The sequence below is a fragment of the Talpa europaea genome (genome assembly GCF_964194135.1).
Source record: "Talpa europaea genome assembly, chromosome: 10".
Classification (NCBI taxonomy): Eukaryota; Metazoa; Chordata; class Mammalia; order Eulipotyphla; family Talpidae; genus Talpa; species Talpa europaea.
In genome coordinates this window covers 111,840,945-111,969,544 of record NC_140077.1, presented here as the reverse complement: position 1 = coordinate 111,969,544, position 128,600 = coordinate 111,840,945, and the positions used below count along the sequence as shown (strand labels likewise).

The following is a 128,600-nucleotide window of genomic DNA, read 5'->3' as shown; positions in this document are numbered from 1 at the left end:
CATCCGTCCGTCGTCCATCCATCCATCCATCCATCCATCCATCCATCCATCCATCCCTTCCTCCCTCCCTCCCTTATCTATCTTTGGTTTTTGGTAGTTACTTCCTCACACCTGACCCAGAGGATTTTCACAGAAGGACAAATGTGCCGAAACCTGACTTCCCACTTCTACAATAGTCTGGTTTTTGGACTCTGCTTTCCCTCAAAAAGTGCAACTGGACACTTCTTTGCTAACAGCACACCTTAGATTGCAATAGAGAAACGCCTGGAAATGCGGAGGCTGTTATTGCTGACGCCGACATAAGTGAATAGCAACAGGCATCGGCCAGGCTCAGACCCAGAGGAAACACCTTTGTCCACAAGAGGCTCACCCCGCCCCGCTGACCACTGATAAATATACGCAAGATGAGTAGGATGCCCAGTGTCATTCCTCTCGCCGACCCTGGGTCACTGGTTCTGTTGTCCTTTCTTTCCTCACACCACCTCTTAACCTTTCTTTCTGTTTCTACTACACTCTACACCAGGTTAGTCTTCACACCTCATGCTTGGTCAGTCCATTGCACTCACCTCCTTGCTGGTCTATTTATTTCATGCCTTTTCTTTCTTTCTTTTTTTTTTAAGATTTATTTATTTATACAAGAACCAGGGTACAGACCAGATGCACGGGAGGGTGAGAGGACTCACCAGAGACAGAGCAGGGAACAGAACAGGCAGACTGATGAAATACACTGCTGAGGGGAGCAGTGGGCGCAACAGGAGAGGTCTGCTGTGCCATGTGGGACCCTCGCCAGCCAGGCAGGATTGAACCAGCGCTGCAGAGGCTGCAGACAGCTTCACAGTGCAGTGCTCAACCACCTGCGCCACCAGGGGAGGCCCTTATTTCATGCCTTTTCTCTTTACACTTGATCCTAAAACTACCATTTCACTGACCTTATTAAAATACTACCTTCTCCAAACTGTGCTGACCCCTGTGCTTCAATTTCCTGATAGAAAAATATCCAAAATGTTCTTGGTGTGGCAATGGAAGCTTCCACTGTCTTCCAACCCACAAAATAAGTCTCTGGCTTACTCATCTGTCCCCACCTTTCTGAAAGATTAAACCTCCACCCTATCAAAGGGTTTATGTCCACATCATGCTCATGCTATTGCAGTTCCTAGACAACCCTTCCTTCTCCTTTCTGCCTTTACAGATCTCCCCGTCGTTAGCACTGGAGCTCAAATGCATGCCCTGCTGAAACTATTTCTCTGCTCAGAAGCCCCTGAGATGTGATTACTTCCATGATTAATTTATTAGCAAACACAGTCCCCGGACCTTTCTCGACTGTTCTGAGCTGCTCTCTAGCTTTAATGTGCTCACTTCTCGTCACTGGTTGCTGGGTCACTGGATGCTGGGTGCTGAGCTCCTCAAGTGAGTGGGTTCATGTTGCAAGTTTCTTCTCAAATATCTAGCCCCAGCCTTGCACTAAGCAGGCAGTCAAGAATATTAGGACGAAAGAACAACAACAACTGAAAAGGCAAGCAAACCAGTCAGGCCATTTTCATCCTGCAGAGAAATGACAGACTCTGATCCTGTGCAGGCTGAATTGGAGGGAATGATAGAGAAAGCATTTCTCACAGTATCACTTGTCCTAAGAGGACCCGGGGAGGCCATCTTGGACAATTTCCCGGTTCTGTGACAAAAAGAGATCTACCCCGAGCTTAAAGAACCCGGCGGCAGAATATACACACCATGGAATATTACTCAGCATTCAAAAAAGATAAACACATGCAATTTGCAGCAACATGGGTGGCGCTGGAAGGGATCATGCTCAGCGAAATAAGCCAGAAAGAAAAAGAAAAATACCGGATGGCCTCCCTCATAGCAGGAATCTAGAAAACTTTAATAAGGGACCAGGAAAATGAATAACGATAAGAAAGTGAAAATCAAAATCAACAAAAACTATGAACCAGAGACACACTATGGGGGTCAAAATAAGGGGGTTGCAATTGTATGGGGAATATAAAAATAAAATTTATTAAAAAAAAAAAAAAAGAATTCCTTGGGTCTTGTGATAATTCAGCCGAGTCACATGGATGCGTGGACTCTCCCTGGAGAGGGCGCCCCCCCTTGGCACTCGGACAATGTCCTGACACTTGCCTTTAGCTTAGCAACCCCCACAGTGCATGGGTAAGATGAAGGTTCTCAGGCTCACCCCAAGAAATAATATTCATCATTCTGGGGTGGAGGGGCACAGGGATCTGAAAAACTACATATCTATATGAAATGCATCTGCAATATATGCCAGGTAATTCTGGAGACCACACTGGAAAAATTGCTATGATTTAATATTAATTTTTTTTTAATTTAAGCATCTTAATTCTAGGACCCTTTTCTGTGAACATTAGAAAACAGCTGATTAATAGTTTTCCTTAAAATTGTGTGTCATGATGTGTTTGTAACCTGTAATGTGATTCTCTACATTAAGTGCTAAGAATCATCTGATGTCGTGCAGTGTTTACGGAGCACGCGTGTTCCAGGCATCATAGCCAGAAAGATGAACAAGTAGGGGATGAGGTAGCTGGAGCCCCATTCTTACGACACTTACTGCGCATAGGAAAATAAAAGGCTTGGATGACATCATCCAAGTTTGCAGACAGTCTCCATGTCGGAGGAAGTCCGGCACGGGCAGCGGCTGGGGGCCACGGCGGAAAGGCCGCATCAAACGTCCCCTCGCCCTGACTCCTGACTCTGTGTCTCTAGCACTAACGAAAAGAAAATGCCCTCACCCCGCCCGGCAGCGGAGATGAGTTCTGGCAGACAGTCAACCAGGCCTTCCTGATCACTTGAAAGGACCAGCACTCGGGAAGACACTGAGAGGACAGAGCCCTCTCCCCGCGCCCGGGACAGTCCTTGCCCACTCGTTTAGGTCCCTTTGACTTCACTGCGCCCACAGTGAAGGCTGGGGCCTCTCTCCACTCATGCACAGCTGTCCAGGGAGAAGCCCCCCATGTGGGGCACTTGCTAAATGACGTGGTAAAGACGGAGATGGATCAGGCCCAGGTCTTCCTTTAAGGAGCTCAGAGCTTCATGTAAAGAGACAGCGTGTGCACAAATACCCTGTCACCAGGTAGAAGAAAAGTAAACGGGATTTTCAAGGGGTTATTTACAGGCAGAACTGGGACCAGGGGCTGAAGCATGGGGGGAAGGGGTGGAAGGGAAGGAAGCTGTACCCCAGGGACAAGTTCAGTTCCAGGCAGCGGAGCTGGTGATAAAGATGGCCAGTGAGCGTGCCCAGAGCTTGGAGGGGGAGGCCAGAGCTGCCAGGGCCAGATGACGCCACAAGCCCAGGTTCTATTGTCAAGAATCTAGACAATAGAACAGAAGAGCAGGCAGGAAAAGGGGAATTGAAACTCCAGAGAGATGACTCAGAAATGCCATCTTTTCTTATTTCCGGCACTGTAATCACTGAGAGGTGACGTGTGTAATGTTTGAAAGAGAAATTCAAATATTCCACTTTCTATTACAACTAATAAAATATGTTTATTTTTCCTCTTGCTTTACCAGGGACATGAGCTTAAAATATTTCCATGCAGCCGACCATAATCTCTAGTTGAGCCGCGGGAGAACTTTCTGGCGTCAGAGGAATGCTTCCCCGTGTTTGATGCAGGAGAGGCTGCGAGCAAGGAGGGGTGGGGAACAGGAAAGAACAGGAAGGCGGCAGGACCTGTCTCTGTGGCGCCTGTGCTTGCTGATGGCGGGGACACACGCATCCCACTGCGCCTCCATTGGGGTTATGTGCTGTTAGAAGCCCGTTTGGTCTCGGGGTCTCACAGGCCTGAATGTGGAAGACCACCATCGTTGACCGGGGCTTAAAACCATGATCTCCCCAACGCCAGCCCACAGCTCTCGAGCGTTCTGCTTTCTCTCTTTTCTTGTCTTTAAACCTTCCTGGGTCCTCATTTCTGACATCGTGTCGGGTCCAGTGATCGTGGTTGCAGGGATCAGAGCAGAGAAAAGGACGCAACAAAGGAGCGGCAGCAGAGGAGACAGTGGGAGGACAACAGAGTAAGTGCTGGTTTGAAAACTCCCTCAGCGTAACTGTTGCAGGCACGTGTGACGGCTACTAAACTGGGTGCGTCCCCCTGTCCAGGGCCCCTGACCTCAGGCAGCTGGACGCCGTCCTGGAGGAGGTCCGGCTTGGGGTCCTTGCCAGGCCACTAGCACATTTCAGAGAACTTCTGACTGAGGTTTACTTAGTTGACATCAAGTTTCCCGGAGGAAAACCAGCCCTTGTCTCCACAGTTCAGCTCAGGACCCTCCGTGCCGCCCACCCGCATGCGGAGTCACCTGGGAAGAGGGCCAGGGAGCCAAAGAGGGGCTGGCGGTGTGCAGGGCGTCAGGTTCGAGACCTGTCCTAGAAACTCTCAGGGGACCACAGGCTGAGCTGCTGGGGGCGAGGGTGGGAACACCCCAATGTCCAGGCATGCCCTTGTTGGAGAAGGTTCTGGAGTAAAAGCAGGCTCTCATCCCCATGCTGACAGCAAGTGGATCATCAAGAGGTGAGCAGAGGTGAAGAGAAAATTAGTGAGGCTCAAATAGGCTAATTGGAAAAGCAGAGGGAAGGCAGGCAATTACGCTCCCTTACTTGGGTGGTTTTCATGCGGCGAGAATGGAGGCAGCGTGTGAGAGACCCAGGGAGGAGACAGACATCAGGGAGGGCCACGGGGGCCAGCCAGGGGCTGAGCTCGAGGGCACTTTCCAAAAGTGGCTGACATGCTGGCGTCAGACTTAGAAAGAGAAGCAGGGCAGAAGGAAGCCATTCTCTGCGATTGTCCGCAGGCCTCTTTCATGCCGCGGGCGCCTAGGCCGCCCGTCGGGAGCAGGTGGGGGAAGTCTCACAGACGGGGCGGCCCAGCAGCAGAGACCACGTGGTCCTGGGCAGGGCCCGTTCTGGACACGTGCCTGCCACACGCACCCTTGCTCCATGACCTCGGAAGTTCCTTGGGAAACTGCTTCAGTTTCGCCAGTGTGCCAAGTGGACAGTCACGGCGGGTTACCCGGAGGGATGCGGGGTCTGTGGTGAGAAATTCTCCCTTTGGTATATCTGTCCTTGTGCCACTGGCTGGGAGTAGTACTACATAAGCTGAGTGGCATGGCTGCCCCACACCTGCTGGTCCAAGTCAGCCTGCCCCCACCCACATACACTCCCACATCAACCTCAGCGTCCTCGACGGCCCGGGACTGGGATAACCGTGTCTCCATCCTCATACCTAGAACCAACCATTCCCAGCTCTTAGAAAAACTTCCAAAAATCTAGTTGATGAACACTTTAGAGCATGTTTTCAATGCCCTCCAGGGCATGTGAAATTTGGGGGACTTTTTGGGGTGTTACCAGGACAGGGGGTCCTACCCATTAGTCAGTGGGGGCCAGCAATAGCAACATGATCCAGCCCCACGTGACTTCTGCGTCTTCTCCCGGATTTGCCTCAGCACCTAACTCCCTTTCTGATGTTTATCTGGTGCCTTTTTGCCTTGTTCTCAGATACGCTGAATTTTACACCACCCCATAAATCTAGAAGATGACTGCACTCTGCTCTGCTCAGGGTGTTGTCGGGACTTGCTCACCACTTCAGAGAACTCATCAGGGTGGGCAGAGCCCACCACCTGGGTGGGCTGCCTTTATAAGGACATTTCTGGGGCTTCCTCTCCGCAGAGTGAAGCCACACACTGAGACCGAGCTTCTGGCACCCCAGCTCCCAAACACCCATTACTGTATTACAGTGTCTTGTCTTTATAAATATCACTGTGGGTCTTGCCCGGATTTCTCTTTGAAATGCGCGAGGATGTTATGTTGATGAAGGTTGTCCAGGATATGAAAGGGGAGTGGCAGAGCACTTGTTATGAGAAAGGGGGGTTGGCCCTGAGAGGTGGGAAACCACAGACTGTGGAGCCAGGCTTAGCACAGCTGTAGTTGTTGGGGCGCCTGCACGTGAACCCAGAGAGGCTCCGGGTTGCTCTAGATCAGCCTGTCCTCTCTTGGTGCCTTAGTGTTTTGGCGCAGTGCTGCTCTGGCCCGCAAGGACACGTGACACCTAGTTCATAGTAAACATGCATGGCCTGTCGAGTTTCTGTGGGATGCTTAACTTCAGGAGGAAAGACCCTGCATGTTAGCGCTGCTTCTTTCTCTCCCTGTAGGAGCGAGTCACTCCAGAAACACCTCTCCCTGTGTTGTTTTGTCCTCCTTCTCCGTGGAAAGACCAAGACTGCCAGGAAGGAAGGGCCGGGTGACCCCTTTCACTGTGGTGTCTGCTGCTGTCAGCAGCTATCTCCCACCCCCCACACCAGGTCCCAGGCACCCACCCCCAGCAGGGGAGGCTTTGTGGAGTTAATGCTGAGGTGCCCTCTCTGACTTGATGGCTGCCAGTCCTCTTGTACGGGGGCGGGAGTGGATCTGTCTACTCCTCGACATGGGCACAGAGAAAGTCTGTTGTCGAGAACGTGTGAGATGTGCCCGGAAGATGGCTGTGTTGCTGGACAGACCTGGAGGCAATGTGGTAAGTGGATCAGTCTCTGGAGACAGGTCGTGATTTCAGATCCTTTATGTTCGTGTATTAGAACATGTTCATTGTGAAGGTGTCAAGAGTCTGGTCTTGCAAAATCAAGAGAAAATAAAGAGTCCTTAAGTCAGTCAAGGTGTCACCTGCGATCAAGCTATATGCAGAGATGTGCTGTTTCCCGAAGATTAGATTTTCTCTTCTCTAGGTATTATAAGAAAACAAAAAGGAAAGGTGGAGGGAGGGAGAGCCTTGAGAACTACGAATATGGATTGAGGAGCTCCACAGTCTCTGCCTGGGGCTGGCTGTATTTTCAACGTTGGCCACACAAGTGTTTCCATCCCACAAGCTCTTGTGCAGAGCAGGGGGGTTTCCTTTGATGATTAGAAAGCACAAGGGGGTATCATCTTGTATGTAGATTCATTCCATAAAGCATCACATTTCTCGTTCATTTTTTTCTTCCTTCCTCTTCAAAAGCACTGCAGCTGTGTGTGAATTCCCCACCTGATCCAGAGGATACTACATGCCGTATAGCATGCTAGTTCATTAATACTAATATTTTTTAAAGTGCCCAATTTTGATAAAAAGAAGTGGCTCGCACCCCCTTCATCTTTGAAGTAGGGGTATCAGGAGAGCAAAACACCACCTTCTGCCAGAGAAGACGTGAGAATACTTCCATGGTTGAGGAAAAGGATTCTTGGATACCAAACCGTCCATGCCCACGGGAGCTGGGATCAGAGCACAAAAAAATGGATTTTGACCAAGTCAAATAAGCAAACTGGGAAAGATAATCCTGGAGAGTCAGCAGGAACAGCAGTGGGGAGAATCAGCCGTGGTGGGAGGCTGGAAAAGCAGGTCCAGTGAAACTGGAGATGCCATCAGGGTGGGGCCGTAACTGAGAAAGGTTGTTATTAGACGAGGTTACATCAGTGCAGTCAGAACAGATGTCAGCGGCTGAGACCTCCAGGTAGCTGACCATGACCTTGGTCAGGAGGGTGAACGTGCACAAGGCGCTGGAGAGACGGCGGGGCTGAGAGGAATAGCTTCTTAAGGTTAAGTGCACCTCCTGGCTCGGTTCTCAGGGTACTTCTTGCCCCTTCCCTCCCCTGTGCTGAATCAAAGGGATCTGATCCCAGTTGGTTTCTTTTCCAAGGCAAAGGCACTGACAGGTGAGGGAGGGGTGTGTGAGGGAGGGAGAGATAGGTACTTCTCAGTACTTCTTCCCCTTCCTCTTTGCAGCTGCACAACCCATCTGCCCCCGCTCCTCCATGGCGGGGCAGGTCCAGCCTCCAGCTGGCGACACCACCCCAGAGCTTCCGGAACCCCCCTCACCCCCAGCTCCCACAGGGTCAACTTCCTGTCTCTGCAGGCTCTGGATTCCCTGCTGCCCCCTGGCTGGCCTCACAGCTCTCCCCTCCCTTGTGTAATCAAGCCCTGCTTCTAAGCCCTTGTGGTTTCTGTTTCCTGGTTAGATCCTGACTGATGGGCTGGTCTCAGGAGCTGGTCAGCTCTGATTTGGGGGTGGCACAAAGGACTAGGATGGGAACACTTGCCGGAACAGGTTGGTTGAAAAGTCTCAGGACAGCTGGGGGAGGGGGTGAGTGCTTTGCTGATCCCAGCCTCCAAAGCAGGGGTCTTTGCCTTAAGGGAAGGACTTAAGAGGATCCAGTGGGGGGAGGGGGACAAGCTAGGGAATTCATTAAAAGTAGGGATATCAAGGACGGCAGAGACAGGAGTCCTGATGTCAACTCAATTTAAAATAATCAAGTGCTCTGGGGGTGGGGACTGTGAGCCGCGGATGACCGCGACTTTCGTGGGCCCCATGTAACGTCTGTATCTTGTGTCTGGTTTCAAATAGAAGAGAGAATGGTGCTGAGAGCCTCTAATTTAATATTCTGATAATCTTTCCACCCCATCAGATTCCCACTAGGACGAATGTATACAAATGAATCGTTATCATTTTTTCCCCTTACCCCAGCCAAGCCACTCGGGCCTTTGCTAAGAAATGATAATAAAAGTGATGAAAACAAAACAGAGCATACATTATAATGTCATTGAGGAAATAAAAGATTTCCAGGCGCTCCTTTGTTGTGCTGGCAGAGCGCAGGCTGCATTTTTAAATGACTGTTTTCCCTTTCGGAGAATCATGGAGAGTAAAGAAACAACCCGAATCCTCGGTTGCTGCTGAGGTCACCACTTAGCTCCTTGCTGACGTGCTGAGCTGGTCAGAGTTGGCATCACGCTGGAGACACAAAAGCAGGCCTGGGACAACCGGCATCAGGGTTGGTGGGGCCGGGAGCAGAGAAGTGACACAGCAGAGAAGCGCCCTCTGGGATGTGTCCCTGGGGAGGTGATTTCTCATGTTGAGGACCTTTCATGGTGGACTTCGCTGCAGGAGGCCATCCTGACAGGTATAAGACCCTTATTCCAACTCACTGTCCTAAGACCAAGGCAGGCGCAAGAAGCTGCCCGGCTTGCAGTGGAAGATGTGGGAGAGGGTTTAGCACTGGCAGTTCAGAAGATAGGACAACGGCCATTTGCTTTTCTGTTCTGCTCCCTCTGAGATCTTTCTATAAAGAATTTGGTGGCGAATTCTTTAGCAGAGCAGCCATTAAAACGGGAGATCCAGATCTCCTAAGCTTGAGTTGGGCACTTGCAGCAGAGCCCAATCTTTAGTCACCCCAGCAAGGTCTCCTTCACGAGCGGACCAGCACAGCATCCGGGTAAGCATCTCTGCATGGCGTCCTCAACCCCTCCTGAAGCAGGGGTACACCGGCTGTGCCCTTCTACATGGGTACCCACACAGTCATGAGATGGAACACATTTCCAGGTGGCAATTTCCAGTTGCTAAGCTTGGGGCTACGTTATGCAGCAGTAGCTAACTAGAACATGCTCCTTAGCAGACAGGGGTCTCCGTTAGTCCCAAAGGTGTCTTAGGGAGTAAAGTGCACCACTCAGAAAGGCGCCCATGTCACCCTGCACCAGCGTCTCCCACGGAATGTCTGCTGCAACCCTGTGATGCGGGTGGGGGCGGAGAATGAAGAGTCGGGCTCAGTCTCTGGTCTGGGGACCTGGTCCTGTAGCAATGATGGATCTACGTTATGGCGAACGATTTTCAAAGTTGGTGCTGAGACAGCCGCATTAGCGTCACCTGGGAATTCGTTAGACATGCAGATCAGTGGGTCCCATCTCAGGTTTTCTTAGAAATTGGGAGTGGGTCCCCCAACTGACTGGAATGTACGCCGTTGTCTGAGAATCACCGCCCAGGCACTTTCCTCTCCTACCCCTGAATCCTCACTGTCTCCCAGGCTTTCTCAGTCTAGCCGCCACTAATATTTTGGGGGAGATAATTCTGGTGAGGCCATCCTGTGCTTTGGAGGATGTTTAATAGTATCTGCTGCCTCGCCCTGCTAGCTGCCAATAGCACCTCTCTCCCCAGGTGTGATAACTAACAATGTCTCTAGACTTTGCCAAATGTCCCCTGGAAGTCACCAGAAGTCACCTCCAGTTGTGAACCAACTCTACATCCCCATGAGGCAGTGTTTGAACTGTACCCAGGATTCATTTTAATCAGGGATGTCAAACAGGCACACGGATATGGCTATCACAAAGGAAGAAAGTTTTACTCACAGTTCCCTAAAATAGGAGAGGGGCGGGTCACACAGAGCAGGGCCAGGTAGGTCGGGGGAGCAGAGGAAATATGGGCAACAAACGTGGCTTCTACAGGAAGGAAAGGGCAAGGCAGGGCAAACAGGCTTAGGTTGGCTGGGCCCCGGGGACAAGGGGGTGCCCCAGCTGCTCTGGGAGGTTAGTGCCAGTTGTCGGAATATGAAAGCCCCATTACTGAGGGGGTTGGAGAGTCCCATAAAGGTGGTGGCTCTAGACTGTGGTTTGCACATAAAGGCGAGCCTGCAAGCCAGTCCCTCACCAGCTAGTCCTGGGAGAGTCAGTTTCTAGAGTCAGTAAGAGGCCAAAGCATCAGAGTAAAGTGACACGCTTATTACAGGTAAATATAATTACTCTAGTTTGCACACAGCAAAGCTGAAGTCTGCAGAGTCAGCCGCCGCCACAAGTCCTACCTGCACCAAAGGGTGGCGCCAGGTGGGGACCTCAGCTTACTTCACCCCTCAAGCTGGTCCACCTGCTATGCTGCTGTCCATCCAGCAGATGAAACATGCCTGCAGCATCCACGACTATATACGAAGATAACTGACGGGCAAAGGATGACGCGGAACAGTTTCTACATAAATAATTACACTGAGCAATAACAGGGAAAAGTGGCCAAAAAAAAGGTTTTGTGAAAAAAAAGAAGTCATTCCACTCGCTGGTACCCCCCACACAGAGACGCCCCAGGCAGGCCCGCACGCTCGCTAGGTGGGTCTTGAAAGTCAGACAGAACGAGGCCACGCACACTGAGGAGGCAGGATTTTCCAAAAAGATGGGAACGGATGGGACCGCCAGGCCCAGAGGCAGTGATGTGCAAGAGCTGATGAAAACCCCGAGCGCCACTGGCTGCCGGGTCCCGGGAAGTGGCTTAGAAGCAAAGAGAAGGGAAGGCGATGCAGCTGGGCCGCCCCCTTGAATAAGCTGAACCCATCAGGAGCAGTGCACGGGCCTACAGAGCAATCAGCACCACGGACTGAATACCAACAAAATAGCTCCACTGAAAAGTAGTGCCATCACTTAAATGTCTGGGATAGAGGAATTTCAGAGTCAGAACCAAGCGGAAATTTCCACTCTGACATTTTGCAAGATAATCAGGCTGGGAATCCGGGGCCAACGGGGCGCACACAAGTTGCTCAGTTCCCACTGGACGGATCAGAGCAGCAAAGGTTTTTGCAGTGAAGTTGACAGCCACTCAGTCACTTGGAAGTTTCTGGGGGCTCACGCGGTGCCCGGCACTGTGCTAGGTGAGAGTGGTCAGTCATCAGTCATGTACATAAAACAGCATCTCTGGCACGGAGAGACCCAGGAAACTACGTGCACAGTCCACGTAGCTCTGGACAGGGAAGAGGTTTCCTTGCAGCTCAGCCTTGGAAAGAGCACCCCATGCATGTGGAGGATTCCAATAAGCACCCCTCATCAGGGCACAGACGGTTGCAGCTTATGTGTTGTCACTCACATTTGCCTTGGGTTCGAATCCCCAGGGCAGTGGCGGGCCCTACCCCCTAGATACTGAAGCCCTGGGAGATAAAGGAAGTGCTATCTTAAATCTTAGAACTTGTCAATGCCTTTGTTACCAGTAAACATTTCAGTAGCTGACATTAGCAAGAATTGAACTGGAACGTAGCCTCCGGGAGGGTAGAGATATGGGTCTATTTGTTCACTGTGATCGCCAAAGTGCTGGCTGGGCTATGCCCTCCACAGGTCTATGTTGCATGAAGGGACTGGACACACGGCATGGCAGAGGCTAGGGAAGGAGAGAAGTCAAGTTGAGAAAATGAGTTAATAAGAAGAAAGGGGTACTTTCTATAAGGAAGTTGGGAGAGTGAGGGCCAACTTGGCCTTTACTGAAGTTGCGCTGTATTTGCGGAGAAGACTCAGGGCTTCACTCTGCTGAGCTAGAGTTGTAAGTGGTGCCTTTTAAAGCAGTGCCATAAGAAATGTTGTGCTTTTGGAAACATAACCATGTAGTGTCTTTCTAATCCTGTGTGGGCTCCTGTCCAATGTCTGTAGAGCCTTCAGTCCATGCCCCTGTCAGAGGGCACACACAGCAGATACGTCTGAGCAACAAGAATACAACGGAAGACTACTTGGCTATAAAAAAGGATGAACTCCTGGGCCTCCCTGGTGGCCCAGGGGTTAAGATGCAATCTATGAAGCAACCCGCAGCCACTGCAGCATGAGTTCGATTCCCGGCCAGCCAGGGAGAAACCCACGTGGCGGGACAGACCTCTCCTGTCTCGCCCGCTGCTCCTCTCGGCATTGTGCTTCAGTCCACCTGCCTGTTCTGCTCCCTGCTCTGTCTCTGGTGAATCCTCTCACCTCCCTGCATCTCTGGCCTGTACCCCAGTTCTTATATAAAAATAACTAAATCTTTAAAAAAAAAAAAAAAGGATGAACTCCTGCCATTTGCAACAACATGGAGGAACCAGGAAGGATAATTCTAAGCAAAATAAGGCAGAAGGAGAAAGACAAACACCAGATAGTCTCACTTCTGCGTGGAATATAGAGAAACAAAACAAAGGGTCAGATAAAACCAAGGCAACAATAAACTTAACACTGGACTGCAAGACTGAAGGAACCAGAGGGTGCGGGTGGTGGTCTGACAGTGGGGGAGCCAAGGGACCCAATGGAACACGACGGAGGCTTACTGGGGCTCTGCGGTGGACAGGGTATGAAAATAAACATTTGTAGAGATTTAACCTTATAACCACCCCTCGAGGAGTGACAAAGACATAAACCTATTTTACCTCAACACATGTAATTTGGAAGGAAAAAAGAAGAATTTCCCCACATGACACCAAGGGCTCATTTTCATACTCCCTCAGCATCCAGCAAGCACTCAGGGTGCCCCACCAGAGCACCTCGAGCACCCCACCAGAGCATCTCTCCTTCCAGAGATGAACGCTCCAGCATAAAGCTGAATGCGAAAGGAAAAGATCTTGAGAAAGATGAAGAGAGGAAGCAAGAGATCTCACCAAGTGAAGCCCACACTTAATCAAACGTCTGGACGGAAGGCCTGTTACCAGGTCTTCATAACATTATTTGCAATGGGAAAGGCTGTTTCCCGCAATAGCTCCTGGGCATTCGGTTTTCAATCCTCTCTTTCCCTCCCCCCAAGTCCTTTAAAAAATTCTAATTTCTGGGCTTGAATTTAATACCCTCTCTATTTACACATTTTCTTATGAAGGGTAATTTTTTCTTATACACCCTTTCTCGCTCATCATTTCAGCATTTGACCTACTTCTCCTTTTGCTTTGGGCCAGCAATGGGTGGGCCTCTCGAGGGAGCCAGGAAGGTCGCTGGTCTCTTTAAAAGAACCAGCTGATCACAAAATGTCTGTCAAATGAACACGTCTGCCTCCGGCTTCCCACTCCGGTGGGGCTCGGTGCTGAGCTCTGATTTGCTCCAGTTTGAAAGAAAAAAAATTCCCCTAATTTCACTGTCAAGATTTTGAGAAGCATTCTCATGGTTTTAAAGAGATTATTGCATAATTTGTTCATGTTTAAAGAATTATATTGTTAAATAAATTTAGCTCTCCAGATTCTAAATGACAAAAACAAGTGAAGTTACATCATTTGAATTATGAAGTGATAATGTCTTCCAATTCTGCCCCAATCAAAAGTGTAACAGTTTAAAGCTTATAATAATCATGTTCAAACATATTCAGATTATAATTACTTTTCTTCTGATAATGATAGCCCGTCTGATTGGATGATTACCTATTTGACTTTGATAAGTCTCAGAGGTCAAAAAAGGGATAATTGCAGACATCTGTTTTCTATGGAAAATATAATCTCAGAAAATAGTGTTTAAAGTGACATCTGCAAATATGTGTTTTAGAAAGAAACTCGTTGCACATTTAAAATCACAGGAAAAAGAAGCAATTCCTAAGCTACTCTGTATCACACTGTCTTTGTAAATAGATGAACAAGTTTAACTTACTAGTATTCATGTATGCATAAGTAATTACAAGCAGGCATGATTATATTTCGTACAGGTAGAATTAGAAATGGAAATAGATTATGAGAAAGGAATTTGAAAGAACTAAGGTATGGATGATACAGAGACTTTTTCCTCTCTACTTTTGTTTAATTCAGACTAGACATCCAGAGGCTTTACCATTTTCCTGGTTGTTTTTTATTTTGAAATGGGAGCTGGAAGCTCACGTCTCATTGCTTTCTCTATGGAGGTGACCTTCCCACTCTTGCAAGGGTGCTTAGAGGAGCAAAAGGCTCACTGATGGGGGCCATGATTCTTTCTGCACAGGAGGCCCCGGTTTCTCCCTGCAGGTGCGTCAACTTCTCCACCCTCTAAGGGAGATGCCAAGAGCCTTTTCCTCTCTTCAACCAACAGCTGCATTCTGCGGTAAAGAGGGGAACCTTCTTTAATATTCCCTTCCACACATGGCAAAACTCCCTTGGTTGTAATTCATTTCTAAGTCTTTTCTAGAGTCTTTTCTAAATCATGCAATCCTGGGCTTTCTATTTTGCCAGATTGACTTTCTTAAAATACAACTTTCCCCATCCGACTTCCCTTCTCCAGAGACTTCTGCGGCACCCCGGTGTCTGTGGAAGGAATCCAAACTTCTCCCCGGTTCCCCACCTTTCGTCATCTGCCCTTATTTTCCTCATCCTTCTCTGCTATGTGAGATTCTCTTTTGTCCAACCCAGCCAACACCAAGGGCGGATCATCTGCTGTGGTCTAAATCTTTGGGGACACCATTACACTGACCCACAGTTCTCTCTGCGCTGCTTCTGCCTATTCATCTTCTGTTGGTGGATGGTTAGGTCTGCACCTGAGGTGCACAGACCTGATCTTTGGTTCATACTATGCTGGTGTGTTTGATCTGGGCAAGAGCCTCTTTCATCTTTATTCGGTTCTAGCACAAGTTCCCCCAAGTCCACCTTAAATCTTTCCTTCCCAGTAAGGCCTTCCTCTGTCCACATGGAGACAACAACCCCATTGAAAGGCCACTTTCTCTCTCTGCACTAGCAGAGGGTTTACTGGCTGAGTCTCGACCTGCACCTGTGCGAACAGCCCCTCCCGCGCACACAGCCCCTGCCTCAGGCACCTGAGCCCTGCCAGGTCGCGTGCACCAGGTACTTCACCGGGCCTTGCAGCGGCCCCTCCTAAGTTATGTTGCATTTTATGCCTCTGTATTCTCCCCAAGGCAGTCAGTTCCTTCAGGCGAGACTCAGTTTCTCCTTCATCTTCGTACCCCAAGCGCCAACCACAGTGCCTGGAAAATAATGCTTTGTAAGCAGCCACTGAGAACGACATGGAAGCTGGTTATAAACTCCGGGGAAGCAATGAAGGAGCCATGGAATTTCAGGCAAGGGACACACCTGGTGCCTTAGAGCCCGTCTGTGTGTCTCAGTGTCTGCAGAGTGTGGCGCAGCTCTCGGTGCTTAGTGAGGGACTGACATGATCAGTCCTCAGAAAATTAACAAACCATGTATACTGGGGGAGGGTGACAAACTCACCTCTGTCTTCCCCTAACTGGCCCAGATTTAAAGCAAAAAGGTCCATGTCGGGGAGCCCCCCTTGGTCCCCAGCAAACCAAGAGGGTTGTGCAGTCAGTTAGCGACCGCCCCTGCCCCCCACAACACAGGTACCCAGAACGCTCGATTACTCCTCCTCCTCCTTTCAGACAGACCACTTTTGCAACCTCAACTTGAGTTTATGTATATTTGAAGGTGATTTTTTAAAAAGTTCCTTGAAGATTAGTCTAAAATTTAGGTTCTTCAAAATGATATTCATGCATCATGATAGGCCCTAGTCTGAGCTGGAAGATTATGAAAGGCAGCTAGACGGGTTCATTGCTCCAGGTGCTGATTTCCTTTAGGGCGCTCAAAGAGACAGACCTCAACACAGACTGGAGTCTGGATTTTTTTTTTTTTTAAAGATTTATTTATTTATTTATACAAGCACTGGGTACAGTCAGAAGCGCGGGAGGGTGAGAGAATTCACCAGAGCCAGAGCGGGGAGCAGAGCAGGCAGAAGGACCGAGGTACACTGCTGAGGGGAGCAGCGGGCGGTAGGAGAGGTCTGCGCGCCATGTGGGATGCTCCTCCAGTGGCCGGGGAGCAGCCGGGAATTGAACCGGCGCTGCAGAGGCTGCGGGCAGCTTCGCAACCCAGCGCTCAACCCCTGCGCCACTGGGGAGGCCCCTGATTTTTTTTTTTTTTTTTTTTTTTTTTTTTTTAGCCAAGCAAGAATTGGTAATCTGGTCCCCTCTGGAGAGGCCACACCCACAACGTCCCAGACACCTCCCACTTGGTGTGAGTCACCAAGTCCCTTCTGTGCAAGGCCAGCCGGCTTGAATCCTCTTAGAACTCTTGTTATTAAATCTCTAAGAATTTTCATATTCTCCACGCAGTTCCACTTTTATTCCATTCCATGTCCATTGTTATTGAGGGAATATTTACTCGCTATTGAAGGAAGTCACGTGGGATGTATAGTCAATAATTTCATCAAGGAATAAGTTATCTTTGTGCTTTCGGTGGAAAAGGGAGGGAAATGGTTTCACTCAAGTAGCTTAGGAAGAATATTTACAAAGAGATATTTTTAGACAAAGAAATTATTATTTTCCCATTTCAGTGGAAAAGCTGCGTAACAGCACGAAACAAAGCATTAGAGACACATCCAGAGAACGTGAAGGCCATTGATTTCTGTATCCATCACTTAAGAAATATCTTACCCACCGAGGATGCACGCTTGTTTCTAGAGGAGGGCTCAAATGAGGATTTTCCCACATGTAATTTAGATGAGGAGTGGGAGAAGAAAAACAAATGTAAGAATAATTAAAAATCAAAACCCTTTTTATTTTGTGAAAGGTGGCAAAGCCACCAGCAAAAGCAAATTTTTGCCAAGTGGATTCTGGAACTTCAACACACTTGCAATTCACACCATTTACATAATTCTGGAGATTCACTTTTGCTTCCTTTAAGATTATCTATGTGAACTAAGTCTAGTTGGCCAAGCGTGTGATTCTTTGATGCCAGGAAACTGACTTCCAGCTCATACTCTCCCTACTCACCGCCACCACTCGGGCCCGATGGTCATCATTTCTTGCCTAGGCAGCTACATTCCCTCCATACCCCCAACCCATCTGTTCTTGACAATACAGACAGCGCCAAAGTTCAGTTTACATCTGTGCTCATGTCATCTTCCCAGATTTTCCATTCTCTGCTTAAATCCTGCTCTGAGGTTGAAGACTCAGATTCCTAACATGGTTCTCAAGAACCTGTGTGGCTTGGCCCCATCTATCTTTCCCTCTCATCATGGATCACTCTGTCCCTGTTTCTCTGCACTGCAGCCAGGCCTTCATCCAGTTCCTCAACCCTGCCATGTTGCCGTCTACCACAGGGCCTTTGCACATACAGTGACTTCCACCTAGAACATGGTCTCTCCCTTTCTCCACTGCCTCAAATCTTTTCACTTCCCTATATATGTACCATGGAAAACATATGTCCTCAGGATATACATAAATATATAACTACACACCCATTTTTGAGTTTAGTAACCTCTATTACCAACTAAATAGGCCACAAAAGCAAGGGCTTTGTTTCTCTTGCTGTATCATTCCCAGCACTTCACAAAGTGATTGGCACCTGGTGGACGCGGGTCAAATGTTTAGAATCCACTGAGAAAGCAAAGGACTGAGAGAGGTGGAGGCCAAATTTTCATCTATATTGCCACAAAAATTGATACTCAAGAGTTTGCCGTATATGTTTGGGAAAACAAATGGTCTTCCAAGTGCCAGCCACCAGATTTAAGCAAACTTGCACAATGGCCCTGTCCCCGAACAGACCGCCCTGTCCCTTTCCTTGAAGGAGGTGAGCAGAACATGCTTCTGGCAGACAACTTGTCCCCGAGAGAGAGAGAACAGAGAGGGTAGGCGGTCATCTTCTTCCCAAAGTCCCCATCTCACTTCACTTTCTCCCCTGGGGCAAAGTAAAGAGTTGGGGGTGGGCTGGGGGAGGCCAGGAATTTAAACTAATGAGTCTCCTTCCCCGATTAATAAAGGCTGAATAATTAATTCTGTTAATGAGTCCCTAGTTTCTTCGCTGGTTAAATGAATGGGTTAGACTAGGTAAGCCCGGAAGCCTTTGTCAGCCCTCAGATATCTGAAAGGATCCCCCTTAGAAAATACTTGGCTTACATTTTGGTGATATGGGTCCTGTGCGGATGCAGCAGAGGCGAGTCTGTGTTTCCTGCCTTTTCACCCCAGGATTTGTCACCCTGGGTCCCAGAGGCCTGGCCTCTGCTTTGCAAGGCCTGCAGCCAGCCAGCAAGGGCTGGAGAACCAGCGACCTTCCGCATGTGTCCAACTCAGGGCCATGTGGGGCTGGGGGAACACGGAGAGCTTCGGTGAACCATCTCCCCACACCTCTCATCCGCTCATTTCAGGAAAGCAGGAGAGAGGGAAGAGGGGGAACCGGAAATGAAGCCCCTTGAGTAACCAGCGGGTCTCTGGGGAAAGTGGTACCTCTGGCTCCTCTTCACAGGTAAAGGAGGCGCTTCCCTGCGTGGAGGGCTCTCTAGAATGTCTCTCTTGCAAAAGGAAAGAAGATTGGGTGTCCCACATGCATATAAATAGCATCCTTAATCATCATCAACCAAATGCACTCCCTCCCGCACCTCCTTCTGCTGTTTCAGGAATGTGAGCAGGGCATTCCCATGGCCTTCAGAGGGATTTTCCTGGATTCCGTAAAGCCGTGAGTAATATCGAAGCGCTGTGATAGCACTGAGCTACTTTTGCGTTGATTCCAGTCTTAGGTTTGAACATTATAATATTAGTTGTTTAAATTTTCATAGATCCCCAGGTTCAGAAGAGTTCTGGGGAAGTCATTTAAATTCATCCTCCTGTGGAGCTCTAGGTAGGCCTGCAACCTGGTTAACAAAGACAAATGGTTTTCTATCTGATTCAGAAAGGTCCCAGGGGAAGATTCTGTAACCAACCACAGTAATCACAAATCACTCACAGGAGTGGGCCTCCCTGAGAGAAGGCCTGGCAGGTGATGCCTAAGTGGCAGGATCATTTATTGAGATGCTAATCTGTGCTTTGTTCTTTGTGACTGGCCTCCTTTGCCAGGCCCCGCCTCCCCCCTTGACAGCCGCCTGTTCTGTTTGCCTTCTCTGCAAGGTGACAGTTTTCTTGTGAGTTGTTCCAATAGCTTTTCTAGCCAGAGGCACGGAGATGGGGTTCACTTGTCCACTGGCTAATTCTAAAGTCTCCCAGGAGCAAGGGGAGGGGCAAGCTCCTGCAGGGAGCCTGCTCTGTCCTAGGAGATGGGGCAGGTCGGCCATGGCTCTTTTTTTAGGTAGCTGTGTGTTCTAGAAAAAGGTTTTTTATCTCTTTGACCTGTGTTTGATCATCTGTAAAATGAAACGTTGATTTAATGATGTTTAGGTACCTCCTGCTCTTGATTCTGTGGGATTATCAGTCTCTTTAGTGCTGACTCCTCAGGTTGCTTGCTTCAAGGCTTTTGGGCTCTAGGCCAGTTTAGCAAAGAAAAAAGCATTTGCAACGTTACGACACACTTATACCAAAAAAGTTATTGTTGCTTATCTGAAATTGAACTGGGCATCCTGTTTTTATCTGAGGATGTATTTGGGGGCCCCTACCTTTTGGGAAATGGAAGGCTGTGGATGGCAGTTGGCCTCTGTTCAGATCTGTCTAGAGGGCACCCAGCGTGGGGTGTGGGGCAGGGTTGTATATTTCCCTTTGTGGTGAGTATTCCTGTTTCATTTTTGAAATTAGAGAAGGGGAAAACTTGCAATGAAACTGTCCTAGCACAATTTTCTGCAAAACCTTCAAAACAAATATTTAACTGGAAAAATATAAAGTGGATCTACCCATTTTACTAAAGATAACATTGATGAACTTTACAGAAATTGGAGATGAGACCAAGGAGCCCTAAAGTTGGTGAGAACACACGCCTTCCCTGTTGCCTCTTTCAGAGAAGACACGACAGGTGTCACCAAGGAGGGTGCATTTTTCTCCTGTCTTCAAACTTCTATGATACAGGAAAGCAAATGGACTCAAGATTCTCCCTTTTCTATAACTCTGTAAGCTTTTTAAAAATATCCCTTTGAACTCTTCCATTCCTTATTTTGGAATTGCATTTAATATCACTCTATGATTTGAGCAAATCTCCTGTGAATCAAGCCAACCTTGATGACACAGGTCTGGCTCCCTGTGATTTCTTGACACAAGGCAGGTCAGGATCTAAAACTGAATGTGGAAAGAAAGATGATTTATATTTTGTCCAATTAGTGTCTATGTGACCTTGTTGGGGAAGGAATGTGGCCTTGGGTGAAAGGACTCTCTTGTTGATTTATCCCATTTTTCATCAAAGTAAGACCCCAACACATGCAGGATGCAGTAACTCAGTCTCAAGACAGAATGCTGTTAAAAGTTGCAGCAAATTTAGCATCAAATATAGCCTCACCCATAACGAGGAGGTCATCTATTAGTGACAGACCTGGGTACAAAATTGGAAGCCTATTGTCCAGTTTTAAAAATTGAGTGAAATCTAAAGCTTTGTGAATGAGAAGGCCTGACCTCTAGTGCTCTCAGTGCACCTGTGCTTTCTGTTTGAAGATGATCTTCAGGGGTGTGTGTGTGTGTGTGTGTGTGTAAGAGAGAGCGCGAGAACGAGAGAGAACCTGAGTAAAAGTAATTTATTTATTGATGTTAATTTTCCTCAGTGTCAACCTGATTGCTCTTTCTTTCCATACCTTACAATTTTTTTTAAGATTTATTTATTTATTTATACAAGAACCGGGGAACAGGCCAGATGTGCGGGAGGGTGAGAGGATCCACCAGAGGCAGAGTGGGGAACAGAACAGGCAGACTGACGAAATATACTGCTGAGGGGAGCAGCGGGCGAGACAGGAGAGGGCTGCTGCGCCATGTGGGGTTCTCCCTGGCCAGCGGGGAATCAAACCGGTGCTGCAGAGTCTGGGAAAGCTTCGCAGCACGGCTGTCAACTGCTGCGCCCCTGGGGAGGCCCATACCTTACAATTTAGAAATAGTTTCTCCTTGAATCACAAGAAGTGCCAAAAAACTATTGCTCCTAATTTGTTTTGTCAAGAGATTCTGCCTCCCTGCATCATAGAACGCGCAAGCAGAAAGAACGCCAGAGATCTCCGGCCTGGACACACGCAGTCTGCGTTCAGGACCGTCCCTAATTCTAAAACAATCTTCAAATTTGTCCACTGGCATTGGTCTAACCTCAAGTAGATGGACAACGGTTTAAAAGCAAATCTGGATGCTCTGCTTCGGCCAGGCACTCATGCCGAGCAGAGTGAGGGTCCCTCCCGGCTGTGCCCTGGAGCGGGGAGTCAGGGGCCGGGTTAAGGTGGAGAGAACCTGAATCAGATGTGATGTTGCTAAATCAAGGTTAAGCCTTAGCCTGTTACCAGGGAGAGGAAGAGCCAATCTGACTACATAATTGCTATTTATCTCTTTCTAAAAAAAAAAAAAAAAAAGCCTGAGAAAGAAGGGAGGCAGGAAGGGACAAGCTTCGATGCTCTGTAGGTTATTTCTGAATAATGGAAATATTTAAAATTCTTGTTATAATTAATCAAATCTATGTTCTTTCAGAGTAGAAAACGAAACGGCTGCATCTAATGGCTTGCACAAAAGTACAATCATGCAAATGGAACACGGCCTCCTGCTCACTCCAGCTGAAACCACTGACTCCACAGCCCACGCTGCGCGCTTAGCCCGTGGGCCCGCAGGGGCCCTGCACACGCCGCGTCCCCAAGGCCGCGGGCAAGGAAACAGCGCAGGGCATCGGAGCAAATTGCCACATCTCAGAGCTGGTAGATGGTGCGAACGAGACTGGCGTCTCTGTGGTCTCCTCCAGCCTGTGGTCCTCCCGGTCTGCCCCACTTCTTCTGCCGCTCCCAGCAGGCCCGGCCTTGTCACCACTAATGGGTTTTTCTTAAGGAGCCGAAGGAGAGAAGAGCCAATGAGACGATGGGAAGAAACTGGTGCAGAGCACACCCCTGTCACAAATAGTTCTTCCACCGTCCCAGGTGCCTGAACTGAAATAAAGGCGAAGAGTGTCCTTTCTGGCTGCCGGCAAGGTGACGCTGGCGCTCCGCCAGGGCCCGGGGCGGGCTGTCCCTTGCAGGTAGATGCCGCCGTGGCCGGCAGGGAAGGAGCATTCTCGGTTGGGGTGGTTAAAAGCTAGATTGGGGGGCTCTAGATTTAAACTTGTAGTTTTGAGCTCATGGAAATGCCAAGAGAATTAATATGGGAACTGGGATTTTCCAAATTTCAGGAGGAATTTATGTAAGAATGCAACATTTCCCTTGCAACATTTAGGTAAATGCAACATGTACCTAACAAAGGTTGGGTAGGGGAGACCCCTCTCCCCTCTCCCCTCTCCCAGTGGGCCAAGACTACACCCTGAGTGGGTGGCCCCAGGCGTAATCTTGCAAAGGCAAGAGCCAGAAGGGCCTGGCTTTGCACTCATGCCTCCAGCTGCACTCAGTGCACCCCTTGCTCCTTCAGACTGAGTTTCCTCATCTGCAGGCTGGGATCCGGGTGCTGGCCTAGCAGGGCTACAGGGAGAATCACCTGCCATGGCACCGGGCAGAGCAGACACTTGGTAAGGGGTGGTTATTACCGTGCCCAGTTTCACTGGGCGGGAGAGAGGAGACTAAACAGAAAAGGAAAGCATTTTAATGGTTAAAAAGAATTTTCAAAAGAGGGCGGGATGGGACAGGGTATCAGGCCTGCGGCCAGCGCCTGCCCTCTCTGACTCCAGCCTTCCCCGGAGCCGGTGGTGCCCTGAGACCCGGGCTGGTGTCTGCCAGGGCAGCACAGAGCCAAGAGGCGGTGCCAGTGCAGTGAGATGCCCTGGGCTGACGAGCCAGCCGGCGGTGACAGAGGCAGAGCCACGTGGGCGAGCGGGCGCCTCGGCGGTGCCCCCAGCTCACAGGCCGCGGAGCAGGCGAGCGTGACCGCCGATGTCACGGTTGGTGAGTTCCCGCCCCGCCCGCGGCCGTTGTCAAGGACACCCCGGGAGGCGCCTGCTCCAGCTCCTGGAAAATGGGGCTCCCGGGGAGCTGCCGGCTGCAAGGGCGCCTGGGAGGAGGTGACAACGAAGACGCGAGCTGCCCCCCGTAGCTGCTCAGCCCCAAGACCCCCCCCACACCCCCAACCCCCGTCCACAGCGCACAGGCGTACAGATGCGCGCGCCCCACGCAGGCCGGCCACGCGCGGGCCACAACGCACAGCGCTCCACACACCGTGCATTTACACGCGCGGCGCATCACACACAAGCCCACACTGCACGTGCATAGACACACATCAGCTGTACTCACACTACACTCATACACACGGGACACAGCACACACACTCGTGCACTCACCATATGCACTGACACCACACACATCACCCTCCTTCACATCCCATCACATGCCCACGCGCATCACCCCACAAGCAGACACACTACACGCGTGTGGACACACAGCACACAAGTGCAGATGACACACATATACTGCGTGTCATGCAAATACACACTCATACATAGACATCCCCCCACTCACCCCCCCATAGAATACACGTGCCTACCACACCCGTACAACATATTCACACACACACACACACACACACACCTGCTAGCCACACCCCACACATGGTGCATACACCTGTATATCACAAACACATGCACACATACACCCACCCATCACACAATGTACACGTTACACACACTCATGCCTGCACAAAGCACGAACAAAACCACACAAATCACACCCCATAACAGCCAGTACATACTGCACATCCACACACATCCAGACACCCAACACCCTACACATGTGTATATACACATGACGTGCACGGGCACACACCACACACCACCTTTATGCATACACCCCTCCACACACCACACAATGTAAACACACTACACAACACTTGTCTACAAACCACATACACCCCACACATGAATATGCACTCGTTATGCAAAATCTACCCCACACTATGAACACTCACATACATACACATACCACATGCCATGCGCCTGGTCACACGCAGCACACACAGACACTTCTGACACATTCACACACATAGCACATACACTATCATAAATACACCTCGCAAGCAGACACAGAATGTACTTCACTGTGCCCCCTTACAAGTGTGCCTCTTTGGGGACCAGGATGCTGAGCCTGTGAAGCTCAGAGTTGGGGGCAGGAAGTATAAGCTGAGCCAGTGCACTGCTTAGAATGATAAGTGCTTCCACCCCTTGATTGCTGACAGGGGACAGAGCATGTTGAGGGGCCTATGACCTAATGCACAGCCTCGCCCTGAAGAATGGCATCAGTCATTACAGAGAATGGCCTCTAGCTGGTGTTTCAGCTGCTAGAAGCTTCTAGAAGGTGCTTCCAGAATGCCAAGACTCATAGATTTGGGGGAGGTGGGATGTGTGATAATGAGGAGTCCTATGTGTGCACTGCTGTAATTCCTGTGCTGTGAAGTGGGTCCCCTGTGGATGCCATGCTGTAAGGGTCTCTGAACTGGGGACAAACAGACAGCACTGCCCTAGGCTCTGGGGGCAGGAACAGCCAATACCTTGATATAGTTGTTTAACTCCAAGTAGAGGGGCCCAGCATGGTGACTTATCTCCAAATGGCTCATTGGTCTCCTTGAAGAATAGCCACCTCAGGCACACAATATTGATCTGTGTTGCCACTAGGTTAGGCGTCCAAAAGAAACAGCATCTAGAACAGCCTTGTTAAGTGGAAGCCAATACTTGGGTCCATCCTAGTCACCATCTTTGTCCATAGGGCCATTTCTGCTAGTCCATGAGGTCAGTTCTGAGACAGCTGGTGATAAAGCCCGGCTAACATCAACTGGTTATATCCTTCTGTCTATGGTGGTCCAGGTCCTCTTCTATGAGGGAGCTTGTTTAGTAGGTACTGAAGTGCCTTGGCCATCTTGACACTTCACACTCAACCCTGCATGTCTACCCACATGTCTGAACTCAAGGACTCCTTACCAACCTCTCAGCCTTGGGTCAGCCCAGGAATCTCTATATATTCTCACCTCAGGCTGCAGTGGACGGCCAGGGGCTCATTGCTCAGCCTTTGATGAAGGTTTCTTTCTCTTCCTTGTCTTCCAAGGTCACATCCAAATATGGCCATAATACAGCCGCCATTTTCTTTTGACTTGCACCCTATGTGGAGCTGTGTGAAAGACAATTCTCCAGGGGTTGCTGCTATTTCTATAGGTTAAAGGCACCGAGCCTTTGTTCTAGACTGTCTTCTCTAGGATGTTTGTATAGTGCCGACTTTGAGGGCAGCAAGAGTGTCTCCTTCCAGAGAAAAGAGCAGATAATCTCACTGTGCGTCAAGGAGGATTTCTGTCCTGTAATGCAAGCCAAGTTCAAGGGTCACCTCTCATTCTTTGCAGTGCCTTACAGAAACTGGAATTTAGGGAACTGGTTTAAAAAAAATGCTGCTACTCTGGCTATTGTTATGCTGAGTCATCCAGTTGCTTGTCTTTGACCTTGGATCTTCTGGTAACCTCCACACAACTGTGGCTGGACATTTTGTCAGCTTACAAACAGGATAAAATCTCAGACCCTTCACAGTTCTTAACAAGCTGACCCACCCTAAGTCAAGTGTGGGCTTCCCTGTCCTCCTTCAGGTGGTCCTATGGGACACATCTTTGTCAACAAGCCACACATTCGTTTCCATCTACTTCTGAGCTTGTCTGGCTTCGTGACTTGGCAGTTCCAACAGATCCCAGATCACGACAGACAGTCCGGACGCGTGGCGCAGCACCCTTCAGAAGCATGCCAGGAGCCTTCTCAAAAGATTCTAAGTTCTCTGTGGATGGCACAGCTTCCCTCCAGAATCCGAGGCCTGTGCTGTGGTGTTCTCACCGGGGCTTGCCATAAACTCCACGCTCTTTCTTTTTCACTCCTGACACTTCCAACACCAGAGGGTCTGCTGGGGCATATGGCCCAAGTAGCAGGACAGCTTGCCCCACAGCTCGCAGCTGCTCGAGCCCATTCCTGCTCCAGGCCCCCCAGAAAGCTGGCAGGCTTCTGTATCCCCTGGTTTATGGGATGGAGCAATATTCCTGGTACAGAATGGGCTGTCTCCAGAAGTGGCCAAGGAGGCCATGTGCTGTGCTTCCTTTTTTTTTTTTTTTTTTTTTGGTGACAGAGGATGCAGGACATTTGTCTTTTCCTTAGAGAGAGTACCTTGGACCCCTCAAGATTTTCCTGTAGTAGCAGCCCCCAGATTCTGCCTCTCTTTGACCCCTTGGAATACATGTCTTCCCAGCATCTCTAGTGAGTAGCAATCTCTTGCTCATCTTGCCCGATCAACACGATGTCATCAATGTAATGGGTCAATGTGACTTCCTGCAGAATGTCCAGATGGTCGGGATCTCCTGGGACTAGATTTTGGCAGAGGGTGAGTTTAAAAAACCCCACAACAAAATTAAATTGTCATGAATATTTTTTTTTTAGTCCCCAAGTTGGTGGCCACACACCATATACCTGTGGCTTATTGATCTGTTTGAACAATGAAATCCCTTCTGGCACAGCAGTGGATCAGGATGACCACTTGGCTCAGTCTGAAGTAGACACTACTGATTCTCAAGGATCCAGCTGGTTTCTGCAGGGGCCAGATGGGCAAATTAAGCAGAGATGTACTGGGGACCACCACCCCACCATCCATTAAGTTTTTAATGAGCACAAATCCCCAACCCAAAATAGGATGTTGTTTTTGATTTACTATCTTAGCTGGGGATGGGGGCGGGGGGCATTTTGGAGGCTTCTGTCTGGCCTTCTCCACTGTTGACAGCACGTATACAACAGGCCAAGGAGGTGATGGGAGGGCTGCATCAAATGCCAAGTGCATCAATTCCGAGTCTACATTTGGGACTGGAGACACAACTAGTCGGGAGCACCATGGACACACTGCAAGCCAGGAGTCAGCCAGGACTTTCTTTATTTCCTGGCACCATGCGCCCTCACTCTACCAGGAGGGCTGTGGAAATCCTTCAGGTCTCCAGGAATCAATGCCCACTAGATCTGTGTTGGCTAGTCCTCAAAACATGCAGATGTTTCTCCTTCCACAGTGTGTGGGGGTCGCTGGGAGAGGACTGGACATCATGTGGTATACGCCTGCCGTGCATGGCAGTGTCATTTGGCCTAGAGGTCTGGCCGCTCTTTAGTCAATGGGATCCGGAGCTGAAAATCTTCTCCGGCCCAGGAAATAAAGCAAATGGTGATGACTATTTATTGGAGTCACCATCCTCTGCTCCTGCTCCTCAACTCGGGCCTTCTTCTGATGGCAGGGATGAATCAGCACCCCCACTGGCTGACCATCTGTTTTGCGCCCCCCAACCCCGGTCTAACATTCAGTCATCTTGATGGAGCATGCTCAAAATCTATTTCCAGGGGTACTCTCCTGGCTTCTGCTGGCTTATGTTGGCTAATTTTTGCAGATTCGTTGACATATAATCTCCTTTCCTTATCAAACACAACACGTCCCCAGCTGGATTATGTTGAAATTCCATCTTTGTTATCGGCCTGGCAGCCAGAATAAGAGATGGGACAGCTCCTGGGGTAGGCGTGGGAGACCGTCTGTCACTTGCTGAGGGGAGAGCTCTACAGTAACTTTCTGAATTGAAAAGATGTTTGTCCTTACCCTGGGGGTCACCGCTGAAATCCATAAGGGTTCAGAGGAGTCTGAAGAACCAAATCCTTGGGAACATTCATGTAGACGCCCCGATCTTAGTTTTCAGAATGTCGGCTTCCCATCCACAGCCGATTCCATTACAGGCCTGCCTTGGCTGCGCATTTCAATGTTGCTGTGGCTTCACAGTCCTAATGATCAGATTCTGGGCTTACTCCTTGGCTGTGTCTGCTCTTCCACTGCAGGAGGTGAAAACCACTTTATAAACCACCAGCAAGGCCCTCTGGCTCCCATGCCTAGCTTTTAGCTGTATGTTAACTGCTCTTGGTTTCTCATTATTTCCCTGCAGGACATTGTAAAACTTAACAGCAGCCAGCAAACTCTCCCATCCCTGCAGGCCATATCCCCTTACCCCCATAGTTTTCAAATGTCTCAGTTATTGTACAGGCAAGGCGTTCTCCCCCACAGGAATAACTACATACCACACATGAAATAGTGAACAACTGGGCTGCCATCTTGTGCCAGGGAATATTCATATCCATAGCTCGCACGCCACTCAGGATGGGTTCCCCCTTGTCAATCAGCTCATATGTAACCCAGTGCTAAAACCCCAGCCCAGCGCTTGCTCTCTCAGGCCACTCTTCCGGGTGTCTGCTGTGTCTTTCGAGCCCTCACAGAATCAGATATGCAAGATACTTATTGGAGTGAACACCAAAAAGGATGAAAGAGAAGCAGCAGCAGGTGGGACGTGTTTGTCCGGCAGTATAGGTCTGGAACCCATGAAAGAAGAGAGGGAAGGAAGGAGTGAGCAGGAAGCGCTCTGGACCACAGTGAAGTTCAGGTCAGTGTTGGCTGGGTTGACAGGAAGGCCTTGAGTCTAAGTTGCTCACTAGCAAATTCCACATTAGGCAGGACCTGATGGGTCCAGCAAGCCGACCATGCCCTCAAGATTGCAAGCAGCCCAGGATTCCATAGTGGATCCGAAAGCACAGGAGCTGGAGGCTGTCAACTGCTTGCCCTCCCACAGAGGGGTCTCTAAAAAGGAGCCCTGAGTGACACACCCACACCCCGCCATGAGGGGAAACAGTCCCGCTCAGGCCTGACAGAGATCGCTACCGAGAGGACAATAAAGCAGAGCCAGCCTCTGGGTGCTCTTTGAAAGGAAGGAGAAGTAATCCAAGAAGCAGAAAAGTTAGGGGGAGGTCCCTGAAGCCAACTCCTGACTTAGCATTCTCCCTCTCGTAACTTCCTACACTTTGGTGATACTGGGAAGCGTTAAAGAAACCCCGTTAATGTCCAAAGTACTTAACCCCAGAGGTACCTGTGACCCAGGCCCAAAACCCACACTGGCAGGTGTGCCGACTACCGTGGCTTCCAAAGCCCCAGGTGCTGCTGGCCATCAGGTAAGTGCCAGATGTGCCATGCCCATTTGCCCCGCTGGAACACCCATGTCCCTCCAACTGCCACCTACGAACAGGAGAACATCAAGGGCTATTGAGGGGGGAATAACTTGCCAAATCATCTGCAGTTTACATCCCATGGAAGGCCCCGTCGCCTACATGAAGACTGACTCCTGATTTAAGACATTGTTGCTTCGGTGTACTCTCGAGCATAAAAGTTCCCTGCACACATGAATTCAATTTTCTATCTAATTACCTAATTTCCAGCCCTTTGCCAGGAAGGGACGCGGACCCTGGAGAGTTCGTCTGGGTACACATTAATTGGTTGACAAACTGACTGAATTCTCTTGTTCAAAGACTGGGAGGAAATGAGTCCACATTCTGATAGCAGGAAATTGCCGTGGCCATGTCCTGTTTCTTGGGCTAGTGGAGAGTGGCTAAAGGCTCACTGTCTCCCAGAGGCCCCATGTGGTGACCCCTGGGTTTGCAGTGGGTTCTAGGTTAAGGGAACTTCAAGGTTAGAAGGAATTACACAAACCATTGATGCAGCCCTACGACCTGAACCCTTGGTGACACAGTTGTGTGAACGTGTTGAGCTGGTGGCGCCCTCCTATCCACTCTGGCACCACATTTCTTCCCTTTCTACTGCGTAGGAAGAAGTTCTGGTCTTACAGAACTTGGAGATACTGAGGTTTGGATCCCATTAAGGTGAATATTGCCTAAAGCGAGTTTCCCAGTATATCTAAAAGTGATGCCCACACCATACCATAGTCAATATTAAGTGTGCAACAGCATTATGTCCACAAAAAACCCGTGTGCATACCCTGGTTAAATAATACTTTCTTGCTAAAAAAACACTGCCCAGCATCTGAGCCTCCAGCAAGTTGGAAACTTTTGCTGGAGGAGGGTCTTTGCAATATCTGCAAAGTGCAATGAAGTAATAGGCAGTAAGACAAGGGATGCCTGTATTTGTTGTCCAAGGTTTCCTGTGTCCAAATACCTGGGCCCTGTGACTTGAGAGCTTACACACTGTGGATAAATGTGGTTCTTGTAATAAATTTGAAATCAAATCCCATTCAAACTTCCCCCTGCCATGCCACACAGGCCCTCTCTCCAGCGCCAGCCGGCACGTGGCTCAGGAAATACCAGACGCACCAGCAAAAACAAGGCATGTTCAGAGGCATAACTGCTGTCCAGAAACCGTGCAATTAATTTCAAAGTATAAAACTAATTGGATTATCTGTGCCATGAGTTTCTTCATTAGTGCAGATAATTGGGAGGTTTTAGTAGTATCTTTCCTTCCTTCTTGAAGAAAAGGCACCTCACGTGATGATGGCGAGGCCTCCCCGTCCAGCGCAGGGGGCAGGCATTTCTAGGAGCTTATGCCTCGCCCAGCAGGTAAGGGGTTGGGACACTGAGCCTGGACTGTGGAAACAACTCCCAGAAAGCCTGACTTCTCACGGCCCCATGTGAACGTGACATCTGCCACACGGGGCCGAAGCCGCACGGGCTATCCAGGAGTCAGCGGTCAGAGTTGAGCTGGCCAAGGAGGATCTGGCATGGGCGTGATGGAATCAAGCCAGTCAGGAAGGACCGTGAGGGAAGGGCTGAGCGTCAGCAGGAAGGCGAGGAGAGAAAGTGACACCGCAGATGCGGACACTGTTCTGTCCCCCAGGCTGCCCTGGGGCAGACCACCTGCAAGAAACTCACCTGCAGAGCTTCTGCAAATTCCAGGGTCGCTGCCTCAGACCTGTTTCACGGGCATCTTTGGGCACCAGAGCCAGGACTGTGGATTTTAACAAGCTCCCTGGTGAGCCTCAGACTGCTCCGGGTGCACTGGGCACACGCCGGCCGGGGCCCAGCTGCCTAACCGTGCATCCACACTTGACTACGGCAGGCCCGGGGCTAGGGCAGAGGGGGCTTCACAACCCGCACTGGCATCACGATTCACCAGCATCAACTCTGAACGGCTGTTCAAAATCCCGCGCCAGCAGCCACATGCTCCTAAGGCAGAAAGGCTGAACATCAGGGAAAATTGACTCCCTCAGCCCTGGGAAGGGTGGGGCATGGTCTTTCCCGGCTGATGTGCTGAATTAGAAGCACAGAAAACAACTGCAGTTCCCCTGGGCCAGCTCGAGACGGATTTGCAGATTTAATGAATGGCCATGTGCCTGGGTGAGTGGGAATGGCCGAGCAGCCTGACTCAGCCTGATGCAGTGGAAAAGCCTCTCCTGCCCGCCAGGGATGCCACTGAAGGACCCTGGTCCACGTCGACCTCCCAGTGTCCCAGAGAAGCAGGTGACATGGCCGGGGACGAGGGCCCTGCCCGCGCTGCCTCTGAGCACGCTTTCTCAACAGCCTATGAAACGTTTATTGATCTGTGCGTGTAGCCGGTGTCAACACCGCCTGTCTGAAGGGAGGCCACATCACAGGGTCACGATGAAGAGGGAAAAAACCTTAATAATTCACTATACTTGTCAACAAAGGGCGGGCATTGTCTGCTCCTGCTCTACAGGGTCTTTCTGGGGCTGCCGAGGGGCTGCCCGCCCTTGTCCCCGGCCTCGCTGCGGGGTTTGGTCGCACATTCGCTTGCATCCCACCCTCCCTCCCATGGCTCGGCTTTTCAGATTCATGTCACAGCGAGCACCTGCTTTATATGCTCTGTCCCTGCTGCAGCCTCATGGCACCAAAGGCTGATTTACCTCCTCAAGAGAAAGCCACTATTTTGCCAGCCCTGGGCACTTTCTGCCTGGATGGGTCACCAGCTCTCTCCTGAAATAATGTTTATCAAGACTAAATTGACAGACTAGGCCTCTGCCCGGCAAGTGTACTGTCAGACTTAATGAATTCATCAGTCTGGAAGGTTCTAGAGGTTCGTAGAGGGAATGAGGTCTGGGGACCACATGGCATTGAGGTTGGGGCCTACGCTGTGGCCCACATAGTACCTGGACATGAATCACCTCGAGGGCCACACCTCCCGAGCAGGGCAGCCACCTGGAGGGAAAGCGGAGTCTTTTTAATAACAGAGTCAGCTCCAGCCTGTGGCTGCTCGCGCTCAAGATGACAAATAGGGCAAGTCCATCTTCACGAACTGTTCTTTTTTGGGCATAATCTCTCCTCCCTTGATTCATCCCTCCTCTTCTGTCTCTCCTCGGCCACCCTTCCCTCTCTATCCCCCCGCCTTGCTCCTCCCTCCTCTATACTAGCAATTTTCTAGCAAATAGCCCCCACTCACACCCTGCTGTCAGAAAAACAGGATAAGCTGATTCATATTGCGGAATTTGTGACTAACAGGGTTAACATCCTTCCACAGCAAGCACATTTTAAGAAGAAGAAAGTCTTAAAGCAAAGGTGGAAAAAAAATCCTAATGGTGGAAATTCAACTCAAGTTGAGCGAGCAAGCTCGTCCTCATCTGCATCACGCCTGGCTACCATCCCTGTGCCTCTTCTTGAAGGGTAATAGAACCCCTTCCTGGGATCACACGTGACAGGTATCAATTTCCTTCCACGTATTCAGGTGTGTCAGAAATATAATTCTTTGTTTGCCTTTTTTAAGTCTCCATTCTTCTGGGGTTGCAGAAATTCATTTTCAATGAGTTTGGCTTCTCCTGTCCCCCTTCCCCGGGGTGGCAGCTACATTTCCGTGGTTTGCATGGTGCCAGGTATGGGGAGGGGACAGCTGGCCCTCAGGAGCACTCGCCATCTGGACTGGCCTCCCCCAAGGTGTCCACCTGGCCATCTGTTCTGCAGTTATTGGTTCCCAGGGTGGCGCTGAGTCATCCTGAGTGTGGGGCCATTTCTTTGCCTATCATTGGGATGCCCCCAAGCCCCTCCACACTGGGGCAGGAGAACGGTCCTGGCTCACAGGGTCAGTGTTGCTTCCTGGGCTCTAGCTGGGAACCTGGATGCTGTCCCTTCCTTCTCAGGGCAGAATCAACCCAGGCAGGGAAGGGGAGCCTCTGTCTTGCTCCCCAGTACTGGGTCAGGCTGAATGCCTGGATAGGGGCCTGGGATTCTCTCTCAGGGACGCTCAGGGGTGTTTTCAGGGCTTTCTTCTGTTGCTCTCTTCCCCATGGCTAATTGCTCATCATTTCTCTAATTTCTGCTGCGTTAGCCTTTTGTTGAATCCAAAAACACAAATGACCGAGTAGAGAGATGATCCGAAGGATGCGAACACGGTGGACAAAGATTGATTTTATTTTAAAATGTCCAGCAAACTGTAAACTAGCCACTGTGAGGGACATAAAGTACCATAAAGCACAGGCCTTGTCTGCAAGAAACTTTCACATAAACACTGAGCTAAATACAAACTCAGGAGTCCCGTGAATTTATAAGGAAAGACGTGTTCACAATTGCCAACCCTGCCCCCCCACACACACACACAAACTTTTCCTTTTCTAATTTTCCTTTTCAAGGAATGAGGACTCTTCAGCTGCCAGTGGGAATTTCTTAAAGTTGGAAGCTAAATAGAATACTGGTCAGGCTCTTTCTCAACAAATACTACTAGAGCTCAAATCTGTGATTAAATGAGTAACCTTAAAGCTTTACTGTGGAATTTCCTCACTTTGAGCAGTACTGGATAAAAATGAATTGTAAGACCAAAGGATTTGAATACCCCTTCTCTTGGAATTGTAATGTCATTTGCCTTTCTTTAGATCTAAATGTTCTAGGTGAGCCTTTATTTCTCATACAAATTTAGAGCAGAAGGTACACAATTTGGGGCCTGATGTGGAAAGAGAGTGGTATTAGTCAGGGTAAGTAAGGCTAACCGCTGCGATGACCATCTCGATACCACGAAAACTGTTTCTCATTCACTTCATAGCCCATTGTTCCCACAGTCATCTGGGGACCTAGTCTCTGCCTTTAATGCATGGCTCCCAATTTTATGGTGGGTGTTGACAAAGAACCCACTAATGAGGCTAAGAGAACAAGCAGGATCTGGCGAGAGATCTTAGGGGCCTGCCTTAGAGGGAATGCACACACTCTCATCTTTCACCTGCCAGAGCTTGTCACCTGACTGCATCTTATTAAAGAGGGCTGGGTGGTGTCATCCAGACGTGGGCTTGGGACAAAAAGGTATCAGGTTTGGTGAGCATATTCCAGCTTCGCTGCCATATTTGTGAGCATCAGGCTCCCAATGACAAAAGATTTGTTAGCAAAGACCCAAAAAATTGTTTCCTCCCTAAAAAGCAGGAGTGCCAGAGAGGCAAGAGATTTCTGTCTTACCTCTCTTCCTTCCTCATTTAAGCCCACCCTCCCCTGAATAGAGAGGCCAAGCTAGAGCCAGTGTCCGCACATTCATGGATATCCTGCAGGTTTCCTTAGACAGCAGAGGAACAGCAGTCAGAACCTGGCCTCTCCTCCAGTGCCCAGCCCCACTCAGAAAGCCCAGTCCTTAGACAATGAGCACTATGACACTGTGACTGTCGGCCTCACCACCGCACCTTGGCACAGGCTCAGGATGTTACTGGAGAAAAGGTAGGTAGCCAGGCTGGGCATTGGGGTAGGGAAAGAACTAGAAACTACTAAGCATGTGGATGAAGAACAGTGTATGCAGGGATGCTCCAATGCCAGGTATTTCATTCTCTCCTGTGCTGTTCAAGCTGAGCCCAGGCCCTGTAAAGCACTTACTCTGATTGAAAGGAACGGTTCTGAAGCAGAAAATGTCAACAGCACTGGTGGGAATTGTGCTTTTGTTCTCTAACATCTGAGTGGCTTTAAGGAAATGGATTAACTTGGTGGTACCAGATGAAATATGTCATTTCCTTTCCTCAAATGCACTGAATGTTTAGGCAAGGCAGCCTTTTTCTGGAATGAGCCACTGTCTGAGGACAGAAGGCTGGTGCTGACATCACCTTGGTGTCATGGATTAAGTCTGAGAGGCTGGTTGGTCTAGGCAACCACCTTCTTAAATTACACACATGTCAAGAGCTGGGACCCAAGGGGGGGACACTTGCCACTATAAGCCACACTGACAAAAAACAGCAAAGGTGTTTTAGGTCATGGTTCAGGGAGAGAGATAGATGTCACCCAAGGATGGGAACTACAGATGCAGAGTATGGAGACCCATTCTGGGATTCTCAGATGGGACAGAGTCAAAATCGCAGGACAAGAGGGTGAATGTACCTGATGAGGAATGTAAGTAGAAAGAATTCTGTTCTTTCTTTTTTTTTTTAATTTGTTACTTTTTTTTTAAGATTTATTTATTTATTTATACAAGCACTGGGTACAGTCAGAAGCGAGGGAGGGTGAGAGAATTCACCAGAGCCAGAGGGGAGAGCAGAACAGGCAGACTGACAAAATACACTGCTGTGGGGAGCAGCGGGCAGCAGGAGAGGTCTGCGCGCCATGTGGGTCCCTCGCCCGGCGATCGAACCGGCGCTGCGGAGGCTGCCGGCAGCTTCGCTACCCAGTGCTCAACTGCTGCGCCACCAGGGGAGGCCCTGTTCTTTCATATTTACTTCTAGTAAGTTCTAAAATAGTAAGGCGGATTGTCCTTCCTATGGCTTTTCGATTTAGAAATCCTTCATCTTCTGGGGTGGGGGTAGAGTTAGAAAATTTGTAAGTGTTTTCCTCCTGACGCTTCTCTACGCAAAGGCTGCACAAATATTCAGTCCAACCCACTCTTCCCTGCCACATGCAGTCTCGCCACCCTTTTATTTACCAGAGAGGGGCAAGTGCTTTACAGCCTTGCTCAGAGATGGCAACTGTGTTGGCCCCACAGGACTCAAACTGAGAGTCTCCCAAACTCTGTCACCGACACCCCTTCCTGCAGGGGGTGAGGTTGGGCTCACTTTCTCGGTAGGATTCTTGCCCACTCCTGCCGACCTTAGAAAACCAAATGTCCCGGTCGAACAAGGATATGTGTAGGGTGCACATTTCTCATTGTCAGCCTGCCATGGAATTACATAATCACCCCTTTGATGAGGATTTATGTTTCTAAAAGAAAGCCTCATTGCCCAAAGCACATGGAATATGCTTTTGATGCCACAGTAATGGTGTTGATCAGGTGCTGTTGTTAGATTCCAAAAGTGTAAGACAAGGTCCTAGCCCCTCCTGACTGCAGAAGGTCAAAGGGTTCCTGTCATTTACTTTTTCCTTTCTCTCCCTCATTCCCTCATCAGGGATCTACTGTTGAAGACCTACTAAGGATCAGTGGATAGACTACAAGGAGAGATTGTTTCCAATTTGGCATCAAAAGGTATGGAGGAAATGCAGTCCTTTGCATTCTTTGCTCAAAGAATTGGAAGGAATTGAAGGACTAGTCAAGAATTGTGGTTTTTGATTTTTGGGATAGGCACCAAGCCCATGAACTACCGTAACGCTGGGTGGAGTTAGTTGACTACCCAAAGGTTTTCCTTTCTCCTATTCATATGGAAAAGCCTTGGATAAAACTCACTAGAAATAAGTCGGATACTATTTCTAGTTCTGAAGTCATTCTGAACAGTATCTTCAGCCTGGATATCAGCCTCAGTGATAATCAGGTGATTAGGCAGGAAAACAAATCAGCTAAGTAATGCTTATGTCATTCATAAGAGACCAAAGTGAATTTCGAGAGACACTGTTGAGGTAGGTGTTCCGTGCATAGTGTTGGAAGCCAGTAATGAAGGTAGATTGTAGAGAGTTACCTAATTGAATATTTAAACGTGTCCTTACTTGACTGTGCAATCACACAGACAAATGTATTCAGGGGGTGGTTTCCGATAGAAGGAGAAAAAAGTAAAGGAAATGCTCAAAGATGACATTAGCTCAATTTTATGTTTGAAAACTTAATTGCACCCAAGTGAGAAAATACAAAATTAAGGTTCTCACTATAACAATTGAGCCCTCCGGTGTCTAGTTAGAAGGAGAGATTGTGCAGTGCATGTTGGAACTTAGTATGATGTGCTGAGACTTAGACCCAGGGGCTGCCTGCAAATGTATGGCTGCCCCTCTCCGAGAGCTGGAAGGAAAGCTTTCTTTAGAGATGCTGCAAAAAGCCTACTCTCCAGAGTTACACGGAGCGTGCTTCTGAGATGGCACCAGCTGGAGGGCGGCGGCAAGGACTCACCATTTATTGAGTGCCCCATGACTCACTGGGCACTTGTACAGATTTTATGTAAAAGTGATTTTGTCTTCGTTTTACGCCTACACCTTGTCTATCAAGATCCTTCAGAAATTGAGACACAGTCTGGAGCGCATGGAAGTGAAACCTCAGGTCCTGTGGTCCTGCCGCCAATCTTGCTGGGTTATCGGTGTCTGTGAGTGATGAAAGAAGCCACAGACAGTGGTGCGTGCTGACCCTCAGCTCTCTTCGGTGCTTGTGGATGGTGAGCTCTTTCTTTCCCTTGTAGACTTCTGGAGCCTGGGGATGTCTGAAATGGCTTCTCCACAGCCCAAGCAATCCAGAAGAGCTCAGATTCCTCCCTCCCTTCTACGGGATTGTCTCCCAAGCCCCCTGTTCCGCTGCAGCTATGGGAACAATGCTGGGAACTATTACTGTCATCGTGAAATTCCTATGAGAATCCTGGAAAGGGGGTTGGGCTCAGTGAAATAGCCTGGGTGACCTCTCACTAGAACTCCTCTGTGGAGGCTTAATCCCCTCCTGCACTTCCCTGTTCAGGCAATAAAGGAAACAAACCGCCGGCGCCACTCCTGCCCCAACACGCTCACAGCTCTGTTCCTTCATTTGTTCAACGAGCTCTGCTGAAGTCTACCACAGCGTGGGGCCAGTCTCTTTGGGACATTCGGAGATGATTAAGATGTGGTGCATATCCTGTAGTTTGTGAGGTGACATGTACAAAAATCACAGCATCAGCTAGAAGGGCAGGAGTGCTACAGGAGAACCCCAAGTACTGTGGGGTTCAGACTTCAGAAGAAGCTCCAGGGAGGGCCATGGAGCTGGCCGTGAGCGGCAGGGCATGGTGTCCTGGCATGCTAACCACAGCAGTGGTGCCACTGACAGGATGGTAGAGCATAGAGAGGAGAAACGGGGATTTGGGGAGGTGGGTGATGAGATAGCAGGTAGGGGTGCAGGAGAAATGTGAAGACAACCGCACTGGTTCTGGACATGCTGAATTTGCAATTCCAGTTGGACATCCCAGTGGAGTTTTCCAGCTGGCAAAGAAAGCAGCCTTCAGAAAATTTAAAGTTGGGGTCACCTGTGAGCACAGGGGCCTGCTGAGGTGCTGGTTGTTGCCTGCAACCTGGAGTTAAGTGCTGTGGCGAGCAATTGAAACGCGAAGCAGTGGAGACTAACGTCTTCATTGCTTGCAGGCAGGACAAATACCAGCACACCGGGGGAAATTCAGCTTTTTGGGAAAACTCAGAAACATGGGGAGATCCTTGGCTGGATTAGCACCATCAGCCTCCTCTTCAGTGAGTGGATAATGTTGGGGGCATTTGGGGACCATGTTCCCCATGACTGAAAAGTGATTTGTCCCTTTAAATTAAAAACAGAGAAAGCAAGCTGCACTTCCTTCCTGTTCCAGAACCCTCGGAGGCTGACGTCACGAGCACCCTTTCTTCCTCTTGCCATTCGGTGGGCCCGTCTTCTGCCCATGATGTAGACACACGTCCTAGCCCGCCTGTGATTTGTCCACGGCTGTACTATTATAGGCATTATTGATCGCACAATCCATTAGGGCGCCATTCGCCATAAATAATTGATCTCTTCAGGCATGAGCTCGTCTCTGCCACAGATGCCATCAGCAAGAATCCCCTTCTGGAGGCTCATGCTGGGGGTTGGGGGAGCAGCTGCATTGCAAATGGAGTTTAGACACACAAGGCCCGGGGAGAAATAAAAATAATGACGGAGCAAACCTCCTGCCAGGAGACTACATTCCACTGGGGAAGGCCTGTCAAAAAGAGAACCTATCTGAGGGTGTTCAGGCTGGCGCTGCTCCCGCAGGAAGCATGCTACCTGACAGACAGACACAGCCCAGCCTCCAGGTTGAGTGGGTTTGTTTAGGCAGCGTATCAATATTTGGGGAAGACACTGGATGTTGTCATTGCCGGAGTGGCTGTGGGAGGGGTAGGCACCGGCAGCAAAAGACACGGGAGGCGCGTCTCAGAGCTGGGAGACCTTAAAAAACTCTGGCGGTCAAAGAGGAAAGCGTGCGTAATTAAAACCACAGAGTTTCTGGCAAAAATAAACGAGTGCAAGAGCATCCCGTGCGGACTGAGTCTGACTTGCTCAAGGACCTACGATGGGAACAGAGTGCTGGCGTCTCAGGCTGTAAGCTGGGGGCAGAGGAGGAGCCGGGAGCCAGGGGAGCAGCAGAGCTGGTGCAGGGGACGAGGCTAGGGCCGATGCTGCCATCACGAGCTCGTGGGTCATGGGTGCCGCCGACAGAGTTCAGCGGGGGCAGAGACGCCCTGGTGTAAAGCCAGAGAATAACCGGTAGGATGATGGAAGAGGCTGCTGGGTTATGCTCTTCCCCTTGGCCATCCCACGACACGACAGTCAGGGGCCTTCTGGAGGATGGAGAAGCCCTGAGAAAATTCTTCACCTCTTCTCTCCTTTGAATCCTTTCTTGAGCTTCCCAGGAATTCCCTGCTACTGTAGGTTTGGCAGAGCAACTTAATCATCAGGCTTAATTATAATATGTTTCTATAGATATAACCTTCTGAATAAGTCATTAGGGTTGGGACAAGCAACAGCCCATGCCAAGAAGTTCACTACAGGGAATGAATAGGGGAACTAGCGACAAAAAGCCTGGAAGAGCTGGAGAGCGAGCTGAAGATGGTGAGGCAGAGATTAGTAACAGCCAGAGTTGGGGGGTGCCAAGAGAGAAGGGCCTGAACTATCCAGAAGACACTGGAGGCATGGCGGAGGTGCCCGGTGGGAGCAGGGACCGCAGAGGAAACTCAACAAGTCAAGAGATACCCAAGAGGTAGAAGAAAGAAGAGAGAGGTAAATACCCCAACTTCATCCCTTTCCTTGCCCTCTGATCGCCTTCTAGGGCCTCCCTTCATCCTCATCACACTGAAAGCCAGCTGGAAGGACCCCTAGGAAATGGGCTTGTACATCTGTGGGTATCAGCAGGGAAAGGTGGGGAAAAGATCATATTCCTTCCTACAGTCCTTGCAGATGGCTCTCAAGGGAAAGCAATGCCTGTCTCTAGAAAATGGTGGAACTGGGCATCAAATGAGGTGATATTTGAGGGAAGATCTTCTCAGTGACTCTGCAATTAACACTATTCAGTCTATGGCCATTTCTATGGTTGTAGGCAGGGAACTGTCCAGGTCTCTCTTGAGGAGTCTGGGATTGCTTCTGCCACGACTGCTCTGAGGTTAGCTCGTCAGAAGAATCAGCCAGGCCTGCCTGATTCAGAACCCAAAGGCTGCAGACTCTGCGGAAGCACAGCAGAGCAGAAACTGACCCCAATCTATGGTTTCTGCTCCTCTGACTCAATCCCAGAGGTAATGTCTTGTGGCCCAGAAGTGGCTGCAGTCTCCCTTCCCTCACAGAGGTCCTCTGTGGTTGCTTCTTGGCACCCCTTGTTCCTTGGGGACCTCACATATCAGAGGAGTATTCTTGACTTGAGTCTCTAAGGCCTGATTTAAGTAACATTAAATCACACACAAGTGTTCCCAAGGGCACTCATGCCAAAGCATTCCAAAGCCTGATAGACAGCCCTGGATCTCCCAGAAATTCTGTCCCCAAGGGGACACAACTTAGTAACCTTTAGGGGTTGCATGCCTTTATATTAGGTAGTTTAAAATGATTTCAAATGACAGTTATGGCTCAGGATAATAAGAGGACAAGAGACTCTGCTTTTGTTTTATCCCAAGAAATTAATATTGCTGTATATCATGTTGATTTAATATAGTTCACTTAATACAGATTGATCAGCCAGAGGGCAGATAGCCTAATAGAGACATGATCCAGACCAAAGTCAGTGGAGAGAGGAAGATGGCAGGTATTTGCAGGTGGCAGGGGCTGCTGCCTGCCAGGACCACAGAGCCTGTGCATTTCTTTAGGAGGGTGGGATATGATCACTGCACCACTCATCAGTTTGGTGCGCTGGCTGCAATTTGCTGCTTCTTAAACAGAGCTTGACAAAATAACGCTTGTTGTTAAGCCAGGCTGCTAATTGTGCTGGTAATTAAAAATTGGCAGGACTGAGTTTGGCCCATGTTCCCTCCTTCAAACCTTCCAAATCTGCGTTTGCCTTTCCCATGAGCAAAACACCTGCTCGGTTTCCCCCACTCATTTTCTAGGACTTTCAAGTGCCAGCTAATATTTTCAGGAACCTGGGAGGATTCCTATTATTTCATTCAAAAAGATGGTGTGGGCATGGCAGAGCCACAGGAGGTGACCTCTGAGAATGCTGGGAGGCACCCTGGCTGTGACCATGAGGCTCCGGGATGTCAGTTCCTGCAGGGTGAGGCCCACGTGGCCGTCTGCAGCTCCAGGCTGGTCTGTGCGCATGCACTCCACAGCATCTCCACTCAGAGTTGATGCGTCATCCTCCTATATATATCCAGTTGCTGTTTCAGTAGCTCTGAGAAGTGTCTGGAGAAAAACAAAGCTGCTTCCCCTGCTATGCAAGCTGTCTGAGTTCCAAAGAAAGGCTCTTCTGTCTCAATTTGTGCGCAGGCGCGAGCCTCCCTCCACAGCTCCCAGAGTGCCTGGGGTGCTGTGAAGAGCCTCCCCCTTCTGGAGACAGCTCAGAGCTCAGACTCAAGAGCATGCAGCTTTGCTCCTCCAGTCATGCTTCAAGCCCTCCCCAGCTGGTCTGGCTAGGAGGGGCATGTATCAGTAGACTCCGTAGCTGGGTGGGGTAGAGGAGTTTGCCAGCCTCTGGGGCAGGACTCAAGGGCACCAGAAGCATCAGGAAGGAAGGATAACCTGGAAAGGTATCAGGGATGTTAGTGCTCAAAGGGTCATTAGTGGCTTCTTCCCAAGTCTGTTGTTTTCCAGGTGAGAAAACAGGCCAAACAGATGAGAAGTCAGAGGACATCCCGAGGCCCAGTGCTTCCAAATCCCAGCCGAGCAGCTTTCTTTGACCTGGAACCATCAGTTGGAACCTTGCTTCCCAGCTGGCCATTGTCCAGGAAACGCCTTTAGAAATGAGGCTGAGGACCATCCACAGACCCTGCTGATGTGTAACTAGTAAGGTCCCTCAGACTTTAGCTTTTGCCAAGGGCCATCTTCGACAACATCCCTGTCACCACTGTGCTTGAACCACTGTCATCCTGCTGTGTGTGTTCCAGCCACTTGCTGGCCTCTTGCAATCATCACTTGTACCATGTGGACAAGCTTGGCTCCAGGACAACTCATTCTAGAGAGAGCCAAATAGGTAGATGCAAATGAATCTGGGCTTCTTTGCATTCCTCACATCTAGCCCCTCCTGCTGGCTTATCCAAGAGAAAGATAAATCCATTCCAAGATCCCTCATTAAGGCTGTTCTTGATGTGGGCAAGAGAGTCACTCAGAAGTGCCCCCTGGCAATTCGTTGCAAATGTCCCTTCTGCATTCCCAGTGCCCCCGGCCCCCATCCACAGTCATGGTAGCACCTCAAATTTCTCTCTTCCAATAGTCCAAGATCTTCAGCCCGGGTGGCCTCTCCTGTCACTCCCGTCTTTTCTCTCTTGCTCTCCTCCTAGGCTCCTGGGTGTCTTCTTCCTTCTTCAGGTGGCTCCACGCCTCTTTCTACATAGAACCAGTCACTTCTCTTTGTTTTCTCTCAATTCTTTCTATCCATTTTCTTGACCTGCACACCATTGGCACTGGTGCCGAGCAACTGAGACATTCATCCTTGAAATGTGGGAGAGGAATGGTTAGATATTCTTACACATTGATATTTTGTCAACTGAAAAGTCAAGTCAAATAGATCTTCAGTTAGCGGTACTGGGGGGGTTGCCCTGTTACTGAATTCCCAAAGTGAGGCAGAGTTAATGAGAGGGTCCCTTATTTCAGATGGGCTGTGGCTGCCTCTCAGACCCAGGAAACTACTGCTCCTTGACAGCCATGTTCTTAGGATGCCCTGGTGGGTGCACTCCCAGCTGCCCAACTGCTGGTGACTGGATTCCTGGCTTCCTGTTCACAAGGTTGTGGTCAAATTTTCAATAAATCCCAAAGAACCACAGGCGCCTCAGGATACCTCAGTCCATGTGATGAGATCTGTGTTGCCCTTTGCCTCATTGCCAAAGAAGCAATGGGCACCCTCAGAGCAGAGCACACAGTTTCTGGCTTTCATGGGAATCTTCCAGCATTTGAGGGAATCTTCTAGCACTTTCATACTTCTGAAAGCATTGGGGATAATTACATTCCTCTCTCAGCCCTCCACGTGGTCCTTTGTTGTCATTTGATTTTACTGAAATGCTGTTGTTTTACGACAATTTTCAGTTTCAGGTGAACAGCACTGGAGCTGGACATCTGTACAGGCTACACTATGATCCCCACCCACTGTGCGATTGACCCCCTTTACCAGCCTTACCCTCCCCTGCTGCCCTCTCATCATCTGTATTCTACTTTCAGAACCTAAGAGGTTGTTTTTATTTTGTTTGTTTGTTTGATTTCTTCATCTTCTAGATATGAGTGAAAATGTATGGTATTTGCCTTTCCTTTTACTGTACTTCACTGAGCATAACCTCCTGAAAGCCCATCCTTGCTGTAGTGACTAGCAAGACTCCACCCGTCCATTCATTGTGCATGCAGACCACAACTGCATCCACTTACTCGGCAGCGGGCATTAGGTTGTTCCCACAACTTGCCTAATGCAAGGAGTGCTGCATTGACCACAGGGATACTTGTAGCTCTTCAAAAAGTGTCGGCGACAATGTGGAGAACAGGGAGCCCTCCTGCACTCTTGGTGGGGACAGACACTGGTGCGGCAACTATGGAACAGAGTGTGGCATTTTCTTAAAAAATTAAGATAGAAATACACGTGAGCCAGCTATTTCACGTCTGGGTATCTACCCAAACAACAGGAAAACACCAACTAGAAAGAAAGACATATGCACCCCAAACAGGGCTCTGTCTACTTGGTGAAGCTGGAAGCATGACAACATCCCTCTTGTCCTTTCTTTTGGGCCTCCTTGTCTAAAGGTGCGTGTGCTCTGCTAGTCTCCTGCCTTAAAAATGGCGATCACGAGAGGGTTAGACTGACCTGCTGTGAGGCCAGAAGCCCTAGCTCTCACTTTGTTCAAGTGGTGGGACATCGCAGATGCAGCTATTTGATTGATAGATAGATAGATAGATAGATAGATAGATAGATAGATAGACAGACAGACAGACAGACAGACAGACTTTCTGCTGAGTCAGCCCTTCCTCAATGAGATGATGGCCACAGGAAGCCATACTCTCCAAACCTGTCTTTATCATGAATAAAACATACTTTTAAAAACTTCATTTGTCTGATTTCTGCAACTGTTTCTCAGTGGCACTTGTGAAACCATATCTGCATTCATTTAATTAAACCACCAACTCTGTAAATACCCCTAGGGAAGGAGCGTGTTAATGCATACCCTCCATAATGAGAGAATCTATCATGCAATTTACATTTCCCACCCATCCATCATGAGCCAGTCTGTAGCCAAGAGAAAGGAAACGGTGGGGCCATCCTAGGTGGTGTCCTTGGGTGAGGGTGGAGACCTGAAGCCCCACCATCCAAAATACATTGGATTTTTATCTCAGTGAAATCTCTTCCTTTTAGCAAGCCTGGGTATGTTGGTGAGGGGATGGCTAAGGGGCAGGGCTTGAGTTCATCCTTTCTCTAAGACCTTTTCTCATAAGAATTTGGACGGGTGACTTAAATTCCTTTTTCCTTAGATTACTTATCTGGGAAATCAGGACAACGTCTTTTGTCATTTGGGGGAATAAAATCAGACAATTATGTGAAGACAATGCCTGGAATGCCGTAGGACCTCAAGACATGTTCGTGATTATTACCAGTAGTAATAAAATGTGTTTCTGTCGCCAAAGATATCCCGTGAGGATGCCTCTTTGGAATGTGTCAATGGGAAAATGTGCTTGGCTTTTAAAACAATTTCATTTTGCAGATACTTTAGGAGGAACACTTAATTGAAGGGCGAAATGGCTACACAGCTTTCTAACAAATATGACTTGGGATTTATTTGTTAAAAAAAATAGAAATAACTATTTTTGTGCCACCCACCCACGCCATCTCAAGGAACATTTCTTAGCTGCTGTTACCCCAAGACACATGTCAGACCTAAGACCTAGTGACAACTGTCTCCGGAAAGTCTTGACGTGGGGCCCTAAGTCGGGGCATTCTAATTTTGAAATGAGCTATGTGGTTCAAAAGCTCCACGCTTCCCAACAAGTAGATGATTGATAAGACTTTCTTGTTCACTGATCAAGCTTGATAGAAAGGAAAAACAGGAACTAAAAATATCCTTTGTATTTGAACCAGGGGCACCAGAAGAAAAAGGAGACCCAGATTTTCATATGTGATTACATAATTATATATTTAATTGGTAGTTTACAGTAAAATCATCCTTAAATTTAGAGAGCTTTGTTCTGATCTCAGATACTTGCAGTTGTCACTAAAACAGCAGAATGTCTCTTGGCTGATTTTCTTCTTCTTTTTTTTTATCCAAGGCACTGTTCACTCTGCCATTGAGGAATTCTGCAACCTATAGAACCACCAAGGATGAAATTCATATGAAGGTCACATTGGCCTTCACGTGAATTTTCTGTAAAAATGAGATGACATTTTACATGCTAACTCAGGAAAAGTGACATAATAAATGAGGTCATTTAGCTTCTATTCCTGTCGTCCTGTTGGAATGTCCAGGTGCGAGGTCCTTTGAGTACCTCTTCTGACTCGGGGCGCCATCTTTTCACATCATTCAAGGCATTTGTCACAAATTGCTGCCTTTCTACTTGAACAAATAAATGAACAGTAACTCATCTGAAGTCTATCTTGTGAGCAAAAAGTCATCAAATTTTTTTAACTTAGCATATGAGCTAGTGCGGAGAGTAATAAGGAAATTCATCTCTTTTATTGCAAATCTTCCATGTACACCTAAGAGATAAGCATCTCAGATCCCAGAGGCTAAGCTAGTATCCCACCAGAGGTAGCCATTAGTTTCAGGACTCTTGCCAACTTGTAAGGAAAAGTCAGGCAGTAAGTGATCATTTCATGAAAGAACTGGATCCCATTCTTTATGTTCTTTGGGGGATTCCAGAGCTTCCCATGAGTGAGAACTCAGCTGCAAATCAGAACAAAGTATCCCAGGTTGATTCTCTTGTGTATGAATTTCAAGGAGACAAGGAAGCAAGAGCAGCAGGTGTAGAAACTGGCAGAGAAGCTAGCCAGGTGCTCGGCTGACACGGAGTCAGGGGCAATGAGAAGTTGGTCTCAGAGTGCAGGGAGATGACCAGGGCCTCGTGGGCCACTGGGTCCGGCCTGAACAGCTGCGAGTGCCCCCCAGGCCCGCAGGCTGCTGGCTGCCGAGATGGTTCCCTGTCATTTTGTATTTTGTCTTTCTTATACTAACCCCCTACCACCAAGTGGGCCTGAGAACCTTGAATCCAAGAGAATCAAACACTGGCTCCCACTTCCTATGATGACTCTGAGGTCTGGGTACATTTCAGTATCTCATAAAATGGTAGGAGTCCCATGTAAACCGCCTGGCTCTTGGACCCCCAACAAGTCTCCTGAAAAGAATGTTCTCTCTTTTCAGTAAGTGAAACACCAAAAATGCAAATCTCTACTCTCCTCCTGGATTACAGTGGGTGTTCCTTTCCTGGTTGGACTTTTTTGGTTGGGGAGGGGGTTGCAAATGGGGGAGCTGACCTTTGAATAAGAGTACAAAGGAGTCTGCTGGTTGTCGTTTCAATATTTCCAAAGAGCATGACTGGCAAGTCCTAACCTCCTTAGTGGCTCTTCAGGTTCCGACCACGTTCCCTGACCTCATCCTCACTTGGGATAGGTGGAACCTCATCCCCTTTTTGTACTGTTGTGACCGCTGGAGGTCACACAACAGCAGGTGGTAGAACTGGGAATCATACTCAGCTTTCACTTGGAGCCGCAGCTCCTAACCACATTGTGGCAAACAGATCCAACTCTCCAACACCTTCCCCCCAGTCTTCTGTTCCCATGAGGTCGTGGATTGGCAGATCCAAGTAGCAGGCCCCATCCAGCCACTCTGAAAAGCCCCAGGGCCTTCCCAGGGCACCTCCAGCAGCACCACATGGGTGGAGTCAGAGCATACTCTGCTCTGCGGATAAACCCCGAGGGATAAACTTCCTCTCTCAGCTCGCCTTGGAATACTCTAACCCAGATTTTTCAAAGTCTCTCTAGTCCCTGGTTCTTGCTTCAATTTCCAAGAGATTCCTGGCTTCGGGCCTTCTCTCCCCCAGGAGAGAGAACAGGGCTATAATATGATTTTATTAGATTAGAGAATTAGGCACAAAACAGCAACTTTAAGATCCCAGGTGGCCGTGGCCTTTTGTGGTGGTGAAACACTTCCCAAATTAAGCCAAGGAGCCCTACCAGCAGGTCCCTAACTGCGGTGCCCACAGGGCTGACCTGGGACAGAACTCTGGAAACAAAGAACAATGCGTCTCCCACCCCAACCCCTACACACACCCTGATCCCAGTCACTTGAGGTCTCCTAGGAAGAAACACCAGCGAACACACCCACATCTCTGCTCTGGGGGTGTCAGATCCTCGCAGTGGTCCTCCAGCATGGGCCTCAGGGGACACAACTGGGTGGGAATGCCCAGCAATTCTCCCAAGTGTTCACATGGGAGGCTTCATTCAGATGCTAATGTGTGTTTCAAGGGACCCCTCTTACAACCTGGGCAGGAGGCCAGGTCAGAAGAAGGACAGTTTCCCAAGTCAGTAACCTTTACCCAAAAAGGAAATCCAGGAATTTTTTTTTCTCTCCTAGCCACAGATTCACAAACACACATATTCTGCTGTTGTTTGTAATGCAAATAACAGTAATCATTTCAGCTGATGTAGAAAGCTGTATGTTTTCACAGAAACATGTTGGCTTCCCATGCACCTTTGTAAGCACACACCCCCTGCGTAGAAGAGTCAAACTGTGTCTTTGTTTTGACTTCCTGGTTGAAAGACAGCAGAGCCCACAGAAGGAGAGAGAACAGGGGTTCTCGGGAAAGGTGGGACCCACAGGAAGTTGGCCTGGGGAAGGGTTTTCAGAATCACCTGGGGATTCATTCTAAATCCCTTGCTCCCTGCTGCCTCCACCCCCCCACCAATGGCCCCCACACACACCAAGGAGGAATCAGTACAATTGAGGGTACACTGAACCCCTCACATAGTTGGAGTGGAAAACATCCCGGAGTCACTAGACTCCAAAGCATTTTCCACAAAGCAGAAATTCTCACTAGCTCCCTGGAAATGGAGCCCTCGAGTAGCAGGCGTGATTCTCTGTCTGCAAATTAAGGTGTGCAAGCAATATTAAATCTCAATTTTCTAGAAATAAATTTGACGTTGAGCCCCGATCTCTCCAGCCTTATGAGAAAATACAATCTCTGTCATTCCTGGGGCCCGCTCTCCTGCCCTCAAGGTCACCTCTGGTGTCCAGCATATTCTGCCGTGTGCAGGTGTCAGTGGGTGGACAACGCAGGGATGTGCATTCTGTCCCAAGGTTTCCATTAAGACTTCATCTCTGGTGTGAAGGGCTCTCAAACAAGAGGCAGTTTGCTGTTTTCAAGGCACACCTAACACGGGAGGGTCTCTTATAATGTGGCTGCGGGGCCTGTGGCTGCAGAGAGCACGCCGCTCTCGCTCCAAGGGTTCTTGTGATCTCTGTCCTGCTCCATTCAGAGGTCCTGGGGCAGGAATCTTTTTTCTGGTCTAGGAAGGCTCGTTTTCTTCTGCTGTCCTCTTTGCTTCCTCGTGCAAACCTCTATCTGCTTCTTTCTTGGCAAACCTAAGTCCTAGTATGAGCTCAAGGACCTAGAAAACAAGCCCTGAAAATCTGGGGAGTGCCTTTTCCTTTCTGTCTTCTCAAACACCTCCCCAGAGGCTGTCAAGCCCCAAACGTGATAAGAGAAAGCTATATAAAAGGGAAAATATATAAATGAGTGACCCAGAATATTAGTCCTTCACATTCACATGCCCTTCCAACTCTTCACTGGCGAATCCCATTTATAATTTTCAAATATACCTAGAAAGATATTTGGGGACTGCTGTTCCACAGCTTTCAAAATCAAGATAAATACTGATGAAATTTCAATTTTAAAACATAAATTATGGTTCTGGTTAAAGCTCAGAGATTTAAGTACGGGGAAGGCATTATTCCTACCCCTACAATATTAATAATAATTAAAAAACTGGATAAACTTCAAATTAGCACTTTTTAAAAAGCTATCAAAGAACTGACATTGCAGGCAAACAGCTACCTGAAAACCAAGAGAAAGGCAAAGGCCTGCAGGAGAACTAGGGTGCATTTGCTCTCCTGACGCAGATGCTGCCATAAAAGCTGGAAAGAAGATGAAACTATAAAAGTTTAAATAATAGCTAAAGGCCCAGTGAGGGCTAGCAAGAGAGTGTTAAGTCCCAGGGAGCAGCACACATAGCAGGGGTCACAGTCTCGTGCAGCTTTTCCCTCCAGGAATGCCAGGTGCTCAGGGAAGAAGGGGAGAAGCCCAAGAGAGTGTCTGCGCAGGTGTCAGGTGGCGGTGAGCAGCGGCCACTCCCAGTGCCATGCCGATCCTTCTTTCCTCTGCTCCCCAATAGTCTTCACCTCCAGAGGGAAGGCGATCAAAACTGAACCCCGAGAGCACTGGTGGAAACTGCGAGGGGGTGTGGGGGTGTGGGGGTGTGGGGGTGGGGGCAAAGAATCAGCGGCCCCACTGTAGGAGGGGCGGGATATCTGCAGGCCCAACAAGACGGTTGGAGAAAGGGCAGGAGCACTGGAGATGCAGCTGCCAGTCTCGGTAAGACTGAGGCTTCACGAGAACACAAGAGGTGAACCAGGCCCTTTCCGCCATCATGCTGACAGCGCAGTGGAATACAGTTGGGAGAGTTACAGGATTCAGGCTCTTCTTGGGGTCCCCAATGGGGCTCAAATGAAGACCCAAAACCACGAGGAGAGACAAAAAACAGAGTCACTGGAAAAATCGGAAGCCTCTGGAGCACTGAGGGTAACCATAGCAACAGCAAACTCCCAGTCCAACTCCTAACTAGATTAATACAAACGCCTACATTAAAGGCCCTGGAGAAGGAAAAGCATACTCATCTCTGGGCATGAAAGATATTTACTTAGTATCTCTTGTCCTGTATACCACAGTCACCTCTCAACAGAAAAATTACATGACATACAAGAAAGGTAAGAAAAAAACACAGTCTCGAAAGACAAAGCAATGCTGAGAACCAGATTCAGTCATATGCCAGATTTATCTGACAGGGAATTAAAAATTACTATGATTAATATGTCAAATGACCCAGTGGAAAAAGTAGACAAGATGTAAAATCAGATAGGTCATCTCAGTAGAGAGAAACAGTAAGAGAATCAAATGAAAATGATAGAAATCAAAAACTCAGTAACAGACATGAAGAATATCCTTGACAGGCTCATCAACAGACTGACATAGTCAAGGTAAGGATCCAGGAATTTAATATAGTCAATAAAGTTCACCCAAACTGAAACACAAGGAGCAAAAAGGGTAAGGAGAAAACAGGACAAAGCGTCCAGAGTGGCGCCAAGATCAGTTTAACACATGCATAATTTAGAATCTCTGGTAAATGCCCAAATCTTCTGAAATTAAGCAACACATGTCTAAATAATCCATGGGTCAAAGAGTAAGGCTCCAGGGAAATTATTTTGAACTAAATGAAAATAGAAAGACAAAACATCAAAATTTGTAGGATGCAGTCAACCATCTTCAGATAGAAATTGGTAGCATTAAATGTGTCTTTTAGAAAAGAACTAGACAAAGATCTGAAACAACCACCTTATGAAATTAAAGTGGAGCAAATTAAGTCTGAAGCAAAGAGATGAAGAAAAACTATATGAAATTATATATATAGAGAGAACAGAAATTAATGACATTGAAAACAGAAAAACAATACATTATAATCAATGAAACCAAAAGCTGATTCTTTGATAGTCATAAAATTGACACACGTCTTCAGTCAGGTTGACCAAAAAAAAGTGAAAGGCATAATTTCACAGGATGAAAAGGTATACACTGATATCATAGGTATAAATTATAATAAGGGGCTACTATGACCAACTCTATGTTCATAAATTTATCAACTTGCTGATTGTTGAAAGGCCCTAACTATCAAAACTCACTCAGGAAGAGATACTTAACCTGAATAGTGCAATACCTATTAAGTAAATTGAATTTTTGGTTTAAAAACCTCCAAAGAGAAAACCCAGATGATTTCACTAGAGAATTCCACAAAACATTCAAGGAAGAAATAATGTCAACCACAGTATACACAAAATCCTCCAGAATACAGAAGAGGAGGGAATATTTCACAACTCATTTTGTGAGACCAACATTACCCTAAAACTCAGCCACACTGTATATTGCAAGAAAATAAAATTATAGACCAACATACCTCATAAATATAAATGCAACAATTCTCAACAAATTATTAACGGATTAAATCTAACAATACATTAAAAAAAAAAGATAATATATTACAAAATGGGTTTCTCCCAGATCACAAGAATATAAGCCTGGTTCAAATTTAAAAATCAACCAATATAATTCACACATCAACATTAAAATAATTTTATATATACACACACACACACAAGTTCATTTTGATAGGAACAAAAATATCAACAAAATTCAACATTCACTTATGAGAAAACACTCAGAAAACTAGGAATAGAAGGAAGCTTCCTTAATCTTATGTAGAGAATCTATGAAAAACCTATTAACTAACATCATACTTAATTAAATGCTTCTCCCCTAACTTAGGAATAAGGCAAGGCTATCTACTTTTACTATACCTATTCAACATCACACTGGAAGCCTCAGGCAGTGAAACAAGTTTTAAAAAAAAAAAAAAAAAAAAAAAGGCATAAGGGCCTCCCCGGTGGCGCAGCGGTTGAGCGCTGGGTTGCGAAGCTGCCCGCAGCCTCTGCAGCGCCGGTTCGATCCCCGGCTGCTCCCCGGCCACCGGAGGAGGGTCCCACATGGTGCGCAGACCTCTCCTGCCACCCGCTGCTCCCCTCAGCAGTGTACTTCGGTCCTTCTGCCTGCTCTGCTCCCCGCTTTGGCTCTGGTGAATTCTCTCACCCTCCCGCGCTTCTGACTGTACCCAGTGCTTGTATGTATGTATGTATGTATGTATCAATCAATCAATAAATAAATCTAAAAAAAAAAAAAAAAAAAAAAAAGGCATACAGAATCAAATGGAAAAAGATGACTGTCTTTATTTGAAGACAACATGACTGACAATGTGGACAACTCCAAGGATTTATAAAATCACCCCTGGAAGAAATAAGTAAATTATAAAAAGATCAATATACAAAAGCTAATCACATTCCTATATTCTGGCAATAACTGGAATTTGATATTAAGAAACAATACCATCTACAATTACACCAAAAAAATTAAGTTAGGTAAAAAAAAAAAAATCTAGCTAAATATATTCAGGCTGTGTATGCTGAAAAACATATTGATGAAAGATATTACAGAAAATCTAAATGCATAGATATACTCTGCTCATGGCTTGGAAGCACTATTATTATGAGGGTGTTATTTCCCTCCAATTTGACCTATAGACTGGATGCAATCTCAGTCCAAATCCCAGTAAGCTTTTTATAGATGATAAGTCAATTTTAAAATTTATATGGAAAGGCAAAGGGCCAAACAATTCTGGAAAATGAAAAAAAAAATGTTGGAGGATGTGCACTATGGGATTTCAAGATTAACTGTAAAGCTACAGTAATCAGGACAGTGAATAGTGCATAGTGGGTAGGTGGCTAGAGCATGGAAGAGATGAGGAATTTATAAATAGACCCATAGAAATCTAGCCAACTGATTTTTTAAAAGGTGCAAAGGCAATGTAATGGATATACGAAGATCTTTTCAAAAAATGATTTTGGAATAAGGACATCCATATGCAAAAACATAAACCTCTCTATATACCTCATACCTTGAATGAAAGTTGACTCAAAATGGATCAAAAAACTAAATGTAAAATGTTTAGAAGGAAAATATAGTAAAAAGTTTGTATGATCACGGATTTGGCAACAAGTTTTACATACAATACCAAAAGTATGATCTGGAAAGAAAAAAATTGTTGAGTTAGACTTAATTACAATTTAAATCTTTGCTCTACAAAAGATACAGTTAAGAAGATGAAAAGATAAGTCCTACAGAGAAAAAATATCTAAAAATCACATACTGATAAAAACTTGTATAGATGGTAGTAAAAATATCTTAAAACTCAGCAATAAGAAAAGAAACAATCCAATTTTTAAAATGGGCAAAAGATCTGAACAGACATTTCACCAAACAAAAGAAAGGCAATGGTAAATAAACAGAGAAAAGATGTTCAGCATCATTTGTTACCAGGAAAACACAAATAAAAACCATAACATGGGCCTCCCCAGTGGCGCAGCGGTTGAGCGCTGGGTTGCGAAGCCGCCCGCGGCCTCTGCGGCGCAGGTTCGATCCCCGGCTGCTCCCCGGCCACCGGAGGAGGGTCCCAAATGGCGCGCAGACCTCTCCTGCCTCCCGCTGCTCCCCTCAGCAGTGTATTTCAGTTCTTCTGCCTGCTCTGCTCCCCGCTCTGGCTCTGGTGAATTCTCTCACCCTCCTGTGCTTCTGACTGTACCCAGTGCTTGTATAAACAAAACAAACAAACAAACAAACAAATAAAGAAATAAATAAAACATGCCTCTATTTAAAAAAAAAAAAAACCATAACTTGATGGTGCTATATACCTACTACAACTGCTGGAATAAAGAACTGACAGTCCCGAATCCTGGTGAAGAGACAGAGCAAAAAAATCTCATTCACTGCTACTGAACAAACAAATCAGTACAAGCACGGTGGAAGGCAGTTCGGTAGCATCTTACAAAGTTAACCATATACCTAGACCATGACTCAGGAAATGCCATTCATGCTACTGCAACTCCAACTGAGTTGAAAACTTATGTTCACATAGAAGTGTACCTATAACAATGTCTACAACTACTCATAGTCATCCCCAACTGGAGACAACCACGATGTCCTTGACTCAGGCAAAGATGACCTTGCTGTATCAGGAATACCGACTATAGCTCAGCAATGAAGATGAACTCACTATTGGTTCACACGCAATAACACGGATGAATCCAAAATGCATGGGGAGGGAAAGAAGTCAGCCCCAAAGCTTCCCTGTTGTATAATGGCATCTTTGTGACATTATGGGAAAGGCACACTGATGGCAGACCACCCGTGGCCGGAGGTTGGGGGGAAGGGAGAGGTTTCCTACAAAGCGGCTGCCCTGGGTAAGATCTGTAGGATACCCCAGTGGTGGATACTTGAACCTGCATTTGCCAGCCCCATAGAATTTGCATCCTAAGAATGAACTTAACCATCAGCACAGTGAAATAAAAATCAAGCAGGCTTTCTAGGAGAGCCCCAAAGAGAATGCAGGAAAAAAACCTACTAAACTACTTGCTGAACAGGAACTTTTAAAGAGTGTGAAAGAGTAGAAAAAACAAACAGCAGTCAGTGTAGTGTCGTGACTTGAAGATCGCTGGCACGTAACCTCTTCACTTTGTCCACCGCAGTGGTAACGTCTGTGGTAACGTCAGCGCCTGCAGAGCAAGGCCTGCGTTTGTCTCCCTCTATAGGCCTGAGGGTTACAGTACAATGTTGCTCAAACGTGAGTAACATACAGACCCCACTTTTAAGGTGAAAATCCCCTCATGGGTTGTCAACCTGTAATGTTTACATCTTTTATCTTCTTGTTTTGAGAATATGCATAAGACCACAAATATATCAAATGCTTACAATTTTTATGCAGCTATGAAATCATGAAAAGATTGTAATTCCAATAACATTCCAAAAATGCCACCAGAGATCAATCTAATAAGATAAAAGGGGGGAAGCCAGATCACCACTCACAATGTAGACAGGTCCTCTGAGGTGCGCAGGCCTGAACCTTCGAGACAACTGACTCAACATGCCCACTATTATTTTCTCTTGAAACAATTACACAAACCTCAGCTTTCATGGCACACCTGATGTCACATAAGTGTAAGCCCACATTCCACACTGACACATTATAACTACAGTCAACCCTTTCATACATGTTCTATTGCCACCTGCACCTACCCCGTGATAAATCAAATTCACTTCAGTTAGATTTGGTGCATGTCCTCTGAGCAGCCCACCTGTGAAGGCATCAGAGGCGGCTGAGGGGAGAGACCGCCAGCGATGAGTGGGGAAGGTTCTGCTATCTTTTGTCCCCTGACTGCCAGCTTGAGAAAATTCTGACGAGAGGACATGGCAAACACCCTTTCAGGTGTTTGCAAAATTTTGCTCCACTACACTGATCTGTTTTGAACTATTTGGAACTCACTATGGTTACAGTACTGCTTTTAACTGAGCTTTCAAGACAGAAAGAAAAAAAATCACTCATAGGTAGGCAGCACCTGTAATTCACCAATTTATTTTTTTTTTATTTTTTTTTTTTTAGAGGCATGCTTTATTTATTTGTTTGCTGGTCTGTTTGCTTGTTTTGTTTATACATGCACTGGGTACAGTCACAAGTGCGGGAGGGTGAGAGAATTCACCAGAGCCAGAGCGGGGAGCAGAGCAGGCAGAAGGACCGAAGTACACTGCTGAGGGGAGCAGCGGGCGGCAGGAGAGGTCTGCGCGCCATGTGGGACCCTCCTCCGGTGGCCAGGGAGCAGCCGGGGATCGAACCGGCGCCGCAGAGGCTGCGCGCAGCTTCGCAACCCAGCGCTCAACCGCTGCACCACCGGGGAGGCCCTGTAATTCACCAATTTAAATAAAAATTCTTTAAAAATTGTTTGACATCTGGTTCTATTGATCAGCTGTGATTTGGAGACATTCATGCTATAACTATCCACAGTCAATGTTCGTTAGAGTAACGTGTGCTGTATTTCCTGGGCCTATAAAACACACCTTTGAATATCTACAGTGACTGAGCCTGTTTTTGCTTGGGCTTGTTTCAAAGCAAATTGGGGCCTGAACTGGAGCTGGGTCAGAGAAAGACATTATGGTCTGTTATTCTGCAGTGCTGAGTTGTCAACAGGCCACATAGCTAAAGGTGTCCCTGCTCCCTTTGTGCTCTGCGCCTGCCTCCACCACCCTGGAGGAACAACTGTAGGGAGGTGGGTGACCGAGCCAAACCCTGAGGTCACGCTCACCAGCTACCGCATCCTGGGGTACCATCCAGTCCTGCTTTCACTTCGGTAAAGCAATAGCAATCATGAGGAGAGTCTAACGAGATGCAGGTAAATTCCTAAGAGGAAGCTTGGTACTAGGACACACGCCTTGAATATTAGCTGTTATCATTGTCCCATTTAACAAATTAGGTTGGAGTCAACCATTTCTTCTTTCTGCTTGAAACTCAACTGGCCTCTGAGTCTGTGGAGGGTAGGGATCACACCTCCCTTCCTCTGAACCTGCAGTCCTGAGCTCACAACACTCAATCAAGGGGGTTTGAACTGAAGAGAGGGAATAGAATTGGAAAATTGTTTGAGAGAGCAAAGAGATTGCAACCAAGCGAAAGGACAAAAATGAGTAATTTTCACTTTGCAGTGGAGGATAGTAATATCCGTGTGTCACCATAGAGTCAACCTCTGTCCCCAACATAATTTCATCTCAATGCATTTAACAAGTTATTCCTCATGGTACCTTCAGGTAGGCTATTGACAGCAATTCTGTAACTACAGGCTGTTTTCGCTGCTGCAAAATAGACCTGTAATGCTAATGAGCAAACCTTTCTGAAAGTCTTACCCTGAGGGGCTAGACATGCTTTTTTGATCTGGGTGTTGGAGATATACTCTTACATTTGCATACTTGACGATCTATTTGTTACATTTCAAAACAAAAAATTGAAAAGCCCTTTGCCCATCGATAGCAATTCCACCTGACACCTGCTACAAGCTGATGGCGCCTCCTTCACGTGCCCCAACGCACGGCTCCAGGAGCCACCCTGTGTGTAAGCAGCACCCAATCCCAGAAAAATCTCCCATTACTCACTTTGAATAAGCAAAGACCTCGAGGTTTCAAAACACTGAAGCATTTTTGTTAAAGAGCACCCAAAAATTAATGTTCAGGGCATCTCTCCACCAGAGGGAGCCAACACAGTCAGAATATTAAGAATTTACTGACCTTATCAGGCCACCAGTCCGGTTTTCCCTGCAGGATGGGGGGTTCTTCTCACGCGGGGGGTCCTTCTCACGCCCAGGGTCCATTTCCGGGTTCCTAGTGGGCATGTGAAATTTGACTGATGTCATATTTAGTTCACGGCTTTATTTTTGTTTCAATAATTGGAGGCAACTCACTTTGGAGGCTTTGACACTAATAATGATAGTAACACTAATAAGGCCTAGGGTAAATGGACACCCCAAATAAGAACGCTTTCCATGTTATGAAGGACTTTTAGGTCAAGAAAGGCGTGCTGGCAGTTTTTCTCCTTTGGGCAAGAATTTAATTTATAAAGTCAGTTTGTGCCCATTGGAGATGAAAAAACAGCCACCATGGCATCAGTGCGGAGCCAACACTAGCAGGATGCAAATGAGAAGAAAGCACACTGGTGAGGCCTGGGACATGGGGTGGGCCTCTGGGGACGACTCCCCTCCCCTCCCAGGCATCTCTGTCCAGGGCAATGCACACCCATATGTGCTCATCCCAGGGAAATCCAAAATGTTTGATAAATGGTGGAGTGAAATCTGCCCTCTATGTGTGCAGTGAATAGATTGCCTAAAGGTGATTGGGCAAAACAGGAGCTACTAACAAACATTACTTAACCTCTTGTTGGCCTTGTGTTGAATCATAAAACATTGTATCTAATATGCATTTTTTTTTACCAATTGCTATCAAATTCCATTACTAACCAGGATTTGTATACTGGTATGTGCCCATCTAAGTGAGTAGATTATGAAAGTCAAAGTTGCAGAAGAATCTAGGTTCTTGTGTTATGAGGGAATATTCATCAGCCTGGACAGGAATTGTGTTTCTATTTATCATCTTATTACCTAAGAAAATTGCTTACGTAAAGATTCCTTGACATGAGCTACTGACCTGTGACAGTATGTTTACTGAAATTGAATACATGACTTAAAGAACATATAATTTAAGTACTCTTGTGAAAAACCAAAAGATAAATCTTTTAGAACAGGATAAGGAAAAATTCTTGCATTAAAAGCACATTAATAGGGCCTCCCTGGTGGTGCAGGCAGTTGAGCACAGTGCTGTGAAGCTGTGAGCAGCCTCTGCAGTGCCGGTTTGATCCCCGCTGGCCTTGGAGCAACCCACATGGTGCAGCAGACCTCTCCTGTCTCGCCCGCTGCTCCCCTCACCAGTGTATTTCGTCAGTCAGCCTGTTCTGTTCCCCCCTCTCTCTCTGGTGAATCCTCTCACCCTCCCGCGCATCTGGCCTGTACCCCGGTTCTTGTATAAATAAAATAAATCTTTAAAAAAAAAAAAGCACACTAATAGCTAACCTGATTAACAGTAGCCTAAAGAAGAACACAAATGTGAAATTTCCTATTTCCTTCTCTCCAAATTTTAGTTCTTAAGCTTTATCTATAAAATGACCATGTGAAAATACAGTATTAACCAGATTGCGTATTTTAATGTTGGTGTGTTACAGAAGCCATGAACCACAGTAGACTTGGGATATAACCTCCCTCCCAACTTCGCATCTCTTTGGCTGTGGATCTTTGGCAAACTATCTTGTCCATATGTTTCTGTTTTCTCACAGAGTTATTGTGTAGAATAAGGAGATGGTTATAGGTAAAAACACTTAGATTACTACTGAGCACAGAGTAATCGCTCAATAAATACTAGTTATTATCACTGGCTTCATATTATGCCATCACATGCTCCCTTTGTAGCTAATGGGCTGAACTAATCCAATTTGCACTAATTTGTCAAGAATATCCAAATAAATTCATGTGAAATTACTCCTAAAGAAAGAGAACCTTGTATATAGAAAAGACATGCTTAGCACCTTCTTTGGAGATGCCAGTTTCTCTCCAGGAATCTACTGATTATATACTCTTCAGATGTCATAACTGGATAGTCAGAGCCCTTGAAGATGTTTCTTGGGTTACTACTTAGGAAAAACTCTGAGAAAACCATGGCAAACATTAGCTTTCAACGTGCTTCATTCCTGATATTGATATTTTGATATCAGGATAAAGGGAGCATGAGAATCCTGATTAGTTTACTAATTCTCTTCATCTTATACAGTTTTCACCTGTTACCTCATCACTGATTAACATACACACATAAAGCACACATTTTTATTACACACTCCCCACTTTAAAAATGAGAGAAGATGATAGAAGGTTGTTATACAGGCACACAGACCTTAGTGTTTATGTTTTGAATGTTTCAGGGAAAATGAATATTACAATAAATATTTGTATCCTGACCTTAATGTCCTTTTCTAGTCTTATAAGTTCTATGATTCATTCTACATATGACACAAAACCCATTCTAGATTTATTAATACTATCACAGAAACATAGCAGACTAGTCTCATGTTGAATTTGAAATTGGAGAGGATGTTATGATTTAGAGTACTTAATTTCATTCATTCAGTCATTCCTATTATGTAGAGACAGACAAACCATGGGTAAGTTTTTTTTTCTGATTGAGTTTCTTAATCTTTTTTTAGAAAAAGAATTTAATCGAGATGTAATTGCATGAGATGCACTTAACCATTATTAAGTGTACAATTCAGTGGCATTTGGTATATTTCTAATGTGGTGCAACCACCACCTATCTCTAGTTTAATTTTTTTATTACATCAGAAAAATACCCCATTTCCATTAAATAATTCCTCTATTTCCCCTCCTTATCCCATCCCTTGATACCACTAATCCTTATTTTGCCTCTATGGACTAGGGTATTTAAGGATATATCATATAAAAGAGATCATACAATACATGACTTTATATCCAACATTATGTTTTTGAGGTTCCACTAAGAACCTCATTCTTGTTTATTTTTCAGCAATATCCTAGTGTGTGTGCGTGTGTGTGTGTGTGTGTGTATCACAATTTATCCATTCATTCACTGAAGAGCATTTGGGTTGTTTCTACCGTTGGGCTCCTATGAATAGTGTTGCTATACACATTCATATATAAGTTTCTGTGCAGACATATGTTTAATTTCTCTTGGGTATATACCTATAAGTGGAATTGTTGGGTAATATAACAATTCTATGCTTCACTATTTTAGTAACTGCCAAACTGTTTTTCCACAGTGGAAAATCATACCAGCAGTGTACAAAGGTTCTTATTTCTTGCCCACACTGAGACCCTTGCCAACATTTAGTTTCTATTTTTGTTGTTTTTATTAAAGTCATTAAAATGAATTTATTAATAGTCATTTATTAAAATCAATCACTCACTTTATTAAAATGGGTGTGAAGTGGTATCTCATTGTGGTTTTGATTTGCATTTTCTTAATGACCAATGATATTGGATATCTTTTCACATGCTTATTGGCCATTTGTGTATCTTCTTTGGAGAAATGTCTATTAATACTCAGTCTATTTTTAAAATTGGGTTGTTTGTCTTTTCAGTGGTTAAGTTGAAAGAGTTCTTTCTATATTCTGGATATTAAACCCTTATAAAATACATGATTTACAGATACATTCTCTCATTCTGTATGCTGCATTCACATTTTTTATAACATCCTTTGATGCATAAACATTTTAAATTTTTATAAAGTTCAATTTGTTTTTTCTTCTGTTGCTTGTGCTTTTGATGTCAAATCTAAGAAACCAATGCTAAATCCATGCCCATCCTCAAATTTATGCGGAACTTCAAGGAGAGTCAAACATTATTTTAAAAAGAAAAAGTCAGAGTATATACACTTTCCAATTTCAAAATTTACCACAAAGCTACAGTAATCAGAATAGTGTGATACTGGCATCAGGGTAGATATATAGACCAGTGAAATGGAACTGAGTTTCCAAAAATAACCCAAAATACGTAGGGTCAATTGATTTTGACAAGGATACCAACACCATTCAACGAGAGGAAGACTTCTCTTCAACAAATGGTATTGGTAGAGATGCAAATCCAAGTGAAAAAGAATGACACTATCCCCCTACTGCACACCATATACAAAAACTGACTCAAAATGAAGAGCGATCTAAATATAAAAGTTAAAACAATAAAACTATTAGAAGAAAACATAGGGTTAAATATTTACCACAGATAATTTAAATCCAATGATAATTCTCCACTCCAGTTGAAAATGAACAGCTTCTCCATTTTAATTTTTCCCAATGACTATGGGAGGTAGCAATGCTGACTGACTTGGGTTTCATATCTGTCATCCGCCTGTCCATTAGGATAGAGACTTCATGAGAATCCTTGAAGGTATTCCAAAAGAAAGCAAAAGAATCAAGTGTCTACATAATCCTAACAAAAAGTATAATGGCCATGAGTAATAAAAATAAAACCGAAATACACAATATAAATCAAATGCATCCTTTGATTTCTAAATTATTTTGCCAGACTGATTAATTTTCTCTGATCTTCTCTCTTACCCCATAATTTATTAGGAGTAGTTGATGTAGTGGTTAAGGGCACAGATCCTGGGTTTGAAGCCCAATGCCACTTCCATCACTTAGCTGCATGTCTTTTATTTAACCTCTCTCCATATCTCAGGTCCCTCATCTCATGGGTTGTTGCCTCATATAAAATGGGTACTTTCAAAGTGTGTGCTATTTTTTTTTTTATTTAGGACTGACAGAGGATGGAGAAGGCAATAGAGGCATTTTTATGCTTCCTAAAGTCCTGATCCATGAATATACCCAGAGTTCCTAGAAGAAAGCAGTTCATGGGGTGGCCATGAGTATATGCCTTGTAAGATTTCCATCTATGGAGACTGTAATTGACCAAAGGCCCTAGCTGCTATGTTCTGAAATCCATCCAGAGACCTCACGCCTCACCAGCTACTCCCAGCCAAGTGCTGCTGGAATGCCAAGGGAGAGCATCCCTTGTCTTCGGCTTGAGTACTTCTTGCCAGCCTTGTTCAAACTTCCTCACTCTGAAGAGCTAAACCTTCCATCCTGCTTTGTCTTCAAACTGGGTTGGTCTTGCTTCGTGGTTTTAGGACTCTCCCAGTCTTTCCTGACTTCCTGCCTATTTTCGCTCAACCTTTACATCTCATTTTATTGTCAGATTCTTAGAGAACTTGGCCTAATACAGTTTGGCCTTCAAAGCACTCTTGGATATGACCTTTCCTATTTTCTACCTTTTCTCCCACCTCTTAGCTACATGTACCTTCTAGTCTTGCTTTCCAAAGAGTGCCTAACGGCTTCCCATCTCTGAGCCTGCGTCCATACCCCTTCTCTGAGAAAGCATGTAGCACCAGGCCGTTTTTCCCTGTTGGATCCCACCTGTCATTGATCATGCATCTCAAATGTCACCTCTTCTAAGCCTTTTAAGATCTACCAGTCCCTCTTTCCCTTCTTCTCTAAGCCTCCAGGACTCTTGCCTTTGAAAATTTTTATAAGGTTATTAACAGTTGTGTAACTCTCTCTTACTTGGAACCTTCAAAATTGTTGGACTTGTGTAGAATAGCCACTCAATATTTATAGAATATAATTGGAAACTGAAGGGGAATTCTATTCTAGTGAATTTATTTCTGACATTCAAGATTTCTAACCACACACATCCATTTTGCTTGATATAGCAACACAACGAAGGTAGGTAAATAAGAAAAAAAAAATGCTTATGTTTCAAAGCACGTAGGGCAGGATGAAGCACGTAGTAATTTTAAAATCTGCTTAAAATTTCTCATCAAATTTGGTTGATTTTTTTTCCCCAAGAGTCGATGACTTGGAATTTTAAAATAGTTTGGGTTTGTCTACGTAGATGAAGAGCAACTCGGGGCCCAGGAAAAGAAGTTGTCGAAGAACGCTTCCTCCACTTGTCCTGATCTTCTGTTTGAATTCTTCAGATAGAGAAAAGTGACATCATGTAGTTTTAAGGAATTTTCTTAGGTGGAAGCAAGATGAGAGGGTACTGATGAGCTCAATACACAGAGAATTTGATTCTTACATCGGCCTGATCATTTGTGGTCATTATTGTGGTTGACATTTATCAAATTCATCTTTTTTACTTTAAATCCTTTCAGCAGACTTATCCTTACGTTATAGCCAGGAAATTGAGGTGTTGAGATACTGGATGATTTGCCCCTGCAACATCAAGTCATGCTGCTGGTCACTGACCAAAACCTTTGAGAATTTATCATAGGTGTCCAAAAGATATGTCATCCTATAAAATTCACCCTCGTCCAGAGGTTTGGGAGCCATGTTCGTAGGCAATTCAGTCCAAGTGACTGTCCTTGGATGGAAGGCAAGGGTTGTCGTCTGGCCAGGGTACATGCAGCAGGGCCAGCTCCACAGCTCTGGGCAGAGGGCTGTAACTCTTTAACTTGGGACTCTGACCATTTTCACTTAGGAAGGTAACACACAGGTATGAACTTCTCAGGTGGGAAGCAGGAAGAGGGTGGCAGGTGCCAGGAGCAGCTCATACCTGCAAGGCTCATTTATTAATGATTTAACAAGGGTGATCACATGAGATAACTTCCGCTCTCCCCTGCCCTCATAGTTCTCACTAACAGGCCTGGAAACCTAACAAGATGGACGGCCCCAGCAAGGAGGAAGACGAGGACAGCGACTTCACCAGCATTCCTCTCACGGATGACAGAGGTAAGGAAGAACCTGGTGATTCTCAAAGATAGAACCCAGCCACTGCTCAGTGGTTGTTCAAAAACGGAGCTTTTTATGATTTTTACTATAATGGCAAACCATTCGCCTTATAGAAATCAGGGGAAAAAAAAAAAAACAACCCACAGCTACAAAAATAAAACATAAAGGTTTTAATGAAGAGCTATTTTTCTCCTTCCTTTTAAATTAAGAGATTATTTTTAAGATTCCTGTGGTTGGATTACACCTACTTAAAAAAAGTATCAGTACATAAAGATACAAATGTTCATTTCCTAAAAGCTCGGGAAACGTGACCTCAAAGTTGTTACTAAAACAACCAATGATCTTATTACCATATTTTGTTCATTTAGTCCGTTTCTTCTCTAATTTGTAAAATATTGCTATTTCTGAAAAAATGAACTAGAATTTGCTGCAGTGCACTTCAAGGATTTTTTCAGAAAATGTCTGTTTTTTAAGCCAGGACAAAGTTTGCTGAATGCAATGTGAGAGAAGGGAAAAAGAGGGGAGCGGTTTTAAAATGCTGACGGCAGGGAAAACTGCGGGTCATCGAACATCCTGGAGAAAACAGACAGTGCTGAATTGCACCGTGTAAACTGGAAACCCTTCAAACCTACAGACACCCCCGTCTCGGGTGGGGGGGTGTGCACGTGTGGATGCTGTCTTGTAGCACGTAGTGAGAAGCCAGCAAGACTGCAGCTAAGCAATGGGGTTGCTGGTTTTGATGAACAGAGAGCAGAGCATGAATATTTAACATCAATTGCTCTTTCATACAGCCACGCTTCTCCACTTTCTCCCTAAATGCTCAGTTTCAAAAAGCCTCTTTCTAAAGTGCGGCCAGACAATTAGCACACACGGCCAGCCAGCCTGAGCTAAGCGGCCCCTCCTGGCACCGCATAAACATGCCGGGCTTTGGAAATCAAAGCCAGCCTTTCTGCCTTTCTGCACCGAGGAAAGGTACAAGGTGCTGGGGTTGTTGAAGAAATGGGATGCCGCTGGCTTTAATATGTTCCCACCAGGGTGTTTTTGAAAAAGACAGAGCTGCAGAACACACTGAAGAAAACAAAGACGGAATAAAACTGTTCTGAGCTTCTCGAAGGCTCCATGAGCCTGTACGTGGGGAGCCCTAGATGCTGTGGGCGGGTGCAGCTAGCTCAGTGCCTGCTTGCTCGAAATTCACCCAGCCTGGCACTCTCACTCCTGGTAACTGGGCCGTTCCTGGAGGCAGGATCATCAGTGTGGCTAAGGGAAGGGAGTCTCTCTCATCCAGACCCTGGCCCTGCACAGACCTTGTCCCTGTCTTCTGTCACTGCGCCGCCAGCAGAGAGCGAGCAGGAGCAGGGCAGGGGTTGCAATTCAGCCGTCCAGCCCCCAGCCGGTAGAGATTGTGAGAGGCCTACATCCACGTCTGGCTAGCTACCCAGGTCTGCGGTCTGGGGTGGATGCTGGATTAACTGGGGTGAGGGAAGCTGTCCTCCTAGCTGGCAGTGACAGGGAGGGCTCCCTGTTCCCAGTCAGACCGCCTCTCTTGGGTTAGGCATTTCAGAATCTTAAGGCACCAAGGGCCTTAAGGGATGGTCCGACTGGTAACCAGGGAGGACAGCCACAGACCACTCCCCAGTCTAGCTGTTTCAGAACTCCAAGGTGGCAAATGGAAAGTGTTTCAAAACTTGTGACAACATGGACTCACACACCTTGCTTTTTTCGGTTTTTGCGGAAACCAAATTTGATGGGGTAGCATCGGTTAGCTCATGTTAACAAGAGATTCTTGGTCTTTGATTAAATAAAAATAGGAAAATACATTATCTTGAAATAAAAGCAGTTGGTGTAGTAGACATAATTCATACAAATAGCGCAGTCTGTGCCAGAGTAAGGCATGGAGAGGGTATTGTCCATGTATGAAGAGGTTCTGTAACTTTTCTTTTTGTGACAGAGACCGGCACGCTACTGCGCAGCGTGAAGGTGGTGGCAGCCCCACCTTGGGCACGTCTGTTGTGTTCACTTCATGCCACATATTTTTAGCAATCAAGTACTCTTGAATTAAAGTTTGTTTAAGACATGGTGGTATCGCACACTTTACACAGACTCTCTAGTACAGTGTAAACATAACTACTAGATGCTCTGGGAAGCCAAGACCTCGTGTGACTCCCTCTACTGTGACATATGCTGTCACACAGTGAGTGACCCAGGCCTGCAATACCTCCAGTTATTCTGCACCTGCATTATACCTATGCATGAAAAGGGGGCTAGAGAGGTTGCACAACTTGCCCCAGATACACTCCAGCTAGCCATGTGTGGGTCTAGAAGCTGCTAGACATGGAGGCCCACGCGAGGACAAATTATCTTTGCTTCTGAATGCATGTAGTCGGGCCTTCACTTCCCTGGAGCTGATTGCCAACAAGACAGCTTTTGACCGAGTCCTCATCAGCTCTTACACCCCCATCCCCAGCCCGTCTGACACTGTTTCTTGTCTTCTTCGGAGGATGGCAAGAGCAAGAACATATTTGCTAAGTCTGGGGAAACGTTTGTTGGCGAGGGGGCCAAAGGCATTAGTTAAATTTTGGATTTCAAGTCCTTCGCCAATCCTACTCCTGACAGTGCTGGAGCCCTGAAAACAGGCCGTGGTGGCAGGTGTTCAAATCACATCCCAGTCATGCCCGTAATTTCATCTGTAGGTTAGTTGTATGGATTTCAGAAAAAAAGGTCTGCCAGCCTGTAATGTCTACCCCACTGGTTCCCAAACTGTGAGCCAAGGGGCCCAGGGGACTGAGCAAACCCACATGTGTCTCAGCCTCTGTCAGACACTGTGAATGACTGGCTCTGTCAGACACATTGAATGGCTGTCCATGACGTCTCTTTCAGTGCTGTGATAGAAGGCAAGTTTTGTGTAGAGCAGGTAAGGAAAGTGTCAGTTGGAAAATCCGGGGAAGTTGTCCTGTGCCCAATAAGTATGTGTACCCCATAAGTAATTGTGCTTAGGAGTAAGATGAAAAAAGAAATTGAAATTTCTTTCAATTTAGATGTAGTGTTTTTTCAAATGGATACCAAGTTTGAAGGACATAAATGCCTACTAAGGTGTTTAGACCTAAATACTTGATGCAGGGAACTGTGTGGTGTTTCTCTGGGCTTCAGAGCACTGTGAAACATAGACTTCAAGGCATCATGGACCTGGATGGTCTGGGGATCTCTGGTCTAGGCAATACCAAAGTCGGACCGGCCTTCCCCTGGTGGGAGATAAACAACGCCGAACAAAGACATTTGATAGCATTGATTTCTCCTTCCTCCCTGTGTTTCTGCTCTCTTGGCTTCAACGCTCCCACATTTCTCAGGTTGCCCTTAGGCCTCCCTTTCTTCATTCTCATGCTCCCTGGGGAACCCTCTCCCTCAAGTGTTTCCCCAAGATTCGATCTTCGGCCTAGTTTTATTCTCTTTCTAGTCACACATCTCTAGAGGACCTCATCTACCCCTCCTAGTTCCAGTCTTGCTGCCCAAACTACATAACAGTGACTGGAAAACAGAAGTTTCACACTCAGAAACCTTCAGGGCCAGGCAGGATATATGGGGGAAAGAGGCCATGATATGTCCTCATTTATTACGCTCTCATTCCAAAATAAGCTGTTGAAATTTCAGGTCTTTATCCAGCTTATTAGGTTTTTCATCATGCACCCTTTGTTTTTCACTTTTATTTTAACATGGTAAGAACATTTAATATGAAATTACCATCTTAACATATTTTTAAGTGTACAAAACAGTACTATTCACTATAGGCACTGCCTCTGGCAATCATTCTATTCTTTGCCTCTATTGGCTATTTTAGATATCTCATATAATGGGAATTATACAGTATTTGTCCTTCTGCAACTAGCTTATTATATTTCACAAAATGATCTCCAGATTTAGCCATGTTGTGGAGTCTTGTAGGATTTCTTTCTTTTTTAAGGCCAAATAATATTTCATCAAATTTATAGGTCACATTTTTTAAGTATTCATTTGTTCATGGACATTTAGGTTGTTTCCACAACTTGGCTTTTGTAAACAATGAATATGAGAGTGCTAATATCTCCGTAAGTTACTGATTTTAATTCTTTTTGAGAAATATACAGAATAGAATTTCTAGAGCATATAGCAATTCTATTTTTAACTTTTGGAGAAATCCCCACACTGTTTTCCATAGGTGCTGCACCATTTTACATTCCCACCAACAATGTATAGTGATTCAATTTCTCTACATCTTCACCAACGCTTGTCTTTTTTTTTTCAGCAGTCATCCTATCAGGTGTAAGATGATACATTATTATGGTTTTGATTTTCATATCCCTGATGTTGAGCATCTCTTCACGTACCTATCGGCCATTTTTCTTTGATAAAAAATTTCTTCAAGTCAGGCCTCCGCGGTGGCGCAGCAGTTGAGCACTGGGCTGCAAAGCTCCCGGCAGCCTCTGCAGCGCTGGTTTGATCCCTGGCCACCGGCGAGAGTCCCACATGGCACGCAGACCTCTCCCACCACTCCCGCTGCTCCCCTCAGCAGTGTACTTCATCAGTCTGCCTGTTCTGCTCCCTGCTCTGGCTCTGATGAATTCTCTCACCCTCTCATGTTTCTGACTGTACCCAGTGCTTATATGAATAAATAAATAAATCTTTAAAAAAAAATTTCTTCAAAACATTTCTTCAAGTCCTTTACCCATTTTAAGTCTGATATTAGTGGGGTTTTTGTTGTTGTTGTTGTTATTGAGTTACAGGAGCTCATTATATGTTTTAGAAATTAACCCCTGTATTGTTTCCTTCACTATGCAGAGGTTTTTCAGTTTAGTCTTGTCTCACCTTTTTTTTTTTTTTCCTTTTGTTTCCTGTGCTTTTGGTGACATATCTATGATATTATTGCTAAGACCAACATCATGAAGTTTTTCCTCTATATTTTCTTCTAGGAGCTTTACAGCTTCTGGGCTCACCTACATTTAAGACTCTAATCCACTTTGAGTTGACTTTTGTATGGTGTAAGACAGAAGTCCAGCTTAATTTTTTTGCATATGTCCTGTTTTCCCAACACTATTTATCCTTTCCCCTTATTGTCGGCACCTTTGTTAAAGATCATTTGACAATATATGCATGGGCTCTATATATATTTCTGGACTCTCTATTCTGTCCCATTGTTCTATATGTCTCTGTCTTTATGCCAGTACCATACCATTTTAATAACTGTAACATTGCAATATATTTTGAAATCAGGAAGGGTGCTATCTCAAATTTTATTCTTTTATTACTCCCCAAGATTGTTTTGGCTATTTGGAGTCTGATGTGGTTGTATATGAATTTTAGAATTGTTTTTTCATTTCTATAAAAAAATGCCAGTGGGATTTTGCTAGAAATTGTGCTGAATCTATAGACTGCTTTAGGTAGTATGGACACTCCAACATTAAGGACTTGTATATGGAAAACTACAAAGTATTGATGAAAGAAATTAAAGAAGAAATAAGTAAATGGAAAGTCATCAGGCATCTTTTAAACATAGCAGATATTGTTCTCAATACGGTTTATTTCACAATGGTCTCAAGATTAATTATTTCAACAAGGGTAGACTTTGTTTGCATATCAAATATATGGGAACGGTATTCATCTCTACCACCATTTCCCTTGAAACACAAACCTCTTGAACTAGATTTCATTTTCTAGTTTTGATTGAGATAAAGGAATCAGAAAAGTTTACATTTCTCTTAACTCTACTTAAGATGAACAACAGCAATTGTGATGATAAAATGGAACCAAGCCTGAGCTTATAACCAGGGGTCCAGCCAGGTGAGAGGACCATGACTCCCTGGAGAGCAAGGACCCAGCTCAGCGAGGGAGTGTGTCCACTTCCATCTGACTGTTGCTATGGAAGAATAGAAATGCATATAAGCAGCAGCATCAAGAGACACCAGAAATACCATTGTGTGTGTACGTGAAGCAACTTCCTGATGCTTCCATCCTTTTCTAGTCCTAATTTTAAAAACAATTATCACAGGAGTCTAAACAAAACTCATCTGTGTGGTGTGTGTAACAGCCCAGAAGAAACTATTTTCAGACTTCTGTTCTTGAATCTTTATCATTTGTCTTTATGTCTTATGATTTTCTGATTCATAATCCAGCTGCTTGCAAGATTCCTAAGTATGTCCCAGGTGTCAAATAAACTCATCTGCCCCACCCAATCCCCAAATCTTCTCCCATTCTTGATTCATAATTGTAATGAATGGTCCTATCCTCCACCCGGTTCCTTAAACTGCAAATTCATATGTCATCATCGCGTTCTCATCTTTCACAATCCAATCCATCACTGATTCCTTTGGACTTGACCTTGAAAATGTTTCTCAAATAAATCTGGCTTCCTCCATCTCTCTCCCCACTTCCTTGATCAGGCTCTTATCTCCCACATAAAGCACAGCACAACTCTCCCAAGTGCTCTTCCTATTTCTTATTCCTTCAAATCTTTCCCCCACACTGGCCATATCAACCTCTTTCCCTGCAGAAATCAATCAGTCCTCGCACCCCCTGCTAGAGGAAGTCCCAGACACTTGGAGTGGCATTGCAAGTCTCCTTCCTGGCTCTAGGGATCTCTTCAGTGTCCTTTCCTGCCACAGTTTGGTCTCATTTGGTAACTTGTAACATGTACGCCTATTTCATGCCTCTGGACTTTGTTCATGCTGATCCTGCTGCCCCGAATAGTTCTACTTACTCTTCCCTCTCCGGATAATGCCTACTGATCCTTTAAGAACCACTCAGGCCTCAGTGGCTTCAGGAAACCTCTCTCTGTTCTCCCAGGCTGAGTTAGGTATTCCCCCTGGAGAGCTCCAAGTTTCCCCTACCTAAGTTGCTCACAGCATGTTCCTACCTATCAGATTGGAGGTGGTGGACAGAACCTAGATTTTAAATGTCTGTGGTTCGGGCACCTAGCATAATGTATGCCACATAATAGCACATTTATGCCAAAGAAGTGATTGTGTCCGTGGGTCTATTGCGGGGGAGGGCCATTTAGGCAGGCCAGCTACTAATTGAAAACCCCAAGGGTGAGATTTCCTACATTATTTTGATTTCATAGAGTTCTTTTCTTAGGTCCACTTCTGGTCAGTGAAGACTGTTTTCAGAAAACATTTAGTGAGCACCTGCTGTGCAGGCTGGGTAGCAGGCAGGACCTGGCTCAGGGTTTGCGTACAGGAAGGCTTGAACTTTGGAGTCAGAAATGCCTGCATTTGATTCTGTTGGACTTTGATCGGGTTATTTAACATTCCTGAGCCTCAGTTCCGTCGACTGCAAATGATCTTAAGAAAATGTCTTGGAATTGTGTGGAACATGAAATGAAATACGAAAGGAAGCTTGGCATGCAGTAAATGGTCTGCACATTTCAGGGCCTTCTCTGCCAACTTCAAGGAGCTCACACAAAGTTTCTTGAAAGGCTCTGAGATGTGGCCGCAGCAGTTGTCATGGTAACGGCAGGGTCCTGTGGACACTGCTCTGTGAGCTGGGACTGCCTGTTCATGTCCTCCTGATAAGGAGGCTTGAGGCAGGAGGGGCGGGGGGTTGTGAGCAAACTCTTTAAACAAGAGTGTGATTCTTTTCTGATCAAAATAACACAGCTCTTCTTTTTCCTCTTCATTCTGGCCCTCGCCTCTTCCCAGTCGATGTTCTTGCAATGGCTGTTCTCCTTGACGCCTGACTCTGTGCTCTGAAAACCTCTTCTGAATAATATTCAAAGCTACTTCTGCGTCTGCTTTTGGCATCAGCCAATTAGCCCTCATTGTACGCCTGTAATAAGCTTCCCAGAGAAGTGGCATGATTGTTGTGGGGCTTTTATTCGGTGCTGCTTCCTACCACTGTACGGAAAATGTAACAATACCCCTCCTGCCCGGCTGAAAGCCGCCTGGGCTTGAAAAGCTTTCAGGAGGCCATCTGCCATCCCCTTCGCCAAGCAGAAGATCAGACACTAGGCTCTGCATTCGTTAGCACTCCAAGTAAAAGGTATCAAGGGTCTGTATTCCTTTTCATCTCACCCTCCATTATAATACAGGCTAAAGAAGGAAATAGACTTGTGGCTACCCAGCTGGGAGACACCCCGAGCCACAGCAGGCCACTGCAGGAGTCTAGTGTGTGAAAAGGGAGTGGGTTTTTCTTTTCTGACAGAGAATGGAGGAGAGCTTGCTGCCAGCACCGTGCTCCCAGGGTCTGCTATGCTGCTCTTAATGGCTTTGCAGGTTGCACTGGACCTCTTGGGAGGCTGCTGTGCAGATGACAGGCCCAGGGTGGGGGAGGCATCAGGAAACAGCTACACCAGAATGACACAACTGTCCACTGTGTATGTCGGTCTCCCTACGTCATCTCTATTTACATGGATTGGGCCATGAATATTAATTGAAAAGATTATTCCGACATCCTTAGAGATGTCAAAAAAGATCATCTCTAGTGTGGAAGAAATGAGTTTCTTCGTGAAATTGAACAAGGGTATCCATTGCATGGCAATGGCAGAAAGTTTCAGCAAATCTTAATTGGCATTTGGGATCCATAAGAGGCTAGATAATGATATTGGCCGAGTGGAATGTCTGTTCCTGTAAGCTGCAGATAATATGGACAGTGGCATTAGGAATACCTCCCCTGGTCTAGCAAAATGCCTCAGAGACTTAGCATAAGAGATTCAATAAGAAAAAAGGAGATTAATTCTGCTTCTCGGTAGCTTCTGAGAGTGGCACGGCTCTAGGGTCACTAATGTATTACTAGAAATTGTAAGTGCTCTGGCTGCGGAAAAATCTTCAATCAGAGGAAATCCACTTAACTGAAATAAACGATCTAGCACAATGCGACAACTAGTTTTAATAAACAAGCTTGAGAAATGGAGTGTTAGGGCCGTATCTGAATGTTTTCAGTAATCTCAAGTGTTCCCTAATTTTCTCATCAAAGCATAAGTATTAATATTTTGACTCTTCCTTTAAAAGACAAAGCCATCCATCCCGCTGCTTTGGTATTTGCAATGTGTTTTTGCCTTCTTCACTAGATTATCAGCAATTAAAAAAAAGAGGGAGTAGGAATTTTTTAATGTTACATTTACACAGAATCCCTCATAGTTGTGCTAGGGAGATGATCAGAGGAGATGGCCAAAATTGGGGTGAATTTCACTTCCCTGATTCATGAGCTAATTCGATACTGGCCCTTCCTGGGTCCTCTTCCTATTTAGAAGGGGGCCAGGTGGTGTCCCCAGCATGGGATCACCACTGTCCCCAAGGTCCTGTTGGGTTAGACATCTTTGGACACACTTCCCCTCACAGGCCTCTTGCCTGCCCGCCTTGTTCAGAATTTGCAGGTCGGAGCCTGGTTTCCTTAGAGACCCTTAGGTGTCCCCCAAGATGCTCTTTGAAGGTTCTCTTTGAGAGAAGAGAGAATCTTTTCAAAGAGAAGCTGGAGTATAATGAGGAGGAAGACAACTTTAAAAGAACAGGACAGACTGGGTGAGCTTCAGTCGTGTTCCTCAGTCAGAAAATAAACATCTTAAATGACCCCAAAGCTAACAGTGACCCCACTGAAAATACCATGCACACCCATCTCAGAACAAGCAATCTCAGAGCCATAAACGCAGTTCTAGAAAGACTTGTTTTGCTTCCACACATGGACGTTAGGGACCTTGGCAGCCCACAGGAGTGGCCCAGGGACCGGGAGCCCCCCGGCGTTGTCCCATGGCAGGATTTCTTCCCCACTTAGTCATTATTCCCTTGTTTCTACACACACACACACACACACACACACACACACACACACAGAGTCAGCTTAATGACTTCAGGGTACTCGACTGTGCACATGCACAGTTCTTTCCTTTAGGGTAGCATGACATTAGTAAAAAACTGTTTGAAAAAGCTTGCATTTTACACATTAAAATGTGTTTTATCCCTTCTGGTAATGATCACTACCTGCCAGTAGGCAAAAGGCCATTGCGTTGTGAATATATTTCTTCATTTTTGTTCTGGGTGGGTTTTTCTAAAGTCCCGATCACTATTTAGAAAGTTTTATTTACAAAAATACTTTGAAGAGTTTTTTTCAACCACGTTACTTATCTTTTTTTTCAATTTTATAATTTTAAATGGCTTGTGTTTTGTGCTATTCCAATGTGCCTTGACGTGCACTTTCACTTTAAAATAGTGTAAAAATAATTGTGGTAAGCAAAATGTAATTGATGATAATTCGAGAGAGTCTGTCAGAGTTGGCCCTGCTTGTGGGCCTCTAAACACTAAATTCTTCAGCCAGTGCCTCTCTGTGAAATGCTCACTGATCAGTAAGCACACAATTGCCCACAGAGAGCCAGTGTTTCAAGGAATGCCTCAAAGAACAGTTCTGCAGTTTCCTAACACAAACAGTAACTCCCCTATTGGACCATCTTGTCAGGTGGGACATAATCCTTTTCCCTAATATGTACTCATTTATTTATTTTTTTAAAGATTTATTTATTTATTTATACAAGCACTGGGTATAGTCAGAAGTGCGGGAAGGTGAGAGGATTCACCAGAGCCAGAGCGGGGAGCAGAACAGGCAGAAAGACCAAGGTACACTGCTGAGGGGAGCAGCGGGCATGGCAGGAGAGGTCTGCACGCCATGTGGGACCCTCACTGGCAGCCGGGGATCGAACCAGCGCTGCAGAGGCTGTAGCAGCTTCGCAGCCAGCCGCTCAACTGCCTGCACAACCAGGGGAGGCCCATTATGTACTCATTTAACTGTAAAGGGAATTAGTTAAATTCATAGTTAACTGATCATTTTTAAAAAGCAAACTGGGTGCGATGTCTCTGTCGTATTCCAATAATTATATGTTTAAAAGGTGTTGTTTTTTTTTTTTTAAACCTGTTTTTGGAGAAGCAGGTGTTGGAGAAAGATGATTAATCAGCTGTCACTCTAGTTTTCCTCAGGTTCTCAATTCTGGTGATGATTAGGAAATCAGTTGGTTTCTGTAGCAATCCTACTTAACTCTTTGCATACTTGATATGCTCTAAAAAAAAAACCCATCACTCATCACAAATGAAACTAAGAGAGTCACAAAATTAAATATTTGGAGTAAACCCACATTTGACTAACCAGGCATGTATCTCTCTTAGATTCCATGATCTTAGATACATGAACAATTTATCTCTTAGAATAATGATAATAACAAACATTTATTAAGAACTTATTTCACACCAGGCACTGTGCTGAGAACTTCACATTCATTGTCTTTTATGATAGACATAATCATCTCTGTTTAGACTGAAAACCAAGGGTCAGAAAGGTTTCGTGACTTGTACAAAGCAGAGCCAGGACTCCAGCCCAGGCATGAGTGACTTCAAAGCCTTTGTCAGATGACAATGAACCAGGATAGAAATGACCAGCTAGATAGTGCAATGGCACTGCACTGAATAGGTAGAAGCAATATGGAATACACATTGCCGATATTGAGTAGTGAAATATGATCCCCTAGTCATGTTATGAGGTCAGTGTTTCAAAAATGTAATCATAGAATGAGAGGGCAAGAAGAACCCCAGAGGCTCCTCACCAATATTGGAATATTCTGCAATACAAGAAAGGTAGACCATAAAATTTTATCTGTGTTGTGACTACAGCCATATGAAAGTAATTTATGTACAGGGACTAGGATGGGAAGAGAACTTGGAAAAATTATTTATTAGTGTGAGGGGATTATAGGTTATTATATTTTCATGTTATATTTATGTAATCACTTTTTCCTTAGAAGTAAGATCAGTATTAGAGTTTTCCTAATATATGGAAGTATATATACTTCCTAACACAAGTACTGCTATTGAGAAGCTTGTGAGAACACCAGTGCTTGGATTAGTGACATCTACCAAAATATCACTACTGCCTTTTGCAATTTCAGTGATGCATGCAAAATGTTGCTTGGAAAAATAAAATGTAGAGAGGCACAATTAGGGTGAAGCACAGAGGCACAGAGGGTGAGGGGGGAATTAAGACCTACATTGTAAATGACGCATTTCAGCACAATCAAATCTTACTTGTTTTAATTTTTATTTTGAACTACAGAAAACTTGCAAGTTCTGTCAGAAGGACTGTTTTCTGAATCATTTGCCAGACTAAAGTCCCGTCACCACAGCATACTTTCGCATGCATTTATGACCAACAAGGGCCTTCTCCTTCATAATCACAATACAACCATGAAAATTGGCAAACTGACATTCACACATTCCTCTCACCCAGTCCCCAAGACACGTGTGTCACCAGTTACCTGGTAACAACCTTTACAGCAAAAGCATCCAGTTCAGAGCCACACATTGCCCTTAGTTCTTAGGATGTTTTAGTTTCCTTCTATCTTCTGGAACAATTCCTCAGTCTCACTTGACTTTTATGACCTTGGTACTTCAAAAGTATGTTTTGTCTGTTCCTCAAGATCAGTAAATTTGATAGGAATGTCACAGATTTGATCCTCTGTCGTCCTCACACTCCTCTATCACGTGGCCGTAATTTCTATGTGTCCCTTACTAGTGAGGTCAGTTTTGATTCCTGATTATAATGGTATCTCACTACCTTACCTTTTAGTATTTGGCAAGTCTCATGGGGGAGAGATATTTTGAGACTTTCAGCATTTCATTTCATATAAAACTTTTTATGAGAATACACGCCTTCCTAATTTTTATTTATTTATTTATTTATACAAGCACTGGGTACAGTCAGAAGCGCGGGAGGGTGAGAGAATTCGCCAGAGCCAGAGCGGGGAGCAGAGCAGGCAGAAGGACCGAAATACACTGCCGAGGGGAGCAGCGGGCGGTAGGAGAGGTCTGTCTCACCTTGTGGGACCCTCACTGGCAGCCTGGGATCGAACCGGTGCTGCAGAGGCTGCAGACAGCTCACAGCCCAGCACTCAACCGCTGCGCCACCAGGGGAGGCCCTACACTTTCCTAATTTATTGAGTGGATTATTATCTTTAATATATCCTTGGAAAAGAGGGAGAGCTACGTAATATTTTGAAAACTTTTTTGTATAGTCTTTATTCCTACTGCCTTGAGTTATTAATATTCTCTTATTTAATTTATTCTTCTAGTAAATTAGTCTCTAAGAGAGAGAGGGAAGGATAACAAACAAGGAAAAGGTGACGGTTCCTTTTTTCACTCATCCACTTAACAAATATCTAGCGAGAGCCTAATGTGAATCAGGCACTCAATTCCAACTGTAACTTCAGCTTCTGGCTTACGCCTCAAGCTGAGCTTCTCCTGCAGCAAGTGCTGCTGGGTGTAAGGCGGTGAAGACAGCACATGCCTCTGTCACCAGGTGGCTGGAATCCCCAAAGGTGTTAACCTTATCTTTGCTAGGGATAGGCTATGTCTATAGACCAAATGTTGGAATTTTTACATGGGTCTCAAATTCAGGACTCACGTTAGGATTTTGGCCTTTACGCCCACACATCAGATACATCACATTGGCAAACGTGGCCACAGAGCAGAGCTGTCTTTGTCGCTTCACTACCCCCCATTTCTTGCTTGTTCCTCCTCTCTTGCTTTGGGAAAAAGCTTCATCTCAATGGGTCTCAATCTCAAAATTCAGGAGCAGGGTCTCTCACTGCTGTCCCTCCTGCCTCTTTTCTTTTTCTTCCTTTTCCCTCCGCCCTCTGCATACTTTGTCAGCAGTAGCTCCTCAAATAACATTGTTTCATTCAACATTGTCTTGTTCAAATGTTAATGAGAAAAAGCAAAATCCTGGCTGATGTTGTTTAAGAAATTATGGTGTCCAGGGCCTACTTCCATTACACCCCGTTTCCATCTCTTAAAGCTGCAGTTTCCAAGCACCCCTGGATGTTAAGAATGACTTGCAGACACTCAGCTTCCTGTCCTGACCTTCCTCTCCCACTGCCTTGGTTGCTCTCTGTGGCCTTGTTTCTTCCTTCCCTGCCTTGTGCCACCCTCCCTACCCGTTCCCCCCATGCTATCCTAGGCCCTCCTTCTTACTTTCCCTTCCTTTTCTCCTCGAGGCCTGTCTGTACTTTTTGCATCTCTGGCCTAGCCACTGACTATATTCCCTGTTGTATTGCTGGTGTAAGGACTTGGACATAAAGCAAAACCTCCCTATTCTGAGTTGGATCACTTTTGAGAAAGGTTTCATTATTTTAAATACATGGAAAGAAAGTCTTTGACTCAAACACATTTAGGTTTAAACACATAATTTTCATATTGCTGGATGGTAACAATCATTGCTGATTAGTTTATTAACTGTTAACACACAAATATCTCTGCTAAAGCTAGAATTTCCCTTATTTATTATTCATTTAGAGAGGATGCCTTTTTCTTAAGCAACAATGAATGATTAAGTTTCCAAAGACTGAAGTTGAACTTCCTGGGAGTAAATCCTGGCACAGCTAGCTATGGCTACAGTGAGAAAGTTATTGGATCTGTCTATCCTTTATTTTCCTCCTCCATAGCAAGGGGATAGCAAGTACCTCCTCTTGCAAATTTTGTTAAGAATTAAATAATATAGTCCTTAGAAAAGCAACTGACACCTGCTAAGTGCTCAATGAATAGTATATATTATTATAGACAGCAGTAGATGGTAAATCTATTACATGATTTTTGTACTAAAAATCTACATCTGAGCCGCCCCTCGTGGTACAGGCAGTTGAGCACAGTGCTGTGAAGTTGTCTGCAGATTCTGCAGCGCCGGTTCGATCCTAGCTGGCCAGCGAGGGTCCCACATGGCACAGCAGACCCCTACTGTCTCTCCTGCTTCTCCCCTCAGCAATGTATTTCATCAGTCTGCCTGTTTTGTTCCCAGCTTTGTCTCTGGTGAATCCTCTCACCTTCCCACGCATCTGGCCTGTACCCTGGTTCTTGTATTGTATAAATAAATAAATCTTTAAAAAAATAAATAAAAATCTACTTCCAAATATAGTAAAACTTGGGGGAATGTATAATGGAAAATTCTGTATAATTATTATTCCTGGCTAAATGAATCATCTTTAAAGTTCTCAGCATTGTCACTGCTTATATGTTTAAAAAAAGGCTCAAAATGTGAATCCTATTTATTATAATTAGCTAAAATCCACCCTCAGTTCTTTATTGTTCTATCTGAAATAGCAATAATTTTTCTTGCCACCATCTCAATCCTAATAATTCCCTCCAGAAAATTCTACAAACTTAATATTTGAAAATGAAAAAGGTGACTGAATTATGGTTAGGAGACTGTAGAGACCTTTCTCTGTCAGCTGGTTGATTTACCTAAAAGGATTTACAGATATTCAGGTCAGCACACAGGACTCTCCGAGTGAAATGTCTCTATGAGCTAAACACTTCCCAGCCTCAGTGGATTACAAGGTAGGAAAAGAGAACCCATCTCAAGTAGTGAGAAGAGCAGCACTCAGTCTGCGGAATTCCAGAAATTCTGGGCGCTATACACAATGTTAGAGTGTAATCGACCTACGAAGTCTGGTTTCTGAATTCACCATTTCAAAAAGGCAAAGTTACTGATGGAAGGAAAAGTCCTTTCCAAGAAAATGTTCTATAAAATGTTCAAACAATAAACAAAACAGAAGAAGAAAACAACTAATAATTCAAACTATTGAGTCTAAGAAGAAATAAGTTCAGTGGACAGAGACTTCCAATGGCCAGGAACTCAGAGCAAGTTGGAACATGCAAACGAGGCTATTGTTGGTGAAAGTTGCACAGCTTTCTGGAGGAGATTTAGGAGGCCAGAGAAGGATGAGGGGCTGAGTATATGTTATGTAGTTTACAAAGGAAATCTCAATTTTCCCAGGATTGGTGCAGAATGAACACCTTTCTAGATGCAAAGAGAGAATTTATTTCATACAATGGATGTCTTAGAAGGGCTTAGTTCTCTCTCAGACCTCTGTTAGAAACAGTGGAGGCAGAACCTCTGTTAGAAACAGTGGAGGCATTCCAGGCCAACCCAGCCACATGGCAGAGCTGCAACATGGCACTATTGTTTTTCTAGAATTTGAGACTAAAAACCATTTTTGCCCTTCTCTCACTTTTACCTCCATGGGAGATTGAATCTGCTAACAAATCATATTTTCTCTTTCTGTAAATTGTCCATGGTACTACCCCTCCCCTCCAATTCCAGCCCCTCAACCACGCGTGACTGAGTGATTCCAACGATCTTACACCATTGTATAACTTAACCTATTGGAATCTCAGTCATCTTATGTGCCAAAAAAAAAAAAAAAATCATGTGCTTAGTACAGCAGGCTTAAGATCTAGAATTCAGTAAATATTAACTACTATTATTTTTACTATGTACTCATCCTGCTGTAGTCTTTTCCTACCTCCAATCTACCCTCCTTACTACCCCCACAAATTCTTTCTACAAAACATGTCACTCACCACCTTAGGAGACTACGCTAATAAATTTCTGCCCAACTTCCCGTGTCTTCCTCAGCTTATTCCTTCATTTACTTTCATCTATACATTCTTTCTGGTTCAAACTCTAGAGATTCAACTTATTCTCTACTACTCCCAAACATGTATCATTCACCCATTCATTCAGCCTGTTTATACTGCATCTCTGTTGGAGGCCAGGTACTGGAGGTATCATTGGAATTAAGCATAAGTGTCAACTCTCATAGAATTTACACTTGGGGAAACAAGAAGTACACTAGTCAGAAAAAGTCAATTTGTCATGTTTCCATCCCTATATATTCTGTATTTTTTTAAAGATTGATTTATTTATTTATACCAGCTCTGGGTACAGTCAGAAGCGTGGGAGGGTGAAAGAATTCACCAGAGCCAGAGCGGGGAGCAGAACAGGCAGAAGGACCGAAGTACACTGCTGAGGGGAACAGCGGGCGGCAGGAGAGGTCTGCGCGCCATGTGGGACTCTCGCCCCCGGCCAGGGATTGAACTGGTGCTGCAGAGGCCGTGGGCAGCTTCGCAGACCAGCGCTCAAATGCTGCACCACCGGGGAGGCCCTATGTGTTCTGTATTTTTATCCTGGCCCACCCTGGCCTCTCCTCTCTCCAAAGTTCTTTATACCACACTATTTCACAGTTGTTCAATCTAAAGTGGGTACTGTGTCTTACCAGCTACATAATAAAGTCTTTGAAGGACTTATAAATTCTTTAAAGTGAGTAATGCATAAGTTCAAAATATTTTTCCATTGATTTTTGTATGCTGCAGAACACAGACGTCTTCTTTTAGGTGCATGTTTTCAGAATGCACATGTCTTAAAGTTTGCAGTCCACTGGAGGAAAGAGAACTCCTATTTCCATCAATTAAAATATCTGCTCTCTTGGACTAAGAGTTCTTTGATGTACTATAGTTGGTTTCTGTGTGTTAATAGATTAACTGAAAGTCCACTATAATTTGAGAAGTATAAGTTACTTTATATTTTCTGCTATTTTTTTATACAACCCTAAACTTATGCCCCTAAACTTGGCATTGTAAATCCGTATCACTTTATTCTGTTCACTATTTTGAGGCTCAGAGACTCGGGAAGGGCTTAGCTGGGCGGTTCTCTCTTGCAGTCAGAGGTCAGCCGGGCTGGCAGTCATCTGAAGTTTGGTTGGAAGGCCACGCTGGCTCACTCATTGCCATCAGGGCTGCTGGCTGTCGACAGGGAATGGGGCTGGAGCTGCTGGCTGCAGTGCCTTTCTGTATGATCATCTCAGGGAAGCTCAATTTCTTCACAGTGGCCAGTTTCCTCCAGAGCAAACATTCAAAGAACACGAATGGGGGAAGGCTGTGTGAATTCCATAGATCATTTCACACTCTGTGGGTGGAAGTTAAACAAGCCTGTTAGGATTCAGGGGGAGGGAACACAGGAGATTTCCACGAGAGGATGTCAAGGAATTTGTGGTCATTTCAGAAATCACCTCAGTCATCCTCTGGACACAATTATTTACATCATTTCAAATTTACATTTTTCCAAATGCACAACATTCAAACGTATTCAAGACATTCAGATGAGACCCCAAGAGTCTCATCTAACATGACGTCAGCGCCAGGCTCAAGAGGTGGGGTCTCAGTGTATGATGGGACAGGGTAAGGCTCCTCAGGTACAGATCCTCTGCCTGGAGACTGTGAATGAAAGAGACAGATGCTCTGTTCTGCACACACCCAAAATACAAGTGACATGGGGACTGGACAGCGTGCACACCCTTCTTCAGTGTGGAGCTGCAAACAGGACTTCTTCTCAGCTGCAGTTTCTCTCTCACCCAGGGGTGAGACTTCAGGCAGCTATGTCACTTCTTTGGGTCTCATTTCCCTCACAGGATGAAGTAAAACCAAGATAGACCGTAGAGAGCTCTTCCACTCAAAAGTTGTTATTTTGTGAAATTCCAAAATAGTAAAATCTGGATATGAATATAGACAAATCTCCATGCATAATTAAGGTCATTCTACAGTAGAAAATGTTAGTAAACTAAGGAGAAACAAGGATTGAAGTAATAAGCAAACTTTTGTTGTTAAATAGAAATTTATTTAGAATGAGTTTCCCCACTAGAGGTCACTAGTGTATCATCGCAAACAGCGTAAATGCCTTCAAGTCCCTTAGTTTCCCTTTCCTGGCCCCTAAATGGCATTGCTGGTGCCCTTTTGTTTATTCAGAGTCTCCCTTGCAGGTGTCAGAGACATATGTTATGACACAGTGACTTGGCTGTCAAGCTAGCGATGTCCCACGTGGGCCTGATGTTCTGTAAGTGAAGAGCCTCCACCAGAACCTCACAGCTTTTCTGCCCTTTTGCTGGGCCGTGCTAGAGCCCAGTGAGGTAACTGACAGACAGTGATGGGAGCTCTAAGGTGAAAAGACACCGTGGCAATTCAGTATCATCCTTTAATTCAGCACAGACGTGTTGGCATTTTATCAGGTAGAAAATTAAGGAACTGAAATGAACATTTATTTAGTCATTCAACCAACATTCATGGACGCATGTAGGCACTAGGCTTGGCTGGAAGAAGAGAGCTGTTAGTCTCAAGGAACTGAAGAATCAGGTACAGAAGGTTTCTCTTCAGATGAAGTTAGTGCTTGCAGACCATCATGCTGGGCAGCCTGTGTTCCTCGGATTTTCTTCTTTACTGGTCCCAGCAGACCTCAGGACAAGCACGAGTTCCCATTGCAGCACAGCAAGGACCGTGACTTTTTTAAGTTGATGACACTTTTCTCAGATAACATTAAGAGTTGAGTCCACCTACACCCTTTATATCAAACCCAAAACTGAAGCACATAGATTCTTGCAAATGTTAAAATGCAGAGTTGCGTTGAGGCCCATGGCACTTATTAGAAAGAAAAAAACTACAAAATACAACTTGATTTATTGCAAGCTTGTAGTGGTGACTTGTAATGATGCTTCCTCAATCGCCAGCTAGTGCAGATCTTTTCTTTTTCCTGTATAGACACCCACCCCTGCCCTTGGAGCCTTTTTGTAGTATTTCTCTTGAGATAGTTGTATAGGAAGGGAAAAGAAAAACAGGGACATGTCATAGAAGTCACGATTATTCAAGCCAGAGGTTTGGGGAGAGGCAGTCTGCAAAAAGTCCTTAGTGTCATAGAGCTCTGCCCACTGGTACCAGACTAGTTCTTGGGGTATGTTTGCAGAGAACTTTGAGGGGTGAGGTCATGCCCCCCCAGCCGTTAAAGAGTGAGTGTGCCTCCACTTTCTGTGAAAGCAATGGCTTCCCTGGGCTCCTCTCCACTGTGCGTGGAGGCACCTGCGTGGGTCCTCTGCCCTCCACTGTGGGCCCAGGGGACATGGGAGCACGCAAACCAGCACGAAGAGCATGCTGCTGGTGAGCCGTGAATGGCATGGTCAGGGACTCTGACCAGGTATTGAGTGTCTTTCTCCAGCATCCATGCAATCTTATCCCACTAACTCAGCGGTGTGTAAGTCATATAAAACCCAGGATCTTGACAGATCCCCAGATAAACAGAAAACAGAATTATGTTTATGTACTGAAAGTAAGAAAAGCCATTAGCAGCCTAGCATTTTAGAGCCTCTAGCAACTCATGTGCATTCTCTTGTAACATACCAGTTATCATGGTAATCCTGACTCCTGTGCCCTTCAAAGAATCACTTTAGGTCTTATTAAATCAGAAGCCCCTTTGTGCTCCCAGAGCTCAGTTCAGTCTTGATTTTCAAGCAAATTATTTTATACAAATGTAGTGGAACGTGTACCTTGTTGAAATGATTGATAATGCTACATTCATGCATAAAGAATCATAGAATCCCCAAAGCATAACAGTTGGAATCGAGCAGCTCAAAGACAACTTACTCTGGAAAGCTTCCAGAACCTGTGGCAGCAACTTGCCAAGCATTAGATGGTCAGACACAACCAAACCATCAAAGGTGGACTCTTGAATATGGGGGACCATTCACTGAAATTCACAGGTCATGTTATTTGATAAAAGCCTCAATGTTATTTTAGACAAACTCAGAAAAGCAGAATTAACTCTATTTCAAGCTCTCATTGAAGAAACACAGATCTATAACCAAGTGACTCATCCACCAAAGCCTTATGGTCAATTTATAGTTGGATACTCCACAGAATCTAGCTCATAATGAACATGAAACTAAACTTTTAAAATAATAAAAGAATGAAGAATTGAATGAACAAAGATAGGTAGAGTCAGATCTGGAATCGAGGTTTCTTCTTCAAACTGATGCTTGTGCATGTATGATGGATCAGGATTTCCCGAACCAGCCACTTGCATACCAACATTGTGATTTCTGCTACGTTCAATGATCCATTTAGTTACCATTATTTTTGAACTTAGCTTTGTTCTAATCAACATCTGCCCATTAAGGTTAGTTATATTATTCATGTTTTCCTATTATAATGAAATGTGTAGCTATTTCAAAAAGCTGATCATATACAACCAGAGGCACAGGCATCAATCTTTGGGAAACTCTGATTATGACAAAACATTTTCTAGAAGTCTAGCATCAAGACTGCATAGAATCATACCTAATTTTTTTTTGGTTTTTTTTTTTTTTCATTTTAAAAAGTTCAAATCTTGATTCCATGGAGACCCCAAAATCCTTATGAAATCTCACTTGAGAAATGCTAAAATTACGCCGGTGACTTCTTATATTTTCTCCATCAAACAAAAGAATGAAAATCATCCTGATGAAGATACCCAACTGTTGGTTATTATCAGGAAATTATATTTTGAGAAAAGTATACATGAACAACTGAATTTACCAAGCAGCAATATGGTGAACTAGTAAGTCTAGTTTTGAAATCAAGTTTTGACATATAGATTATATTCTTTACTCACCAAATTCTGGACAGCATTTACTCTCCAATGAATTCAACAACCTTCCAAGGGAAATAAGTAAAAAAGGTAAATGTGAGTTCTTATTTAGGAAAGAGATGAAACACATTTTGCAAATTAATGAGCTTAAAGTAGCAACACCTGGTTACACTTGAAAATTATCAAAATGTCTCCATTTAGCATATTTCATTTTAAAATATCCACAGTGTATTTAGAACCCTCTGATTAAGTGAGTTAGAAGTTTTTATGTGCATGGTGGAGAAAGTCAGACTGGAACATCAAAATGATCTTGAAGTTCTCCATTTTGTGATTTATCATTTTTCCCCTCACATAATACATTGACCTAACAACAGCTTTCAATTTGTATTTCTCCCCGTTTTTATTAATACTATTTGTTTTATAATATGAATACCTTACCTGACTTTCTACATCAAATGAATATTCATCTTGTAATCAAACATGTCCATGCAGTTAAAAGTGTTTTCTATTTGTCTTTTATGTTTCCCTTATTCAGAAGAAGGAAACTTTTATGGCTGTTTTTAAATCATTTTTTTCAGTGAAAAATAATAATGCAAATATGGAGCACTACATAACTTAGATCTATATGTAGTAAATGTTAATAAGGCATTTCATAAAATTTCAACTTCCTTTTTGTGTACGCTTCAGCATATTGATCTTTTCTGTCATATTATTTCAATTTTTTTCTTGTTTATTCCAGGGTACAGCTTAACTATTAGCAATACTGTTTTATCCAGTTTGCAACATTCTGTGAATGATATATTGCTTACTAATCTTAAAGTCATCCTTTTGTATGTCATCTTTTTCAGTTAGTTTTTCTAAAGATTTTATTTAAAATTTAAATTATCTAGCAAGGTAATGTGTGGCTCTGGAATTTTAAAAAAGACAAATACCCTATTATTACCATTATCCTACTTTATGGCAAAAATGTTCTTACATTTAAAAGGTTTTATTATTTAACGGTGCATCCATGATAAACCATTGACTTTTTGGTCTCTTTTTTAAAATTATGTGTTTTAAGTGTTTTTTGAATCTACAAATTTTCTTTCCCTTCTTCTCCCCCGGCGCCCGCCCCCAGTGCAATGTATTTTCTTTTTGTTGAAGAAACAGGCTTTGATTTTAATGTGTTTTGTCCTGTTGTTGTTTCGTACCATAACCAGATTTTGCTGATTTTTTTTAATAAATCTTTTTGTTTGTTTTAAAGATTTATTTATTTATGCATACAAGAACTGGGATTTAGGCCAGAGGTGTGGGGGTGAGAGGATTCACCAGAGACAGAGTGGGGAGCAGAACAGGTGGATCTACTGAAATACACTGCTGAGGGGAGCAACAGGGAGACAGGAGAGGTCTGTTGTGTGATGTGGGCAGCTCCCTGGCAGGGGATCGGACTCATGCTGCAGTGGCTGCAGACAGCTTCATAGGTTGCATCTTGTGCCACGAGGGAGCCCCAGATTTTGCTAATTTTATCCAACATATTCTCCTGTGCTTAATATTTCCTGTTAAAGTTCTAGTTTATGGGCTTGGTCAGGTCAAGTTGCAATGTTGTGGATTTTGACAAGATGATTTCCCAGGCAGCGTGTTCTTCTATGAGGAAGTCAATGCCTAGTCTTCACAATGTTAGTGAGGCTGGTGCTCAGGATCTAGTCCATGTTTTTCTAAAGGCTTCTTCATCCATCCCCACTCCAAGACTGTTAGACATTATTTTCCTAGCCACACCCACCCCTTATGAAATTCTTTTGCCAAACTTGGGGAGCCATTATTTCTTCAAATATTTTTCACTATCATGCTCTTCTTCTTCTGCTGGACTCCACTGGGACAAATGCTAGATCTTTTTCACTGTCCCTCAGATTACTGAGGATTTGTTTGGTCAATTATTTTTCTGTTGTTCAGATTGGATAATTTCTACTTAATTATCCCCAAGTTCACTAACTCTTTCCTCTGATCTCCATCCTGCCAGTTGGATGTTCTCCCAGACATCCATCTTATAACTTACACTGTGCTGCTTAGCTATTTGATTACAACTTCCATTTCAGGATTTGTCATGATTTCTTGTTCAAATATTTTAGAATAGCTGCTTAAACTCTTTTCCAGATCTCTTGATGGTTGTTCTCATGTGAATTCAGGCTTTTATGATTCTTCACAAGCTGAATAGCTGTGGTTTGGATCCTGGATATTTTGACTGTTACACTCAAAAATCCTAGGTCTTGTTGAAATGCTAGAGAATGTTCACATGTTTGTATCATAAGGAACTTGAGTGGTTAAGTTTCAATCCACCTTCTTCGAATTGTGGATCCAAATTCATTGTAGTTTGGAATGTCTTTGCAGTGCTTCATTTTTACAAAATTCTAAAAACCCTAACAATAATTCAATTAACTAGGTATTATGATTCTCAGTTTATAGATAAAAAAGAGAAGTTTGATTTCAGCCTATATCACTAGCTATTGATCTTGGATAAGACATTCACTGAGCCTTGATTTCCTCACCTATAAAATGGATTGATAATGCCTAGGTCATTGGATAATGGGTTGATAATGCATAGATCACTGGATTACTTGAGGACTGAGTAAAATAACACAGACAGTATGCTTAGCATAGTGAAAATCCTAAAGAAATTGTAGCTAACGTTCACATTACAAAAAGGTCAGTTTTATTGAGGAAAAATAAAACACAGTAAAATACACACATTTTAAGTCACAGATGAATTTGACATTTTATACACTGTGCGTCCATCACTCCAATCAAGATAGTAGAGTGTTACAGGGCAACCCCAAGAGTTTGTTCAGGACTTCCTTTTCCCCCAACAATAGGATATTTCCATTACGTGTCAAGTTCTCTCATGCCCCCTTGTATGAAAACAGCATCACCCAAACTAGACGATGACATTAAAAAACCTAAAAGTCAACACAAACACAAAGTATTAGGAGATCAAATTCAACAACTGCTGCCAGACAGTCTGTGTGAGTCCAGTTCCATGAATTTATTAGAGATATTTGCACATGCCAAGTTCATCAGCAGTCTTATTAGCTAGAAGTTGGCAGCAACCCAAATGCCCATCAATGGATGGAGGGATAAAATGTGGTTCGCACACACAACAGACTACAATTCAGCCTTAAAAAGGAAATTCTGAAACATGTTGCCACACAGATAAACTTTGAGACTATTACACTAAATGAAATGTTCCAGCCACAGAAAGACAAATACTGCATAATTTCATCTACTTCATGAGTAAATGAGGATCCAACTCAGTCAGAGACAGAGACAGAATGGTGGGGGGGGGGGGGTCGTTTCAATTTTGAAAGATGAAAAGGAGGTTGGTTGCATAACTGTGGATATACTCAACACGACTGACCTGGACACTTGAAAATGGTAAAATGGCAACGGTTATGTCATGTATACTTTACTGGGAAAAAAAAAAAATCCTGTGCTTCTAGCAAAAACAAAAAACAAAAAAAAAACTGCTTTTGACAGTTCTTCAGTCTTTGGTGTTCTGTTGTTTCCGCACAGTAGGTCCAGACGCGGCACTGTTTATCTTAGCCCTGCTGAAGTGTTAGTGCTTCTGGAATCAGACAATCCAAATCGTCCACAATCGTGAATAATCTGTCCTGGCTGCCCTTCGCCCGCCGCCCTGGCCTCTCTAGTCTCCGGCATTTAGGCGGGACGGTTCCTGCTCCCCCTCCTAAGCGCCCACAGTGCCTTCTAGGAACATCCCTCGACTGTGGCCGGTCCGTCCAGCCAAAGGTCTAGTTCTCAAAGGCGGGCCGGGGGTGTTTAAAGCGCACCCCCAGAAGGCGCGGGCGCGGGTCGGCCAGCGGGGCCCGCAATGGGGCGCCGGGGGCGGGGGGGGGGGGCGACGCGGAGCCGAGCGGCGGCGCCGAGCCAGGGCCGGGCCGCCTCGGCGCCCCCTTTTACTCAACAGGCACCACAAACTCGCCGGCGCGACCGGCGTCCAGGGCGCGCCTGGGAAGCGCCTCGCGCGACGACCCCGGGGCCCCGCGCGGGTGACCTTGAGCGGACCCCGCGGGCGAGGGGCCGAGGGCCGAGGCGGGAAGGCGCCCCCGGAGCGCTGGGGTGTCTCGAGTCTGGTCTTCAAGCGCCGCGCGCGCCGCGGAGACGCCAGCCCGGCGGGGGGCCGCGCCCGGGCCTGACCCCGCGGGACCCCCTCGGGGCCGGGCAGCTGGGGGGCGGGGCCGCGCCCCCGCGCGGGCTGCTCGCTCCGGTCCACAGACGCCCTTTTCCGGGGCTTGCGCGACCGCTCGCCCGACGGGGCGGGTCGTACCAACCTCACTCGCGGCAGCGGCGGGACCGCCGGGCCGGCGTTCGGACCCGCTTTCCGGGGTCCCGTCGGGCTCGGGCGCAGCCGCGCCAGCCCCGGCTTCCGGGCGGCTCCCCGCTCTGCGCGGCCATTGGCTGCGGCGCCCTGGGCCCGCCCACGACGGCCTCCCTCCTGATTGGGCGCCGGTGTCCTTTTGTTAAGGCAAAAGGCGGGCCCCGGGGGTTTGGCGACGGGACGCCTGCGGCGCAGGGCAGCTAGTGCGCAGGCGCGCTTTCCTGCGTCGGGATTGGCGGGCGGGGCGGGCCCCCCGCGCCGGCGCCTGCGCCCTGGGCGGCGGGGGCGGAGCGGCCGGGGTCAGTCGGTCCAGGAGTCGGGGCCTGAGGCGGCCTCGCGATCCCCCCCTCCGGGCGCCTGTGTGGCAGGTGAGGGCGTCCGGGGCGGCGAGGGAGACGCGAGCGGCCGGAGTGCGGCCTCGGCCCCGCCGAGACCCGGAGGGCGGGCGGCCGAACGCGGCCCGGGCGCCGGGGGGCGCGGCCTGGGCCTGGGCTGTGGCGGGCGGCCGGGCCTCACCCCCGCAGCCCCCCGCGCCCCGCCCGCGCCCCCGCTCCCCGCCCGGAGGCCCCTTGGGGGGGCCCCGCGCCTCGGGCCACCGCCGATCGGAGGCCGCTGCCCAGCCCCCCCCGGCGCCCGCGCCCCAAAACGGGGCGGTGCGAGGGGCGCGGGGCGGCCCCGGCCGCCCAGGGGGGTCCCGGGGGCTCCGCGGAGGCCGGGGCGCGGCGCGGGGTCGCCGAGGCGGGGCGGGCGGGGCTGGCGACGTCTGCCCGCGCGGAGGGCGGCCGGCGGCTGCGGGGGCTCCGCGGGGCGCTTCCCCGGAGGGCCCTGCCGGGCGGGCGGGGGCCGGGACGGAGAACGGCCCCTCCCGGCAGGCCGGGGTCCGCGGCCGGGGCGCGCCCGCGGTGACGTCACAGCCGGGGCCGACGCGGCGCCGGGGGCTGCGCCCGCCGGGCTCTGCGGGCCGCGCGCGGTGCTGCCCGGAGCTCGGGGACCCGGCTCCCCCTCGCCGGGCTCGCTGTGGGCATCTGGCTTCTGCTCCATCCTCTTCGGCCCAACAGTTCCTTCATCTTGTGACATTTGAAACTGCATTTAACCCAGAACAGGCAGGAGCGGACCGGATCTGCACCTGCCACCCCTGTGGAGAGTTAGTGCAGCTGGAAGGGAATGAAATTTATCGTCAGTGATTTAGTAGAAATATCAAAGGAATTGAACATCTCGGCTTGCGGAGTGTTTGGCAACCACAGATTGTGGCCCTACTACGTTTCTCCCCGAGCATAATGGGAAGAGCAGGGACCCGTATACCTAGATCTGAATTCGAATTCTTGGCACAGGCGTTGGCTGTGAAATCTAAGTCAGGGTGCATGGCCCCTTTGAGACAGTGTCCAAATCTGTAAATTGCAGAGTCTTGTTGATTCCATGAACCAGGACTGTCGGTGAAGCATTTAGTAGGTTAACGCACAATGCCATTATTTTAGTAGTCTCAGTAATATGACATGACGAAAATCAGTTCAGATGCAAAGAAGTTGAGTGATTGAGACGGGATAGGTGTCAGATAAAAGTCTCAAGATCTCAAATTTCAGATGTGAGCACACCTGTGGTGGGTTGGTGGGGGAAAGCGAACGAGGACACTGGTTCTTGGCCCTGTGGAACTACTGTCAGGTATGGGTAAGGCATTATCCCTGGCCTTGATTCATTTATTTGTAAAATCAGGCAGCTGGACCAGATGAATTCTTTTTTGTGGCCTGGATTACTGCTAAATGGTAGGGAAAATAGCTACCGTTCATTGAATACCTGCTTTGTACTAGATACTGTTGCAATCACATTATATGTATCAACTCCATAAATTCTCACAACCTATGGGCTGAAAAAACTAAGACTGACATGTTAGTCTTGCCTGAGGTTCCAGAGTTTATACATAACAGAGCTGCGACTTGAATCCAGGTAATCCATGGATGTTGCAATACTATTGGGCATACTGGAGAAGGCAGAGATCTATGGTAGTCTTTGGTCACAGGTGTGAGGGCATGGAAAATAGATTTGTCCTAATGCTAGTAACTTCTTGGTATTTTTTCTCTGTGCCTTCTGCTTCCTGGACTTAAATTATCTAAATCTAGATTTAATCTTCCCCTGCCTAAAACCAGAAAAGATAGGCAGTAAAATTCACTGTGATTTTTGAGAAAAATTTTAAGAGGTCTGACCTAGGTTTAAGTCAGAGTTGGAAAATCTCAGAGAATCATATTCATTTCGGAGCCAAGATTTGGGATAAGCAGACCAACCTTAGCACCCCACATTCATACCAGTGTTCAGACACTGATACGAGTTGAAAAGGGGCTCTTTTGAGCACATCTGAGATGGAAATGGGCCAATGTGATAGCAACTACATATTGAAAAAAGGATTTTATCAGAATCTTATGTTGAATTATGACATAGTACTGTGCTACGAACATAGACATGGCAAAGTTTAAAGACTGATCCTATTTTGAAAGAAAATAAAATCCATGGCTAAAATACTTTGATATAAAGAGCTCGACAAACCTTTTGTATAAAGTAAATATTTATTTCTTTATATTTACTGAAAGACTTTGTATTCAAGAGTAGTATTTTGAGGCCAGTTGATTAATGGCATCACAATAAAAGAGGATTGCTTCTTTTCATTTTGTTGTGCTTTAATGTTCTGGTCTGCATCATTAAAGAGTAATGTCCTTTTGCCCGGCTTTTTTCATTTTGCTTATCAATATGTACATTTTACATAATTTACATCAGACAGGTTTTGCCTTGTGCAACGCTTGGGGTGCAATCTTACATGGACTGCAGCGTGTGTGCGTGCACAGTACTCCTTGAGAGTTGTGTGTTGTCTCCTGTGCACCGTCCGCATGCCCTCTGTGGTCTTGCCTCCACCCCACCATTGAAAGTATTTTTCTAAGTAATTATTCCTCATAACTTCCTTGACCCTGCTTTATTTTCTTCCAGTTTTTCCGATAAGTCAAACTGTTGATAAACCACACATAGATTTTCTATTTTGAATTACATAACTCATATAACTCTACCTTTTCTTCACCTACATTGGTCAGTCAAGAACACTTATATTTTGTTGACTTTTTGATTTAGTATTAGATTGAAAGATAAGCCAAAAAAAAAAAAATCTACCGTTTCCCTAGACGGATTTCAAAATCAGGTGCATTGATTTCATGGTTCTTCCTTTGGTTTGTATCTTACAACGCTGCTCAGCTGTCATAAAGATTCTGTGTTAGCTGCATTCTTTAAAACATTGGATATCAGAAATTGGAAGCACATTTATTAGACTAATTAGCAGGAAAAATAGGCAAGTTGCTGTCTAGGGTTGCCATCTGCCCCAAGAACACTCACTTTTGCTTTTTGGCTTTAGCCCCCAGACGCATGTCAGCCAGATAGTGGTTGAAAAGGAAGAAAAATGTTTTGTTCTTGGGGAAGTGCCAACTAAATCTTTCACTGCTAACAGCTCTTCCTCTTCAGTTATAAAGAGATATTGATTGATGGCAAGGAATACTTTTTGAATACTATTAACAGTTGAATAACACATTTTGAAAAAATGTTTAGTAATCAGTCTTTATGTAAGTGTGTGTATAAAGTGCATTATATATATGAAATACAGTGCATATATACACTTACTTTCTCTGAAATACAAAGAACCTGAGAGTTAAACCCATATGAAAAGATGTGAGAGTAGCTCTAATGCCAAGTAAGTGGAAAGATGCTAGAAGAATTGGAGTAGATCAAGCATTAAATCAATTTTATGTCATTTGTGGCTACAAATTCTTTAATGATTCTATGTAACGGATGTTTAATTTTGTTTGATAACTGGGTGATAACTTGAGAGATGGTTTATACATACGTTCACTGAACATTCTTTTTTCATGTTCGTGTATCTGAAGTGTCACAGTCATATTAACCGAAGTTGTGAGGGAATATACTATACACCAATTACAATTTTAATTGTGATTCTAGCGTCAGTATGTAAATATCCTTGTTCAATAGGTTTGGGTTCCACTGTTTAGCATGTGGAGGCATAACAATACCGTGGGTATAACAGATGCTTAATAAATATTTGAACTTAATATAACAACCCGACAGGTCTAAGTTACTTAAGTGAGTAGACTGAATAACAAATCTGTTTTCAGTAATAATCTTATAACATTATTTAATAAATTTTGACTTCATGGAATGTGAAATGAATGTTAGGAATAAAGCAGAACATTCTTCACAAGAATTTTGAACCCTAACATTTTGGAACCTTTAATGGAAACAATAAAATGCTAGTATTTATTTACATATTTTTTGAATTGTCTGTATAAACAGTATTGAACACTATGTAAAACAGTACATGAATATTTTTAGAGATTTGTCTTCTCCCTACCACCATCCTTCTAATATAACAGCTTTTTTCATTTTGCTTATCAATATGTCTATTTTACATAATTTACATCAGTGAATATGTGATTTTCTAAACATTTTTACATGTGGTTATAGTCATCATAAATACTTTTAGTAGCCACTCAAATAGAAACTGCAACTATGATTAACCAAATCCTGAATGGATAGTTTGTTATAGTTTACTGGGTTGCAAATAAGATTGGATTGTGGTTTCAATGTATGTATTATTTTCCTTTGCAGTTTTCCTTAGATTAAACTTATAAGAGTAAAATTCGTTACTAAAAAATATATTTAAATGTTTTTATGACTCATTACCATACTGCTTTCCCCCAAAATTGCATTTTTAAAGTTTGTGTCCAATATGTTGTACTTGCTTTTCACAATTTTGCTAGCATTGCTCATTACCTTCTTTAAAGAGTGACTTGATAAGTAAATATACAGTGGTGTTTTATTATGTATTTCTTTGATTACCAAGAAACTCCACATTTCTCTTACTAAAACATTACTTTGGAAACTATTTGTACATATCCTTTGCTTATTTACCCATTGGGTGTTTATTCTTAGAAACAGTAAAGCCTGTGAAATTAGTTTTCTTTTAAAAACAAGCTTCTATTTTATTGGTATGTTTGTCTGTTTCAAACTTTTTCTAATTGCAGACCGTTCACCAAGAATTTTGTATCCAAGACCCAAAAGTTTGTTACCTAAGATGATGAATGCAGACATGGATGGTATATTCTTTATCTTTCTTTTTTCATGTTGTGTGGCTGCTTTTGTTAACAATGGAAAGAGCAGTGAAGCAGTATTTGGGGGGCTTGGATCTTGGCTGATTTGTGTATATACATCCCTTCTAGTTCTAGAAAGGATTTAAGACATTTTCCATTCTCTAACTGTGAGATGTTGGTAAAACATTTTATCTTCACCTTGGTATCCTTATTTACAGTGTGGGTGAATAGCTTTTACGTCACAGGGCTTGTATATAACTCAAGTAAAATGATGAATATAAAATATTTTGCAGATTTTTAAGTGCTGCACTATACAGATGATACCTAATGTTAATAGTAAATATAAACCTTTTTATTGCAGCAGTTGATGCTGAAAATCAGGTGGAACTGGAGGAAAAAACACGCCTTATTAATCAAGTGTTGGAACTTCAACACACTCTGGAAGGTTAGCTTGTATTTTGTAGTTTTCTTGAACAGCATCTAACTCATTGAAATTGTAAGCATTAATGATGCTAAATTTCGTTTGCGAGTGTGCCTGATTTTTCAGTCCTTTTTAATGGTCCCCCCTTCCTGTAGCTTTGGCTGGTGATCTAGGATAACTTCAGTAGGAAGGCACATAGTGTTCTTACACTTCCCTTTTAAGATCTAACATAAGCTATTTAATACATAAAACTCCTTTAAGTTCCTGTATTGTGTTACTAAATTCACTTTAATAAAGCTTTCACTAAAGTAAAAATGTTGTAGATTCAGAGGTTAAAAGGGAATTGATCTGGTATTTTTCCTTTTCTAAATGTTATTACAAAAAATAAGCACAATCACTGAAACGTCTTTTGGTTTTTAATAAAATTAAGGTTTTGTTTTTGTTTTTTTGATACCAAGGTGAGCAGACCGTGTCACAGTTAATAAAATGCCAGGTGACTGTCGGAAGGTCCATACTCCCTTGTGCCTCTCAGGCTTGTGTTACTCTTCCTCAGACATCCCCACTCCTACCTCCCTGCTCTTCTTTCATGCGTTTGTACGCAGGGCTCAGCAGTTGCTGTTCCTTCCTGCTTATATCTCTCTCTCTCAGTTACTTGCCTACCTCCAGTGCCATTCCCTCACTTCCTTGCGGTCTGTGGTCAAATCCCCTTCATCAGAGTAGCCACGCCTGACTAGCCCGTGTAAAAAGATAACTTCTCTTTGCTTCCTGTGACCCTTACCTCTGAATTCCTGACCCTTACTCTGAGCCCCCTTAAATGGACGTGCGTCACATGCACATCACAAGGTAAGCTCAGCCAGGGCAAGGGCCTTTCTTTTTGCTACCCTGGCCTGTAGGGCGATGCCCGGCTCCTAGAAGGCGCTTAATACTTAGTAGTTAAGTGAGGGGAAGGAGGTAATGTTTTATTTGATCAAAAACTGGGTGTTTGGAATTTCTTGCTAATATAAAAATATCACCTTGGAAACTGCCTATGTCCAGTATATGAATTCTAAACATTTTTAATATAGCTTTATGTTGGCAAGTCTTGAGCCAAAATTCATGTTAAAATCAAGATTTTTTTTTTAAATAACCGTTTGAAGTATTAGATATGCAACCTAAATGCTGTTTACAAAGAGCAATACTTAGTCTTGACATGAACTCTATTAGGAATGTTGGCTATTGATTTGCACTGTTTACCCTGCTTCCTTAGCTTTTGAAGTAATCTAAATTTAAACACAGAAAACTTAAGGGTTGTGGTAATCTCTTTGAAGAATGGATCTTAAAAAGCATTTAGTATGTGAAACTATTGCCATCATTTTATTGATAATGCCTTTTTTTTTTTTTTTTTTAAATATAGATCTCTCTGCAAGAGTAGATGCAGTTAAGGAAGAAAATCTGAAGCTAAAATCGGAAAATCAAGTTCTTGGACAATATATAGAAAATCTCATGTCAGCTTCTAGTGTTTTTCAAACAACTGACACAAAAAGCAAAAGAAAGTAAGGGATTGCTGTCCCTTTGGTTTTATGGAATTGCTGCTGGTCTTTTTTTCTTTAAACTTTGGACAGCTTCCAAGGTTATAGTACTTTTGTTTGTGGCTTCATGGAATATTTATGGAGATGATGTCAGATCTAGGCAAAATTAAGAGCATAACAGAAGACTTCATGAGTTTGTGTATTATGTTAGTCTATGAAAACGTGCAAATGTATTGTAGAGACTTTATAATTAGAAATGCATATATTTATGAAACTTGAAAATGAATGTTTTACGGAATTTCCTTTGATTTATAGGTTTAGCACTGTCTTTTATTAGGCATAGTAAGAGAAATAAGAAAATAACCGCCATGTTGTGAAAGTGACCAAATCATGTACTGAATGCACAGCTTTATGTACCTGTCCACCGTCTTGTGCCTCTGCTCCATTTGCTTCTTCCTTCCCACCTCCCTTCCCCTAAGGAAAAAATCGGTTTCGCATTTGTAAAAGTAATTTCATTAGTTATCATCTGTGAAAATAACCTGAGCTTAACTGTTGAAACTTAACCAAAATAAGATACTGTCTAAATTAGGACTTGTTTTTTACTTTCAGTGATAGGGATAGTGCTGATGGTTTCTCTTTAATCAGCTGGAAACAGAGGCTCTAAAAATGATTTTTCCTTGGAGCTTAATTGTCAAACTGGGAGTTAACTTACTTGGTATATGAAAAGGTGAGTTCTGTTTGATGTTTGAAATAGAAATTTTTGAAGAAAAATAGAAGTAAGTTGGAGAAAAGTACTTGGTAAACAACTTCAAATGCTTTTACATCAGATTTGTGTTATTTCTGGCACAAGTTAGATCTTTGGGGAATATACACGAACATGGATTGCTTTACTAGCCTGTCTCACACTAGCCTTCTCCACATCTGGAGAAGAATATTGCAGAGCTTGGGTTTAAGGTTTTTTTGGTAGTACTCAGAAGATCGTTTGCACAATCTCTTGAGTGTGTTAGTATCAGAATCATGAATAGAACGGGGAAGTTTTACATGCGTACTAATGGGTACTTTTTTCAGTATTTCGTCTCACCACTCCTGCAGTTTTCTGCAGACCAACCACTTGGTTCTCAGAGTTGTAGTCATTCTTTAGCAATTTTTAAAAATGTACTTTGTAAATTCCACTTGGTAAAGTCAGTATGAGGAATGGGGTTACCTAGGGAGAGGGACGCGCCGATACGGCTTATGGTTGCTAGACTTAGGCTTCTGTAATCATGGAATAAAGTGATGTTTGCACTGGTGTAGGGTCCACAGACAGCTCAGCTGCATGGACATGAGTCACGCTGCAAACATTTTACATCCTTTTGTGAACTAATTTACAAACATTTAAAATTGTGTTGCAGTTATGTTTTTGCTGTTTAATAAAAAGTTGTTTCAGAGATTTGTGTGTTTTGATATGTTTGTCTAAATAACCAGGATATATAGTGGTGTATCCAGCGTTGTTCAGAGCCTCAGTTTAAGTAGCAAATTTTGTTTATGTAAGTTACTTGATGTTTAGGGGAATAATATCCTTATTATTAAAATATATGTACATTTAAAAAATAAAAGCAAAGAATTCAAAGGAAAGAATCTAAAGTTGTCAGAGGAAATGTGGTTGCAATTTTTGGGATAAGCTAAGCTTCCATAACGAAACATAATGATAAAAAATATAAAATAATACAGAAGTTTCTCTCCCAACTAATACAAGCATTGCAAGCTAGCACATTTTGTTCCTGTAATCTCACTCAGGGACTTGAGGATGTTCTGCCATTATCAGCCATGGCTTCTAAGCCACTCCAACCCCATTCTCTGTTACAGAAAAAGCATGTTGCATATAAGCCAGTTGTTATGGGTGGGACGTGCCTGGAAATGGGTCCATCTTACATCCCAGTGGCATGCAGATTTAATTACTTCTAGATGCGGAGGAGCTGAAAAATGTGTTCCCTGGCTGGAAGCCAAATTCCAGTTACAACTTTATATTACTATGGAAGCAGAAAGAGGGCTTTGGTGACAACTAGCAGCCCAGTCACAGCCCTGTTACTACAAAGTCTCTGCACCTTCTTCCCACACATGGAACATACATCACCCTTCCTTGTCCAGTTACCATTTCCAGATTGGAACAAAAATCCTGCTAAGTCAGCTTAAAATTTCCCTACCCGTAACACCTGATTACCCTGCCCTGCCTTCAGCAAGCATCCTTTTAACACGGTAAACTTCCCACTACCCTTGATGTCTCCCCTTAATCTTGTACTCACCTCCTGCCACTTGCTCTGACTATAAATCTCCAGCTGTTTGTCTGCCTATTGCGGTAGTCTGGACACCTGTGTGAAGAGACCCAAGTAACATCTGCCTTACAGTTTAAATCTGTCAGGGTCATTTCTTAAACACTTAACTCCTGGCTCTAACTCCTGGTAGAATGCTGACTGGCAGGGAAAACTGACATACCCTTTTCCTCAGGGTTCCCCAGTAGAACATCTCTTGATTCTGACATTGATTCCATCTAAAATTTGTCTCTATGTTCCCTTTCCACTTAACTATGGCAAATTATGCCACATTGTAATTCTTACTTGGAATTTTTGGATGGGATTAGCTGGCTCAGAATTTGGAATTTTTCGTATTTCATAAAGTAGTATGACTCATATGCCAGTGTGATTTGGGGAAGCACCTGTATATAATCAAATAGATATTTTTTGTACCAAAATACAGAAGATAGTATTAGGTGTGGTAAAGACAATATAAACTCTGTCAGGGTAGGTCAGCTGTTAGCTGTTGAATGAGTTTTGGGGACAAACATGATCAAACATTCAATTTTCAGAGACTGAATTTTGGAATCGTCTATAGGAACAATACATTTTGTAGACAAGTAACCCAAATCATCTAAGCGTGTCGTTCTCACCAATTAATAAGGGCACATTTCCATTCCTACTCTTCCCTCTGATCTAGTCTTTTCCAAAAGAAACTTTTGAAAGCCTTTAAAAGCCTTTCTTTCCCAATAATTTTTTTCCCTCTTATCACACCCCCCCCGCCCCCCGTGGCAGTCATCAGTTATTTTTTTATTGTGATGTCATCAAACATAGCAAGGATCTGAGATTACTTTAGTTGTCAAGACCTTTGTAGATGAAGAACAGAGACTGATTCATAAAAGGCTGTTTAAGAATTGGGAGAGAATGACTTAATTGCCTCTTACTCATCTGAAAAACAAGTTACCATTAATTTTACTTACAGAGATAAATGGTATTAAAGACAAATTTATTATAAAATGGACTTGATGTTGGTCTTAGGCCCTAATTTATCTTAGGGTGGAAAAGAGTGTTGGAGAGAGATGACAAAAGCTAAAGTAATACATTATAATCAACTGTTAATTTACTTTGTTTTGCAGCTGGTTTATAGATGGCTCGTCAAGTGGCTATGTCTTTAAAGCTCTAAATTACTTCCAAATTTTTACAAATTGTGAAAGACATTCAAATGGGCAAAAGGCGGCTCATGAGCATCTCTCCAGTGGGGCAGCAGGCGTCGCGTGGAGCATGCTTCAGGTGACCCCGACAGCAGACACTGTAGGGCCCCTCTCACGGTCTCTAGGCCGGCTATTACACAAGTCCTCGAATTATTAAAAGTGGGCAGCATGTAAATGGGCCTTACCATAGAGGTGCAAATGAATTCTGTCCCACACAAGTAAGATTTATTTTGCCAAGGTCATTACCCCCTCCAAGGAAAAATATATTTCTATTACCAAATTCATTTCACAATTCCTGATTGCCACTGATTTATATATTCTTGGTTGCCTTTTTAAATATTGATACGTGCTCATTTAAAAAGAACACCCTCCCAAATGACAGAGAATGTAAAATTGCTTCGACTTACAAAGATGTGCTGAGAGATGTGGCGCCAAGATGGTTCTCCAGGGGTGCTGGTCTTCTCCACAGCTGCTGCTGCTCCTCCCTGCGCTGAGTAGCTAGAGACCAATCCAAATGCCTTTCCCCGCCCATTTTCTCTCCTACCAACCTACCTCCTCTGACCTGTCAGATTAGGGATCATTTGCTAAACTTCTCACAGCTGGGATGCTATGAAAATGCACGGGAGCTAGGATTTTTGAAGAGATCATTAAAACCTACGTAGAAATGCTGTTAGGTCTTAATCATTTACAGAAGAGGTAGGAGTTCTCAGCTACTAGCCACCTCTAAGGCCTGCTGAAGTTAAAACAGAGCCACCCTTGAGAATTTAAAACCTCTGTAGAGCCTAGACTATATTTCTGTTTTACCTCTTCTGAACAGTTCTAATCATACACAAAACCTTTTTCGAACAGTAACTGAAGTTTTTAAGGAAATTAAATCTGTTGTGAGCAGCTGGTTGGAGCGCGGTAGCCGTTCCACCCGGGCCTCAGGTCAGAGGACTCTTCCCAGAGCAACGCCCAGGGAGGCCAGGCCCTCGTGAAGACCTCAGAAAAAGCAGCAACCAGAGCCAGTCAAATTAAAAACATCTAGAAAGGTCGCTCATACAAAGGCAAAATACATTGATTTTTCCCCCTTTACTAGACAGAAGGATGAAATTTAAGTCATTGAACAGGTCAGAGTAGGGTGGCAGAAGGAAAAGGCCGCCTCGCTCCCCGTCTACTGCGTGGGTCTCTGGCACACGTTTCTCAGTTTAGGTTTTGGTGAAACCTCTCAGCCACAGCACACCTGCACCGGGGGTGCGCCACAGGCAGTGTTAGTGAGCCTACAAAACTGGCTGCTCGGGGTTGACCTCTGCAAGCTCATGGAGTCTAACCAAACGTTAAAGTTGAAATGAATCTGCAACTGAGAAAGTAAAAACAGCTTTAATAAATCTTTAGGAAAAATGTTCATACAAGACATTTGTCAGGCAAGGTTTCCATAAGAGTAAGAAAGGGTTTCTCCCCTAAAGGAGTAGTTCACGCTCAGCCACACTCTCATCTGGAATCACTCAATACGTCTAGTTCGCTTGGACATTCAAATACAGAGCAAGAGAAGGGTGTCCTCGTGGACGTGGTAAGTCCAGGGAGTCGTGAACAAAGTGTGGCGACCGGGTGTCCAGACTGTCCAGCCCCGACGCGGGGACACGCAGAACCCGCCAGGGGAACCCAGCGTGTACTTGCAGTCTCCACTCCAGGACAGCGAACAAATAGTTGCTACTGGCTGGGTTCGGCTTCCTTTCACACAAGGAAGATCCACAGACTGGTCTTCCTTACACGCAGGCTCCAAATGTGCTGCTGGAGAGGGGGCTGCATGGGGACTCAGTTGGGAGGTGCCCTCAGACCGAGTAAGCAAGTCTGCGAGGGGTCAAAGCATCACCGGGGACCAGCTCTGCGGTGGCTGGTGTGCGGGCGGTCTGTGCTATCAGCTCCCCCGCGGTCTGACCTGTCACCTTAACATGAAAAGCTCTTAAACTATTTCCAGTGGAATAATGTCTCCATTCTGATGCGGTCCCGTCACTGGGGGAGGCAGCTGGAGGGGCTGCTGTCTACCTTAGAGGCAGCTGTGCAGCTGATGAGAGAACAGACTTAGAGTGGGAAATGAGATGAAAATACAAAGCATGATGACTGATAGTCATTAGCCACTGGACTCTTAATTATCAGATAAAGGAGAATAACTTAAAGACGCCTTGACAATAATTTCCCTATTAGAGAGTGGTATAATTTAAAGAATGAAAAAAGCTTTAAATTTTATTTCCAGAGCAATCTATGCATGAGCTTGCCTGTGACTAGGGCAAGCCATTCTAGCAGAAAACTGTAAAGGTTTGGGAAAAATACGTACACCATTTCATTTCGAGAAACCTATTATTTTTGTTATCAAATGTAAAATATGCTGCACTAATAGCCAGTGATTCTATGAATGACAGACGTTTGTTTCGTCGACTTGCCTGTCAACAAAGCACCTCTTTGAAAGGATCTATAAACTGAGTGAACAAGAGACCATGACTATAATTTGACACAAACCAGGTAAGTGTGGGTCACATACAACACATTCAATTGCTGATCGGATCAAACAACCATACAGAAACTTTATTGCATGTAGCTCTGTACAACAGAACACACTCTGGCTTTTATTATAAAACCACCAGTTATACTGAAGCAGAACCTTGAAGAGGAAATTCCAGTAACTGATTTCTCCCCCAACAGCAGCAGAGCTGCTGCATATTATTTCACCCTCCACAACCCAAAACGTTCTCCGAACTATTAAAACTGTGGCACTCCTAATGATACCAGTCTCTGAAATCTGATAGGTAACGTGTCACTTTTCTTTTATTCTAAATTTACAGACCAGGTAACTTCAAAGGTTTTCTTTTCCTAAAATAAATGTCTGAAGGGATAATGTGGCTAGCAGCAGAGCGGGCCGGGCGGGCGGGCGGCCGGGCGGCACCTGACTCTGGACACGCCCGCGGCGTGGACACTCGCGGCCTCACTCCTTGCGGACTCGCCTTTTGCGCACGGACTTGACAGGCCCATCTCCAGACCCCGTGCTCTCGTCTGCTTCTTTCATCTAGGAAAGAGTCATAGAGTGTTTATTTTGTACAATGAGTAACAGGAAAATGGTTAAGCAAACAACAACAACACTTTTTCTGCTCTAAAATACATGCTCTCTCAGTCAGATGCCATCTCTGGGCAGCTGATCAGACTGCAGGCAAACTGGTGTTTCAGTTTGTTCTTCTGGCCCGATCACGTGCTCAGAATAACACTGCTTATCAAACACGCGTCTGTCACGGAAGACTGCTAACAACTCATGATTCTATTTCATGATTTAGAACCTGATTCAGATGTCACAGTAAAGGCCATGTGACATCTGTACTGTGGGACATTAAACACTATTCACAACATTCATGCAGGTGATGAACTGCTGAGCTGGCTCACAGAGACTTTCTAAGAACTTCTGGCACAGAGAACTTTGAGAAAAATTAGGAGAGAAGAAAGGGAAATATCAAATTTATGGTTTAGGTTGTTTCATTCTTAGGCATTCAAAAGAAGCATTTACATTTATAAACTCATGTAACAAAATAAAATAATGAAGGTATTATGGCCTGACACAAAATAGTTATTTCTCATAGTTACATACTATATAAAAATTGACTTCTTTGCCTCACTCTAAAATACCTGTAAGAAGACTAAAAGCTGGGAGGCAGGATTAAGATATGTTTAAAGGTGCACAGAAAATTTTGTGAAGTAAAATATAAGTGGAATATTCAAATCAATGAATGAACATTACTGTGAAGAGCGTGAAGGCTGAACCAGTGAGTGTCTAAGGCTCGGCCCTGGAACAATGCGCCCCCACACATTCATGCTAGACAGTGGCCCGGACAGGTGGTTAAGACCAGTAACCTGCATATGTACTTTAGGAAACAATGAAACAATCATAAAACCAGTTTATTGGGGAGACGTCTTCAAAGAGACAAAGCAGGTCATTTCATGGCATGAATAGACCAGGCAGCCCCAAGTGATGCAGATGCAGTTCTGTCGGCTAAGACCAGGCAGCTCTTAAAGGGCTGGAGAAACAGAGAAAACAGGCTTTGGGTAGACACTGGTGAAAAGCAAGCTCTGGCTCTGAATGATAACCAGGATAATGTCTGATTGCATGACAGACTGAAAAAATGAGGCACAGGATAAAAAGAGGGGCAGATCTCGCCAGTAAATAGGAAAACTAGTTTGTTAAAAGATATAAGAAAAATACCAGATGGTCTCACTCATAGCAGGAATTTAGAAAACCTAAATAAGAGACCAGGAAAAAGACTAATCAATACAAAGTAAAAATCAAAATCAACAAGCAACTGTAAACCAGAGACACACTGGGGAGGGAGGGCGGGGAAAGGAAGGACTAGAGCCAAAATAAGGGGGGGGGGTGCAATTGTACATGAAATACAATCAAAACGAAAATGCATACATTGTGCAAAGATGAAAAAAAGATGTAAGAATTATATAAAATACAATATTTAAATTAAAAAAAAAGAAGTAAGAAAAAACACCTAAGTAGGCAGACAGTACTCCACTGCCCTGTGAACGAAATACTTCAAAATGCGACAGTAAATTATTAAGGATGATTGAGGATGATTTTACAATAGTGATTTCGAAACCTGTAATAAGCAGCATTGCCTTTCACCTCTCAGACGGTCTGATGTTCTAACTAGAAATCTAGTGATAAAACATCACCTCTGAGAGATGCGGCGCTCTGTTCTGTAAAGGCCTAATATAAATTATAGTATTTTCTTGCCTTCTTTATCAAGACATTTAAAAGACAATATGGAGGCTCTCATGAAAGCTGGGGGAAATATAGCAAGACATTTGTCACAAGCCAGACTGTTACTGACGTGAGTGCGGTTACTGGAGAAGCTTTTGAGGGACAATGATAATACACAGAAGTTGGCTTATCTTGACGAAGCTTACCTCATCCTCTGATCCAGACTTATTTGATTTATTACCTTCTTCTTGTCCTTCTATGATTTCAATTTCTTCTTCACTCTTTTCCTCAGGCTCACCTTCCTCTTCTGGAAAAAGAGATTTTATTAAAGACTGAGTGAATTAGGGTTTCCCCACTAAAAAGCATTAGATATAATCAAGAGTATTTACATTCCAATGTTTAATAGCAATTTCTCCCTCTAGAATTTTTTAATTACAAATATTCATCACTTTATCCCATTTTTATAAACAAATCATCTATTTAAGAAAAGGGTAAGTTTGAAACTTTTAGGCTTCAGTGATGAAAACCCAAGACACTGTGTGTGCTCGAGAGAGAGAAGTTTTGAAATCAATTTTCATCAACTGCTAAATTAAAAGCTGTATCCTATAATTTAATTGTAAAGGGCTCTGTCCCAAACTTGGCGTGAGATACCTAGCAAATGCGGAGGTTTATTTCTCCCTAAATGTGTGGGAGGAGGTCAGTGGAATGTGACCTAGAAGCTGATGCCTTCAGAGTCAGAGTGGGTGAGAAGGGGCATGTGTTCCAGCCATCCCTCAGGAATCAAGCTGGGAACAGCAGCCACCTTGCTGGGAACAGCAGCAAGGGAAGGCCTGGTGTTTGTGTCCTGCCGCAACCCCTGCTAACACACTCCACCTCATCTGCTCCTCGGAGGCAAGAGAAGTCCTTGCAAAAAGCTAAGGCAGAGGGGGCCTATAGTTGCTGGGCTCTGAAACGACTGACCGATGTCTAAATCTCTCTTTCTAGAAGACAAAACCCAGAAGGGCCCGCTGGTCACACCATCTGCAGCAGTCATGTGTTTTGGGGGATTCAGATGTATAAACTTGACAATAAGTAGGTGCCTTTTGATCTGCTGTTTTTATGAGCTTTGCCAGGGCTCCCATTGTAAGTCACTACCTCCATCTTTACCTTTTTCAAGAATTTCGCCGTCACTCTGTTTTTTTTCCTCTTCCAGGTCTGCTGGCTTCTCCTCCAGGGCTGCCTTCTCTTCCTTCACTTCTTGCTCTAGTGCCCCCTTGGTCTGGGGTTTGCACAGATCAGTGTTTTTATACTCAGCTTCTTCATATTTTTTCTGCGACAATTTAACAGAAGTTATTTTTACTAAAATCAAAGCATTATTAAAATTTTTTTGCAATATCAGACACTGTGAACTATCAGTAAAACTTAAAGGAAATCTAGTTTATTAATTTTAAGAACCGCTCGCTCACGTCACAGAACTCCGAAACATGAACAGACTTTTCTTCTAAGTTGAAGGGAATTCATTCTCTTTACCTTTACTTTTCGTGGCCAACAAAATGAAATAATCAACACAATCGGAAGTCCTGCTGTCACGAGATAAATGATCCAAAGCCACGGGCGCTCGTCTGCGGCTGTCATTAGCTGCCTCAATATACCAGGCTGGGAGGAAACGGCAAGAATGAAGCTCAGACTTTCCAAACCTTCACGAGGAAACACAACCCACAAAAAGCAAACAAACAAACACAACAAAAAAACAACAAAACCCTCCACCAAGGCATTTTATATGAAGGAGTGATGAACCCGTAAGCCAAAAATCCTTTTATTTTCCCATCTTACACTTTGTAGACTTGCAAGTTAGTTTATCAGCACGTGTCCGTGTTGCTGCCAGTGGCTCTGGAGCAGGAGCGCTAGCTCACCCTGGGAACCGCCACCCACCCGCAGGCAACAACAACAATTTCCTTCTTTTGTAAATTTCAGGACAGAACTACTCTCTATGGGTGTATTTATCTGGTTCATTTAGAAATATACAACTCTGGCAACACATCCTGTACTTTCACAGGGCTCATTAGTCAAATCAACCAAGTATTATTATTCTCCTTTTTTATGAAAAAAACTTTACCCCTAAGTTTCAGTAAGAGAATTGTTTCTTATTAAAGTAAAATAAAAACTCATCAAATATGTTGGTTAAAAGACTTTCAAAATGAGACTCCCTCTTTCTTTACCTACTTTTTTGATGTTTTTTTCTAGTGCTCCCTAAAAAACCAATGTAAGGTATGAATTTTTCTTTACATGATTGAGTTTAAAGATACGTTCTCCAGGATGCACTGTGTTGAAATATTTAGCTTAACCTTTTCAAAACAGTGTTAAGATTTGGGGGGGGAAAAAAACTGAGACACAATTTAATAATAATGTATGTTAAAATTCTCTGCACGCCAAGTCAAGGATAATTAAAATGAACATAAAATCATATTTGGATTAATATTACCATTTAGGTCTTGAATTGGCCAGGTGACAAAGATATTAAGTAGTCTTGTTTTCAAATAGGCGTTACATTCCATTAAAGCTATCATAACTTAATAAATGAAATAAAGACTTTAACACATATGTAGTTTATAGTAAAGTCAAATATTCTGTCTAGATCAATGTAAGTACATTTCTTTGACATTTAGTAATTACTGCATATTTATCTACCGTACATAGGGCCATTTGTCTAATCTATGACCTGGGCCATGTTCTATTTTCTAAATGCTCAATACTGTACCTCATTGGCATTTGCAACCATTATTTTGACTCCCCAACCATCTGCAGCCCAGCGATCTGCCACTTCTTTTTCAGAACAGATAATGAAATTATCAAAGTAGATATCAGAGGTCATGGACCAAAGCTCTAAACCAAGAGCGCGGAATGGAGTCAGCAGGAACGGATGGTCATCTTCAAAATAATCGGGATTAGGAATTTTTCGAGGACTCCAGACTCCCTGAGGGAAAAGAAAATTTGAAGACACGTTTAAATAAGACAATTTCACTGAGAATGCTGCTCACTAAGCTGTGGCTGTTGAATGACATCAGCAACTTTAACTGGAGACAACAAAATGCTTTTAACTGATATTAGTTCACTAAATTTGCTTGAAACAAAAATCTTATTCCTGCTTATTCTGCATAGGATGTTCCCTATGAATAACACTGACTTTCAACTCTGTCAAAAAAAAAAAAAAAAAGGCAAACTGAAAATTGAACACACAGAAACTGGAGGTATTAAATTTGACAGCCAGGGGATACTACTTAAGTTTTCTTTTTTTTAATTAGTAAAGATAGGTGTGTGTTTTTTTTTAGATAACTTTTTTTTTTCCCAATTAGTGAAGTTAGTCAAGACAAAATGTTACTAAAAAGGCCCAAATCAGAGAGGTCACTCTGGGTCAAAAATGGAGCCACTCTTTTGAACACAACAGCTGATATCCCTGCTCATTCAAGGCGGAACCTCGCAGCCTAGAAGCCTTGTTAATGTCAAATGACTAAACTCAGCCAACGCAAACGAGCGCCACACTGTGGTCACTCACGGACTAGCCCTGGGCCAGGCACGGCGCCACAGCTAGGGACACAGTGACCACCAAGACAGACCTGGCTCCTGTAGGTGGGCTAAATGCTATAAAGAAAACTTCAGAGAGAAATTAGGATGTATAATCCACATGTGCTAAAGGTTAGAAAATGTCAATGAATAAGGCAAACTGCAGGGTTAAATGGGTAACGCAGGGACTTCTACAAAAAGCCAGACACACTCAAGCGGTCTGACTCATACTAGCAAAAAATCCAAAATTTAATAATACAATAAAGTAAGGAGCATATTAATGAAGGGCAGGAACCAACCACCAATTAATCACTGAAATGTGTGACGTGACTCCCCTGGGTCTGAACTCGTCTCTTGTATTTAATTCTAAAACAGAACTTTATTCCCAAGTGACCATTAATAGTACAAAGTTCGTGATCTTCAACTTTTAACCTTATCCCTACAGATAACTAAATAATGCATGTTTTATTTTTTAGATATAAATATTTCTATTTGGAGTCTCTTTTCTCAGACCTCTTGAGGACAGCTAAGGCGCACCACCACACATCGAATTTCACAGTTAACTCTTGAGAGCCAGACGCGACCACATGGTCACCCCACCGCGGGGCAGCATAGTACCTGGTAGCCCGGATTGTCTATCATCGGAGGCCTCCAGACGCCTTTGTATTTCGGGTTGTCTATCATGGGGGGCTGCCACTCACCACACCCAACCTGACATGCTGGGTTAGAAATTCGAGGTGCTTCCCACTCCCCGTCCATGTCTTCGTTCCTGAGGGCACAAGAACACAGCACATGCGGTGGCCACAAGCCTCGCGTCAGGCGCCCGCAGGTGCGACAAGAAAGGCAGTGACACAGGCGTGAAGCCCTTACCAGTCAGCTGGCTTCACGGCGTGTGGGTCTGGGATGAGCTGTGGCTCGTCGTCCAGCCAGCCCTCGGGCTTGACGACACTTGAGTCTTCTATTTGGGCAGGTTCACTGTCATCCCTATTAAATACAGCATTTTAGGCCAGAATTCAGGAAGCTTAAAAGCGCACTTTAAAAAACTCAGAAAAAGGGCCTCCCCGGTGGCGCAGCAGATGAGTGCTGGCTGGCGAAGCTGCCCGCAGCCTCTGCAGTGCCGGTTCGATTTCCTGCCTGCCAGGGAGAACCCCACATAGTGATATAGACCTCGCCTGCCGCCTGCTGCTCCCCTCAGCAGTGTCCTTTGGTCCTTCTGCCTGCTCTGCTGCCTGCTCTGCTCCCCGCTCTGGCTCTGGTGAATCCTCTCGCCCTCCTGCGCTTCTGACTGTACCCAGTGCTTGTATAAATAAATAAATAAATCTTTAAAAAATAAAAATTAAAAAGTAATAAAAAACTCAGAAGGCACCAAAAAGCATTTCCTACCTGCTGTCTGTGGGCTACACCTGTCCCCAGAGCCCCCAACTCTCATCTGCCTATGTCTTCTGCCACTAGGAAGGCAGAGCCCGCAGCCCCCAGGCCAAACCCCCAGAGCCAGCGTCCAGCCCTCGGGTCAGCGTCAGCAACCTCAGAGAGAGCCCAGGGCTGCCCTACCTGATGCTCCACTGGCCATGCCCAGTGCAGACCCTCAGAGGGAGATACCGGGGTTGCCCTTGATTGTTAAGTTTTGGGGTCATTCATTACACAGCAATAGATAACATGATGGGTGAAATACAAAAAGGCAGATTGATTGATTGATTGATTGATCAAATCGTTGTAAACAAAGGAAGTCTGCTAGAGGATGTGGTTACCCAATGAGGAGGGAATCAAAAAATAGATTCTTAGGAATTAACAAGATCCTTATGGAGAAATTACAAAATACTTGAAGGACAAAGGCGGCCTCGGCAAGTAGAAAGAGACGCAGGTAACTCTCAAGCCATGGGCGCTCAGGAGCTGAATGCATCTGTGTAAAGGAAAATACTCATAATCCTGCAGAATAAAAACAATGCAAATACCCAGCCAGTAAAATGGCTAAGCACAATGGCCTGAGTGAATCCTACATTGTTTTATAAAGCGTCAAGGCTGCCCCCGACCATAAGACCAATCACCACTCACTGGAAAGACAGACTCCACGAAGCGTGCACGTGCTGACGGAGGCCAACGAGGAATTAAAGTGGTGGCGTTTTAGACCCACATCACTGACAGTATAAAAAAGTAAAAATGTACCAAAAAAGGAAACACAATCAAAATTAGGATTAAATAGAAATTCAGATAATTAAAAGGCAGGGGAGCACAAAATCCATTTTAAGAAAGAATCTCACCCAAAACAACAATAAAAAAAAAAGTTCAAAGAATATACTTCAGTGGTTATAGAAGTCACTGACATGTTATGTCTCATTGATTAATTATGCCAAGTTGGGGTTTGCTAGGACTGAGCCCTCGGCTTACCAGTCCTCTGGTTTGACTGCAGAAGGATCCGGGATTTTTGCTCTCTCATCCCAGTCATCAGGCTTTTTGTCACTGGGATCTTCAACTTCTTTAGGAGGGTTGATGGGAGGAACCACATCCTCTAGCAGACTTCCTTTGTTTACAACGATTTGATCAATCAATACTTCAAATGTGTCATCTGGATTCAACACTGAAAACCAATTCAAAAACAAACATCATATTGATAGGTATTTTAAAGATAATCTTCTAAATAATAAAACTACCCTAAATTTCCAGGGCAAAACAGTCTCTCCACCAGAAAGCGTTATTACCAATGTGCTAAATCAAAATATGGCGATTGTAATAATAATTTAATAAGATGCTCCATTATGTCTCAAAAAATACTCAACAGCTAAGTGTGGGACTCATACAACCCGTCAGCTTCACTCTTTGTAGCCAGAGAATACAATCTCCTTCACTACTTTAAAGAAATTTTTGCGAACAACCTCAAATTTAAAAAGCTACAGGTACACCACAAAGGATGCTTGTTCCTGCCAAAGCACCTGCTGTGAAATGTCATGGCAACGTCAGGCCCCAACACGCGAGGACCGAAGAACGAAGGGGACCTACCGAGGGTGTAGAGATGCGTCCTCCTGTCCGTAAAGAACTTTTTAAGATCTACGTCGGGAGGCTTGGCGTGTTTCTCTTCAAAAACTCCAGTTTTGGGATGTTTGTGTCTGAAGATAAAGTGAAGTTTATAATCTTCGCCACATTTATCTGGTCCAAACATAATGGTATAAGATGTTTTATCATGAAAGTTTTCCTTCAAAGAGAGATGAGTGACGGGATTAGCCCAGAACTATCATGTGAAGAACTGCCCTACTCTCTCCAACTGGGCAGCGTTCACAGAAGTGACCACGCACTGACTCAAAGACCCCCTTGACCAGTGATAATCACAGACGAAGAAAATGACACATCCTATTTCAAAATATATTTTTTAAAGCACATACTACTTCCTCCCTGATGAGGTAGGCGAGACTCTGAAACCAGCCCAGTAACATCTTCCTAAGCTTTAATCACGCTATGTAAGTCTGCACGGTCACTGCTGCAGAGACTAAGCCGAGAGGAAAGCGCGCTGCTGACCTGCCGGCCACAGCGAGCGCCTTCTCAGGGGGACCCCAGGAAATGAGTGGAAAGAGACTAGATGCAGACACTGGTGCGCTCTTCCCGCCTCCCGCCGCCTCCTGCCTTCCTCCTGCAGCTGCAGGCGCAGGCTCAGGGCCTGGGCGGGTGGACACTGGGGCTCTAGCTGCCTGTGGCCTGGAGCAAACTTCTTAACCTCCCACAGTTCCGCTTTATCGCCTCTAAAATACAGGCGGCACCAGTACCTACCTTACAGGGTTTCTCTGAGTTAATCAAAGTGTTTAGAAAAATATGTGGCATTAGCTTCTATTATTGCCCTTAAGAAACAAGCTTCAACGCTCACCACCCCGGGCCTCCCGTTGGCCTGGTCCTAGTGACAGCATGTGGGTCCCCTACAGCAAGCGCTGGGCCTCACCCCTTTCTATTAGGGCAGAGACCCTGGCTGGGCCTCCTGCAGGAGAATGGTGAGACCCCCGTCCCAGGTGCAGAAGGTACTAACACAGCCCCGAAGCTGCATCACCAGCAAGAACATTTTTAACTTGGCTCTTGCCATGGGCTGCCAACACCTGAGCTGGCGTCTCATTTGCCCGCTGTGCCCTCACTTCCCTGGACAAACTTAAGGTTCTTGTTTTGTGAAGGACATAAGTGGACCTTTCAAGGACTTTTATAAGCACATTACTTTTTATTTACAGACATGGTAAATAGGTAAAGTTGTCTTGTGTTGCTCAGGATGACAAAACTGCCCCCTCAGCTGACAAGCTGGACAGGCAGGAACACCACAAAGCCACAGAGACTCACGGTGAATAAAGATTTTCAAAGTTCTTTTCGATTTCAGTTGAAAGTGAAAATTTCAATTTCATCAAATACTCCTTAAATAGACTTATTAACTTTAATAAGGTTTTCTTAAACATTAAAATATCATACCAGATTCAAACCATCAGTGTCTGCTAGGAGTTTAATGTATGCACCTCCACAATCAATACCATCTTGAAAATTTACTTCATATCTAAATGAAGGGAAAAAGAATCACACTGCTGATAAATAAAAGTTACTGATTGTTCTTCACAATCTAATGTAATACTCTCAATTCATTTAAACACAAATGTTTGACATTACCAGAAACTCATGTAAAGCATGTAGGGAAAATAAGCAGAAATGTTTCCTTGCTGCAACTCCTTAAAACGTTAAAAATAGAATGATTATAATCAGCAAGAGAGAAATCAATCAATTGTTGAAATAATTTTTCCATCGACACTGCTGAATTCAGAATGACATACACTGAATAAAACTACTAGTGGAAACGGGACATCAGATAAGGCAGGCTCTATACGCATTCTTTATGAAGTAAAAAACACAGACCATGAAGACAGGAGCTGTAGCAACAGATCTTTTGGAAACTGCTGATGAGCTTATTCAGTTCACTGCTAGTTTGCCTTTTGGCTCAACTCCCCCTAAAACATGTTAAATAGATTGTGTGTTTCAGTATCTCCAGCAAGGAGACTTCAGAATCTTAATTAATAGACACAGCAAATACAAGGTAAGAGCTGAAAGGGGGTGACCTGGGGCCACAACATTGCATAATTCTCAGCGCAAGTTGGCAGCTCTTTTCTTTTCTCACGTAAGGAAATACTCTTGTTTGTGCAGTAAGACAGAGCCTTGCCCACAGTATGGGAAGAGACCAGCAAATTGATGTATTGCACGTGACAAAAACTGATGAAGAAATGGCTATCAAAGTGAATGAATTAAAAGGAGACAGAAATTGGAGATGCGAAAGGAACAAGTCAACACTGAATAAAGGACTGTAGTTTAAAATATTTCAGGAAACTTTAGTGACAAGAAAGGAAAAAATAAAATAGCATACAAAACAGCTTGAGCCCAGTTAGTGTCTATCTTTGCTATTGAAAAGAACAGAGGAAATTCAGTGATTGTCTCTGAGTTTTCACTGAATTATGGGAGACCCCCCCTGCCCCGCCCACCTCCCACCCTGTTTAATGTCTAGAGGTGTCTACAGAAGTGGCCGCGGCATGAACTTTGGAGTCAGAGAGACCAGAGACGCATCCTCATTCTGCCACTTCCTCCAGGCCGCTGAGCGGAGAGGCCAGGTCCAGGTGCCAACCACCCCGGGCTGCCTGGCCACACGGCACTCCGAGCCCATCAAGGCGGAGGGGCGTCATACGCATCGGGGCAAATAAACACCCAATAAGGTTGCTTCTGTTATGACGAGAAGAAAGGTTTTGTCTTGTTCTTTTTCATTTTTAAAATAAAGGACAGTCTGTTTTCCTCAAGATCTTACTTTTTATTTTTAGCAACAGCTGGCAAAGACATTTTCTTCATGGAACAAGTCTTTGACAACTATAAAGTCAAATAAATGCTGCAGGATGTGGTTAGAGGTAGATACCCACTATTTTGGGTAAAACAAAAGAGAATTTTACTAGAGGCGAGCTAAGGACAGAGCTCTGCAAAAAAAGGTAGGGACTAGAAGAATAGTTTTCTGAAATGTCCGTAAATTTGTACAAATAACTTCATTGCCTCACAGCCTCAGTTACGTGTCTGTTCACACTGCTGACCTGCAGAGTGTCCAAATCATTGACCTGTGTTTCTGATGAATAATTCACAAGGGATTAGTGGATCAGGGAAATGGCATCGAGAAGTTTGCTGCTAAGCTTTAGTCAGGAAAAATGAGGCCGTAGGCAGAGGCTAACCTCACTGTCTCCAGAGCATTCCCCAGCTCTTTCATGAAGCAGTGATTACTGTCAGGGGAAAAGAACTGTGGTCACAAATATCTGGGAACCACAGTGCAAAAGTTAAAACCTTGTTTTTAAATAGAGAACTTCTCAAAGTCGTTAATGGGTAAATATCCTTCCTCATGTCTAAGGTTAGATAATTCTTAGTTTCTAAAATTTGTATGATAACATAATGGGTATTAACATTATACAGTTTGGAAAAAGCCACTACAAAATTGTATAACAAATACACAGTAGTCATGGTATTTAATATTTATTTTATCGATATTAAGATATTAAGAGAAACGATATTAAGAGATACGTCCACTGTGCTTTGAACGGTTTTCAAGCATATCAGAGACTGCCATTCAATTCTTCTTGGTTCTTGCTTTTTCAGGAAATTAGTTTCATAATTACTTTAATAATTTTTTAGACTTTTTTCCAACCTTTGTTTCTAATCTTGCAAGCTATCTCCTGCTTACTTGCCTACCAGTAATTTATACTGAACACAGTAAATCTGATTCATTTTCTGCCATGTTATGCTTTATATATTTTTTTTTTCCTTTTGCTTTTTCACTGAAGTCACAAAGGATCAAAACAGAAAGTGAGAGTATATGCTATCCACCTAAGTTTTAACTGAATAATATTACCTCCCACTTTTAGGAATAAGAAAAATCAAGTCCAGAATAATTATAAACAACATGAAGCTCAAATATTAGTGCCGATAAGTACTCCCAACAATATTTTAAATTTGTTCAAATAATTGTTGTATGTTCTCTGACATTACTTAATATTTAAACTTACTGAAAAATTAAGTCAATTATGCCAATGTTTTTTGAAAAGTTCTAAAACGCAAAATGAATTTTACTTATACCACATAGAAACATGTTTATCGTGTTAGCAAACATCAAAAAGGACTCTGGAGTGACACTGTTTGCAGCTAACACCATTCCCTAGGCTGAATTAACTCTGGACAGCCACCTCTTCTGATGAAAGGTGGGAAGTAACATGCATACATTTCCTGGTCTTTGTTTTTGATTTAAACCTTATTGGTTTTGTCACTGCATTTGCATGGCTCTATTCTGCTTTTATAACAGGCAGGGGTGAAGCAGCTGGAAGGATCTATAGTGGTTCTGGGGCCGCGCACGCCAGCAGCTGCCTGGCGCAGGGTAGAGACAATCAGCATCTCCCGGTAAATGAAACCTGCTGCTGAGGCTCACATCTCTGGTTTAACAGTGATGTTTAATGTGCTGCTCTGAATACAGAGTGTCTTGACAGCAAATAGTTTTAAGGGTTAAAAGTGATTTTAGCATGTACTATAAAGTCTACAATGGCAGAATTTCATGTATTATAGCATACATTACCTAACCTTTTAATTAACTTGCTTTTCACTCAAAGCCTTAGGCTGGTTAAGTACAGACATGCATGTGTACTTCAGTCAGGGCCACTAAAGGGAGAAGCTGGACTTTATACCCATCATCTAAAACCAACTTATGTTCAAACGGCTGGGCACGTAAAATACCCATAAATTTCAGGGAAAGCATTCAACACCATCCACTTACTGGACAATCAGAGGCTTGTCGGCAAAGACGAAGGGCTTGGCCAGGACAGCGGAGATGGCATGGTGCTTCGCTCTGGACTTGAGCACCAGCCCCCGGTCGCCCGGCACGCGGTTCTCTCTCAGTTCTTCTATTTCCCATCTTCCTACAATACAAGGTGATACAAATTAAAGTAACATATGCTGACTTAGTAATTAATCATAAGCAGAATTTATCATTCTATTTCAGGAAATACAAAAGACTAAGCATGGGAAGCTCAGCTCTGCAGTCAGAAGATGGGGCAACGGCTTCAGGCTGGGTAACCCCCAAAATACTGGGACCCCCCCCAAATACTGGAAACAAGACAAAAACTGAGTCTCCTACTGTGAAGCAGGATGTGGCCTCAGGCCCCTCACAGATATTTAATAGAAATACCATCTCAAAGCTAGTGAATGGTGCCATACTGGTAACAGCAAATAGTTAAACTAATTTTTTACCGTCATATATAGAAATATCCTCATCTGCATCATCTTTCTTTGCTTTGGATAAGACCCACCTATAAATAAGGCAAAGAAAATGCATACCATTAAAAATAAAATGCCGCAATTTATTGATACAGATGCATATAGCTAGATCTTTATAGGTATAGCTTTATATATGCATATTAGTAACACAACAAAAGATAATCCAGCATTACTTTTCATTCAAATATAAATGAATACTGAGAGGCTGAATAAGAATAGCTATACTTAATCCTGCAAAGCTGCAGTTAAATCAAATTTAGAACCTGCAATTTACTAGCTGCATGATCACAGACATGATAGTCTACCGAGCCTCAATTTCCTCCCCTGAAAATGCAGCAAAGGTTGTGCTTACCTACCTACCTAGGACAGTGTCCAGCATATGCAATCAATAAATGATAACTGCCATGCTGTTTTTTACCATTATTTAGGGTGGAACATTAACCTGATTTTGTCATCTGAAATTATTAATAATTTCCCTAAGGAATGAAGAAATGTTATGTTTTCACTTCTATCCACAATTCATTTGTATATTTTCGTAAATAACTGTTCAATTTAAATATTTCTATGGCTAAAAAACATGTTAGGCTACTGATTGACACTGTCAGATGAAGGACTTTACACTTCTGACAGTTCTGCAGCAGGGGCAATTCTCATAAACCAAAAAGCAAGAACATCAAAAGCTAACCAAGTCAAGGAAAACCTTCCTTTGAATGAATACTCACCCAGCCAACCTTCCATTATCAAAAGTTTCTGTAAAATATACTTCTCCTATAGGTTGAGGTGTCTTATAATTTATCTAGAAAACAGATTTTTAAAAATCTAAAGTTATTCATCTCTACAAGTACTTTAAATAATCTCACTAGGTCAGAAAAGTACACATAAGTAACACAGACATGAGATGAGGTCTCTGACTTCAAATCTCTGAACCTGGTGGTGACAAGATATGAAAGAATAAAGCAGCACAGAGATGGGCAAATGTCACATGCAGAGAATATACCAGCCCTGACTCAGCCTCGAAAGGAATTTAGCAGGTGGCAATACTGGGGGATAAAGATCATCACAAGCAAAGTAAATAGCGTGATCTAACAGCATGTAAGACAAAAAAACTTAGTAGGCACATAGACTAGTTTAAAATGAATTCTCACATGTCCCGCTGCAGGCCTAGAGGAGGAAGGGAGATCGTTTTGAAAAATGAGAAGCCAGAGACACTGGCTAGTCAACACCGCAGCCCACGCCCCTGGCCTGCTGCAGCGCCTCAGGCTCTCGCGCTGACAGTGAAGAGGAGCTGCTTGCGGTGACCTCGAGGTTCTGTTCAGCCCGACACTCCACATATTGACACACGGGGCCTCAGGGCGGGCAAAGCCGCTTCCCAGCCCCACAGCCGCAGGAGGAGGAGGAGGAGGAGGAGGAGACGTGAATCCGATAGTCTGACCCCAGAGCTAACACACTCAGCCGCTGCATGTGCCCACAACACTGCTCAAGTGATGAAAAAAACTTACTGACAAACTGTCAAAAGATAATTTGAGTGGGTGAGGAGCGGGGCCCTTTGTGACTCAGCCGAGCGAGCTGAGCCGCAGGGTCAACTGCGATGTGTCCTCCGCATCTTGGGAGAGGGATGCAGCAGCGCTCTTCTGATTCCCCTGCCCCGCCCTGCCCCGCCCTGCCCTGCCCTGCCAGTACTTTTCCTCTTTAAGGGAGGAAAGTTCGCAATGAAGCACCTAATCACCTTCAGAGTCAAGACTCTGCTGCCAACACTGCCAGCCCCTGCAAAGTTCCCACTCGCTCCTCCCTCTCCACCCCTGGCAGCAGGGGTGTGGGCCCGCGGGGCATCCTCTGGCCTGGCCAGTCTCTCTAGCCCTTTGTTCACACCTACTTACCGTCCTTGCATCACACGGACAACTGCTCTTTCTCACCTACCATCTCCCAACACAGAGGGTGGCAGGGGCCAGCCAGCCACGCCGCCGCCCCTCCAGTAGCTGTCCCCACGTCCTCCCTAGTGCCGGGGCTACTTTCTGTAACTCAGAGATTAGGACTTAAAAGAAATATCCTGTGGGGTTTAAAATTTATCAGGAGAAAAAACTATTCACCTTCAACATGTGAACACCGAGGGCGCTAGCAAGGACGGCTTCAGCAACTGCGCGCAGCGCTCCGCGGCGCTTCAAGTTGGCATGAGAAAAGCTACTGACGCTTTCTCACCACCAAAACTAGTTCTGGAAAAAGTCCTGATGGTTTCAATATTAGATCTGAGAATTCCTCAAAACACAGATGTTCCCACTGGGTCAGAACCAGGGAGCCCCGGGGTGGCCGCCTCGCCGTCACCGCCCATTCTGATCCGTTCTCCTGGCAGCGTCAGAAATAAGACTGAAAACCTTTCTGAGCTAAGGCGTTCAGTCCTCCTGCTAGCCAGTGACAAACCCCTATGCTAGCCGCAACAGACTTCTCCCTGTTTACTTTTACATTTACGTAGAAAATGAAGACTATTAGAATTATTGCAAGTTTTTTAATTGTATTCTTTTTATTGAGGCAACACTGGCTTACATGCTGTATAGACTGAGGGAGTCAGTTCACGACTCTCCAGATGTGAGTCACCACCCCTCGCCACCACCTGAGAGACCAGTCACTCCACGCATCAGTCAGGCAGGGGAGCAATTCACAGCTCACTTCTCAGTAACCTCACCTCGGGGGAGAGTTCTCCTTCCTTCATATCAACCTCTTCTGAATTTTCATCAAAGTCTTCCACCATTTCAACACCATCATCTACGGATTCTGTGTTAACAGAGACGAACAGAAGACCCAGACACAGCCAAGAGCTGTGGAAACGCATATTGACCGTCTGTGAAGTGAAAATAAAACCAAGTGAGAAGAACGATCATATGTGCCAAAGGCACAACACCGTCTCCTTAATGCTTCCTTTAGTCTAAATGAGGATTTAATTGTTAAACTTTCTAACCTTATTAACGAAACTGTCTGAACAAGTAAAAACACCAACTTCCAATCTCACAGGACACAGACTGTGGAGCTGCAGTCCGGCCTCTGAAAACAGCCAGCAGCACAGATCCTGGACAGAAGGCGGGCGAGGACCTGGTGCCCTTGTGCAGCCTTGAAAAGAGGACGTGATTCCTAAGTGTCCACAGAGGCCACGTTTCATGACAGTGTGGCCACTTTGTCACTATAAGGTTAATTAAGTGTATATGACATGCAATTGGAAATTTTAGAATTATAAAACCTAAATATATTTATCTGTAAACACCAAAAAAAACTAAAGAGAAAGTCTGTTCACCATGTACTGTGATCATCTTCAGCTGACATCAAATCTCAGCTTAAGAAAAAGCAAATAGGGCCTCCCCTGGTGGCGCAGTGGTTGAGCGCTGGGCTGCGAAGCTGTCTGCAGCCTCTGCAGCGCCGGTTCGATCCCTCGCTGCTGGCGAGGGTCCCACATGGTGCGCAGACCTCCCCTGCCACGCCCGCTACTCCCCTCAGCAGTGTACTTCGTCAGTCTGCCTGTTCTGCTCCCCGCTCTGGCTCTGGTGAATTCTTTCACCCTCCTGCGCTTCTGAATGTACCCAGTGCTTGTATAAATATATAAATAAATCTTTAAAAAACAAACAAACATCAAATTACAAAAGGCGTAGTTAACTCAACCGAATTGACTACTTCAAGAGATGGACACTTCACAAGCATGCGTGGGTCCAGCAGCCTTGATCTCTAAAGCTCACCGGCACAACTCTAAGTTACTCTGAAAATGCATGTTAAAAGAAACCCCCTCGATCTACCGAATTTGAATATTCTATATTAAAGGTGTGTTAATGCTGCCATCTTCATGGACAAAGACAACACAAAAATGTCATTAGCTGTCACCTGCTACAAGAGCTTGACTCCTTGAGTCACCCTCAAGTGGTGGACTGGATGGGAAGTGAACACAGACATCAATCTGACTTGCTAACCGTACTTAGCTTTCCACTTTTGGGCACAGGAGCGAATGCATCTGCATTACTGTTAATAACCTTAGAAGGTTCATTTTCTCAAAGTGCAAGAGCCTTCCGTGATGGACATCATGTAGTAAAGGTGTTTTGCTTCACTCAATCACATTTGAGTAAAAGAGAAATACATGCATTAGTAACAGCAGCAATAACAAATGTCACTATTAAATTAGGGTCGCATCCTCGCCTTCAGAATGAAAGGATACTTGGGTTTCTCAATAATTTGTTGAAAAGTATGTGCTCCGTGTCTCCTTGGAGCTCTGGGGCACTGGGCTGGCTGCCGGGGGCCTGGGGGAGAGTGAGCAGGCAGTCCCACTTTGGGAGGCCTGCTTTCACTGCAACCAGAGCGCCCCAACTGTGTCTGCGACATCCCAGTTCTTCCCACCTTTCCAAGACAAGGGGGAATGGTGGTTGCCAGAGTCTCGTCGGGTGTGATCGAGGCAGCGCTGCTGAGCTTCACGGCCAGGGGCATAAAAGGGCCCGAGCAGCTGTGTATTCCTCGGCCATACAGGTTGCCGAAAACCACCAAACAGCATTTCTGCTGTCGTGACCGAGGGTGGCCTGGGAAGCACAGGCGTCTGCAGGCCTCTCTGACCTAGCGTGTGTTCCCTGTACAGCTGCTGAGCCGCTGAAAACTGAAGTGTGAGTGACTCTGGCCAAGTATCAGACACCATCCTCCCCAGTCTCTGGACCAAGACCAAGGATCTTGGCCTGATCCACCACAAAGGATTTCACCAGTATCACTTAAAAGCAGTCTCTGTGCCCTATTGGATCTCTGTGACAGCCCCAAACCACCAGGTGTAAAATAGCTCATGCGCTGGTGGATGCACCGTGCACTGCTACGTCAGGGCAGCTGCAGCGTGGAGGGAAAGACAGCACCGCCCCAGGACCTGTGGTGCAGCACAGGCAGGTTGCCGGCGGCGGCCACACTTCTTTTGTCAAAAAGGCTTGTTATCTTTGGAGTCAGGTGTGGATCGGACCAAGTGGTGCGGATCCAGCGAGCCAGTGGTGCCAGTTCCCACCTGGCGGCAGCAGCCTGGACCAGAGCGCTGATGTTTCAGGTCAAGTCCAAAGACAAGAAAAGCTGGGCAGGAGGCGCCCCCTCGTCCTCACCCAAGGGTCAGACTTTCTGTTCTGTCCTGCCTGCTAGTGACTGAACGAGGCTCAGCCTCCTGGGGGAGGGCAATCTGCTCCAGTCAGTCTACAAGTTAAATGTTAATCCCACCCAAAGGCACATTTATGTACACAGCAGGACGTCTCACCAAATATCTGGGTCCCCTGGGGTCCACACCAGAAACCAGAAATCGTGGGGGCTCTGAGATCTTATTTTAGCTTCTATTTGAACCTTAACTAATCTACTAACTACAACGGTGTTTCTTTCCCTAAATTGGAAGGTCCTAGAAACAAAGAAAATACTCCATGAAATACAGCAAAGAGTGGGGGAAAAAAATCACAACAACAGAAACCGTTGAAAATAAAGCTTTCTTGGAGACTGACCGGCAACAGGGCCACAAGCAGTCCAAGCAGGCCTGGCCCGACCCAGGGGTCTGAAGGTCTCCAGCCGCAAGCACCAAAGGGCTGAGGTCAGAGAAACGCTCAGCACTGGACCTGGCCATTCAGCACAGGCGAGCACAGGCCACTCAGCAATGGCCTCAGCACAGGCCATTCGGCGGCACCAACCACAGGAATGACTACGCCTGCCTCTGGCCACACACGAGGTTCAAGTGGACCGGACAGCACCACTTCCCAAACAATGCTCACAGGAACACCACAGCGACTCGCTCTCGGCTGTGCAGGGCGATGCCGACGCCACATGGTTCCACACGGGCAGCAGGTGGCAAAGAGCAAAACACAAAACAGACCAGAACAGCAGCTCCCCGAGGGCCAGGCCTCTCGCTTTTGGATTCATGGTGCCCAGAAAGCGCTGGTTTGCGGTGAACAGCAGCCGATGTGCTCATAGGATGTCCGCACGCAGGAGTGACAGGAAGGAAAGGTTACGGGGGAGGGAAATAGATGTTACCAAGCAACCAACCGGGATGTGTTTGTTGCCCCAGCACAGCGGCAGTATATTTAGCAGAAGGGTTTCTAGGCAATTAGGGGGAAACCAAAAATAAAATGAGGGCGTTTTCCCTGCCCATGATAGTCTATAAAGTCTTTGCAGGAGGCTGGGGGAATCCTTTTCTAGAATTTAACACACAGAAAACTCCTGAATCCTATATATGACAGGTGTCTTTAGCTATGGTTTTATGAGTGAGAAATAGTCTTGTCAGTGGTTCTAATGCTGGTCGTCTAACACGTAAATTTCATTGTTAAAACTTACCAGTGAAAACATTTCTGTAGAAAAAAAGAGATCCTGGTCTTGATAAGGTTTGCAGTTTTATGATCTAATTTAATATGAGGGTAGTAGCGTATACTTTTTTAACTCTACTCTGCTTCTATAAGAACATCTCTCATCGGGAGTTTCTTGGAAGTTTACTGTAGACATGCTTCATTGTAACAACTCAACCCCCGTTTACTAGAAAAGGCAGTAAACAAAAAATTCAGATTAAAAAGGTTTTCTGTGACCACATCTCACAAATTTTCACCAGAATTAGAAAGTATTCTTGGAATTGCCTGGCTATGTGGCACAGAGAAAATTCACGTTGAGGGCACCACAAATGAAGGAGAGAGGCAGGTAGGCGTGGCGAGGCAGCTTCTTCCCAGGCAGCTGTGAGACTCTACTTGAAATGCAACTATTTCCTCAAAGAAGAAACTAAGATGCGTCAGGGGTTTCTTAATGTCACGAAGGCTAACTTTTTGAGAAATTCAGGGTGGTCAGCTGGCAGACAGCTATTTGTGACTGTCCTTTATGTGCCAGGTATGACGGCTGACAATGAATTTACGGTAATAAGTAAAACAGACCTGGCCCCTGAGCTCACAGAGCTTCAGTCTCGCATGGAAAAGTAGGTATCCAACAAAGAACCCAGAAACGTCACGTAAACACAGTAAGAGACAGTAAAGTAAGGAAGCTGGAAGATTTCATCATGTATGTGGTAGGAGAAGGTCAGAGAAGCCTCCCTGAGGAAGCTATAGTTAGAGAGAGGCGGGGCGAGAAAGCCCTGATTCCTGGGCAGGGCCAAGGCGGCAGGACACAGAGGAACCCAAGGAAGAGGGGATGGGGCCGGCAGTGCTGTCTTGAGAACCTACAATGTGTCAAGCCCACGGACGCAGACCCTGCAGCACTCCGTGACGAAGGCGTCGGTGTCTGTCCCACAGAGAGTGAGGCTGGGGAGAGAGGCACTTGGCCGAGAACACACAAGACCGCTGGGTGCAGGAGGCACGACTCCGAGTCTAGTTGAAGCTCTACGTGTTCCTTTCACTACGGCGCCGAGGCTAGAAGAACAACAATTAAATCCTCACCCAATGACATCCGGGTTCTAGGCCTATAAGACTGAAGAAAAAAGAGTAAATATTTTCTTATTAAGTTGTGTGGGTTTTATACTTTAAAATGTATATCCAAATTACATTTATGCACACGTTTAGCTAAGTGACCGTCAAAAAGATTTTAGGATACTAACAAATATAAAAACCTTATGGCATTATGTTTGCATACTACTATAAAATTTTACAAAGATGTCACACAAACTTCAGCATTGTAGGGTAAGGTAAAAGCATCAGGCTTTTCTGCCCTCCCGCCATTAGGATGGATGACGGAACCCTGAGGTCCTGAATGCATGCCTGATGGCGGGCACCGGGAGCGGGGTGTGGGCATAGGTAGGTGGGATTCACCGGGGCTGAGACTGGGCTTTTAAGGGCGGCGTCACGGGGACGCCAGCAGAACAGAGCAGCAGAGAAAGCAGCAGAGTACCATGAGAGCAGAAGAACCACGAGAGAAGAAATGGCCACCAGAGAAGGCCGGAGAGCCCAGAGAGAGTGAAGACTTGCTGGGGGCTGGGAGGCCTGCCAGCCTCCCGGCCCCCCATCACCCCTGCCTGCTGTGTACCCGGTAAATCTCAATAAAAGCCTGCAAAAGCCACCCAGGGCTCCAGGCCTCTCTCCTCCTTTACCCTGTCTGCTGGATCAGAAAACCTGTCCCGAGTCCTTCCTGCCCTTACAAGCATATTTAAGACAATTCCCCCACTTCCCAGTCAAAAAAGCTCAAGGGTAAACAGTGATGCTGACTGTCACAACTACGGTTATCAATGCTAGCTGTTATAAATGCCTCTAGGTATCTCCTTCCCGTAACAACAGCATCCAGATGAACGTCAATACGATCACAACGTCCTATAGCAGGTACAATGACTCCCCAAAGATGCCCGCTCCCTGGCCCTTGGGTCTGTGAGTGTAATTTCAGAGTGAAAGGGACACTGCAGCTGCAGTTACGGCTGCTCATTAGCTGACCTTAAAACAGGAAGAGGAGGCCTGGGTCATCCAGGTGGGCCCAGTGTAATCCCGAGGAACTCAGAAGGGGAAGCTATAAGCAGGACAGACTGGAGAGAGGGTCTCTCCGCCCAACCTAGGGACTGAGGAGAGGGCCAGGAGCCAAGGAAGGTGAGCGGGGTCGAGAAACCCAAGACAGCTCTCTTCAGGGACCACATTTCCCCAACTGCAAGCGACTGAGTTCTGCCATCAACCTGGACCAGCAAGCAAGCGGGTTCTCCCCAGAGCTTCCAGCAAGGGGCACTTGATTTTAGCTCCGAGACCTGTGTCAGACTTCTGCCCTGGAGAACTGCAAGAAAAGGAATTTGCGTTTCTCTAAGCTGCTGATTGTGGCGATTTGTTATGGTCGCAATGAAAAATGAATGCCCCTTATGATTCCTGTCCTTAATTCTGGCTTCTTCAAAGCCTTCCTGACCAACCAGGCCTACCTTTCAATGGCAACAGCACTTCCCAGAGCCGCAGCTGCCTCCTCGGGGAGCTGTCCTCCCTAGGTTTCTAAGGCGCCATTCTGGATCCCTGATGCGCTTCCTTTTCTCTGCCTCTGCCATGCATGCTGCCTGGTCTTCCCAAAAGCGGCTGCCCCTCAGGATTCTGTCCCCAGGCTCTCTCCTGGCATTGCATATACTCCTGGCTGCAACCTACAAGGACTAACACATGACTCCCAAGTCCTAGCCACAGCAGGAGCTCACTCTTTGGTTGCCCGTCACCACTAACTTGAACTTGGTTCTTTCCTCCCAAACCTGCACCTCTGCACTTGGGGGCTCCCTACTGTCTGTCTATCCCTCTGCTACCGTCTTAGTTTAAGAGCCCTCCGTTTCTGAAAGGGGTTGGTAAACCCGCACTTTGCCTCTTCACTTCCAGTCTAGCCAATTGCCGAATCCATTCCCTGGCTTCCCTCTAGCATGGGTCTTCTGAAGAAGTCGTCTTATTTTACTACCTGTGTATAAACATGTTCAGCAGTTCTCAGCATCAGTTATGCCCCTTCAACTCACTTCACTCTCTCTGCACCCCTGGCCCCTGTGCACATTCCAGCCGCTGCTCTGTGTGCTGTTTCTTACAACTGGGCTGCCTTTCTGCTGCAGGGTTTTCATGGCTGGCGATGCAGCCCCACCACGGCCTGCCTCCGAGCAGAGCTTGAAAATCACCTAAGAATCTCCGTGTGGGGCAGCGTCAGGAACTCGGCTGCTGTGACAGAAGGACCTGGAACGGCCCGATCGCACAGAGTATCTAGTTCTGTTTAAAAGGCAAGTGGAGCAGCACTGTCTACAATAGCTAAGCTTTGGAAACAACCCAAATGCCCAAAAACAGATGACTGGATCAAGAAGATGTGGTCCATAGACACCATGGAATATTACTCAGCATTCAAAAAAGATAAACACATGCCATTTGCAGCAACATGGATGGCGCTGGAAGGGATCATGCTCAGCGAAATAAGCCAGAAAGAAAAAGAAAAATACCGGATGGTCTCACTCATAGCAGGAATCTAGAAAACCCAAATAAGGGACCAGGAAAATGAATAACTAAGAAAGTGAAAATCAAAATCAACAAAAAACTATGAACCAGAGACACTTTTTGGGGGGTGGGGAGCGGGAGGGGAGGGATTGGGGTCAAAATAAGGGGGTTGCCATTGTACGGGGAATATAAAAATAAAATTTAATTAAAAAATAAAAATAAAAGGCAAGGGGGGGGGAACTGCTCTGGGCCTGCGCTTTCCATGGCTCGAGTGACAAGGTGGGTGAATCAGGCCGCTGGCACCTGCAGCCCGCCGGGAGCACCGCGCTCCCCTGGGCGCCGGGCACCAGCAAGGGCAGCAACGCGCCCACCAACGCCGCCAACGTCCCCGCAGGGACTACCCAGGCCCGCGGGAACAGCAACCACCTGCCGGGCGGGTCTGGCGAGGAGGCCTCGGGGTGAGGGACCGTCCCCGGCGGGGAGGGCGGCCCAGGCGCGCCAGGGCACCGGCCGAGGGTGCTGGGAGCGCGAAGGCAGCGGGGTGTCTCCCGTCGGGGGAGCCCGGGGTCCCGCCGCGGGCGCAGGGGCCGCCGGCCCTGCCCCTCCCGCCGCCGCGGCCCGAACCCCCAGCAGGCGCCGCCCCCGCCCCCGCGGCTCGAGCAGGCGCTGGACAGAGACGCCCCTCGAGGGCGGCCCTAGCCGGGCTGGAGGCGCCAACGAGGCTCCAGAGCGAGAGTCCAGGACGCGGCCGGCCCCGCCCCGCCCGGGCGCGCTGGAGGCCCCCGAGCACCTCGGGCCCGCGCGCCGGCTGGACCCGCCCCCCCCGCCCCCCAGCCGGCCGCGCCCCCGACGGCGGCGGGTCCCCACGGCCTCGGGGCGAGCAGCCGCGCGGGGAGCAGCGCTCGGGCGCGCCCCGGCCCCGCCGCCGGCCTCGGGCGCGCGCCCCGGGGCGGACGCGCAACGACCGGAGTAACGGACCCGACGCCCCGGCCCGGGGAGGGCGCGGAGGGGCCCGGGCGGCCCCGGCGCGGCAGGCGGCAGAGCGCCCCGGGCGCCCGTCGAGTCGACCCGGCGCGGAGCCCCCGCCCCCCGGCCCGCCCGCGGCCCCCCGACCCCCGGCCCCGGGCGGCGAGGCGAGGCGAGGGGCGCGGCCGGGCGGGGCGGAGACGCGGCCGGCGCCCCCCGCCACGCACCTGTCCGGCGGGCCCGTCCCGCGGCGGCGGCGCAGGTGTCCGGCCGCTCCCCCGGCGGCGTCTCAGCCCAGCGCCGCGGCCGCCCAGCCGCTGCCAACTGCGCCTGCGCGAGCGCCGGGGGGGCGCGGGGGCCGGGCGCGCGCCCGAGCCGGGGCGCAACGGCCGCGAACGAGCCCCGCCCCCCGCGCGCCCCCCGCGCCGGACCCCCCCAGGCCCCCCGCCGGTCCCCGCCTCCCCCCACCAGCCCCCGCCGGGCCCGGCCGCCCCCCGCCGGACCCCCACCAGCCCCCCGCCGGGCCCCTCGCCCCCCTCCGACCCCCCCGCACCCCGACCCGGGACCCCGCCCCTGCGCCCTGCCGCCACCCCTCCCGGCCCGCGCCCGGGGCCCCGAATGGCCGCGGAGCTCCCGCCGGGCAGGCCCCTGTTTTGGGGGGCGCGTGCCGGCGCGTGTTCGGGTTCACGCGCTGCAGGACCTGTTCTTCCCGCCGAAACGGCTTTCGTGAGACTCGTCCGCATGTCTGGGCTCCGCGCCCGCGGCCAGCCCCGGTCACCCCGAGGACGCGGGTCCCCCCCCCCCCAGCCGCGCGCCGGGGGTGCAGGCGCCGCGCGGCGCGAACCACCCGCTGTCGGCCCGGGGCGCGGCTCGCGCGGCCTCTGCTGTTTGTCCGTCACGCGAGCCTCGACTCTGGGCCCGGCGCGCCGCCTCGCAGGTGCAGCGGGGGACAAACTTTCGGCCTCCGATTCCTCGGGGGGGGGGGGGGGGT

General features: G+C 45.6%; 2 protein-coding genes across 4 annotated transcripts; one reads left to right on the top strand and one right to left on the bottom strand.

Annotated features, from left to right (window-relative positions):
- Nucleotides 1-64,040: 64,040 nt before the first annotated feature.
- Nucleotides 64,041-96,781, top strand: SCOC (short coiled-coil protein; the record flags this gene model as incomplete). Of its 3 annotated transcripts, none has more annotated exons than XM_084244793.1 (4): nucleotides 64,041-64,110; nucleotides 94,759-94,830; nucleotides 95,189-95,269; nucleotides 96,639-96,781. In XM_084244793.1, 4 exons carry the CDS (start codon nucleotides 64,041-64,043, stop codon nucleotides 96,779-96,781), a joined length of 366 nt encoding a protein of 121 aa, XP_084100919.1. The 3 variants fall into 3 exon arrangements, with proteins under 3 accessions (XP_084100919.1, XP_084100918.1, XP_084100920.1); XM_084244792.1 differs by having other exon boundaries at nucleotides 95,186-95,269; XM_084244794.1 differs by lacking the exon at nucleotides 95,189-95,269.
- Nucleotides 96,782-103,123: 6,342 nt separating this feature from the next.
- CLGN (calmegin) lies at nucleotides 103,124-119,616 on the bottom strand (the record flags this gene model as incomplete). The annotated part of the gene is made up of 14 exons (XM_084244791.1): nucleotides 103,124-103,274; nucleotides 105,167-105,267; nucleotides 106,107-106,269; nucleotides 106,470-106,595; nucleotides 107,698-107,913; nucleotides 109,119-109,269; nucleotides 109,371-109,484; nucleotides 110,886-111,075; nucleotides 111,495-111,687; nucleotides 112,932-113,013; nucleotides 116,293-116,434; nucleotides 116,766-116,824; nucleotides 117,515-117,588; nucleotides 119,470-119,616. The coding sequence occupies 14 exons, from the start codon at nucleotides 119,614-119,616 to the stop codon at nucleotides 103,194-103,196; spliced, it is 1,839 nt and encodes a 612-aa protein (XP_084100917.1). The 3' UTR covers nucleotides 103,124-103,193.
- Between the last annotated feature and the right edge of the window lie 8,984 nt (nucleotides 119,617-128,600).